Below are 144179 nucleotides of genomic sequence, written 5' to 3'. Positions count from 1 at the left end.
TCCCTTCCCTAGTTCCAGCACTCTTTTTTTTTTTTTTTTTGGCCAGTCCTGGGACTTGGACTCAGGGCCTGAGCACTGTCCCTGGCTTCTTCTTGCTCAAGGCTAGCACTCTGCCACTTGAGCCACAGTGCCACTTCTGGCCATTTTCTGTATATGTGGTGCTGGGGAATTGAACCCAGGGCCTCATGTATACAAGGCAAGCACTCTTGCCACTAGGCCATATCCCCAGCCCCAAATAAGATGTTTTTAAAAAAATTTTTATTTATTTATTTTTATTTTTGCCAGTGCTGGGTTTGGACTCGGGGCCTGAGCACCATGTCTGGCTTCTTTTTGCTCAAGGCTAGCACTCTGCCACTTGAGCCACAGCGCCACTTCTGGCAATTTTTTATATATGTGGTGCCGGGGAATCGAACCCAGGGCTTCATGTATACAAGGCGAGCACTCTTGCCACTAGGCCATATTCCCAGCCCCCCTAGTTCCAATATACATATATACAAAGTTTTTTTTGGCTCAAGTTGTATATTTCTTGATTAAGACAGGGAAGTAACCAGTTATCCCAAAAGTTATAGTTCCTTTTCTTATAATTTCTGTTCTACACCATAGGAGTGCTCATTGCTACTTAAACTATGATTGTTATGTCTTTTAAAATGTTTATTTTATGTTAGCTGATTATAATGATTATAGAGTTTATGTGCAATTTATGCATATTTATAGTGTATATGAAATTTTTTGATTAATATTTTGTTAACTTTTTTACAATTATCTTTAAGTATGTTAAGCCATGTTAATGGACATAACTATGACATTCATGCTTGAGTACATATTTTTCCATTACATTGTTGGTTAGTACTTAGGTTTCTAACCAAAACATTAGTATTACAGTCTTACATTGCTTATTTGATTTTTATCCTTTTTCTCTTGCCAAGTCTTGGTTATTGAAAACATTCACAGGATTATTGATTTTATTTCTTTCCTTATAATATGCAAGTTTCAGGAAAGCAGTACCAACATTATTACTAATAATCTGATTTTCAAGAACAGTTGAGTTTTTCAGCTTCTTTTTGTGGTACACACCACAGAGATATATCGTGACAGTACTCCAACTTGGGTTCAGTTTCTTCATTTCTTTTCCTTTGAAAAATAGATTAGTTATTTAGAAAAGTTTCTGCTATGATTATTTAAGATTCTGCTATTATTATTTTTAAGACTCTACTATGAGGAGTTCAGCATTATGTAACAACTGTCTTCTGTAGTGTAACTCCTATGGCTTTGTCAGCAGTATTAAGTCTACATGTCAATATGAATCCTCGATGCCTATCACAAAGCTTTAAGTCATTTACTCTTAGTAAGTTGATTTTCTAAGTCATCTGCATGACAACACCTCACTGCTTTAGTTATTTTTTTTTTATGGGGTCCTACAGTTATGTTCCAGCTACCTTGGATCACTATTCTCTTATTTATACTTCCTGGATAGGAGGAAGGAAATCCATTTTACTTGGTTGTGCTGTGCATCTTGTAAACATCTTTTTGTTCTTGCTGGCCTCCCATCAAGATCCTCCTGATCTCCACTTCCTGAGTATCCATGATTACAGCCATGACCCCTTGACTTTGTTTTTCCCATTTCTTGAAGTTCTAAAGATTTACTAAATCATTTCTTATTTTGGTCACTCTGGCTTGATTTCCCAGGATCCCTTGTATGATCTTTAAATTAGTTGATTCAGATCTTATTTATAGCGGTAACCTTTCCCCAAACTATAGTTTTGGTTTATACTTGCTCTCCTTGCTTAAGTTTCTTCTCTGGGAAATCCTATTATTTTTACATGTATACATACACACGTATACACATACATATACATGTATGTGAATATGTGCACATACATTACAATATTAAATATACTTATATTACATATACAGATATTACACATATACATATATGTGTATGTACATGTATATACATGCACATACATATGTGAATACATTAGTATTTGTGCTATGTTGTTGTAACAGAATACCTGAGAGACTGAGTAATTTATGGAGAATGGAAGTTCATTTGGCTCATAGTTAGGGAGGCTGGGAAACCCAAGGACATAGTACTGACATCCTTCAAGGGTCTTCTTTCTGTGTTGTACCTGAACAGAAGAGCAACCCAGAGGACACATGACACAAGAAGAAGATCAGGCTGTGTTTACTGTTTTATCAGGAGCTCATTTCATGGACAGTTTGCACAATAATGTCCTTAATCCATTAGGAGGGTAGTCTCTTCATGATGTAATCAGCTCTTAAAGGTCCTACTTCTTAAAATTCAACCCAATTTCAATTTTATATATATATATATTATGAATGATAGCACTAAGTGATTTTTTTTATACTTTTCAAAGTTTTGTTTCTTTAAAAATTTTTCCTCCTGATCTATTTTCTGTTCTTCCTGTGTTATGTTTAATTTGTCCTTCTGCTTGGTCTGTTCTATTTTTTATTTTTGAAATTATATTTTTCTGGTCCTTTTAATTCCTTTCTGAATTATATCCTCCCACCCTAAAAACTTTGTTCAATCATTGAATTTCCTAATTCTGAATTATGGCATTATTTCATGGCTTCATTTGGTCTCTGAAAAATCTCTAAGTTGGTTTGAAAATATAAGGCTAGCATTTTCTTGTCCTATGAGCATGTTTTTATGACATGATTTTGTTGTCTGTAAGAGTAATGTGCTAAGCTTATTATCCTTTTTATTTCTTAAGATAACAGGAGAATGGGGTCAACCAGTTGCTTCTATTGCAATGAGTCTCCTGTTGCCTGGCTTTCTTGAATTCTTGGAGCAGAAAGAAATATCTCATTTCAGCGTTCCTGAGGGCTCCACTTTCTCATTGCAATTTCAGTGTTTGTATCTATGGACTTAGTCTTTCTGGGGTGTTTTATTTTTCCCCCTTGCTTCTTCTTGTGTTGTGGCTTGACTCTCCTCTTCTACCTTTCATGTCTCTGTTCTGTTCTGTTCTGATTCGACTCCTGGCACTTTCTTCTTGGTCTGACCATTATCTCTGCTTTATCAAAGTGGCATTGAGTGTTTGGATGTTTGTCACTTCCTTATGAACGTTGGCTTACAGAATCACAAGGATTTTGTTATGGTTCTTATTAAGAGACATTTGGATTCAGCCCTCTGAGTGTTTTTTAGAGGACCCCTCTAGATCTTGTCTAGTCTGGAATGTTCTTACTAGATTGGTCTCATGGACACGGAGTCGGCTGTTCCTTTTGGCACATTCCACGATGGGAAGATTCTTCCTTTGGGAGCAGGCACCTCTGGGAAGACCCCTGCCTTTCTTCTTCTTCCTGTTTTCATATGTGTCTTACTGCTCTCAGTGATTGGACGCCCTTCTCTCATGAGAGTACTGTATCTCTTGTTGCACGTGGCATCTCCTTTTTTTTGTTGTTTTGCTATATCAATTTGTTCCATGTTTCTTTTTCATGGAAGGACGGGGGGTGGTATGGATTCAAAGATGCTACCAGCATGGCATCTTTCTTATTGTCTGTGGATAATTTTGGAACAACTGTGAAGATGTAGACATTTTTAAGCATGTAAAATCTGAGGTGAGATTTTTCATTTGTTTTTATGTACAATGGAATGGCCCTTACCCATCAACACATCAGATAATAAACATGATGCTGTTTGAAAATGCAATGGGAACTGTCTCACAGGATTTGCAAAATCTCAAGGATCTCAGGGAGGAAGGCTGTTTGGTCTGTTTGTAACATTATTGAATAAATCATTCAAATCCCCTTCAAAATAAATACCAAGAATTATGACCTTTTCTTCCCAGGATAAGCCTCCTAGAAATTCAAGCTTCCAGAATATATGAACAATAAGCCAAGAAACACAAACTAAAGGAATGAAGAGGAAAGGAACCTCTACACTTTCAAGACCTGTCTATTATTAGACTGTCATGTCTCCAACTGTCAGCATCTTCCATCATTTCTTTCTATTCAAAATGGTGAATGACAACTTATAATTTGTATAGCAACCAACTTATGGAATGCATTTCTGTTCTTTTTTTTTTAAACTTTGAAACATTTTTGGAAGTGCTTAAATACAATATGCACCATACAAAATCATTTCAATTGTCAACTTCTATTGTTTATAACACAGATTACTACCTTAATTCATATGCCCATCCACATCAACCACTTTACCAAGCCAGAAACTGAAGTGTTCCTATTTTGCTCTTTCTTTTACCTTACTTCTCCTATAATTGAACCCTCACATTCTGCCTTTATTACCTAGAAGTATTTCTATTTTTTTCCTTCTCTCTTATATCTCTGTCACCACCTTAGCTCAAGTCATCATCTTTCTTCTCTAGGATGTTGTAATGCATATAATTTAATCCATCCTGTAAATTTTCCCAATTTATTTCCTTCCTTCCATCCTTCCTTCCTTCCTCCTTCCCTCCCTTCTTTCCTCCTTCCCTTCCTTCCTTCTTTCCTTTTCTTCCTTCCTTCTTTCCTTCTTTTCTTTCACAGCACATCTCCATCATTTCTCTACTTATGATCTTCTCATTGCTCTATGGATAAAGTTTATAGACCATCATGTAAGTTTCACAGTACTCTAACCTCTGCCCTCCACCAGTCTGCAGCTTCAGCCTGACATTCTCTATTCCACATGCATGCTGAACTTCTTTGGATGCCTGTACAGGGACAAGCTCTCTTGCTTCTGGGCCTGTCTACAACACTCATTTCCTTCCTCCTTGTTCATCAGATGAGACAATGCCTATGTATCTCTTAGGACTGAATTGAAGTGTCCTTTTGACAGAGAGGCCTTGCTCAAATCTTGTCCAATCAAACTCCTCCTACTGTACTATGTAGGCATGTGTTTGTGAGCACATGTGTACTTTTGTAACACTCATCACCTTGTGCAATTCTTTCACTGGAGAGTAGGCTTTGTGAAGATAGAGGCAGACTGCCTTGCTGACTATCCATTCCCTGAAAGTGATGCCATTTCACACACTCAGTAGCTGCTTATATTTTTTTTTAATATTTCAGACTGCAATAAGATCCACATACATAGCCTACAATCCACTATATAGCCCAAGCCTTGGGTTAGAGAGATCCAGGTCTTATTTATCTCTGGTGCTAAATTCAGGAGGTGTTGGGATCTGATGAGTCCCTTTTCCCCTATCTCCCGGGGAAATGCCCAAACCCCCAAAACTATGAGAGAGCACTCGGCCTTATCTTCCGCCTGCAGAAGGTGAAGGTGTGCTCTCGTTGGGCTACGTTTAGCCAAGGAGAGTGAACTACTGAAATCTCCCGCCCCTGCGCAGAGAAACAGAAGACTCCAGGGAGGCAGTCTGGGGTTTTGAACTGAACTCCTCGCCCAGGGGCCGGAGGGAAGATTTTTATTATGGTGGGGAAGGCGGGCTTTGCTAATTGGCTGAGCCGGGCTGTCTCGGCCAGAGTGGCATCTTGGGACTCCCCCCACGGGCTGACGTCACGCCCCAAAAGGACCGCCCCTGGGCACCGGCGGCGCCATCTTGAAGGCATCCACGTGGACCCGAAATCGAGAAGGGAGGCGGGCCAAGCCAGAACTACTCTTTCCGGTTCCGGACCCGGAAGGCGTAGGAGTGGCTTCCGGCCATTGGGTCCCAGGATGGGAGGAGGGGAGGTCAATCGGGGACCGCCCCTCTACATAGACAGCCAGCACCCCCACAAGGAGGTACCACAAAAATTCAGTATCAAGATAAATAATATTTGTGATGGTTGATTTAGTGTGTTAAAATGACTGGAGTATCAGATACCCTCATAACTGATTAAACAATGTCTCTGATGGTAGTCCAGGGGACTGAATAGGCTCTATGGCCTTCCCCAGTGTGTACGAGCATCATATGCTGTTATGGCCCAGATAGAGCAGAAAAATGGAGGCAGGAGGAAGGCACTTTCTTTCTGCATGACTGCTGGGAGCTGAAACAGCAATGTTCTCCTGCCCCCGGCACTCCTGGTTCTCATTGCACATCAAGACTGAAAACTGAATAATAGATGTCATTGTTCCAGCTCCAGGGAATTTCTTGCTGGGCACATTTTCCTTCAGGATTCTACCTTCCCCTCCTTTCCAAGGCCATCTTCTTTCTTTCCATTCCTTTTCTCTCCATCTAGGGCACAGCTAAAATCAACATCACTGGTGTTCTGCCTCTCAAACTTATGAACCACATCACTGACTCTCAAGTCTCTGATTTTTAGATCACTGGATTTCTCAATTCCTGATTCTAGCCAAGGTTTAATATCTTTATCTATCTTCCTATGTATCTATGTATCTGTATCTATCATCTACCTATCTTTAGAAATACATATTTTTCTTCCTAGTTTTCTTTTTCTCCACCTCTTCTTTTTTATCTACCTCTGTCCCCTCCTTTCTCAATGTTAAACATAACATTGTTTTAGGGTCTGAAAATACAGCAGAGCATAACCAAGTTCCTGCCCTCATAGAGTTTATGTTAGAGTCATTGGCATAGGGAAATGGGAGGATTAGAGAAGGGAAAACAGAAAAATAAGTAGACTGATAAAATAAAGCTTTCTACGTCACTCCCAAAGTGACACCTGAGACAACCATCAACAGCACACTATGGTATGTACTGGACCTTAAAAGAAAGCATGCTCATGTCACTAACAACTGTGGGCCTGCATCCTCTAGTTTGACCCTTGCACTGTTTGAAGTGACAAATTGAGTTAAGTCAAAGCAACCAATCCAATATCCAGTATAGATCTGATTCAACAGATAGGTAAAGAGATAGGTGATAGATAGATAGATATACATATATACCTACACATAACACATATACATCCATCTACATATAACTGAACATATATAATAGTAAGTCAACTTCATGTCTACATTCTAACCCTTTAAGTGTGTGTTTTCTTATTCACTGATAAACCTATTTAAATCTCACCTCTGACTCATTCTTAAATTCTTTGTGTGTGTGTGTGTGTGTGTGTGTGTGTGTGTGTGTGTGTGGCGAAATCAAGGACTCAACACAGCTTGAGTTGAGATTGCTTTCTATTCTTTCTTGGGGATCTCCTTGGAACCTCATCTCAAGGTGACACCCAGGTCATGTGGGGAACAGATAATGAACAAGCAAACATATATACGTATATATATATATATATATGCACATATGTGTATACAAATACATGTGTGTTTGTATGAATGTGTGTGTATATATATATATATAGATAGATAGATAGAGAGAGAGTGTATGTGTGTGTCCTAGGCCTGGGGAAGGGGTATGTACAAACATATGTAGCACAGAAACCACCCATTCAATATATACAACTTAAAAATCTTTCGGTTGGCTTTTCTTTCACATATAACTATACTGATGTGTGAATGTGTCATTTACATTTTTCTCTCTGTAAGCTGTGTCACTACTGAATGTTTAGAATATTGTCTTCACTGCTGTGACACTCCTCACATTGCCGCAGTCTACAGTCTACAGATGTGACTATAGGAAGGGAGAGGCTTCCCCACAGGGTTGCTTTAATACCTGCCAGAGAAAGACAAGGACAATACTTTACTGAGTATTGAAAACACAGTTCAAATGGAAACTTTCATAGCAGTTGGATTAAGTTAGAGCAATGACCATGTCTAACAGGTTAGGGGATTGGTAAAAAAACAGCAAAGCAAGAAATTTGAGGCAAGAAGTTCATGTGTCTTAAGAAATGCTCAACCAAGCCATTGGTCATTTCCTGTGATGTGTTAATGGTCTTCTAGGAATTACCAGTAATGAACAATCATATCATTTGCCAGGAAAGAGTGTCCTGGAACAGTAAAGTTATGCTAAAAAAGTTATGCTAATTAACCTGTGAAGGTAATAGAATAATTAAATCATACTAAGCTAGATACTCTGATTATATAAGCAAATTTAATACATAGTATATTCATATGTGAGTCTCATAAATCATCATATAGGGTAAATTTGTACAGTTTTGAAAAGTTGGCATTGAAAACTATATGCAATATTTTAAGTGATTGTCAGTTTCAAATTTGTTTTTTTCCATTTTCTGTTGTGAAATTTCAGGGACATCTTGACATCTATTCTTTTTGTCATCCTCCATTGTCAAACTAGGACAAGAATTTTGCTTAAGTCTACATAGGTAAATTATATGAAAATGCATTGTTCTATCTTCCTGAGTTGACCATTGCTGAGATGGGAATGAATCTAGGTCAATATGTTTATTTCTTCTCAACCTTGTGATCCTCACTTGATCAGTCAGTCTTTTTTCTACTTCAAACTTGAGCCCTAGGTGAATGGAGAATGGAGGATGGGTGAATGCAGTCCTAATAATCTATCTCTATGTGTGTGTGTGTGTGTGTGTGTGTGTGTGTGTGTGTGTCTGTGTGTGTAAATAGAATCAGGTACTTGAGGGGATAGGTGAGGTTGGGAAATATGGGGGAGAATGATGAAGGGTTGACACTGATCAAGATGCATTATAGTCACAAACTGATATACTGATTTAAATCTCTTTGTACAATTAATTAAAGACTATATTAAAGATTAGATATATAAAACACTTGATCCCTGATTTTACCTACTGCCACATACAGATGTAGTCCATTAATGACAGTGGCAGTGGTTAGAAATGGGAGGAGAGATGGGATGGAAAAGGCTTGCTTGGCAAGTTCCCCAAAAGACTTTTGAAAAATGCTCTGGCCAATTTGGAGAAGTGGATCATAATTCATGGGAGCCGTCCGTCCTTATTGATGCATTTCAGCTGCCACACAGCTGTCAGGCCAAGGAAGCTATAAATCCTCCTGCATGTAACATTCACATTTAATTAATCCTAATAGGCAAAGCTGTCTCTAGAGGGAGAGGACGAGATAGGGAGGTTGAAGTCTGAGAAGCAGATAATCAAGAGTAGTGTGTGAAAGGATTATTCCTGGATTAATATCGTCTGATTATGAAGAATATTACCCTCTGTTGATATTTTCTGATAGTTTGTCACTTAGAATGGCTCCTTTGTGGCTAGGAATTGGGATTTACTTATTCTAATGTTTATTTTTAAAAGACTAGACATCTCTACCTTGGAACTCAGAGAGACTGATCCAATTTCTCATGCAAGATTTTCAAACTGTTACTCTCATTCCTGACTCCCATCAGTTTAATTGTGGTCCCAGACAATGTGTTTTAGACATTGAGCTATGACAATGCCCAAAGGCTTGATTTCTACATTGTTCTTAGGCTCAATCTAAGGCAAGCTGCCTGAGCAGCACTGAAACAAATGGGCATGAATAGTCCTTTGACTACTTGCCCCTGCGCTCTTGTGTGTTAAAATGCAGCCTACATTGATGGCTTTCTTCTCCAAGTCCCCAGGGCAGTCTCTGTATCAGTAATGAACAACCCACACAGATTTCAGCCAAACAGCCACAGCACACCCAGGGCAGCCTTATTCTACATGTGTTTCATGTGCAGTGAGCTTCTGAGAATCACTGACAGGTGATGGGAGAAAAAGCTTTGCTAAGCTTCTCTTCCTGTGTGCCTATCACTCACCTTCAGAATAAGTCAAGGTGATGTGTGACTTGGTGACCCTCCAGGGGAATCTCCAAATTTTCTCAGACAATCCTGTCAATGGGTTGAGTAACTTAGAGCCACCTGTGTCCGTAGTGTGAATATAATGGGCCAGCACTTGATAAGTAGGGTTATGACGATAAGGGGGAATGAGGGGAGGGGTAACATTGATGAATACACTTCACACGTTTAAACTGACATAGTGAATTCAAACCTCTTTGTACAACTACTTAACGATAAAAAAACGAACAAACAAACAAACAAACAAAAAAACAGGCCAGTAATGTTCCTTCTGAATGAATGTATCTCCTTTTCTAGCTCTAAGGAATTTACCTTCTCATCCTTTCAGGCCTAACATAGTCACTAACTCTGCAATATAATGATAGTCTTCCTTTATCTTCAAGAAAATATATTCGAAGGTCCCCAATGGTAAGATTTAATATATAAATTGAAGCCAAGTAAGCTAATATATAATTGTAATCCCAGCACCCAGAAAGCAGAAGACTCTTGAGCTCAAGGCCAGCCTGGGCTAATAGTGAAATCCAGTCTAAAAAAATAAAACAATAAACAAAAAACAGATTAATAATAACTAACAATAAAATAGAACAATTAGAAAAAAATGAAATTTGGCAGCTGTGTTCTCTGTTTCCTCTCAAAATATATATAACCTTCTTTTTTTTTTTTTTTTTTTTTTTTTGGCCAGTCCTGGGCCTTGGACTCAGGGCCTGAGCACTGTCCCTGGCTTCCTTTTTGCTCAAGGCTAGCACTCTGCCACTTGAGCCACAGCGCCACTTCTGGCCATTTTCTGTATATGTGGTGCTGGAGAATCGAACCCAGGGCCTCATGTATACGAGGCTAGCTCTCTCGCCACTAGGCCATATCCCCAGCCCCCTATAACCTTCTTATTATTATTCTTTTTGTCCGTTGTGGGGCTTGAACTCTGGGCCTGGGAGATGTCCTTGAGCTCTTCAGCTCAAGGCTAGTGTTCTAACACTTGAGCCACAGCACCATTTCCAGTCTTTTTTTTTTTTTTTTTGGCCAGTCCTGAGGCTTGAACTCAGGGCCTGAGTACTGTCCCTGGCTTCTTTGTGCTCAAGGCTAGCACTCTGCCACTTGAGCCACAGCACCACTTCTGGCCGTTTTCTGTATATGTGGTGCTGGGGAATTGAACCCAGGGCTTCATATATAGGAGGGGAGCACTCTTGCCACTAGGCCATATCCCCAGCCCCGCCACTTCCAGTCTTATGGTGGTTAATTGCAGATAAGTCTCATGGATTTTCCTGCCTAGGCTGGCTTTGCCTGAGATCCTCAGATCTGAGCCTCCTGAGTAGCTAGGATTATAGATGTGAGCCACCAGCGCCTGGCTTCTTCTTGTTTTCTTCTGGACAACTGAAACCGCAGAAAACACATTGTGAGTGAAAGGGTGCCAAAATCTCCATAAAGCCACTTAGAAAGATTCCTCTCTTCTACTGTGGCTTCCCTTTAGGATGGCGAGCTGGGATAGGCTGGTTGGTTTTCTGTGCCCAAATCAACTTTGGAAAAATGAGAAGTGAGAAAGAAGCCATGGAAACGAACACAAAATGGCAAGTGCTTTCCAGGGAGCAAGAATGGCTGTGTGCACCTCCTGTGTGAGTGAAGGGTGAGATGGGGAGTAGCCCCATGTGGGCTCCGCCCTGTGGTGCCAGAATTTTTAAGGTAATAGGGGGAGGGGCAAAAACCCTTACAAGAGAAGGAAAGTGATCAGTGCAGTCAGAATCTCGGTGCTGGTGGCTCCAGTTTGTAATCTTAGCTGCTCAAGAGGCTGAGGATTATGGCTGGAAGCTAGACCAGGCAGAAAGCCTGTGAGACTCTTATCTCCAACGAACTACTTTAAAAAAGATGGAAGCAGAGCTGTGGCTGGTGTGGTAGGTGCTAGCCTTGAGCAAAGGAAGCTCAGGGACAATGTCCGGGCTCTGCACTCAGCCCCAGGAACAGCACGCATACACACCTAGATGAAGAGTGAGTACACTTTGTCATTCCCTTCATTTCTGTCCCTCTAAACCCCTACAGCAAGTACACTGTGGCTAAGAAGAACTATGCACTCAACATGCATATGCTTTCAGGGTTTTAGAGATGAACCCCTGGCCAGAATAGATGCTCATAAAATGCTAAGCAAAATGCCTATTATATTAAAAAATATCTTCACAGCTAGATGCTGTGATAAAATATAATAGCACTAAAGACAAAGAATTATTTTCATTTCTAGAGATAAATAGTCTCATGAACAAACAAACGTGAATCAAATTTTTCAACACCTCCACTGGATGTAAGAACGTATTTTCAACATACTGAAGATAAATGTTGAGCTAAGACTTTTATATTAGTCATACGGGCTTAAATGCAACTTGTACTTTCCTTTTGAAAGTTGCACCCCAAGGATGGACATAATGCTTCTACTAATATCCCAGTGACATGAATGAAGCTACAAGGCTGTATCTAACAACAGAAGATGATAGAAAAGTCAGTCTTAATTCTGTGTCTTTTGTGTGTGTGTGTGTGTGTGTGTGTGTGCCAGTCCTGGGGCTTGAATTCAGGGCCTGGGCACTGTCCCTGACCTCCTTTTGCTCAAGGCTAGTACTCTACCACTTGAACCACAGCACCACTTCTGGCCTTTTCTATTTATGTGGTATTGAGGATTCGAACCCAGAGCTTCATGCATGCTAGGCAAGCACTCTGCCACTAAGCCACATTCCCAGCCTCCGGTCTTAATTCTGGATGAAAGTAAATTCCAGTTGAAACTCAAGAGGTTCTGGGGGAAAAAAAGGAGAAGTGAAGAAAACAGGATAAAGACAAGAGTATTTACTAGTTTTGCTACTGCTAAATATAATTCTAGCAAGTAGTATAAGAAAAAGAAATGATACAGTCAAAGGAAAGATGTGACTTCCGTTATCTTTTTAAAATATTAAAAAATTTTTATTATCAATGTGTTGTACTGAAAGGTTACAGTTATATAAGTTATGTAAAGAGCAAATTTATTTTTGGACAATGTCATCCCTGGAACTTCCATTATCTTAGGTGGTGTAATTTACCTTAAAAAATACCCCAACAAAATCAGTATACAAGCTGCTAAAACAATTAAGAGAATTTATCTGAATGATTGTGTATGTAATTAACATATAAAACTCAGTGAGTTTCTTAAATACACATATTAACTATCTAGATAATACAATGAAAATGATGTGATCGATAATTTCCATAATGGCTAAAGATATTTAGAAATTAGCATAGAACCCCTAAAAAGCACCCTGAGAAAATATTTAAATGAATAAAAAGCATAGAAATGAATTTGAATAAAAGTACTTTGAGGATCTTTGAGTAGATATTAATATGAAGAGACATCAGTCTTTCAAATCTTATTAAATTATAATGTATTCAAGAAAATCTCACATTCCTGCTATAATTTATGAGAAAATTCATGAGAATTGAGAAATGTTTATGGACAGCTAATTTTGTCTTTAGAAAATAGAGAAAGCAGCAGTAGAGCTATGGTCCAAGTGGTAGAGCACCAGCCTCGAGTGGAAAACAGACAAATGAGAAGGAATTTTATCCTATCAGATATTAAAAATATATGTAAAAATCTCGTAATGATAGAAACATATTGATATTGGAGTAAGGTGAAGCACAGAAATAATGGGAACAAGGGTGAACTAATTCAACAGTGATACTCACTAGACACTGTGTTGGAACTGAACTATACAACTCTGGCAGGGGGAGGGAAAGACCAAACTGGGAGAAAATGAAGGGGGAAGTGATACTGTTCAAAAGAAATGTACTCAGTCTCTGACTTATGTAACTGTAACCCCTCTGTACATCACCTTTACAATAAAAGTTAAAAAATAAAGAACAAACAGATCAGGAAGGAACAGACAATTTAGCAACTATTTATGAAACAAGACTACAAATTAATATTAAAGCACACATCTTAGTAGACTTTGTTCAGAGAACTAGCTCCCTATAGGAAGATAAAGGAAATAGATTTGTATCTAATACTAGAATCAAAGATGGCCTCCAGATAGATTAAAATATGAATATGAAAAGTTTATATTTGCATTTAATAAAAGATACAGCATGAAGTATCTCCTGGCATGAGGCTAAAAAAGGCCTCCTTATGCCTTTACAATTGTATACCTTAAAGCAAAACCTTTATCAATTACCAGTCAGGGCTGGTAATTGCTGATAGCTTGTTATCCTTGCAGTCAGATGAGACATGCTTGCACAAGTTAAAGCCTGGATAACTGCATGCTCCCAGATGCCCACTATCACGATATCACAGATTCTCAACTTGCTTCCTTTGGTCCTACTACCATGATGATACCTCGGATAACCTAGGCTGCTTTTACTCTCATTCCAGTGATCAAACCTCCCACACACCCATTTGAACCATAACAGACCCAACCTTGTCCCAATTACAAAAGAAAAGACAAGGTACCTCGATGCTTGGAAATTTCCTCCTCTTCCTACCAAAAAATCAGTAGACCAAAAAGAGTAGTAGGCATCTTACTAACTTTCCTAACCTAGCTCTAATAAAACTCCAAATGTGCACATGGTGAAGGCACCTTTCAGTTGTGAACTCTCCTTCTACATCCATTGACCATTGAAAAAAAAGTTCCTGTCTGCTTTCAGAATTGTCTGGTTATTATTGGCAAACAGTGCAAAGTAAGAGACGAATTTGCAAATTCTATAACAAAGTTTCCCTTGAATGAAAGATATCCTAGAAAAAGAAACAACAGATATTCAATAATCATGTGACAATGCTCTAGACTGACAAGGGACCAAAACAGAATACATAAAAAACTGGGAACTTCTCTAAAGCAACTAGAGCAAGATAGGGATTCCAGTATAAAAGAGAAAAGGAAAGGAAAAAAAAAACCCAGACAGAGACTACGAATAGGCAATTTACAGAAGGGGAAGTCTCAAGTTGACATTACAATGAACTATTTCACACACAATAGCCAGACAAAGACATGGGGCCATGGAGTTGCACAGTTACGCATGGCTGGTCTATGTTGGCATAGTCATGCTGGAGGGCATTCTGGTAGGAAATGATCAAATTAAATTCAGATTATATTCAAAGATTCAGGAAGTCTATTTCCCCCAAAGAATTTATGCCTAGACCCACAACAGAACATGCTTGTGGACATTCATTATAGTTGTTTGTAGAAGATGGAGGCAGTCTGGATTCACCACTGGGGTGCAATTTTCCTTATGTCCAATATAAAATTTAGAGCAGTGGCCAGAAGCAATGACATGTGTACATACAAGAAATGCCAATAAATCTTAAAGGCAGAATACTGAGTAATTAACATAATGTCGTCTGTAGTGTTGACATCCAAATGTATTTGTGTAAAAGTACTTGTGTACATATACAACAAGTAAACATTTTGAAGGCATAAACACAGGTGGGAGATTATTCATCTGTTTCATCAAATACATTAGAAAGGTTGGTGGGGTACAATGGAGGAATGGCAATAGGCAAAGAAAAAAAGAGGAAAAATGGATGGAAGACGAGAGAGCTCAGCACTGAGACCATCACTAAAATCATTTCCGTTCAGTTTCCTTCATGAAAATGTTAGAATGGATTGATTCATCAAGAGGCCTTGGCTCTTAATGAATACAAGTGAGGATGTATTGAGGACTTTGACTGGAAACTAAGGGATGGGTAAAGCTTCTTGAAAGATGATGTGCTACCCCTAAGAGTCCCAATAATAAGAGAGCTCAAAGCCAGGGGAGTTCCACTTTCTTACTGTCTGGCCTCAGCAAAGTGTACAATGTTCACATTAAAAAAATAATTCAAGGTCAAGTACAAACCCCATGAGGGCATTTTCCTTTATTAAAAGTCAAGATCTATCATTTCAGAAGCCGTAGGAATGGAAGACAGTGGGAAGTCTCAGTCTAACTTCACCAGGGAGTTTCCGGCTGCACAATTAATTGGCTGCACCTGGGCTAATTTCCCCAGGTGTAATTTGTCTCCATGAGAAATCAATCTTTAAAACATTGCAAGGTATTAGATAAAACAGAAAAAGTAAAGTTGAAAGGAAAAAAAGAAGTCACCAGAATTGAAAAAATTCATCTCTGAAGTAGTCTTAGATGACAGAACACTGACACAATCTTGTATTTGCATCATTCAATTCTTTAGACTCTAGTTTAAAAACACTGTAGTCTTCTCTCTTAAAAATCTTTCTAAATCCTAAAGTATTATGCTTTTTTAAAGCCTGTGATATATTTCTTCCTAAAGCTGTGATTTTGTTTTTTCTGTTATTGAAAACATTCTTATTTTTAGTCACAAATGAATGAAATAAAGTGACATGAAAAACTATTCCAGAGTGTATGGTTGGCCAAAGGTCAGTTGAAGAACAGAACAAAGGCAAGACTATCATCTAAAAAAAAAGACAAAAAATACTAAAATATATATAATTACGAATATAGGTAATAAGAGCAGATGCACTATCTTCAATTCAGAAAATGACCAATTGTTTAATATTTTGATATTTGAGGTAGATTTTGAAAGCAAGGAAGAGTTTAGATGGTTAAAAAATCATTTTATGCTGACATTGCCCTATTTGTAAGGAAATGGAAGAACTTGGGAAAAGTTATACTAAGTTAAGTGAGCCAGACCCAAAGAAACATGGAATCTATGTTCTCCCTTATAGGGAATAATTAGCACAGGTTTAGGCAAGTCACAGCAGAGGATCACAGGAGCCCAATAGCTATACCCTTATGAACACATAAGATAATGCTAAGTGAAATGAACTCCATGTTATGGAAACAATTGTTATATCACAGTTGTAACTACTTTCAACGTGCCCTATGTAACTGTAGCCTCTATTATTGATGATATTCCTGTACCACCTTCCTGTGGTTGTACCTACACTATCTCTGTATCTTATCTGAGTATATTGGAAACTGGGTATACTGGTATTAGAACCAGGAAATTGGAAGGGAATACCAAAATCGAGAGACACAGGGTAAAAAAAGACAAACAACTACAAAAACAATACTTGCAAAACTGTTTGGTGAAAATGAACTGAACAACTGAACAACTCATGGGGGGGAGGGAAAGGGAGAGGGGGGAGGGTGGAATGAGGGACAAGGTAACAAACAGTACAAGAAAGGTATCCAATGACTAATATATGAAACTGTAACCTCTCTGTAATTCTGTTTGATAATAAAAATATATATATATATATCATTTAATGCAGTTAAGGGGGACTCATTTGGAAGGAAGTTTAGAAATAATCAGAGTAAAGTTATATGTGGGAAGCAGTAACTAGGTCTATTTGTTATAAAAAACTAACCATAACAGGAAAGATCACTATAATACATACATTACTACTTGATTTTTTTAAATTTTTTTTTGGCTGGCCCTGGAGCTTGAACTTGGGGCTTGGGCTCTGTCCATGAGCCTCTCTGTGCTCAAGGCTAGCACACTACCTACCACTTGAGCTACAGTGCCACTTCTCACTTTTTCTGCGTAGTTCATTGGAGATAAGAGACTCATGGACTTTCCTTCCTGAGCTGGCTTTGAATTGTGATCCTCAGATCTCAGCCCCAGTAGCTAGAATTACATGTGTGAGCCACAGAGGCTCTCAGCAATGTTTGAAGTGCCTAATATATACATACTAACTCATGCCAATCCTTATTCCACAATAAGGGAAAGCTTTCCTAGAGAAGAAATAGAAGCATAAGGGGTTAATGTCTTGAGTTTACACAGGCAGCAAGTGACAACCTTGGGCCAGTGATCCTGCAAGTTGCGGTAGAAACCAAGTGAAGTCCAAATGTTGGGTATGAAATTTTGCCTCAATTGAAAGACACTGCTGAATCAATTTTGAGACAGTTGCCCAGCATGACTTTGGCGTGACAACTCTAAGAAATAGAGTTTGGTGGTGGCATGAAGCACCAATCAGAAGAGGAAATCAGTAACAGCAAAGAATGTCTTGATGTCACAACCAGAAGATGGTGGTGAAGTGAGAATGCAAAGAGAAAGTGGAAGGAAGGTGGAAAACCAAGATCCAAGATGTACCTAGGAAACCTACCCCAAGTGGTTAGACAGCAATTCCAGGTATCTTCCTACAAAATAGGGATGCGACTAGAAGATCTAGTCAAGGGAGAAGGAGATGGGAACCAGAAAGATAAGAGAGAGTAAAAGAACAGGAGCAGGTAATGTAAAGAATTTAAGGATGATCCTGGTGGAGAATTCTGGAGGTGATACTCAGGAAGGAGGCTCCCATGTAGGTGTTATCTTCTCACTACAAAGGACAAAGCTGGAGTCATTTAGTCAAAGAAGAGATCCAACCCAGGCCTGTGAAACCTATGTTCTTTAAAAATCACAGTAGAAGGGAAACACTGGGGACTGGCCCTCTGAAAGAAAAATGTCAATGTTTTCCACTGGGCTGCTTTGACCTTTCTTCTCCTCTAAAACCCTGAGGCATTCAGCCTACTTGTCTCACCCCAACAGACCCTTCCTTTGATTACTATGTGACTCATGTCAGTTTGCAGCAGACTTGGAATTACAGGGGTGAATGATACTGGGTGTTAATGACAGAGTCATTCAGCTATCTCCTATCTTCTACCCCTGGTTCCGATGATGTGTGTGGGTGTGGTGTGGGTGGACTAAGATCCAATAGCTGTAGCTTTTCATCCATAAGCTCTATTTTCTGCTTTCTGCTGTTCCTATTTCTGAAGGAATCCCTCAACCTTTGGTGTCACCACTTCTAACATAGAACTTGTCTCTCAGCTAGTAAGAAGAGCATTTTAGCCTAGCTAACCAGTGATCTTGGAAGAAAATTTTATACTCTGTACATTCTCACTTTGGTGAATCCCAAAGATTGTCAGTTTTCAGATTCAAAAAGGTACTCAATGCCTTTCCCCTTCCCAAGTTCCAAGGTAATATGGAATTCTTTATGTGAAATGATAACAATGCATTTTTTGAGACAGGTTTTCATTATGTAACCTAGGCTGGCATCAGACTTGACATTCTTGTGCTTCAAGCCTCCTAAATTCTGGGATTACAGGTGTGTGTCACTACCTTCAACAATACTTTGTATTTTACAAGTCAACTTCTAGTCTGTGCTTTACCTATATCATCCCAAGTCATTCATTTATTAATTCATTCTGCAAATGTTTAGTATCACACACTGAAGTGCTAACGATAATGTGAACAAGAAAGTCAACATTCTCGGCCCCAGTGATCTTTATCTTCCAAACAGAAGGATTGAGAGTTTCAATGTATTTACTTAAGTGGAATGGGAATTGAAAAAGGAAATAAGGAGAAATAGGGAGTATAGTTCAGTGTAGGGTTTTGCCTACTGGACTCGGTTAGATTCCTAGCAAAACACACATGCACGTGTGTACACACACAGAGAGGAAAATAGAAAATTCAAAATTTTAAAATATCTTGAATAAAAATACCCCATTAAGTAAGGTAATTGGTTATTCATAGAAAACTATGGGAAAATTTTCCACTTTCATGGTGGTCCCAAATGTCTGTGTTGAAACATTACCTATTCACATCCACTAAACATACATATACATACATATACATACATACATACATACATACATATACACTATACATTCTGAAAGTGTATTTCATTTAAAAAATGAGCTGATGGGGGTTGGAGGTGTGGATCAAGTGGTAAAGTACCAGGCAGCGCGTGAAAGCATCAGATACCGAGTTGAAGTCCCTGAGTTGGAAAAACAAAATAAGCCAATGGGATAAAACATGAGGAACTGTCCTCTCCTCACAGTATGTTCAGAACTGTTCCTTTCTCTGTGGAGGAATCTTCCTTACCAGGGTTGGGTGCCATCCATCCATTCAATTTTGCTTAGATCTGATGTCTGGCTCTCAAAAGACGAGTTCTTAAAATGGCAACTCCTTCCAGTGTATAATTTTAGGTTTTTGCAATCTTTGCTATTAAATTTTAATTCCCCAGCTGTCTTTGCTTTTAATTAAATCTCTAAACATTTTTTGGAGGCCCTGGCCTTGTCTGATCTCTCTATCTCTGTAGTACTGACAAATTCCTTTAAAGTACTTAAAGGGAAAAAAGTCTGCAAGTAAAGGTCTGTTCAGTTTTAGATATTTTCTCTCAAAGGGTGAGCCTCTGTAATATTCCTATGATTTCTATATGTATTTAAACTACTGGGGTGAAAGGCTCCAAATAATAACATTAGTAATTATAAAATGGAGTGAGATTGGTTAAAAACAAGAAAATATAGTTGTTCTTTGAGGAATGAAATCTCCTTTTACAAGTCAGGAGACATCCACGGTAATATGGAATGGATACCTCTGGAGAAAGTAGAGATTTCTGAGTCTACAACTGCTAATAACTTGCATTGAGACCAGGAAAAAAAGCACTTCACTCCCCACTGATTGGACTTTCATATCTGGAATAGAAAGGGTAATTAGGCTATTTGGAAAAAGCAGGAAAGAAAATTCTAGCTCTGTTCACTATGCTCTAAAATTCCAACCACCACATATGACAGAGGATTGAACAATCTGAGTAACTCCTTCATTTAGTGTATATACATACATCTGGGAACCTGAAGCAGACCCCCATGGAACTCAGAGACGTGAAAGCAAAATGTACAGGAGTGTCTGCGGGAGCAGAGAAGACAATTGGCTGAGACAAGGCCTTAGTTTAAGTTTCTCAGCAAAAGTAGAGGAAAAAAATATGAAATTGTCTTGCTAGGTATATAAATTTGATTACATTTCCATTTTCACTCTGTAAAGATGTAAGATGCTATGAAATATCTTGACCGAATTAATGAGGTGACAAAATAGAGTACAGAATTCCATTTAGGTCAAGCATACAAGGTTCATTATCAAAGTAGAAAAATAAATGTAATGGTATCCTTTCTCTAACCTACAAAGCCAATCCATTAAAATCAGGTGCCTTTGAACACAGGTGGAAGCGAGAGCCATTCAAATATGCAAAGCATCATTAAAGGAACATTTTCCAAGGAAAAATTAATTAAACCGAGTAAAACATATGGGTTATCTCATAAGTTAGATGTTGAAATGACCACTTTGCACATAGTGTTGACTCCAAGAGAATAAGAATTTTAGTTTCATAATCTAAGTGTGTTGGTGCATCACAGAGCATCATGCATTTAATATGGAACAACCCTAAGAAAGTCAATGAAAGAAAGCATAAGAAAATATTTTCTGCCAGTGTGATTAATTAAATGTGAAATATTAAATGGGGGGGTCTCCTGAACAATAATACTTTGGAAGTAATACCATTGACATGTCCATAAAAATAGAATGGAAGACAAAGACTAGAAACAGAGGTGAAAAATGTCATATTTTATTCATGAAGGATCTTCTAAGTTATCAGAATGATTTTGACATAAATAAAACTTGCAGCTCAAAATATATGCAATCTTATTTCTCATCTCCTATCTCATGATACTTTCTAATCCTAATAATGCTGTTTATTAATTCCCAAAGGATTTACATGGATGTTTCTAATTGGAATCCAGTTTTGAAACATTTTAAGTCTCCCTGTGGGCATCTTACCTCCTTGCTTTGTGCTTTTCTAAGATCTTGAGATTGCTTTTTTGGAAAACTTTGCTACTGATACACGTCTATTTTACCTGTTGAAAGAATTGGAGAAATGTACTGTCCTTCTGAATAATTTACAGACTCTTCTTCAGAAAAAAAACAGTAAATATTTCATATATTTTATGGAAGATGAAATATGTATTTAGAAAAAAACCAACATAAATAATTAATAGATGTATGGGCCATTAATTTGGACAACCTTTGCACCAGATATAGTAGATACTTTCAACTGCCTTATATATTTAATGCATTTACTTCTACTGACCTAGAACAGTTTGTAAGTCATAGTCAATTCTGTATTATACTACTTATTCTAAGCTAATGTAGCTTTTCTCCTCAAAAGAATCTTGTTGTCTACCACATTTTCAGTTCTTTTATTTTTTGGAAATGGAAATAAAAGAAGATGTAGTGACATACTATTGATTTAGAGCCTGGCTTGATGAACTTACTGTAGTGGCAAAGTGTGGTGAGTGATGGACAACCCTTCAGTAGATTATGGTTCATGAGTTGGAAAACGTGCTGCAGGCAGCTGCTTCTGTGTGTGTAGAAAAGAGAGCTTTTGGTAGAAATACTCTAAGCTCATTCCAATGTTCAGAACTGTGAGGTCAGTTTGGACCACCCTCACCTATAGCTCAGTGATCAGGAATGCAAGGGATCCAAGTCACTGGTTTAATGTCTTAATTTTTCTTTGGGGACTGAGTAAAAATGAAGCAGGCTGTTCTAGACTGTGATATAAAAAAGCATAGCAAATAGGATATTGAGGTAGAAATAATGCAGAGCAAATAAAAAATAAAGCAGAATTATAGTTGAGGTATAAACATAGCGAGGTATAGACAGTGCATAGCAGTCTCAACAGAGATAGAGATGGCTACATTGTCTTCCCACTTAATAAATCCATGCAGGATTTATATTGCATATTTGCACGTGAATGTTAAAACATGCATATGGGTTTTTGCAATAGACAGCCTCAGATTGCTAGCTGTCCTCTGCTTTTTCCAGGTAGGTGATTTTGTACTCACTTCCAAAGGGAAAAAAGGACCATTATTTATTGGAAATCTGCTACAAGATGGGTTTTCTTTGTGAGATGAATATTCTTAGACAATTGATTAATTTATTACCATGGTATTAAACTAGTCCCTAGTATTTAATTTGAAAAGGACAAAGTAGTATACAATAGAATTATAATTTCATGCCTTGGCTTAACTACAGTTACCACTTACTATATATTCAGTGATATTTGATTAGTTACAGGACATTTTCCTAACAGGGACAAAGGTGACCCTACTATTGCAGTTTTGTTTCTTGCTTTTAGCCCTTAATATTAAATACAGCCTTTTGTCTTTATTTTATAAATGAGAATATTGAGGTTCAGAGAGGCTAAATTTACTTAAGAGTTGACAGAACTGAGAACTCAAGACTCAGACTTCAAGTCTTAAGCTCATTTGACTTCCCCTTACTGACTCTTAAAAGCACTAGAGTGATTCATCTTTCACACATGGCAGTGACTGCCACCAAACCTAGGGAAAATTGCACAACACTGGAAGTCTATCTTCTCTTTTGCTATCGTTACCATTTTCTCAAATCCTCCCTTCCAGCCCTAATCTGCCGGTAACGTCAAACAATTCAAAATACCCGACATTACTCTGTTCTTATTATAAGGCTTTGTCCTCATTGTTTTCTCCAGAAGTGTGTAAGGCACTGTCTATAATTCTCTTTAAAAATGTCTCTCCTCTTCACAGTCCTCACTCACAACCAAGACTTCTTCTTTTAAAAATAAAACAGTTCACAAAAATAAACCAACAACAATGAAAAGCCAGTTCGATATTGATCATTCTATCTTAAGAGACAGAAAACAGGCCACACTGGTGGACATGAGACCACGACAAGGTTCTCACGATCCGTCTTCTTATTGGCAAGATCAATTCATGGCCTAAATTGGATCTTGCCTAAGCAATTTTCTAACTGAAGCTACTGATTTGAAAGTGGTCTTTCCTTAAGCTCTAGAAGATACAGGTATGGAGCTGTGTTGTGATACCTCTATCCCCTGCTAGGAATGAAGAGACTTTTTTCAATAGATGAAAAAGAAGACCACAGGCAAAGCATTTAATGAAGGCTTTCTGAGACATTTAAGCTGACCTCTGAAGGACAGGTGGGAATTAGCCTGGTGAGGGATAGAGGGTGGAATGAGTATATCACACAGTGGGGAGTTTAGGCAGAGCCCTACAAAAAGTTCAGAAGCAAGAGAGAAGGTGTTCTGTTGGCTCAGCTGGAGGAGTTCAATATGGATGGTGAGATGAGAGCTTCAAATCCCAAAGCAATGCTAAGGGATGGTGTTTTCAGGTCACTAGGAGCGAGAGGTGGGCTAGTAGGAATTGGAGGAGCTGGTCTTTGATGATGTGCCTGCCAGCACTATTGGTCAGCATCATGAATAATTGACACAGGTCATTATTATCAATGGAATTTAAAGGCAGAATATGTATTGGCTGGTTCTGGACCTAGCAGGATGATGGTAGTGACCCAAAGAGGGCAATATAAGAAATGGCAAGGTTCTGTAATCGATGTTGTCTAGACACACGCCAGCACCAGGGCAAAGACTGCCCATTGACATTGTGCTGAATAACTTCCCAAGTGTCTGCAAGTAGGATCACTTCTTCAATATGTAGGGCTTTGTTGTCATTGTTTGTTTTGTGTTCACAGTAATGGAGTTTAAATTCAGGCCCTGAGCTTTTTAGACAGGCTCCAGTCCTTTGGCTTTTTAGTTTGTTTCTCAATAGGTTCGTGCATGAGGTTTTACCTGGGGTTAGACTTGGACCTTGATCTTCCTGCCTCTGCCTTGCACATAGCAGGGATTGCAGGTGTGCACCATAAGGCCTAGTTTAATATTCAGTTTTACTGAAGATGTCTCATTGATCAAGCCCCTAATTCGGCTGCCAGAGGGCCAGGAGATAAAATATGTGCCTCCCAAAGTGTTTAGTGATGCACACCTGTATTCCTAGCCATTCAGTATCTGGAGGTAAGATGATTGGAGTCAAAGATTGTCCTGGGAAAAAGTACAAGACCCTATGTAAAAAAAATAAGAGGAATAGTGGCATGGTTCAAATGGTGGAGCGCTTGTCTAGCAAGAAGGCTCTGAGTTCAACCTTAAGTACTGCACTGACTAATCAACAAAAAATCAATCAAACTGAGTGCTGGTGGTTCATGCCACTAATCCTCGTTAATAAGGAGGCTGAGATCTGAGGATCACAGTTCAAAGCCAGCCCAGGTAGGGAAATCTGTGTGAATCTTATCTCCAATAAATTACTGAGAAAAATCCAGAAGTGGTACAGTGGCTCACGTGGTAGAGTGCTAACCTCAAGCAAAAGAATCTCACTGACAGTGCTCAGGCCCTGAGTTCTAGTCCAAGTAATGGCAGGCACACACACACACACACACACACACACACACACACACACACAATCCAATCATGGCTGGCTGTTTTTGCTGAATGCATGCTTTAAGTGACAGACATAAATCAGCTAAATAACAACTGAAGTCAAGCTTTGAACATTGAAAGACCTTTGGGTTCAGAATTTAATCTCATGAGATACAGAACTAAAAAGGTTAAATATATACCTTTGAGAAGGTTACTGTGGAAATATCAAAAGACAAAGGTAGGAATTAGAGGGCTCTATGGGGACACTTGGGAAGATTAACAGGGCATCTTGAAACCCAGATTCCCTAAATTTCTTGGCTGGCAGGAACACATCCCTCCTTCTACTCATAAGAGACAGCAGCTTCCTCTTACCTGGATATACTGTAAGGACCTCTCTGAAGACAAATAGCTCTCCTCTGTTCAAGATCTTCCCCTATCTCCTTCATTGCCTTCATGTCAATAATAAGAATGAGATGTGACTTGCATAAGGAAACGTGGTCGGTATTCTAAGAGGAAAGAATCTCCAAACAAATGAGTGTAGATAGAGCCTACTGGCACAAAGCAAAGCGAGCACATATAAGTTTAGATCTGAAAAATGCTGGGGCAGACAAGGCGGACTCTAAGACAGAAGGGAGAATTCATTAATTTAGGACCATGTTTTTGGGAATGAGAGTCTGCTGTGGGGAACACGGTACACTGCAGGTGACCTGTCACTCATTCCTGTACAACTTGAAAATGCAATATGCAACAGGCGCTGAGGGAGAAATGCTAGCCTTCCCACAGGCGGATGATCCTGAGGCATATTGTGTGAGACACATCAGAGAATCCCTGACCTGGGTCATCCCCAGCAGGGCCCACTTTGATGATGCACTCTGCTTTATTTTCTCCATGGTGTTGGCTCTTCTTCCCAGGGATTTATTTTCTTTTATTAAAAAACAAAACTACCTGGGCCAAAGTTCTTCTCTACTTTGGATTTCAAGGATGTAGAAGAACCTAGGCTAAGATACCACACTGTTTGGATAATAGTCGATCTCCTAATTTCTTACCATTTTAAGCCAATTTAGGGGACCATTTTTCACACAATTTGGGTTTATTCTCCTGTATTTTCCTAGTGTATATTGGATATTTAATTCACTGATTTTTTTTTTTTTTTGGTGCTGGTCCTGGGGCTTGAACTCAGGGCCTGGGCACTGTCCTTAAGCCTCTTTGTGCTCAAGGCTAGTGCCTTACCACTTGAGTCACAGTGTGATTTATGGCTTTTTGAGTAGTTTATTGGAGATAAGAGTCTTACTGACTTTCCTGCCCCAGCTTGCTTTGAACCAGGATCCTCAGATCTCAGCCTCGAGAGTAGCTAGGATTATAGGTGTGAGTCACTGGTGCCCATTTAAATGTTTCATATTTTAATAGATACATTCAAATTATATACGTTCTGCTTTCCACACACCCTGCAATTTGGTTTGATATACCCTACATTCCCTTCCCTTCCCTTCCCTTCCCTTGCCTTCCCTTGCCTTCCCTTACCTTCCCTTGCCTTCCCTTCCCTCCCCTCCCCTCCCCTCCCCTCCCCTCCCCTCCCCATCACTTCCCTTCCCTTCCCTTCTCTCCCACCTTCCCCCAGATTGCTATGAAGAGGTCCCATGTAGATCTAGTTGATGTAGTGGACAGTACTAGCCAGGTCTGTTTGTTTTTTTAAAGGCTGTCCATACCAAAGGTAAGCCATGAGTGAGACTGTACCAAACTCTGCAGACTGCATGTGAAATGAGGAGTGCAGCCTGAACCCCAACCCATGAACTCTGACTCTAGTAAAATGGCTTTTACTTTACTTTTTAATTTTATTTTATTGTCAAGGTGACGTACAGAGGGGTTAAAGTTACATACATAAGGTAGTGAGTACATTTCTTGTCACACTTGTAACCCCTTGCTTCAAAAATGACTATTATTTTTAAAACAGTGGGTGCTGGAATTGTCTGTTGTGGAGCAATAGCTCACAAGAATATAGAGCTTCTTCATTATTCACCATAGCCAAGATATGGAATCCACCCAGATGCCCCTCCGTGGATGAATGGATCAAAAAATGTGGTATGTGGGGCTGGGAAAATGGCTTAGTGGCAAGAGTGCTTGTCTCCTATACATGATGCCCTGGGTTCGATTCCCCAGCACCACATATAGAGAAAACGGCCAGCAGTGGCGCTGTGGCTCAAGTGGCCTAGCCTTGAGCAAAAAGAAGCCAGGGACAGTGCTGAGGCCCTGAGTCCAAGGCCCAGGACTGGCAGAAAAAAAAAAAAAGTGGTATGTGGACACAAGGAATTTTACTCATCCACTAGAAAGAATAATATTATACCATTTGTAAGGATATGGAAAGACTTGGAAAAATATATTAAATGAAGAAGGCCAGACCCAGGGAAACAAAGGTTGCACGTTTTCCCTCATTGTGCCTATAAATCTACAAGTAAACATGTTGAGTGGCGTGCAAGTGATTCCAAGTGAATTAACTGAAGTGTAATTGACTCTATGAAGAGCTCAAATAATAACATTCTTTTTAGAAAGACTAGGCCAAAGTCCAACAAAATCTTCACCGTGAAATGGATACATGCAAGAAAGTGTTGGGGCCAAGGGGGAGGCATAGACAAACGATGGGGGAAAGGAGGAGAATGCAGTCAAGAATTTATTGGATATACCACAAAATTAAGTAAGGGAAGGGGTAGGCCAAAGTGGGATGAGAATATTGAAGGGGGGTGACTCTAATCAAGACACATTGTATTCATAAGCTGCTAATTGTTAAATAGCACCTCCTGTACAACTACTTAAAGATAATTAAAACATTTAAAAATAGAACCATTTGCCTATCTGTATAGCTCTTGCAGCCTTTCTTTCATAATCCCATTGCTTTTCAATGGGTGAGGTTTTTTTCTCAGTGTGATCTCTCATAAGCCTTATATAGTCTTGTCAGTTGATTCATCCATTGGCTATGTTTATATTGATTACTATTTATTTTATTTTTTATATTTCTATTGGCTTGTTAGAAATACATGCCCTTTTATCATAGCACTTTTCTCGTTTATATAGACTCATTCTTTTCGTGTTCTTAATCATTTCAAAGTTGAGAAGTTTTTATTATCTTTATGATCATTGCACAATACCTAGTTTGGAGGGGTTCCATTGATTTTACCTACCAAGATGTAACGAAGGTGATTTCACTGAGTGTTTCTGGTAACTCTTTGGTTGCAAGATCAGTTTTAAAAATCACATTCCTTTCCTCTGGGATTCTATGGAACTAGAATACTTAGCATTTTAGCCATGCGTCTCAGAGCAGCATTAGCCAGAGATGGATGGACTTTTATGTTAATTATTGGAACATTTGAGTGATATCAAATTGAATCACAAAATTTAAGCTAGGCAAAGGTTTCAGAGTAAAATTCTTTTACCCAGAGCTCCAGCAGAGAGAAATAATTGTCATTGTGCAAGAGTGTCAATATTTTGTAGGTTTTTCTGATATATACACACACATATATACATATATTCTAGTATATATGTATATATGTGTGTGTGTGTATATATATATGTATATGTATATATATATTAACCGTAACTAAGCCTTGTGCAGGAATTTCAGTTCTAACTCAGTCCTCCTGGGAACTCAGCCCTCTTCTCCCTTTTCCTGCATGCCTGTTAAAACCAAACCTTAGATGGCCTGTACGTTTGTGTATCCCAGATGAGCTCCTCTGAAAACATACATGCTTACTGCTGCTCTGGATTTCAATTCATGGCACAATCCAGGTCCTTACGTCTTATTTTTTAAAATAAGAGTTCAGCTAGGAGCCATGTATCTGTTTATGCCTAATCATAGCTACTTGGGAAGGAGACAGGACTGAAAGTTAGAATCCAGCCAAAGCAAAAGGTAATGACTTGTCTCAGAAATAAACTAAGATAAAGGCACTGGTGGCTCACATCTGTAATCCTAGCTACTCAGGAGGCTGAGATCTGAGGAGTTCAGTTAAAAGCCAGCTGGGGCAGAAAAGTCCACAGAATCTTACCTCCAATAGACTATTCAGAAAAAGCCAGAAGTGATGGTGTGGCTTTAAGTGGTAGAGTGCTAGCCATGAACACAAAGAGACTCAAGGACAGTACCCAGGCCCTGAATTCAAGACCCAGGACCAGCAAAAAGAAAAAGAAAAAGAAGGAGAGGAAGAAAGGAAGGAAGGAAAGGAGGGAGGGAGGGAGGGAGGAGGAAGGAAGGAAGGAAGGAAGGAAGGAAGGAAGGAAGGAAGGAAGGAGGAAAAGAAAGAAAGAAAGAAAGAGAGGGAGAGGGAAAGAAAGGGAGGAAGGAAAGAAGGAAAAGGAAGGAAGGAAGGAAGGAAGGAAGGAAGGAAGGAAGGAAGGAAGGAAGGAAGGAAGGAAAATAAGTAATAATAATATGAAGGGCTGAGGTGTAGATCAGGAAGTAAAGTGTTTGATTAGTATGCATGAGATCTGGGGTTAATCTCCAGTCCCTATGAAATAAAAAAAATTCAGGTGTGCATTTATTTATTGATTGATTGATTTATAAGACAGGGTCATGCTATATAGCCCAGGCTGTCATCAACCTTGAGATCCTCTTGGCCCTACTTGGATTACAGAGATTAAAGGGAGGTACTACCACAATTAGAACATATTGATTTTCATTGCTATAGTTTATGAAATGTTCCTAAGTACAACAGAGCTATATATTGCTTGAATTGGTATTCCTTGCTAGGAAATCTGTATTTATCTTTTTCTTCCTTTTTTGGGAGTGAGCACAAATGTTTATTTACTAGGGATTAAACCCAGGATCTGGAGCATGTTAGGCAATCCCTAAACCACATTTTTTTGTTTGTTTTTGAGATGAAATCTCACTAACTTTGCCTGAACTTGCTTCTAACTAGTAATCTTCCTGTCTATTTCCCAAGTGACTAAGATTCCAGGCATGTACCACCAGGCTGAACTAATTTTTATGATTTTGCTTAACACATGTTTTTATGATTTATTCCGATATTTCTATCCATCTTGAATGATGAGAAGAATGTTTTCACTACATCTTTCATTTTTCTCCTTACTTCCATTTTATTATTTACCATGAACTAGAATTGGCCTTCCAAGAGTTATTGTGTCCTTTTATATTTATGCAGTTATTTTTAAAGAAAGCATGATATGTATTTACATGGAATTATATTATTTCTATTTAATTCTATCTGAAGATGCTCTCATCTGAGTTCTTTATGATCAAGATTTTTGTCATTGTTAATTAGAGTCATATATTGTTTAATACTGCGGTTGTGTTCTGGGCTCTGTATTGTCAGGCAATTTCACTGTTGTGCAAACATAAAGGCAGATGATTTATTGTACAACACACCTAGGTTTTATGGTATAGCCTATCACTCCTATGATACAAACCTGCACATTATGTTGCTGTACTGAATACATTATGAAATTGAAGCAGAGTGTTATATGTTTGCGTATCTAAACATAGTCAAGCTAACTGCTCTGTTTGGCTTTGAAAAGTTCTAGGTGACAGTAATTTCTTAACTGCACAATAATCTTATGGGATTATTGCTGTATGCGTGGTTCTTTATTATTGAAACATGGGATTTTGCTGATGTTTATTTGTTCTTGAGACCTGGTGTTATTGTGTACCCAAGGGCTAGCCTCAAACTCACAATTCTCTGGACTCAGTCTCCTAGTGTTAAGATTATCGATGTCAGTCACTGTGCTTGAATGAAGTATTCTAATACAGGGCATGAACAGACTTATTTCCATTTGCATTTTATGGTTGGGTTAAGACTCAAGTTGCATTATTTTGGCCATGTATATTATTCATCCTGTGTTTTTGAATATTTGGTAATTCAATATGCAAAAGAAATTGCCTTTGTTTATGAAAAGTATACTGGGCATGGATTTGTGGAGTCAAAGCATTTCTGCCTATAAACCATAAATACAGTATTGTCCTTTTTGAGTTGAATAGTGCTAGAAACCAGATTAATTTTTACCAAATCAGTTTCTTCTGTCTGGATATGTTTAAGATTCCTTTTCTATCCTCAAATAACATTTGCAATAGAATAAGCCATGAAGTTAATTGTCTCTTATTAAATTTTTCTATATCATGAGTTTACATAATAAGTTTAAATATAAGAACATAAAATATCATAGAATTCTGTATTTTTGTGTATCAGTAAAATTGTCTTCTATTCTATCAACAAATATTCTTAAAATGTCACTTTTATTCTTTTAAAGGAACACTACTAATATGAGATACATTTACTATCTGCTTTGGTACACAATTTTCTAATCAATGTATTTTTCTTGGCTCTCCCTTTCTGTTTTATATATGAGTTTTGATTTTTTTGGTAACTAACATTAGTCTAATTGCCATGGTATTGGTTCTGGTTTTTGCAAGGTTTTTCAGATTTTTCAAAGTTTTTCTATGGTCTGCAATGGTGTTTTAATTTATTTTCCTTTTGTTAGCTCATTTATTGTTTTTATTGCCTTGCCATTTTCCTTCTCAGTTCTTATTTCTTCTTTGGATTCTCCTATCACAGTGCTTATATATTATATTTACTTTCCTGGGGAAAATGAAGTAGTTATGGTTTAAAATTTCTGCTGTTTCCTGGAGCAAGTTGCATTCCAACGTATTATTAATTTGCCTTTTTACTGATAACATCCTTTCCTTTTTTCAGATATTTTGCAGGATTTTTCCATAATGTTTTTTCCCCACTTATTCATCCTTGAAAGAAGTCCTGATACCTGCCAGGAGTAATATGGATGGCAAATCTTTGGCAGCCCTTCCTTTTTATTTGTGAGCTTACTGAAACTTAGTTTTGCATTATGCACTTGTTGTTGGATTTTCCCCCAATTTTTAATCTGCTTTTAGTTTAGGTTGTATGGAATTAAAAGGTGCACAACTGGACTTGGGGAGAGAAATCTGGCAGAGTGGGTACATTCTCTTAGCCCATTCAAGTTCCAGTCCTCAGTGTGTTGAAACCCTGGGCTTCTGTTTGGTTTTGCAAACTCTGGGATTAGGTTGGATCCACTGGGAGATGTCAGTTCTTTGTAAAATCCCACAATGGTTTGAGGGTCTTTTGTTGATGTAGGTGGATAGCATAGGTATGTACTTTCCTATGGAAAACTGACTTTAATCAATAACTAAAACATTCTTTCGTAGCATCTGTCCCAAAGATTTGCATTATCTTTAGGTCACCATTACATTAAAAGGAATAACCAAACAGGATAAAAGCCTTGTGAATGTAAATCCATTTTTTAAAAAGAACTCTTAAAACAGGCTCAGATTGTGTGGTGAGCAGCAACCAGAGTAAAGAGCACTAACAAAGAATATTGTTCATAAAGTTTACTTGCACATATGAAAATACAATTGTACTCGTTGAAATGGCTTTGAGAGAGTACGGAGGAGAATAAGAGAGGAAGATGTTTATCAGGATAAATTGTTTGAATGTGTGTAAATGTCACAACTAATGTACTACTAACATTAGTAACAATAGTCTCTTCAGTTAAAAAAAAAGTAGCCTCCTGGGACAAATATCTGCACAACTGTGGGGCCAGGACCCGTGTTTCATTTACACAGACTTAGATACAAATTGTTTTAGATGTCAAGAATTTCTGAACCATCTTCACTGCTACTTTTGTGACTTGACTGAATCATTTAACATCTTTAAACTTTAGGCTCTATTCTGATAACTGAAAGCACACATGCACACATACATATGGCAACTACATAATAAAAACCTAATTATGTTATTAATATGGAGAAGATAACATGACATCCTACATAATTTCATAGAAAAGTCCATTCTGTGCATATTAGGTAACATAATGAATTCTACTGAATAATCAACAAAAATATTGTCTCTAAAGTACTGAAAAAATAGTCAATATGTTTAATGAAATGAACAGCAAGATAAACTTAGAAATCAGACTACTCAGTAAATTTTAATTTGTCATTGAAATCAGTTATTTTAGAATATGTCTCTTTCAAAAGTGTTACATTTGATTTTAGATAATCAATCTCTTGTTTAATGTGTACTTAAAATAAAGGTAATCTTAATGGCAACAAAAAAAGAAATGATAAAATAATGGCATTCACAGGGATATGGTCAGATCTTGAACGAATAATGTTGAGCGAGACAAGCCTAGAGCACAGAGGACAAAGGCGCACGGTCTCCCTGATATGTGGTTGTTGGAGGGGGAGGGGAGAACAATAGAGATCATGTCTGTAAAATAACAAACTTCTTTTCAAATGGTATTTCTACATGTTTTGGTCAGCGACTTTACATCATGTCTCTAAAACCAAATAATTACTAAATAAACATAAAAAGGTCTAGGATAGACCTGCCAGGAGCACAATAGCTCAACAGCTACATACATATGATTATATAAGATGAGGCTAAGCAAAATGAACTCCAAGAGGTGGAAACAGGAGGATTTTACTGTTGTCAATGTTTAATGTACTAGGTGAATTTCCTTTGACGTACCCCCTGTGGTCACTGTATATGATTCTGGTACACTGGATATTGTATATATGCTTATCTGAACTGGGAAGGGAAAGAAAAATGAAGGAGGGTATAACAAATATGACAAGAAATGTACTCACTACCTTATTATGTAACTATACCCTCTCTGTACATCACCTTATGAATAAAATTTAATTTAAAAACAAAAAGGAATACCAGCTCTTATCTTTCTTTTGGCCTCTTGGCACTGGTCATTAACATAGACTATCACTTATTCTTTGTTGTGACTTTTCCGTGCCTGGCTGTTGCTCTTGAAAACTGACTGTGAATGAGGTTGTGGAAATTTTCCCACTTTTTTCCTCCCTACAAATCTAAACCCTAACAGGACATATGCCTTGCCATCGGCATTCTTGTCCAACCTGGCTGACCTTGGCAGACATTCTTAGGAGTTTGTGGGGTTGTGACCATTTTATAGTTCCAGAATAAGTTCAATTCTCTTTTTGATACCTTAGGATCTTTGAAATGGATGCCTGACTGCTTTATACACTTAAGATCTATCTTGTAAACAACACTACCTTTTCCCCTGTAATCTTAATTAGGCTATTATTAAAAGTTAAAACTGCTTTATACATAAATTACTTCCATTTTAAATTCAATTAGCAATGAGAATAAGTCTATAATAAAACGTATTTGAAGGAATGTCCTCATTCAAGGTCGATTTCTTCAAGTGACTTCTGCTTTTGTTTATGTCCTGTGCTTTATCAAAAATATGCAGCCTTGGTTATACTTTTCTATGAAATTCTTCTCCAAGGAGTAGTTTTGTTGTCTGAAAGCATTATTGTCCTGAAGTCCACACAAATCTTTAATATTACAAAACCCAATCAAGAAGCCTTGAAGCATCAGATATGACCCATTATAGTCAGGGAGGTAAAAATGTCATGCCAATGAAGGAAAACATTCTTCATGCATTCATTTTCTGTATTTTTCACAGCATTACTTCTTTTTTTATATTGAAGATTTTCACTCATATATACTAGAGAGATATCTGTATACAGATAGATGTAGAAATATGTGTGTTCATTATGTACCTATCTAAACACTGCATGTGTACACAACACAGACTCATCTTTTGGTATTCATCTTCACAAACCCCCAGATATCCACACCTATGGAAATCACATATTTTCTAGCTTTTCCTTGAATCCTTTTGATGTTCTTACTGAAAGATTCAAGCTGAAAATTAGCAATAGCTTCAGCTTTCAGGAAGATGTTTTCTTATTTGGACTTTTTTTATAAATCAAAATTTCCCAATAGCTTTACATTTAAAAAATCGATCTAATCTTTAAATAGTTATAGAAGGGGGTTTCAGTTCAATTTGCCAGTTTGTGAGTAAACGGTGTCTTGATCAATGTCAATAGTCTTCCATCATTCTCTCCCTTCCTTCTCCCCCAACCACACCCATCCCCTTAAGTACTCCATTTCACATATGTACATTGAGTACTATAGCCCCACCACCACCATTTTCTCTCTATTTGCCCACCCCAATAGCTCATATTTTTGGTTCTAGTCCTGGAGCTTGAATTTAGGACCTGGGCACTATCCCTGAGCTTTGTTTTTGGCTCAAGGCTAGTGCTCTATCACTACAACCACAGCACCACTTCTGGTGGTTAATTGGAGATAAGGGTCTCACGAACTTCCCTGCCCAGGCTGGATTTGAATTGTGATCCTAGGATCTTAGCCTCTAGAGCAGCTAGGATGGATCACAGGTGTGAGCTACTGGTGTCCTGACCAGTAGCTTCTCAGAAAGTAATTTTATAAGCTGTTCATGTCTCCATCTCTGACCTCTGCAATATCTCAAATTCCACATGGCATAGTTGTTTTGGGGGCTGCTTATCAGATTTGCTAATATGAAATCACCAAATGGCCAGTAACTTGGTTCTGGCTCTATGATTAAGAATATTTAAGACCTTATATTTTAACTAGGTTGTTTCTCTCTCAAGGATAAGCAAGATTATTTATATCTTACTAACCTTAATCTTAAATTAAGAGCCTATGATAAAGTTCCCTACTGTCAAATTTTAATACCCAGCTCTGAATTCCTGTTGCAAATTTATCCTTGATTTTCCAATTAAAACGGGCTTTTGTGAGTGTTCCCACTACATAGCCACTGGCTTGATAAAAGGTAACTTCATTTTCATCCAGGGTTTTTAGGGAACTCATTGCAAGACTGACTCTCCTGCTGTTGCCTAGAGCCAAGCTGTGCTGAAGTATTAAACTTTAGTAAATTAGGCAAAATTACAGCTTCCTGGCTGATACAATAATGCCCTTTCCGTTAGCAAGTGTTGTCTGTACAATTCTTCTGCAATGAGAGAAATAAAATTCAGAATATCTTCTAAATCCACACTTCTCCATTTACAAAATAATTATGTCATACATATTTACTTAGCAGAGGGTTTGAACCCAAATATGTAGATTTGTCTTATATTATTTTAGTTCGTTGAGAATATGACATTACCTTGTTATGTCATATGCAAATAAGCAATGGGATCCTAAGAACATCAGTCCTACATAAAGGTTGCAGCCTCTTTTTAGTACTTATTTTAACAACAGTAATGAGCAATACAAGGAAATCATATTTTTGTCACAGTTTTTCCATCTTCTTGTTCAGTTTTCTCTAAGAGCAGCATTACTTCTGGAGTGTTTTTATTCATTGACCCAACATTTATTGACCAACTGCTGTGTGCAAAGTTCTGATTCGTTTGTGATCAAATATTTTTAGCAGGGAGGAGCTAGGAAGCCTGTATTTCTCTTCTTTACATATGTTGCTCTTTTTCTTCTGACAAATCACTAGTGACAGCTTTGATTAGATGTGTAAGCCAACAGGTTTTCCATTGGTTTCTGGCAATTTAAGACCTTATGCCTTTCGGAAGCTGACTTGGGAGCATCAAACTAGTTTAAATATAAATGTTTTGTTGCTTTGGAAAGTAACTCGGTAAAACTTTTTCTTTTTTTCCTTTTTGGTAGTGGTACTAGGTTTGGAACGCAGGTCCTCACATTTGCTAGGCTGGTGCTCTACCAGTTGATCCATGCCTTCCGCTCTGCTTTTTGCTGGTTAGTTGGAGATGGATGCCTGATTCTCCATCTTTGATATCTCAGCCTCTTGAGTGATTAGGTTTATTGGTATGAACCACTGATACCTGGCTCGTTCAAGCTTTTTGAATGATTAAACTTCTTCAAAATATTTTTTATGAAGGTACTTTCAAGGTGGTGAAGTGTTGCTTTGGAAAAAAAAATCTCAAAAACATAGAACAATTAGTCTAGTGAGACCTCAAATAACCACTGGGCGATTTGTGTTTTAGGAGTGTTCCTCAAGAGCCCAGTTAGTGATATAACGTAGGAAGCTGGCTGGGCAGGGGGCTTGGGTCCACAGGCCATATGTGTGGACAGAGGAGCTTGGTACTAAAAGAGTTGAGTTTTTTTTTTTTCCTAAATAAAAGAATTGGACAATTACCTTGTCATTGGCGTATTCCCCTGGAAGAAATGAGGTAGTAACCCAATACATGAGATCTTGTCAACATGATTAAACCAGGAATCTGGAGCCTTAGTCAGTTCTCTTCCTGCGGCAGCCAAAACACTATAGCGTGTAATTTACACAATAGAAACATCAATAGCCCCTGACAGACACAAGAGAAACTTTCCAAGTCCCGGGGGCGATTCAGGTTCTGGTGAGGGCCCGCTTTCTGCCTGGCTGGCAGCTGCCCGTGGGCTGTGCCCTCACACTGCCGAGAGTAGAAGGGCCCTGGAACTCTATCATGAGTCACCCACCCTCACGATCTGATTAGCTCTCCATATACTAATGCTTTGGGGATTAGGGTTTGGCTTCAACAAAAGATTTTTGAGGAGACACACACAGTTAACTCCATAGCAAAGATAAAGGGAAAAGTTGAGACAAGGTAAACTGAGCAGTCTACTTGCACAAAGGGAGATTCATGAATCTGGCAGCCCTCCGAACTATAAAACACTGGAAGAACTCTTCCTTCCTAGGAGTGTGAGCACCAAGTATTTATAAGCAGAGACTCAGCATGCATTCAAGAGAAAGATCTCCTGATTGGCTACAGCAAAATGGCTGTCTTGTTTGGGCAGATGTAATGATTTGACTGTTTCTGATTGGCTAAAACCTGATTGCCTGTCATGAAGCTTAGGTGTGGGTTGTATGCCTGATGTTGGTGCTGGGTTGGTGAGGTGGGAATTCAAAGTACAGACTTATGGAGTCTTATTTTTTAGGTCTGAAACCGGGATTTGAACCTGATGCTTTCACTTTGTGGCTGGCGCTGTACCAACTGAGCCATGGCCCTGACCCCCCTCTCCCCGCAGTAGTCAAAGTTTTTTTTTTTTTAAGTTATTAGTAAAATAGTAATGGATGATATATAAAACAAGTATTTTAAGTTTGGAGAGCTGTAGGATCTCTGTCACTACTAAATTCCGTCCTTGTAGCCTCAAATCAACCTAGATCTTACAACCATATCCAATCACAGCACCATGGAAATACAAAGTAGAGAACACGGGGACGGTCCCATGAAACTATTAATGAAAAACCTAAAATAGAATAAAAGAGACAGGCGGTGGGTGGATTGGGCTGACTGGGGTTGGTTGTCCACCTGGAAAATTTCCTGGTTCCTGATCCGAATGAGCGGCCACGCAAATCCTGCCTTTGCGCAAGGGGAGGCCGCGGAGTCAACTCTCGCAGGCTGTGCCACGACCTAAGCAAAAGCCATCAAGGCCCCCGGCAGCCTTTCCGCGTGGGACAGTGCCGCGTGGGACGGTGCAGCGGGGCGACTCCACAGTTTGCAAAGTTTTGGAAAAGTGGACACCCCCCCCTCCCCCCGCCCCGGCTTTCTTCCTCTTTGCTTCCACCCGCCATCAGGCAGGCAGGAGTTGGAGAGGGGTTGACCAGTTGGTGTGCGCTGGACTTGTAAAAAGCAGAAGAACAGGAAAAACGAAAAAAAAACAATAAAACAGGCGCCACCGCGGGCGCTGGGGAGAAGGAAGAGGCCACGGAAAAGTTGGAGCCCAATCAGCGCGGAGTTGAGCTCGCACGCCCCAACCTTCAGGTGACCCCGCGCGGCGGCGGCGGCGGCGGCGGCGGCGGCGGCGGCAGCCAGCGGCGACCAGCGGCGGCAGCGCGGTGGAAGCAGCCGCGCGTCGGCATCGCCCGGAGCCCCGCAGCAGCTCCGAGCGCCTCCGGGAGGGCCGGGCGGCGAGCCGGGGCGCGGCGTCGCGGGCCACGCCGAGCGGCCAAAGCTTCTTCGGGAGCTCAGGCAGGGGGAGCGGAGACTGAGCGCAGTGTGCGCTGGGCTGGGACCCGGCACGGCGGAGCGCGCGGGCCCGCGCCTCTGCCGCCTCTGAACGCTGGGGGTGTGCGTGGCGGCGGCCGCGCTGGCGGCGGCGGCGGCGGCGGCGGCCGGAGCGGCGAGCCGGGGCCGCTCGGGCTGCGCTTCGCCCGGGCAGCTGTGGCGCCGAGGGCGGCGGCGGCGGTGGCTCCCGTGGCTCCCGTGGCTGAGGATGCGGCCGGGGGTCGCGCTGCTCGGCGCGCTGGCCAGCTTGCTGTTGCTCCTGCTGCTGCGTCGGATGTGGTGGTGCCCGGCCGACGCGCCCGCCCGCTCCAGGTGAGCCCCGGCGGGCACACCCGCGCGCCCTGCCCCGCGCCCCGCCGTGCGCCCCCGGAGCTCCGCGGTGCACACCGCCCGGCTTGGGCGCGCACTTCGGGCAAGGACTGGAACAGGCTGAGGAGCAGCGGCTGCACGCCGAGTGCTTGACGCGGGGGGCTGAGGGGTGGCACGCGGGGGACGCTTGACCCGGGGGGCACCGCATGCCGTGGAGAGGGACCGGGCTCCAGCGTGCGCCCCTGCGGGCCAGCCGGGCGCCGTCGGGTGCGCCACCGGGCTCCCGCGCTCTCCACCGGGTCCTCTCTTCCCTTCCTTCCCGCTCGCAGGCGTTTGCCAACTCCGTCCCGGGAGTCCGGGCGCGAGGACGCCGGGTTAGCGGCGAGGTGTCACAACTTAGTTTTCTCCCTGGCCTTCCAGGTTTGTGGTGGAGCAAAGCAGGGAGGACGCCCGTGGCACCCCCGCCGCGCTGAGCACGCTCCGGAGCCCCGCGACCCGGGCGACCCAGGCGCCCCGCGCCACGAACAGGTACAGAGGGGAGGGCGGGGCGGCACCTGCGCCGCTAGCCTGAGTGTGTGTGTGTGTGTGTGTGTGTGTGTGTGTGTGAGAGAGAGAGAGAGAGAGAGAGAGAGAGAGAGAGAGAGAGAGAGGAGGATAAGAGAGCAGAGAGAATGAGAAAGAGCACAGAGAGGAGAGAATACGAGGCAAGAGAAGAGGGAGGGAGGGAGAGAGGAGAGAAATGGGGAGAGAAGCAGATGGAGAGAGAGGGAGGGAGACAGAGGAGAGGAAGATGGAGAGAAAGAGGGAGAGAGAAAAAAGAGAATGAGAAAATAAAACAGAGCTGAGAGATAGGAGAGAAAATGAGAGAGCAGAGAGAGCAGAGGATAGAGAGGAGAAGAGAGAGGGAAAAGGGAGGGAGAGAAAAGAGAGGGAGATAAGGAGACAGAGGAGAGAGAAAAGAGACAGGAGAAAGGGAGGGGAGAGAGGAGGGAGGAAGGGAGGGAGGTTTGAAGAAAGAGAGGGAGGGGTGGAGGGGTAGAGGGACAGAGAGAAGGGAGAAAGATGGAGGTGGACAGGGAAGAGGAAGAGAGAGAGAGGAACATCAGAGAGAGAGAGAGAGAGAGAGAGAGAGAGAGAGAGAGAGAGAGAGAGAGAGAGAGAGAGAGAGAGAGAGAGAGAGAGAGAGAGAAACATCTTCCACCTTTTAGAGCCTGTCGCTCCAGGCACACATTCTTCCAATTAAGGGAGACACTAAAACAGCCACACTTAAAAACTAGGTGTCTAGCTCTGTATCATGGCGTGTGGAAAAGCCCTAAGAGAAACTGCTCAGGCTGTTTTTATGGAGGGATTTGGTTGGTTTGCTTTGGTTCTGTGAGCTTTAATAAAGTGCACCAGCGTTAAGATTTTAGGTTGTGAGGAATGGAATTCCCTGTGCAGTGAATGTTTGTCTTTACATTAGTAAATGAAGACTTAACATTTTTCTTAATGAATATTCAGCCATTATGACAATTATTTCATTCTTATGTGTTTCTTTTTCTGATCATAAAAAATGTGACTTAGGGTAGAAAGTTAGACACTAGAAGAAAAATGGAAAGAATATTGGCGGAGCCTCAAAATCCATATCCTCACATTCAAGTGGCTGGCTTTGGATCTATTTTTCTCCAATCATTGTTCCTTTCCCCCCTGTATTTTGTTTTAAATATTTGAGACTGTACTTTGTAGTTTGGGTTCTACCATTTTCCCTTAAAGAATCAGAATTAAAAATCATGATTTTCAGCTGGGCACCACAGTGGCTCACATCTGTAATCCTGGCTACTCAGGCGGCTGAGATCTATGGATCACAGCTCAAAACCAGCCCAAGCCAGTCTGTGAGACTCTTATCTCCAATTAATCACCAAAAAACCAGAAGAGGATCTGTGGCTCAAGTGATAGAATGGGTACTAGCCTTGAAGCAAAAAAAAAAAATTCAGGGATGGTGCTTAGGCCCTGATTTCAAACCCCAGGACTGGCACTGAAAAACAAACAAACAAACAAACATAATTTTCTCTAAAGCATTGCTTTGATTGTCAGCCATTATCAGAGTATTCTATAATCTATTTGTGTTCTTAGATATTTAGTTTGATTCCTATTTTTGTTTTGTTTGTTATAAAATTCTATCCTTTCAATCTTTATCTTCATTTCAAGTGAATTCCCCAGGCTGGACAGGTAGAAGTTGGATTTTATTATGAAATCCACAAGGATGTGCACTTGAGGTGCAAAATCACGTTTGCAATTGGTTCCTAGAAGAGATGAATCAATTTATGTTTCCCAACAGAAGGCTTCATGTCTCAGTGTTGCTATTACTAAGGCAGTCTTACATAGTGTTGCTCTTTCTTTTTATCTCTTATGAGTCTTTCTTCTGGGTGTCCCATGTGAGCTTGCCTTTTTGGAGCCACTTTAATCTCCCTAAGAAAGTTCTAGAGGCATCCTTAGAAAGCCCTGGAGTGTGGAATAACACTGTCTCCTCCAATCCCCTTGTTGGAATTTTGTAGTTTATTAGTGGCCCTAAGAACATCCTGGAACAACCAAAGCTTTTGAGAAGAAATCTTGCTGTATAGTTTTATGTAGATGTATGCCAGCAGATCTAGCTTTTTCCATGAATGAGGAGTGGGGGAGGAGAAGGGCATTCTATCTTTTTCTTTGCTCTTTGATCTGTCCTATACCCCCTTTATCACTGATGATTTTGATTATTGCATAGCAGGGGAACAGATTTTAAGTCATTAAACCATTTGGCTGTGGTATAGATGAGAAATTGTAGACTCTATTTTTCTGTAGCTGGTCTGAACTTCCTTATTAACGATGCTAATGGCAGTGAGGTAGCCAGAACTTAACCTCTTGTGAGGAGGTGGACACTAATATAAGCAGTTTATATTTATTAACTCAGTTAATCCTGAAAGGATGCTAAGTGAAATTATTATCCTCATTTTATAGATGAGAAAGCTAAAGTATAGAGAGATTGAGTTAGTTGCCTAAAGTCATAGTTAACAAACTGTGCGGCTGGAATTCTGTTTGTGTGTGTGTGTGTGTGTGTGTGTGTGTGTGTGTGTGTGTGTGTGCTGATACTGGGCCTTGAACTCAGGGTCTGGGCACTGTCTCTCAGCATTCTTGCTAAAGGCTAGCACTCTAGCAGATGAGCCGCAGCTCTATTTCCAGCTTTTTGTGTGGTTAACTGGAGATAAAAGTCTCATAGGCTCTTCTGCCCAGGCTGGCTTCAAACCAGGATCCTCAGATCTCAGCCTCCCGAGTAAGCTACTCAGACTACAGGGGTACGAGTGCCCAACTTCAGATTCCATACTGTTAACTTTCTACTATATATCCTTTCACAGGTATAGAACACATTCGTGTGTGGTAAAATCAGCAGCTCGTTCTGTCAGTGTTTCTTCTCTCTGGAAACACAAGCTCAGTCTCTAATATCATTCTGCCATGTCTTCTCACCGTAAGATGATGTCTAGCTATGGGGCCAAGGGGCTACCTTGATGTAATGGTAGAGATAACAGTAACCATACAGGATTATGCTTATGTTGACTCCTCTGATCTTCAAAGTGTTGGCCCTTTTCCATTCATTGGCTCAGTACCCTGTCAATAGCCAGTTGTGAGACCTGCAGCTTGTGATTCTTTATTCTTTTCCACGGGATTGTGCTTGCTAGTCCCACTGAAGTGATGTGTCAGGGATCTGGTGAAGATTTTGTTTGGATCTAGCTTGTCTCTGCAATGTTTCCTATGGTGCTGTCTCACTAGGCACTAGCCAGCTAGTTCCACAGCCAGTCTCTCAGTTATTTGGGGCCCCATCAAAACATACAACAAACTACAGATGGTTCAGAAAATTAAGTATCAAGGCCATTCTAAGTTTAATTTCAAAATAAGGAATTGCCTAAGGTGGCCTATTTCTAGAATCATAATTAAAATTCTTATTAACCCCACACTTTTCTCCCCATGCCGAAGCTTTTCTCTGCCTTTGCCTGCCTGCCTTTCTCCCGCTTTTACTTTATGCTGGATGTATGCAGGCTTTTCTCTCTTTCATATTTGCTTTACTGTGACTCACACCTCCAGGCCTGACTCGAAGCTAGGCTTTAGTTGTCAGTTGTAGGGATCAGAGGGAAGAGAGTGGGAAAACTCAAAGAGCTGCATCTTCCAGATAAGGGGTTGATGTGTTACAGGAGTGTGGGAATAAGATGAGTTTGGAAAGTCTTCTCCTGGAACTGTGCATTTGTTTTTGTGTATGTGCATCATAGAATTTGACCTTATCTTCTCTCTTTGTATGCCTTTAGTGAAAAGTCGTACTTAATTTGGTGCTGGGTAGCACACTCATAATCCTAGCTCCTCAGGAGGCTGAGATCTGGAGGATCTAGGTTCAAAGCTGGTACCAGAAAATAGGTCCAGATGACTCAATCTAAAAGGAAAAAGTAAAACTAACCAACTAAACCAAAAAAGAATAGCTGGACTGTGGGTGTAGCTCAAATGATAGAGTGCCAGCTAAGCAAGAAAGCCAGGCCAGCTTACTCTAAGTTCAAACACCAGTGATGTCCAAAAATAGAAAAAGTCTTACTTTTTTCACCATCTCTTAAAGGGTAGTTCAGATTTTCCAAGGGAAGATTATGAAAGAGATCTACTGATATTTTTCAAAAGAGGATCCTATGACATGATTTCTCTTTCTCTTTCAATTAGGTTTTCTCAAAGTGGAATTGGCTTTATTATCAAACTAGATTTCTCATTTCTGATGCAGTTCTGTATCCTGTTTTTGTTGTGTTGCCTTTTTGAGTTTAAAATATCATTCTCTTTTTCCAATGCAACGTCTTGAAGTACATGCTTGAAGATAAACACAAGTAATACTTAATTTCTCCTTGTAACTAATATCGAGTATTATAAATTATTCTTTGAAGGCAGCTTTGGACTTACTTTTTATTTTTTATTTTGCAATACTAGGGATTAAACTTAGGGCCTCGTGAATTTGAGGCAGGTTTTCCAGTACTGAGCTACATTTTCAGGCCCGGACTCATTTCTTATGTTTGAACAGGTAGTGTTCACATATTTTAAAATAATTTCTAAATTGTTTATAATTAATTTTGTATTATTTCCTGGTTATTGTGTTTATTTTAAAATTTCAAGTAGTTGGGTTTTTCTCAAGTATTAGTTTAATGTTTTTCTTACTATTAATTTTACCTTTAAATGAAAGTTATTAGAAATGGGAGTTTAGCTGTTGTGAGGCTCAGGAAATAGTTGTCATGACCCTGTTCTTTTGCTGTGAAGTTTTCTGAGCTCTCTTATCTTTTTTTTTTTTTTTTTTGCCAGTCTTGGGCCTTGGACTCAGGGCCTGAGCACTATCCCTGGCTTCTTTTTGCTCAAGGCTAGCACTCTGCCACTTGAGCCACAGCGCCACTTCTGGCCGTTTTCTGTATATATGGTGCTGGGGAATTGAACCCAAGGCCTCATGTATACGAGACAAGCACTCTTTGGCCATATCCCCAGCCCCTAGCTCTCTTATCTTGTTCTCATCCCAGTCATGTGATGTTATCCCGAATGACTTCAAACTTCTACTGCTACCAGCAATAATGTATGAGAAATGCCACTTAAAATCACGAGATAACCAACTTGGCAGGCTTTCTCATACCTTCAATTACTAGGGTATAACCACATTGTTTCTTTTTTCCATCTCCTTTCATTTCCTTCTTGTTAGGATACTATATATAATAAATAACTTTATACTATAACAGTATAATTAATATGCTACAGTATGGTATGAGGCATAACCTGAAGCGATTGTAAAAAGAGAATGAGCACACCCTTGATCAAGCAGCACCCACAGTGTCCTTCCGGCCGCAGGAAGCAAGTCTTTTCCTGTGTGGGAGAAAGCACCTGACTTTCTGGTCTGGTCAGGTACACAAAGGCAGACTGACTAAGGGAAGAGAATCACAGACTCTCTCACCTTCCCTTCCTGGACTTGCTCTGTTTCCACAGTGAAAAAAAAAATTCCATCTGCTGCTGGTAATTCCTCCATGGTCCCACTGTCGAATCTCAGGAAGAGTATCTCTGCCCCGAAGTAGAAAAATTTCCGAGACAGCTGATCTATTGCCAACCAAATGTATGCTTGTCATTTCACGTAGACTTGTGTGCACCGATAAGAATGTAAATAGTCTGGCAGAGGGGAAAAATCAGGCACTGTCTGCTCTCTCCTGTCATATCCCAAAAGTTGTAATAATGTTTTATTTGACATTTCTCATAGTATATGTTCAAACTGGGATCATAACTATGGGCTGCAGAAAATTTAAGAAGAGCACAAACTAGAACTTGGCAAATATAACTAAACATCACTGCCAAGCACTTCCTTCTTACCCCTTCCCCCATCCCACCTCTCAGACAGATGAAGGCTGTTGGGTTTTACTTCTGACAGTAAAAGCTGCCTCACTTGTGTGTCTTTATGTCTTTGCTTTTAGCAGTAATGATACTAATATGCTCTGATTTTTAACATTTGGAATGCTTTAAAGTTAACTTCACTCTGGTCTCTGAAATACTTGAGAATGAGCCTTGAAACCTTGCATTGGGCCTCTTTTTCTTCTTCTTAATTCCCTTGTCTTCATCTCAGACCTTCTCTTTTAAGCTTAAAGACTCCTCTCTGGGGTATCTCTCCTGGTCACTTGGCTTTCCCCCTTGCCTCTCTTGTGTTTGAATGGGAATGTTGCCATGACTCCCCCCAGGTTGGCAGTTTTTTCATGCCTTCATTCTCTGACTCAGGCATCACCGCTCTGGCTGCCCTGCTCTGGGAAAACCATGGGGTATGTGTGCTCAGGGAAGTTGACCCACACAGAGTCTCCAGAGCCTGGACTGCAGTCATTCTTGGGCTTTCAGGGGCTCATTGACCTGTGATATAGAAGAGCCAGGGACTCAAAGGATACAAGAAGTTCCCGCTGATTCAACTTTGTAAAATATGTGGATGAGAGGGTTCCGGGAGTTCATGAAAGGATGGTCTCTGAATGGCCTGCTCTTCCTTCTGGAGGCTGATGGACATAAACTCCATTACACTCATTCCTTGTATGTATCCTTGAAGGATGGTTCCCTAAACTGCATGAATACCAGAATCCAAACAAGGCCCAAGTTCTTTACTGAGAAAGATGCTGTGAGATTTGAGGATCACAGTTCTAAGCCAGCCCAGGGAAAAAAGTTAGTGAGACTATTATCTCCAATTAACCACCAGAAAACCAGGAGTAGAACTGTGGCTTGAAGTGGTAAAGTGCTAGCCTTGAGCAAAATGAGCTCAGGGACAGTGCCCACGCCTTGAGTTCAAGCCCCATGGACCAACAACAACATAGAGAGAGAGAGAGAGAGAGAGAGAGAGAGAGAGAGAGAGAGAGAGAGAGAGAGAGAGAGTTGTATTTCCATATAACCTATGCCCATCCTCCTAAATACTTTAATTCATCTACTACTTATAAGTCCTATTACTATATATATATATAGTATATATATATATGAATTAAGTAGTTGTTATACTACATTGTGTAGAGGATGATGGAAAGGAAAAGAAGTCTATCTGGTTTAATACAGATGCATCATTCCCTTCAAACATTCTGTGGTTCATTGATTTTTTTTTTTTTTTTTGGCCAGTCCTGGGGCTTGGACTCAGGGCCTGAGCACTGTCCCTGGCTTCTTCTTGCTCAAGGCTAGCACTCTACCACTTGAGCCACAACGCCACTTCTGGCCATTTTCTGTATATGTGGTGCTGGGAAATCAAACCCAGGGCCTCATGTATATGAGGCAAGCACTCTTGCCACTAGGCCGGCCATATCCCCACCCCCTCTGTGGTTCATTAAGTCCACAGATTTGGAACCCAGGGACACTAAGAGCCAGTTATCTTTCCTTGACTGTGTTTCTCAGAACACAGTGGTTGGATGTTTCTGTTTGGGAGGCAGAACTGAACATACAGTACTGTTCACACACATGCATGGGAGAGCTAGCCTAGTTGTTGATTCAGGTGACCCTAGTGTGACCTGGCTGCGTCTACCAGGTGGCTCTCCCTTTCATAGACACTTTCTTGAGCCAACAGACATTAGGATGGATTTGAAAGAAGAAAAATAAAACTGGATGCTTATGGAAGGAATGAAGATCTTCTTGGTGGAGGGGGGTCAGAGAGAAGCATAAAATGTTGGGAGATTAGGTACAAACAGCAGAAATCATGAGAAAAAAAAGGCTTGGATATAGAGGATTAAAAAAAAAAGAAGAAAGGAGATTTATGTCCTCTTTTGCCATGCATAGGGATTTATTTAGTCACTCAGTTTTAGTTACTGTGATTTAGGGATACAAGAGCTGTACACCCTCATTTGGGGGCAGAAACAGATGATCTCTAAAAAAGTTCCCAAAACTTCGAGGATCAGCTAAAGTGTTCTTATTTGACAATTCCTCGTTTTATGTTTGGTGTAATTTTTTTGTTTTCATCAAGATATCTAATATGCTAGTCAACCTACTGCCTCTGTGACAAAATACCTGATTTAAAAAGATGGAGAAATGAGCTCAGCTCACAGTTTGTGTGTGTGTGTGTGTGTGTGTGTGTGTGTGTGTGTGTGTGTGTCTCCTAGGGCTTGAACTCAGGGCCTGGGCACTGTCTCTGAACTTTTTTTGCTCAAGGCTAGTACTGTACCATTCAAGCCACACCTCTACTTCCAACTTTTGTTTTTGGTGCTTAATTGGAGCTGAAGAGTCTCACAGATATTCCGGCCCCAGGCTGTCTTTGAACAGTGATCCTCAGGTGTCCACCTCCTGAAGTAGCAAGGATTACAGGTATGAACCACCCATGTCCAGCACAGTTCAGTCCTTCTATGGCTGCTCCGTGGCTTGGGGCCAGAGGTGAGACTGAATATCATTGTGGAAGGAAATGATGGAGTCTCATCTCATGGCAGCCAGGAAATAGAGAGAAAAAGGGACAAAGGACTAAACATACCTTTTAAGTCATGCTCCCATAGCCTCCTATAGTCCATTCAGCTATGAGTTCAGTGGTTTAATCATTGATGAAATTAGAGCTCTTATGATTCAAACATCTCCCAAGAGCTCATCAGGAGTCAACCAAGCTTTAAACACAATAGACTTTGGGGAACATGTTTGGACTCAAACCACAATGGAGGGCTATAGGTAGTTAGCTTGTCTAGGGAAGTTAAGTTCATCTTATCTACTCTTTCAGAGTTTCAAAATTGTTATTTTGTACTAAGAATGTACTTGTACAGGCTCTAGCTAATCAGTCAGCAATTCTTGGGAACATTCATGCTTAAGACTATAATTATTTTTAAAGATAATTTTATAGGGTGCAACCTCTTCTGTGGTGATTGTGATTTCTCTTTTTTTGTTGGGTAGTTTTAAAGTACTGAAATTCTTTAACATGTATTAAGCTGTGCTATTCCAACAGGTTCATTGTTGTTTTTTCTATAATGAAAGTGGAAATCTTTCACCAATGCCAGAATTTTAGGATGCAAGTGAGATGCTCCTATAGTACCTTTAGAAGATGCAACCATATTTTATATACTCCCTTTTGAGATTATATCCTACAATTTCATTATTTTATAGAATACAGTACATGATGCTCCAACTTGATATTTAAACTTTATCTTTTAAAACTGTTGTGTATATTTTAAAAATATCTTTGGTATTATGTTAACTTTAAGAGAACATCCATATGTATTTATTTATATTTGCTAACACAGCTTTGCTCTTTGCACATTAAGTTTGTGGATACAGTTTTGACATGAGACTCTACTCACCATCCCTGTTTACCTTGGAGATACCAAAGTGTTGATACTGTTTTTAGCTAGGGAATATTATTCATGCCACAGACAGTAGTTCTGTGAGGTCATTGCCTTGTCTGTCTCTTTCATCTGTGTGTCTCCATTTTATAACTCCTAATATTATAAACTACAACATATAACATGCACAATATGTATCATACATAATATATAATATACAGAATATATTATATTATATAACACTTATTTAATATTCCCAAAATATTGGGAATTTAAGTCTTGTTGCCTTGCCTTGAGTTTTGGAGTTTCAGAAGTGCCTATCCTTCCTCATTTTTCAATGTAAGATAGAGACCTAGTAAATTTTTTTTGCCAAAATATTTGTGACAACGAAACCTGAGTTTAGAAATAGTGCTCATATGTATAAAATAAAAATTTTAACTAGAAGTAGATGAATTAAGAATGAGAGCAGAAAGCTCACATCTATAATGACTTCTTAAAGGGAGAATATATCTACTGTAAGAAAGAATGTTAATTAGTATGTAGAAAGTCTTATGGTATTTATACTTAGAGGAATTCTTATTTTTAAGTATCTTTTAGTAGTTTCACAAAGGAGTTTCAATTCAACATATCAACTCATGAGTACAGTACATGTTTGTCAATGTCATCCCTTCTATCAGTAGAACTCTTTTTTGCAAATGAAAGATTTAGAGATGAATGATCATATATATATACACACACATATATATTTATATATCTTTAGTCACTGTTAACATTTCTTGCTTCTGTGGGATTTTTAAGGTCTTTGAAAAGCCACAGATCAGTGAAAACTTTGCATAGCAATGAAAATTAAGATTAAGCGCTGACAGTGATAAAAAAAAATGCATAGCAGCCTGGCTTTTGGTTGATTAATTGGAGATGGACTATCATGACTTTTCTGCCTGGACTAGATTCAAACCTCAGTCTTCCTAGTCTCATTCTCCTAAGTAGCTAGGATTATAGGCATGAACCACTCGCATCTGACTCAGGGTGTTTCTTGATAAAAAATAAGATAGTATATCACTTCAAAAGAGGAGAACAATAAAAATCAGAATTGAGCTGCTGCTTGGAGATCGTTCCAAATGTAGAAATTTCAGATAAAAATTTTTTTAAAAATATAAATGTGATTTTATTGACTGTGATAGAGTCTTTCAGATAAGATTAATTAATGGTCTTTTTGGGGTTTTTTTGCCCATCCTCCCCAGGATGGTCTTTTTTAATCACATAATTTTGGCACAAAAAAAAACAAGGTAAGGATCTTCACATCTGTTTCCTGCTTCTGTGACAGAATGCCATAGATTTAGAAAAGAACGGATACTTGATTCTGATTCTTGAAGGTGGGAAGTGTATGGAGATATGGCAGGAGTCATTCTGCTGTGCTATCCCATGATGGGATATGTCGAAGGCCTAGAGAACACACATGAAGGAAAAGAGCATGTAGGGTGGACATGCTTGAATAACAAACCCCTTTTCATAATAGCTATCTTCTCCCCTTGATGATAATCCATTTCATGAGAATTTTACTTTCATGATCTAATAACCCATTGTTAGGCCCTTCCTTCTTCATGGTTGCATCGAGGATTAAATATCCAACACATGAATTTGAGGGACTCCTTTAAACTATAGCAATAAGTGTATACTATCACTTCATACCATGTCAAGCAAGCCATATTTATTGAGATAAAAAATGATCTCAGTTGCATTGGTTGGATGGTATCTCCTTGTACAACTATATAAAGATATAAAAATAGAATCTAAATTTAAAAAACGATCTCAATACTTACGAATGAAGAGGGAAAAACTAAAACAGTTCTGGAAGAAAACATAGGAGGAAAATTTTATAACCTTGGATCAGCTATAGTTCTCAGATACAACTCTAAAAGTATAAAAAAATGATTGTTTTCATTTAACCAGAATTAAACACTTCTCTGCTTCAACGTTCACCAATAAATATAAAAAGGCAATCCATGCACTGGGAGAAGATATTTGCACATCATATATAAAATTGATAAAACAATGCATCAAGAGTATAAAAAGGACTCTTAAAACCCAGAAACCAGGAGGACAATCAGCCTAATTTAAGAGATGGGTAGAAGAGCAAGGCATGGTGATATATACCAAGGGAGTAAGATCATGAGTTTGAGATCGACCTGAACTATATAGGGAAACTTTGCCTTGAAGCATCAAAGATGGTCATGTATTTAGGTGGTAGAACAGTATCTCAGGCATGTGTAAAGATATTCTTTGATCCTCAGCAACACACAGGAAGAAAAGAAGAAAGGAAGGGAGGGAGGGTGAGAGGAAGCAAGGAAGGAAGGAGGGAACAAGGAAGGAAGGAAGGAAGGAAGGTTGGTTTGAAGAGACATTTCAGCAAAGAAGATACATACACATGTATGTATATATGCATATATATGGTTAATAAGCTCATATGAGACAATGATTGTTTAACATCATTAGTCATCAGGGAAACAGAGATCAAATCCACAATGAAATACTACTTCACACCTTTTATAATGAATTTCTGAGCAATGCACTGTGGCATGGAAAAGCTCTCTCCCAATGTTAGGGTCTAATCTAAAGTTTATAGCATTATTCCTTGAGTAAGATCACAGAAAGATTTATTACTCATCCAGTCTGGGAAGTTCTAGGGGTCCAGGTAGGGGAAGAATACAGAAATCCAGGAGACATTCTGTACAGAGAATAGCAAGTGTCCAGTAATTTTATATCCTCCTTATGAATCCATTGGTAGCCTAAAGACCTTTGGCAAAGTTTTATATTTGAGAAATTATTACAGAGTGATTACAAGGAAGTCTCCTTTTGCCCATAGGATTTGTGGAGAAATTTCTCATTTCATATTATTATGAAAGCATTATGGGCATTGCCACGTGAGTCCTATAGTAATTCTCCATTCAAATAACTTGTAATGGAGTGGCATCAGAGCTAGAATCTAATTTAAGAATGTCGGCAGTTGGAAGCAAGCAAAACCCTTTCTTTCCTTTTTAGAAGACTCACACTGCTGTCCAGAGGTGTGAGTTGGGGTTCTACCGTCAAAGATGTTTCCATCTGTGTTCTCAGGAGAGCTGCCAAGATTCTGGGGTGCCCAGTGAGTCCTAATGAGCCATTTCCCCTGGGGCATGAGTTTCACCATGACACACAGTCATCGCTGCTTCATGTGCAGTTCCCCCTGCACTCCCTGTACTGACACACCAATGGATGACGATGGAAGAAGCCTTGGTCACATTAGGCAAGGGTTGACAAAGACCCATGAGACATGAAACTTAGAGAGCTTGGTAGCATGAAAATCAGACATCAGAGGAAGTCTAAGTGGACTCATTTTGGGAAAGTTGGGCAGTTTCTGAAAACTCACATGTGAGGAAGCAGGATCTGATGGCTCAAGCCTGTCATAGAGGCCCACCTGGCATCAAAGTTCAAGAACCCCTAGCTTAACGAATAAATGGGTATGGCGATACCCACCTGTCATCCTCAGCAACACAGAGAAGCGTAAGTAGGAAGGCTGGAACCCAGGTTAGCCTGGGCATGAAGCAAGAGTTCACCTTGAAAATACTCAATGCAAAAGGAGCTGAGGCATGGTTCAAGTGGTAGAGTGCCTATCTAGCAAGCACACAGCCCTGAGCTCAAACCTACTAGTACCACCAGATTTCAAAAAGAAGAATGAAAGAACCAAGGAAAAATGGGCAATTATTGTGCCTTGAGTATGTGCCAGGTCTTAGCAGATACGTAGGTGTACACACACAGAAGTATGTATGAATCTCTATCTAATTATCACAGTAATGGGATCAGGTAGGATTATTATATTCCCATTTTATAGGAGGAGAAACCCTGCTCCTTATTTCCCTAGGTCCCTGGTAGAGATTCAGCAGTCAACTGCTGTGTGTCTCATGGGAAATTCAGAGTGATTTCCCAGCATTAGGGACTTGGGAGAGGATGACTAAGGCCTCAGGGAACAGAGGGCCTGGGGACAGGTGGGGCTGATGGAACTTGGCCTGGGAGCCATACATATATCATCCTAGAAGCAGCAGACTGACCAGTGCAAGGATCTTGGAATCCCTTCCAACTGTGATGTCAGACTTAATGAATGAGTTGTGCAGCAGCCATAAGGAGCCCAGCACAAACCTATGGGAGAGGGATCTTTCAGCACATCTCAATGGTCCATCTTGAAAAGAACCATCTGGAGAGCTGTCTTGGGAGGTTAGAGCTGCCCTAGGCAGTTCTAGATTTTCCCCTGCCCACCAATGAAAAAATGACCCTTTCTCATGTTGCCAGTGAAAGCTATTGGTTATTGTTGGAATTACCAACCCAGCTCCCCTCGTTCCAGCTTTATCTAATTCCTTCCCTCCCTGCCTTTCTCTCTCTCTTCCTCCCTCTCTTCCTTCCTTTCCCCTCCTATTCCTCCTGGGTCTGTCCATTCCCTCTTCTGCAGTTTCAGGCACAGGCTCGCCCTTGACTCTTATCCTGTCCACTTTGTCTGTGGGGTTGAAGCTGTCTTTTCAAGGAGGTCTCAGGAGCAAGCACATCCGTACCTCTCACAGTGACTTGCATGAAAAGCCAGCCCCTTAAGAAAATAATTTGGAGCCAAATGATTCTAACTTGATTCAGTATTTTTTAGAAAAGGTGATTTCCTATTCTTTTGAAAATATTCTTCCCAGTCCAGCACTGACTGTGGTACAGAGCCAAAGGTTATTAATGACTTCATCCATCTAGTCATCAGCAATTTATGCTGAAGGAGGCCCGTGCCCTTATTGTGGAGCCTGGGTGTCTTGGGGGTGGCTGTGCACATGGGAATGAATTTGATTTGGGGAGAAAACACCCTTTTCTCCTTCAGGAGAAACTCAGGAGCATCTGTGATAAAAGCCACATTTGTGACATCTCCACGTTTTCTGAGCCTCTGGCTTGGTTAGCCAGCATGGTAGGTAGGATCTGTGACATAATCCCTTTAGGATTATGATCTCTGATCTCAAAGAGTTCCTCATCCAGAGAGCAAGAGACAGCCATGGAATGACTACCCAGTACAACTCCTGTTTTGCGACACATGTCTAGGCACGGGGAAGGAGATGATCTAGGAGAGGGAAAACATGACCTCATGGTGCTAGTGATAACTCTCAAAGTTTGAAGTAGGACTTCCATGGCTAGAGAAAGATGGAAAGCTTTGAGATGTAAGGACAAGATGCATCTATGATGCTGAAACTTTTTCTAGATGGTTGGATGTCAGTTAGGGGGACAGTGGGCCAAAGCCTGAAAAGTAGCCATGGGTTGACAAAGGAGAGCTCCTTTCTAAATAATTCAGGCACTCCTTCATACATCCTGAGAGCCCTGTGCAGGAGCAATGACGTCATGGGGTCTACACGTTAGAGATGATTTGAGTTCATATGAAATGGGGCTGCTGCCCACATAGAATGACCATGCCAATTATCACAGAGACTCAGTGCTCTACATGCCCATCACCCTGCTCCCAGTTACCCCAAAGGTGGGTAGGTGCCTGACTGAGCAGTTGCCTACATTGTAGACCCCTGGCTATTAATGTGGCCCAACCTCTGTTTTAGATCTTTAGGGGTTTCTCAGGTACATCCCACTTGTGCAGAGGTTGACCCGGAAGAAGGAGCAGAAGGCCAAGGAATAGTCGTGCAGGAGGTCATTAAGATCTTAAATATTTAAGAGTGGCCCTCAACACCAAGAATGGGAGTGGAGGGCAGTTTAAGGAGATGTGTGAAGGGTTTGAGTCATCAGGACTTGAACACTGAGTGGATTTGGAATGTTGAAATTAGCCTGATCAAGGTGGTCAATGTAATTTCAGACTATAAGTTTGCATGGGCAGCTGTAATACTGGGGTAGATCAAGCAGCAGGAATTTACCATCCCAGTTCTGGAGTCTGGATCCTTCTAAGGGATGGGAGGGAAGGATCTTTTCTAGACCCTTTTTTTGGGCTTGTGGATAGTCACCTTCTCCAGTGTCTTCACACCATTTTTCCTCTGTGTTCGTTTCCCTCTTCTTTGCAAGGACAACCTTAATGACCTTGTTTTAATTTAATTACCTTCATAAAGGCTCTATCTCCACAAACCATCACACTTTGAGGTTCCTGAGGTTCAGGCATCAATAGTCGCATTTTAAGGGGAACAGGATTCAGCAAAAGATGGGATGGGGGAGAACAATATTGTGAGCTCTATAAAGTTGTTCCTTCTGAGAAACTATATAATGGTGCTTAACTGTACTTCTAATGACCAGAGTTGAGGTGTTCTTCACACAATTCAAGGGAAACGTTCATGCAAAGATTTTTGTAGAAAGAATCTCTCCTGGGAGTGGGAATCTGGCTTAGTGGTAGAGTGCTTGCCTGGCATGCATGAAGCCCTGAGTTTGATTCCTCAGCACCACATTAAGAGAAAAGGCAAGAAGTGATGCTGTGGCTCAAGTGGTAGAGTGCTAGCCTTGATCCCAGAGAGGCTCAGGAATGGAAACCAGGCCCTGAGTTCAAGCCCCAAGACTAAAAAGAAAGAAAAGAGAAGAGAAGAAACAAAGAAAGAAAGAAGGAGGGGGAGAGGGGAGGGGAGAATGAGGGAGGAGGTAACAAAGAGTACAAGAAATGTACCCAAGGCCTAACGTATGAAACAGTAACCTCTCTGTATATCACTTTGACAATAAATAAGAAAAGAAAGAAAGAAAGAAAGAAAGAAAGAGGGCTGGGGATATAGCCTAGTGGCAAGAGTGCCTGCCTCGGATACACGAGGCCCTAGGTTCGATTCCCCAGCACCACATATACAGAAAACGGCCAGAAGCGGCGCTGTGGCTCAAGTGGCAGAGTGCTAGCAGCCTTGAGCGGGAAGAAGCCAGGGACAGTGCTCAGGCCCTGAGTCCAAGGCCCAGGACTGGCCAAAAAAAAAAAAAAAAAAAAAAAAGAAAGAAAGAAAGAAAGAAAGAAAGAATCTCTCAACCTAGGTCAAGGCAGCAGAGCTTAATATGGTTTTGGAAACTGAGGTGTTTCTGGAGGTGAATGCATTCCTCAGGCTCCCTCTGTGTATGTTTGAGGGAGCTGAGCTGTATGCTTGTGGATTGAAGTGTATTTCTGAAGAGGTTACAGTCTAGTGACTAGAGCTGTGTGTGTGTGTGTGTGTGTGTGTGTGTGTGTGTATGCATGCGCCTGCGCACACGCACGTTGTGTGCATGCATGCATGTGTGTGTGTGTACTTGAGTGAATGTGTATTAAGTATGAAGTATGACTATGTGTAAATGAATGTGTGGGTTGCATGACGTGTGTGTGTGTGTGTATGTTTGTGTGTATGATGGACTATTTAGAAGAAATGGAAGTGTTCATTTCAAAAAAGGATTAAAAAAAAGCAAGAGAAAGAAGAGATAGAGACAGTTCAACACAAGCACAGGTTTTTAGGGGGAGGAATCCTGCAAGGGCTTGTGGGAAGGGAGCTTCAGCCAATGCTAGAGACTCACTCCTTGCTTACAACCTGAAGTATTTATAGGAGATATGGAAGAAAACAAGAATTGTCTCACAGAGGTGGAGGTGGTTCTAAAGTAACTAATGGTGGTACAAATAATGGGAAACAAAGTCACAGCTGGTGGTAGGGAGGAAACCAGCCTAGGGCTACTCATGGTGCATACTAGGGGTAAATTTTGATCTGGGAAAGAAGTTAAGTCAAGGGTGTTGTGGGGCCTGAAGATTAGGGCATCTGGCCATTTGGAACCTAAAGAAAGTACTTAAGAAGGTAAGGTGGAGTCAGATGAGCCTCGTGCTCATGTTTCCCCAGCTTTCTGACTCAGTCTCCTGTTGTCAGAGAAAATGTCCCAAATGATTCTTGTTGTCCTGTGAACACTGACTTGTTCTTCTCATACATGCCATTGAAAACAAAGGCTGGTGACTACCAATGACAAACTGGGGACCTTGTAATATACATTAAAATCAAACCCAGAGACAGGAAACAGTTCTTTTTCTAGGGGTTCACCCCTCAGATGTCAGCCAGGGATTGTCCTAAGTCCCAGAACCAGGTAGCATGGAGTCTGGGTAACGCTGATGGAGCTGCAGACTCCCCATCTCCTCGTCGTGGCTGTGCCTTTAGGACTGGAGCACAGCATGTTGCGCTGAGCAAATATCTCCCATCATTCTGATTTGATGATCCTCAAAGGATTCCTTGAGAACCTACAGTTCTCAGTGGACCCCCAAACCATGCTAGTTAGTCTTTTGCTTCCAAGATCTGCTTATGAATTCCCTGAGTCACATCATGAAGTCAGGAAAGTCGGAATGTGAGCTGTCGACTCTCCGTGATCTGTCTCCCTGGGTCCCTAGCAAGCTCTAAGGATGATGCCAAAGTACACGGTCAGCACTGTCTGTGATTTCATAATACGCAGTGCAGTTGTTGGCTGTAGCTGTTCCTGTGGGCATGTTTTTTAGCATAAAGGTCATAGGCGATGATAATGCATCTTAAATGCACTCAGTGTATTGTGACTTCCAGTCCTACGCATGAGAAACCAGCGAATTGGTAGAGCAGAAAAAGCCATACCCACCCACCTGCTGGGATTGTTGACATCGCCTAAGTACTGGGGTGTCTGTTATCAAAACGATGCCCTCCGTCGGCCTTTGACTATAAACTCCATCCTGTCACTGTTTTTTCTAGTGAGTCCCTGATCGGTCAGAGGAAAAGCCAAAGTCCATGAGCTGTTATAAAATCAGGCTCCCATCCCCTGATGTGACCTATTCTGTCTTTTCCTTGCTCACTGTGTTCCAACTTTTAGCTATAGTTAGAACCTTCTATAGTCAGATGCCTCGTCTCTGACAGTGTTCTATGCCTGGACCATTGATACCCAGTGTTCCCCTTCCCCAATACTGGTATAACCTGCTGCCTCAGTTTACTAATGCCTTTCTTTGTGTTGTCAGCTGGAGGAGGGGCACTTTCTGTTCAACCTTCTGGGTCCTTTCCATGTCCATTCTTTTCCTGATTTCCTTTCCTCTGTCTCACTTTTTTTTTTTTTTTACCATACTCTTCATTTTTTGTATCTTTTCTGCTAGGCACAAGCTCAGGATGGGCACACATTTACATCCATTCCCTGTGCTTACAATAATACATGACACATAGAAGAAACAGAGCAAGTATTGGTTTGAGTTCATTCCTGATTACAAAGGAAGCAGAGGGGGCAAAGAGAAGTCGCATAGATCATCTGACCTCACAGGCGGCAGGGAAGGGACTTGGGACTCATCCCACAGTACCTTGCAGGGTTGTATTTAGGACAATAAAGATTCTCCACTCTACTTTTCTGTTTTTACTTTTCCTCTATTACAGTGTTGTTGTTTTTTTTGTTATTGTTTGTGTAGAAGACAATTTATTTGGGGTTCTTTATTGTAATTATAGCCCATGCTTTCTTTGGTGTTGATTGGGGAGCCTATATTATTCTAAAGTCCAAATAAGTCTATATTACAATCACCTCATCCCTTTCCTTTTAAAATAAAACTTTTACTGTTCATTAAAATGACTGCTTTCCAATCAGTATATCATTATTCTGGTCACACTCTGAAGTGATATGCTTAAAATATCTTTCAAGCAGCAGTGGGAAGAAATTTCGTATCTCTAAAGGTAACGAATGTGCTTTAAAATACCTGCCCTGACTTACCCATCTCAGGGTGGAATTTACCTGACAGGGCTTTCCCCTGATTTCTTAAAGTAGCACTGTCTTAACTTGAATGGAAACGAGGCCACGGGCCCTGCCATGCCAGGAACTTCAAGTTTCTTAAAGGAAAGGTATAGTTGAGGGAGATAGATGACATTTTGGGTTTCCTAATCTGTCATTCTCACTACCTTGATACAAATTGAGAATTTTGTTTGTTTGTTGCCAGTCCTGGGGCTTGAACTCAGGGCCTGAGCACTGTCCCTGGCTTCTTTTTTTCTCAAGGATAGCACTCTACCCCTTGAGCCACAGTACCACTTCTGGCTTTTTTTCTCTATATATGGTGCTGAGGAATAGAACCCAGGGCTTAATGTATGTGAGGCAAGCTCTTTACCACTAAACCATATTCCCAGCCCCAAGAAATTTTTTTTAATTAAGTCTTTTTTAAAAAAGAGGGTTCCAGGATGAGGTATAGTTCAGTGATAGAATGCCTGTTTGGCATGTTTGAAGCCTGGGGTTTGACTCCCAGCAAGAAATGTGTGTGTGTGTGTGTGTGTGTGTGTGTGTGTGTGTGTGTGTGTGTGTGTGTGTTCCTGTACAAAATCTTTGAGAGCCATTTCTTAGTAGTTCTACAGCTAAGGTTCCTTGCAAAGAAGTTACTTGTTCTACACTTCCTTCCACTGCTCAGCCCAGGGTTACATCCTTAGTTTATGGTATTTTTAGCCTTTTATAGAGTTTCAAAAGTGGCTACAGTATGTATAATTATCACCTGGAGTACTGATGAAAAATAAAAATTCCTGAACCCCTAATTTTAGATAAGACATCACAAGCCAGCAATCCACCTTTCTCTCTCTCTCTCTTTCTCTTGCTCTCTTTCATTCTCTCTCTCTCTTTCTCTCTCTAGCTCACAGGGGTACACCAGCACACTCAGCCCAGAAATCTGTACTTTTAGACAAGCCATGCCCTGAGACTCTGTCCTGATAAACACTCTGGCTAGTTCTCGTGGTCCCTTTAGTTCTCAGCAGTCTCAGGACACTGTTCTTCATTGTCCACTGCCCTTTTTCTCCTTCCCGATTTCTCCTCTCCATCAGGAATTTTATAAACTCGAGGACACTCATCTCTTCTCATTGCTGTCACTCATGCAACTTTACACTTTCCTGCCAAGGCAGTTTTTTTGCAATCTTCATTGCTTTCTTTCCAAGAGCCAAGAGGACTCAGAAATCCGAAAAATGAGACTGTGTTGGGTGGTAGGAGGTCAAGGCAGCCTTGCAACAGGCAGCTTCTGTGCATGAACTTGTAGCAGCCTACAATTGGGTCTCAGGAGGGTAGTGTGCTGTCCAAGGATGCCTCACGTTCAAGGAAGCATGCAGAACAAGGAGCACTGCAGTGCTTCCCAGAATGTGCCGCCCAGGATTGTCTTCCACAGTGAGTGGCAGCAGCAGGAGCAGCTTGAACTTTTTCTTCTCACTTACCAAGAAGTCCCGAGCTAGTGGGTCCAAAGAATCCAACAGCTCTCCTGGGTTTTCAGTGTCCAGGGTGCCCCTGTCTGCTGTGTGCTCAGTAGGTGTTAAAAGGGTGGGTGATCTGCAGTAAGTCTAGGAGGAGAAAGGAAGGGTGAGATCAAAATGCTTTCTCCTAACGAGGCTTTGCCTTGATAGTTGGAAAGAGAATTTCAACCTAAAGATTTCTGCTTCAAGTATTTTGGGCCTTAATTATTGCCTATCTAGTCTGGATGCAAAGGAGTCTAGAAGGAGAAGTGTTTCATCTTTCATAGTCTGTATTTGAAAGGACAGGGATTTGTGAGCACTCAGGATACTGTGGATACATAGTGTGCCGCCAGGGGGCACCCCTGATCATGGTGAGCAAGTGCTCTCTTTAACCCTACTATAAAGCATGTAAGTACTAGCCAGGCGTGGGTGGCTCACACCTGTTATCTGCTCAAGAGGCTGTGATCTGAGGATCAGGGTTTGAAGCCATCCTGAACAATAAAGTCTAGGATACTCTTATCTCCCATAAACTAGCAAGAAGCCAGAAGTGGAGGTATGGTTCAATTGGTAGAGTACCAAAAGCCAAGGGAAAACACAAAGGCCTGAGTTTAAGCTCCACCACTAAATAATACTGATGATGATGATGATGAGTGTACTGGGAAGAAGTGAGGTACTACAAAGAGAACAACAAGATGTGAAATGAAGTCTCCAGTCATAAAATGTGATGGAGATGAAAGTTTAAAAGGTAAACATATATTTACAAATAGTAAAGCTACATCATCAGTAGTGCACATCTGCTCTTTCTCTATGCCTGACTGGTATAATTGTGAACTCTTCACTATAATGAGAAGTGAGGGGACAATGGTGCATCTCCAACTACCCAAAGCACATGGTGCAGTGATTCATTCTTCAGGCGGCCACAGGTTGACTTCTGCCCTGAGCTGCTGTTCTGCAAGGTTTTTTGCTGAGATGATCAGTTATATCATCAAGGGACACTTGGCAGTCCCTTCCCTGGGATTGAACCATCCTTCCTTTGAAAATGAGATTTGTGCTTGGACATCTGATGATGTCAGAGAAGGACATCTGCTCTCTGACCTCTGAGCTCTTTTTGCTGTTCCTTTTGCTTGACCTTTACTTCCCTTGCTTGACCTGTACTTTCTCTAGATCTGGAGACCTAGATCAATTGCCCCTTCTTCTGGGAAGTTTCCCAACTACCTTCACTCCCTCTCCTTCTCCCCCTATGTTTCTCTACATAGCTTAGTCCATGAAATTGATTCTCCATTTGCCCATCTCTTGCAGAGACTGAGAGCTGCCTGTGATTTTTTATCTCTGTAGCATTTACTGAGTATCACATAACAATAGCCAATAACAAATCAATAAGTTTAGAAAAATCAATGTTTTCTTGATCTGTGAACAAATGCCAACAAAATTTTTAAAAACCATCCAGAACACAGAGGAGAGACTAGTGTGTAGGAAAGGGAGGCAGGGCCAGGGTGGAGGCTGCAGGAGATCAGGCATAGCTGGCAATGGAAGTGTATGACCTAATCACCATGGTAACCTAGGGGATACACGTCGAATTAGTTATGTGATAGTATTTAAAGAAATGGACAACCAGGGATTCAGTCACTCAGCTAGTAAGTGAGGGAAACTGGTAGAAATGATACTAAAAGTTAATAGGGCTTAAAATGAAGTCAAAACAATGTCCGATACGCCCTGGTGATAAACAAAATGATCTCATTCCTTTTCTGCACACAAGGATGAGGACTCTTTCTCACATCTCCCACACTTGAATTTAGAAGACACAGAGTGATCCAGGGCTGCCCTCTTTCCACGAGTGAGTGGATTTCCTTGAAACCAAGTTACCAAAGCCATTTCCAACAGATTCCATTTCTGTCTTTTCAGGAGTTCAGGGCAGAAGTGCCAAGTGCCCCCTAGCCACAGGTTCACGTATACCTGGTGCCCTCACGTATACCTGGTGCCCGCGCAAGACTCACCCTGACTCCAGTTCTCAATATAGTCTCTGCAAGAGTCATTTTGGTACTCTCTCCATAGAGGAGAATGGCCACATCCATCCGATCCTGCGGAACTCATGTTCCCTGCCACCCTTAAACGTAATCACTTTACAAGGACAAGGATACCTTCTGCAAAATGAGCTGTTACTGTGTGAACATCCTAGAGTGTACTGACACAAGTCTACATGGTAGAGATCAATCATGACCTAGTTTCTTTATGTAACCATTTGAGGAAGTAAGCACATTATGGTTTGGCATGGTGGCTCACATCTTAATCCTAGCTACTTGAGAGACAGTGGTCAGGGGGCTTATGGTTCAAATCTAGCTCCAGAAAAAGTTAGTGAGAACTTCTCTAAAGAGAAAAACCAGGGGTAGTGGCACACATTTTTAACTCCAGCTATACAACAAACAGAGATAGAAGGATCGCAGTTGTAAGGCCAGCCCTGAGCAAAAAAATTAAGAATCCCGAGCTGAAAAATAAAACCATAGGTCAAGTGTTAGAGAACTTTCATAGTAAGCTCAAGGCCCTGCGTTCAAACTCAAGTATCTTCCCTACTTCTCAAAAGCATAAAATGTATAAGTATGCTTCCTAAGTAAGGCAGCATAAACTTTCATTTTATAAATGGAAGGAGCATGCTCTAAAATAATGATTTTAAAAATACAGTGTAGCTGGGTGCTTGTGGCTGATGCCTGTAATCTTAGCTACTCAGGGGGCTGAGATCTGAGGATCACGGTTCAAAACCAGCCCAAGCAGGAAAGCTCATGAGATTTTTACTTCCAATTAACCACCCAAATCCATAGTTCAAGTGGTACAGTGCTCATTTTAAGCGTACTAGTTCAGGGAGAGTACCAAGGTGCTGAGTTCAAGCCACAGGACACACACACACACACACACACACACACACACACACACACACACAGTTTAGTAAATGAATAAAGTAACAGTATTTTTTATTATTGTTACTAACTTATATAGTAAACAGCTATAATAGTAATTTTGGCTCCTGCAGGAGGTTGGGTCATGGCTGAGTAATAATCTCCTGAGCTGGCAGGGATGGAAGCCCAGTACTTGGTGGGTGGGGGGTTGTCTGTGGAACTGTGTCTTGTCCTTGGGATAAGGTAGGGGCCTTATCTGTAGTGGCTGAGTCCAAAGCTGACTTGTAGCTAGGCCATCTAGGCTCCCATTTTCCCTCAGATGTGGGATATACATAATATTGAGCTGTAATTTTAACTCTACTACTCTTTTCTCCCCTCCAAATTTCCTTGAGATCATCTCCCCATTCTCGGACTCCCATTCTAGGCCTTGGCCATGGTCTCTTTCCGAGAGAACACAAACAAACACAATACTGTGTCCATATTCATTGGAGATGTGTGTGTGTGTGTGTGTGTGTGTGTGTGTGTGTGTGTATTACCAATTATATGTAAGTTCAATATATACACACAAATATTGAATTTGTTACTTCTGGAAGTTATGAAAGATTTTTTCTTTTCTATTATTTTTTTCAACATTGGGGTTCAAACTCAATTTTCAAGACCATCCTTGGCAGAAAAGTCAAGGAGACTCTCAACCTAAAACTGGACACAGTAGCATCATGGGATGCTGAGACTGGGCAGCCAGCCCAGGTAGAAATGTCTGTAGGAGTCCATCTTCTCCAGATAGAAGCTGTGTGTATGGTGGTGCCTGCCTGTCATCCCAGCTATGATGGGAGGGCTGAAGTAGATGGAAGCTCAGATATGTGAGAAGGGACACAAGACCCTATCCTAAAAAAAGAACCAGCAAAAAGCAAGGCTAAGAGTGTGGGGCAGCAGTATAATGCCAACCTAAGAAGTATGGCAGTCTGAGTTTGAATGTTCAGGACTGTTAATGAAGCAAGCAACAACAATTATATTGAGAGTGCCTGTAATGTAGTTCACGTTACTGGAGGCATGTGGGTGGGAAATCATCTATGTCAGGTCTCTGGCCTCCTGGAAGATGACAATCAAGATGGAAGAAAGAAACTTCATTTGTTGAATCCTAGGAATGTTTTGGGCAGGAAAAAGCAACAGGAGGCTAAGGAATTCGTATGCCTAGGGAATGCTGGAATGGGGATGGGGGTGAGGCTCCTCTGGGGAGATTATTAGGACTGAGAAAACAGGAACTGAGCAGTTTTACCCAGACAGAATTCTACAAGCTTCCATTTATTTGCTTTATGTGGTTGGAATTTGTAGGATGGCTGTTTCTTGTGGTGCAGTTTCAATATTTCCATCTAATGACTTACTAATTTGGCGGCCTAATGTATCAGACACATATTTTTTGTCACCCAGCACTTTCTTGGCTCTGGTGTTTATTGAATGAATGGCACCAATATTCTATTAAAAATAGCTCCATGCACATTTCTTTTCTGCTGTGATGAGAGGGATTTTTTATCATTTTCTAGTTGGCAAAATTCAAAGTGAAATTACCACTGTCCATCATCCTATTTTGTACATATTGTTAAACAATTTCTGCATTTCTATCCTTCTCTCTCCCAATCTCCTAGCATGTTAAATACCCTTCAGTATTTTCTGTTTAATTTTTGAAAAATGTAGCAAAATTCAGTTGACTATAAATGGTATGGAATCAATGAATCCCAGGCATTTAAGACAAATTTTTAAATGCCATTGACTGGAAAGACAAAGACACAGGATCATCATTAAACTACAGGAAGATAAATCATCCTCCCCATTCCTCCCCGCATAGGCAGTAAAATAGTTTCTATAGTCCATTGCACTGAGTGTTTGAGATATGCACCACCTGATTAGTCAGCGTGTCAGGAAGCATGACAACGTCCATGTGGTTTTTTCCCTTCTGTACAGGGACAGCAGAAAGACAGGAGTTCGATGATGTAAGGCTCTGTTTGTGGTGGAAGTCATACCTTAGGAGGTTCTAAAATATTTGTTGGCCACCTATAATCCTAGCTACTCAGGAGGCTGAGATCTGGGGATTGAGGTTCAAAGTCAGCCTGTGCAGGAAAGTCTCGAGACCCTTATCTCTAATTAAACAGAAGTGGAGTTGTGGCTCAAGTGGTAGAAAGCTTGCCTTAGTGCAAACCAAAGGGTCAGCACCCAGGCCCTAAGTTCAAGCTGCAGTACTGGCACCACAATTCCCCTTCCAAAGTTGGCTACCATTGGGTAAAGAGAAGACCAGTATCGTGGAGGGAGACAGCAGATGCTTTCTGTGTCTTCATAGAGATTGGATTTGATGGGAAAGGACCATTAGCCCATTCATTCATGCCAGGCCGATGCTGGGGCTGGAACTCAATGCCAGAATGCTCCCCCGTAGCATTTTCTTTCAAGAATGGCACTCCACCACTTGAACCACAGCTCCACTTTATTTTTTTCTGATTAATTGGAGATTAAAGTCTCATAGATTTTCCTGCCTGGGCTGGCTTTGATCTGTGATCCTCAAATCTCATCCCCCTGAGTAGCTAGGATTATAGGCATGGACCACTAGCATCTGGCTAACCCATAGTTAATTACTTATGGGCAGATACTCTAGGTAAAATACTGATCTATAATGTAAATTCATTAATTAGGAGAATAGAAGATTTCATAAAAGTTTTATAGTTATTAATTCCTTTAAGTATGAGCTTTTCCTTAAAGATGTTACTATTTGTTTTCTTTTTTCTTTTTTGTGTCTCTGAAATATTTTTATTAATAATAACTTATTTATTGTCAAAGTGATGTACAGAGGGGTTACAGTTTCATACATAAGGCCATGGGTACATTTCTTGTACTATTTGTTACCTCCTCCTTCATTCTCCCCTCCTCCTCCCCCTTTCTCTCTCCCCCCATGAGTTGTTCAGTTGGTTTACACTAAATGGTTTTGCAAGTATTGCTTTTGGAGTCATTTTTATTTTTATCCGTTGTCTCTGTTTTGTTTTGTTTTTATTTTTTGTCATAGCAGAGTTTTTCTTATGAAGCAGGAATCAACACTTCTGGCTGGCTTAAAGGTTGTTGTTCTCTTGGTGAAAAGTAAAATAAGGGAGCTAATATTGTTTAGATGCTCTACTTTATGTGAGTAGATTTGAAACTTATACCATCTGTTTCATGGGATTATAAATTCTGGACTATTTAAGAAGTAGTAAAGTCCACAATAAATTTGAAAGTGACTATCTAAAGCAAACACTTGTAGAGTTCTTGTATATCTCCACTTTCTTCCTTAATACTTTGAGAGCTGTGTACCTGTATCAAATGTCCCTAAGTGGCAGTAAAATGAAGTTTAAGACTTGTTCTAGCTTTGTAGGCATCCTTTTAATTTCTGCAATATTCCTCACTCAGGGCTAGTTCCTACTTGAGCAATTTATAGACACCTTGTTCTGTATGCCCATTAGAAGCCCAGTGATTTAAGGCAGATAAAACACAACCTGTATGGTAGTAGTAGGTGTTGGGAATTGGGCTCTGTGGGATGGAAATTGGCTTATTAAGAAGTGTTCTCAGGAATAGCTCTGCTAAAAGAATAAGATTGGACAGTCGCAGAAGATGGATTGTGCACCATTGTAACAGAAGATACAGCCAATTCTATCTGCTCGCCACTCACAAGACATATATTTACCCAATCATCGTGACCATGCCTGTAGTCCTAGCTACTCAGGAGATAGGAATCAGGAAGATTAGGGCTTGGGGGCAAACCAGGGCAAAAAGTTACTGAGAGAGCATCTCAGCAAATGAGTGTATGTGGTGATGCACACCTGTAATCCCAACTATACTGGAGGAGGTAGGAGGAGGTATAGTTGGAGGCCCGCTGAGAGCAAAAATGTGACAATCTATATTAAAAAAAACTATATATGAAGTGAAAAAATGCTGGAGGCATGGCTTCAGTGGTAGAGCTAGCAAGCATAAGGCTCAGCAAAATATCAATGCTCAGGAGACCAAAGTTGATGGAAGGGAATCAAGTTTATTCAAAGCCATCTTTTGGAACTAAATTATACAAAAAGGCTTTTAGAGGGAAAGGAAGTATGTGCAGGAGGCTGTGGACATGGGTAATCATCATCTAAAACAATCTGCCAGTCCGTCTCTGTCTCTATCTTTCTCTATGTATCTGTTTCTTTCCTGTCTCTCTTTCTCTGTCTCTGTGTGTGTGTATGTGAGGAGGGGTCAGGGAGGTAGATGGTGTGGTGTGGCTGGAACATCTTGATTAACATAGAATTCCAGGCACTAGTTCCTGACATTCTGTCAACAAGCATTGCTTTTCTGCACACCAAATAAACCTCACAGCAGTGTCCAGGCTTTAGGTAGTTGGTGCAGGGGGCTGGAATAAGATGGGGCATTCATTCTTTCTACATTCTGATGTTATCCAGAGTCAAGAGAAGCCTGTGCTTCTGTATATCTAAAGAAACTTTATTTAGCAGTCATCACCTCCATCGTTTTGGTGTGATTACTCTTTAGAGGTTAGAATGCCAAACAAAGGAAGGGGATGCGAAGGACATCTGAAAAAGGACAAGGGGTGGCCTGGTTACAGCTGTAATAGCTGTTCTAGAATGAGGCATGCTGGATGAGGTAAGGGACTCCAGAGGGGTGGCTTGGAAGGCGGTAGATTTTCTCTTGAGGACAACTCTTGGGGAAGGGCCCAGTGTGGGCAGTTGTTATACACACACTAAGGAGCTGGAAGGGTTGGCTTCCCTCTACATGGGGAGTCTGGGTGGCATTTCACAGCATCCTCTAACTGTATCATCCCTGGCTTCTAAACTGATGCCAGGAGATATTCATAATTATTTAATCCCTGGATTTCCCTCAGAGAGAGGTTTGAAGGATAATCACAACTAATTACACTTATTTTATAAAGCATGTCACATTCACATTTGAGATTATGGTATTTTTATGATGATTTTGATTTTTATTATGATTATGACTTTTAAAACATTGTCTACCAGGGTTATTGTCTTACTGCCTCTTTTATCTCAGGCTGGAGAACCTGTGTAGTTAAGGCTTGCCAGGTGTAAGAACTCCTTAATAATGCAATTCTGAGGACACAACTATCCTTTAACAGGGCAATATCCTTTAAATTACTATGGCTGCAGGATCTCACAAAGGGTAGGCAGATAAAATAACACGGTGTAAGAAGAATGTGCACAAAAGAGTGACTAGGTCCTGGTGCTGGTGGCTCACGCCTCTAATCCCAGCTACTTAGGACGCTGAGATCTGAGAATTGCAATACAAAACCAACCTGGACAGGAAAATCTGTGAGACTTTCATTTCCAATTTACTACCGAAAGGCTGAAGTAGAAATATAGCTCAAGCAATAATGTGCTAACCTTGAGCAAAAGAAGCTCAAAGACAGCATCCAGAACCTGAGTTCAAGCCCCAGGACTAATACACACACACACACACACACACACACACACACACACACACACACAGAGAGAGAGAGAGAGAGAGAGAGAGAGAGAGAGAGAGAGAGAGAGAGAGAGAGGCCAGATGTCAGATTATGCAAAATGTCTAAGGAATACAATGAACCTCTGTTTTTTTAAATTTATTGTTGTTTTAGAGAGGATATACAGTGGTGTTTCCTTACCTACATCATCTCTTCCCTCATTGCCTCCCATTCCCTCCCTCCCATCTCCACCAATGTCCAGGGCAGCCAGTGTGCTCCACTGCTGCACTTTTTCACCCTTTTCCCTCTGTTTCTGTGCTCTCCCTGATCCCCCCACAGATATGCACATGAATACACCATATATAAGGTAAAGAATACAGTGCCATCACCTCTGATTTGTTTTGAGAGCCAAGCAAAAACAAGGAAGAGAATCAAAACCCAAGACAGTGAAGAGCTAAAAGGACTGCCCATACATGAAGACATTTCAGTTCTTGAGACAGAGACAAAGATGTACATGCACTGACTATTCTTTCTGTGTCACATTGAATGTTTCTAGCTGGCGATCTGTAAGGAATCACAGAGGAGAGAGAAATAGAAAATTAGGGAAGGGACAACTGAAATGTTATTTTCATGGTTAAAGTTCAGATGCCCATCAGTTTTAGAAACTGGGAATTGGTAACCTTAAGTAAGGGTGAGCAGATAGAAAGGGACATGGTAATTACAAGAGACCACATGACCACCTGAACTATCTGTTCTTTTCTTTCCTTTTTCGTCTAAGCGGAGTCCAATATGAGCAAGGCCCTGTAAGGAGAAGTCCTGGGTTTGAATCTTATTTTATCACATTTACTGAAGGACTGTGGCCATGTCACATGACCCCTCAGAGCTTTGTTTTTTTCCATATGTATGTGGCCATGTACTTCAGCAGCCTCAGGAAGCAACTCCAGGTGGAGAAAATAACATTGCTTTGCTTTCATTTGAGATGCATGAGAAGCCATCCAATTCAGAATCAGCATTGTGGTCCACTTTGTTTTCGTTACTGTTGATTCTCCCGCATCCTTCAGGGACTCAGATTCGACTGATGCTGAAAGAATTCTCTCCCTCCACCTCAACCGTATAGATTCCTTTCCATTTCTAGTGATCCTTTCCCCTACCAATCTCTTATACCCATGTTTTTTTATTACTTTTGACTGACAACCGATGTCTGCCACTCTGTCCCCTTCTAAGCCTTTCAAGTTCTTTATTCCTCGATTAATTTTCTGTCAACTCTCTTGCTGTGATGTACAAAGAGCCCAGGACCAGTGCAGCTAAGCCAGCTCTCCTTAGGAGATAAACGGGGTGGGAACAAATGAAGAATAGGCAAGGCAATTATGGACTCCTTTTGGCAGCTTAGAAGAGGGGGGAGTATCAGAGATCAATTCCATTCTCTCTGTGAGTGCCCTTGTGTATCAGGTATGTACTTGGTGCTGGAGACCCAGCAGGGGGAATGGCAGACAAAGCTTGCCCTCTTGAGTCATAGTGATTAGTGTGAAAGAAGCAGAGAGAAAATTCCTAGGATGGAGGATCAGTGTGTAGGGAGAACAGAAGAAGGCATATGGATGGAAGGGCTGCCATTTGAGTTGAGACCTGAAGGATAGAAAGGAATGTCAGAGGTGAAGATGACAGGGAGTGCCTAGACCCTCAAATTCGCCATGTTTGAAAGAATGGAACACCAAGGGCAAAGAGGAGTCAGCAAACAATCAAGATAGGGAGACGATGTGATAGGATGGGAGACTTGATGAGGACCTCAAGTTTTTCCTTGTTGTTGTATTGGTGTTTGCACTCGGGGCCTTGAAATTGCCAGGTAGACATTCTACCTACCACATGAGCCACATCACCAGGCCTTTGGCTCCGTTTGTTTTTAGATCTGGTCTTGTGTGTTTGTTCAGATAGGCCTTGCACCACAGTCTTCCTGTTGAACCAGAGTTTTAGGCTCCATGCTCCAGCTTCTGGAATTCCACAGATCAGCCATGGGCTCTTGTCTGCCAAATAAAGAGATTGTGACAGGGAAAGGCAGAGAGTGTAGATTTATTACATGGAGCAGGCAGCCATTTGAAAATAGCATTCAGCCCATTTTCAGCTATCTTCAGGACTACAGACATGAGCTTTGGTTTCAATAGACCAAGAATCAGGGCATGCGTGAATGGTATGCATAACTATGAAATATTCCCAGTCACTGATGTGTCCTGGTAGCCAGAGGTGGTGGCGGTTCCTTGTCCCACGATGGGTCATGTGGGCCTGGTTGCTCACTGTGTCACTGCTTGTGACAACTTCTCCAAGGTTGTTGCTGTCTGGCTTCCCTGAAGCCATTCCTCCAGCCCCAGGGTGCAGCGTCATCATTAGAGATAATTGTCTTCATCAGAAGTTGAGCTGTCCTGCAAGGTCCTTATTTAGATCCTTTGTCATAAAGAGTCTGTTAGTCTGTTCTTTCTTGAACCCACGATGGTCGCAAAAAGAAAGGAAGAGAGAGAGAAAGAAAGGAAAGAAAGAAGGAAGGAGACAGATGCAAAATGGAGGCAGCAATGACAAGCCTTTTGACTGCTTTTAGTTAATTCATGAGCCTAAATTAGGAGTTGGTGCTTCTCAACACCAGCAGCTTTAAAGCACCATCAAACTGCCTCCACCTCCTGAGTAGCTGGGATTTGTTTGTCACCACACCTGGCTTAAAAGTTTTTTAGTTTCAAGCCTGATATTAAAGTAGGGTTTCTGAGACATTTGGAGCCAAGGATGGAAAAAGTATGACTTGAGTGTTTTCAAATATTTCTGTGATTGTTACATAGAGAGTAGACAGCTCTCTATGTAAGAATGTAATGTAAGACAAGAATGGAAACAATAGGTTAGTTATGTGGCTCTTGCTACTGTCCAAGATAAGACCTGATGTGCCTTGGACTGGAATGACAGGAGACAAGATAAGAAGTGGATGGATTTGCAGCAGAATACCAAAAGCCTAGATGGGTGGGAGAAGTGAAATCAAGGATGATAAATTCTTGGCTGAGCCAGGAAAGATTGGAAAAGGGGGGGCTGGGAATATGGCCTAGTGGTAAAGTGCTCACCTCGTATACATGAAGCCCTGGGTTCAATTCCTCAGCACCACGTATATAGAAAAAAGCCAGAAGAGGTGCTGTGGCTCACGAGGTAGAGTGCTAGCCTTGAGCAAAAAGAAGCCAGGGACAGTGCTTAGGCCCAGAGTCCACGCCCCAGGACTGGCAAAAACAAAACAAAACAAATAAACAAGGCTGGAAAAGGCTAGAAGGTCAAGGGTTGTGTTTGGATTTGCTACATTTGACAAGACTACTTGACACCCAAGTGGAAATGCAGGAGAAGACTGTGGATGGTATAAATATACTAAGGAGCTCAAGAGAGAGGTCAGAATTGTACAGATAAATTTGGGTGCCATGATCAGGAAGAGTGTTCAAAGCTAGTGAATGGATGAGCTCACAGAGCACTAGAAATAACTGGTAGAGGAACAGTATACAGTTTCTCTGGATTTCTATACTTGATGGTTTGGAAGGAGAAGCAGGAACTGGTAAAGGAGAGGGAGAAGCAGCAACCATTGATGTTGCAGATTCAATCAGAGGAGAGCATGATGTTACAGACCCAGTCAGGAGAGCATGAAGCATGATGTACAGTTCCAATCAGAGGAAACTATACAGGGAGGAGATGGTCCATTAGGCCTACTCTTATTAAAAGATTGACATCAGGGAAGATACAAGAGAGAGATACGTCCTTGAACTTAGAATGAGGGGTTGCTGATAAGTGTGAAGCAAGCAGATGAGTTGCATAAATTATTGAGGAAGGGAAAGGTGATTTTCCATAATTCTTTAGAGAACTAGTGTTTCAGAGAGAAAAAGAAAGACAAGTAAGGCTATGGGAAACAATTGTAAAGTCAAAGGAGGAGCTTGTGTGTATGCTGTGAGAAGTATGTGGGGGTAGAAGGAAGAGAACAGTTAATGTGATGGCCGGGGGGCCAGGATGGAGAGCACACTGGGAAACATTGTTTTTTGTTTGTTTTTTCTTTTTGGTTAGTCATGGGCTTTGAAGTCAGGGCGTGGGCACGGTCTCTGGGCTTTTTCATTCAAGGCTAACACTACCTACCACTTTAAGCCACAGACAGCTCCATTTCTGGTTTTCTAGTGGTCAATTGGAGATAAGCGTGTCACAGACCTTCCTGCTCAGGCTGTTTTGAACCTCAGTCCTCAGATCTCAGCTTCCTGAGTCACTAGGATTACATGCATAAGCCACCAGTACCCAGTGGACCCACTGATTTTTGAAGGGAACCACAGACGTTCCATTCTGTTGTAACATAGAGTGAACTGAAGAATATGGACATGAATCCGAGTTGTGCCCTCCTCATTTAGTACTAAAACTCTAATTCCCATTGTGAATATATATTTGGAGAATTGAGTCTTCAGGAAATTAATTAAATTTAAATGAGGTTATAAGGGTGGGCCCTTGATCCAACAGGGCCACTATCCTTGTTAAGAAGAAGAAGGGACATCAGAACTCCCTCCTTTGTGTACACACACACACACACACACACACACACACACACACACACACAAAGGCCACGTGAAGACAGAGGAAAAGCGGCCACTTACAAACCAGAAAGCCAACCTTGAGAGTACCTTGGTCTTCACCTTGTAGACTCCAGAACTCTGAGAGCAAACCATTTCAATTATTTAAGCCGCCCATCCTAGAGCCAGGTAGTGGTTTTAGGTGTGATAGAAGGGCCATGGGAGTGTTGTGCTCTGTGGCCTTTGGTTCTCTGGACCTTGTCAGAGGTAGCACCATCGTGAGCAGTGAGTGTGGAGTGGAGGGTGTGGAAGACTGAAGCTTGAGAGGAAAAGAAACAGCAATTTGAAGTGAGGAGTAAGATTTATTTAGGAAACATAATAGGACTGTCTGGTAGAATTAAATGCCCTCTTAAAATTTACAGTGCTGAGTTTATAGTGAAATCATTCAGAATTATGTAACTTTTTTTTTTCTCTCCAGCAGTAATTTGGCTGCTCATGGATGGGTCCAGATAGCAGAACTAGGTCCATCTAGGGCTCCAATTTTTCCAGTCAAGGGCAACAGAAAAGAAGCAAGTTAATTAAATGCTTTTAGGAGCACAAGTTGGGGGAGGAATCTTAAGCATAGGGTTACAGAAACTCTGAAGCAATTAGGTAGGTAGTCCGTACATTTTTATGTCCGGAATTGCTCAGGCAGAATCAGAATGTGATAATACTTAAAAATTCTAAATTGCATTCAATTGTTATCTAATAAGGAGATTTAAGAAGTTGAGAAAATATATATTATCACTGGAAAAGAAATAGAGTTAAGAACAAAAAGATAATAAGTAGTTGAAGTAGATGGAAGCACTCAGTGCCTAAGGGGGGAAAAACAGAACTGTATAAAATCATCATCTAGAATATTCTGTGAATTAAAAAAAATGCACTCAGCCCTTGAAAGAGTTGGAAAAATAGATGTCTTAGACAACAAAATGTCTGCATTTATCTCAAATTCTCCTTAGTTTACAGTGTACAATTTATATTAATCTGAATTTATATTAATTCACATTTATGTTAATTAATTGGTCTATTTCTGGAAAATCCTTTAAAAGGCCCAAGAATCAGGAAATGACAGTCTCAGACCAAATGACCATACCTTGATGAAGCCATTTGGATATAGTAAAATTATTTCCCTAGGCTCAGTAATATTTACTTTCAAAGGACAGCAAATGGGTTCTCACCCAAGTCAATCCCAGTGCCTTGTCTCGTTACCTTATACGGTCTTTCCAGACCTATTGTCAGGTACAGAAATGGTCTAGATTGAAGATCTTATCTCTATCCAAAATGGTGGACCTATGTCAGCCTCTCTCCTTCAAACCCTTTGTATTAACATGTTCTTTGAACCTGTGAAAAGGTGAGTAGGTTGAGACTGGTGGATGGGATGGGATGAGGGCTCTAGGAGGTCATTCTTGGAGGAAGGCAGTAGGTATTTTCTTCCAGACCAACAAGACCCAAAACATCAGGAGATTTGAGAAGGTGGTCACAACAACTGCCAGATCTTCAGCTGGATGTTTCTAGGTATGGTGTACCTGTAATCGTAGCATTGGGGATGCTGAGACAGAGGCAACATAAAACAGAAATTCAATGTAGGGAGGTCCATGGTGGGGAGAGGAGACAGAGCGAGACAGAGAGAGGGGGAAGAGAAGATGGTTGAAGGAAGTGAGGGAATTTTCAAAGGTAAAAGCAGAATCAATGCAAATCTATTCTGCATTCTGCAGTGGGGCAGAGAGGGGCTGGCGGGGTTGGCTAGAGATTCAACAGCAAAGGCTCAATTGGTTGCATTGCTCTAAATAGATTAGCCATTGCTCTTTTCTGGTTCTGCTTAAAGGCCAGAAGGTTGGGAATGAAGTCAGGAGGAAAGAAACATTCCTTAAAAGCATGTTTGAAATGCAAATATGTTCATTGTGAAGTCTGGTGCATTAAAAGCTCATTAGAACTCATTACCATGCATGATCCTACTCAAAAAGATGAGTTTTGCAGATGAATAAGACACAGGTCTAGGAATCAGTTCAAGAGGAAGAACACATCCTCCAGGTGGAAAGGGATTTACAGGGCAGCTTGAGGGCTCTTGAAAACAGATCTTGTAGGTGAATGTAGCCAGCTAGTGGATTCTGCCAAGTTCCATGGGGGACAGCAAAGACATACACAAAAGAAAAAGATAAAGGAAAAAACTCAGCCCTTCCCCCAACTATAAGGAGACAGAATAGCTCCAACTTAATAACTAAATTGAGATTATTCCACAGCATTATCAAAATAATAGCAGGGCATTTTATCAGCTGGGAAATTATGGATAAGCAGATAAGAGATTAATAATAACACTTTAATGTAATCAAGAGTTCAATTTTGTTGAGTAGGTTTATTGCTCTTGAGTTGCCAGAAGTGACACTTGATTGACTGTACTTTTCAGAACCTAACCCCATATTCTAGTAATTTTATCCCATCTTTTCAAAGATTATTATTTTGTGCTGCTTCCTTGTTGAATTTCATCCATAATTACATTACTGAATTTTGTGATTGATAGATCTCCTGGGACAAACTCGTAACCTTTTCTAATTGCTGTTTACCTAGGCACAGTAACTTTAGTTAGGTAATTCTCTTTCACTTTCATTTAATATTAATGAGAGCAATTGAATGGCATCATTTTAAATACAGTAAAATCTCAATTAAGTAGAAAGAGCAGCTTGGGTTCTTATAGGTAACTAAATCTTGTGATTAGCTGGGGGCTTCATTAGAAGGTCCATTGGCTTCTAATTCTTCCTATTGATGTTTTTCTAGAATGGTTTATCTTATTGTTGAAGCTAACCACACAGATGGGACTACAGTTATGTGGCTTATTTATTGAGAGAAGAATATTTTGTTTAGACTAGCCTCAAATTATGATCATCCCAATCTTCTCCTCCAAGTAGCTGGAATTACAGGCATGAGCCACCATGTCCAGCCTGAAAAATAATTCAGATTGACTGATAGAATCACTCCAGTGTGCTTCCTAAATAAAGGAATGAAATATTTTTCCTCTTTGAATTCCAGAATTTTAGTAACCATCATTACTCTTTGTAGGGTCCTCTATCCCATGTCATATTTATAAAATTGCCACAGTAAGATGAGATGTTCCACTTATTTTATTATTAATAAAGATTGATTGACAACATCCTCTTTTCGTTTTATTTTGGGACTAAAGGTGTCTCCAAATGTTCCAATATGATTCCTCAAGTGTTTGTTTTTACAATGACCTTGTCTTGAGGACACTAATATGAACTCCACCAATAAACCCCTAGTCAGTATTTAGAAAATGTACAAACATCTACAAGTTTTAGATACTAAAGCTAGCATTTGGGATTTTGTTCACTGCTTGCTTGTATCCTTGAGCTAGCTCTTATAGTATTGAGGCTTGCATACCAGATAATTTCTAACAGTATCCATCTTGACTGGTCAGCATCACCAGATTAGCTGTCCAGCTCATACCGATTTTCATTGGTCCATTTTTTTCCCTTGCTTTATTGAGTAGAAATGGACCATAATGCCCCAGTAAATTGTTCTCTTTTTTTATTCTGAAAGAAGGCCTCATAAAACTCTGTATAGGAAGTCTCAAGTTTTTAAACTTAATATTTTACTGAAAAATAAATATAAAATATGAATATAAAAAATCTGGGAATGTGGCTTAGTGGTAGAGTGCTTGTCTAGCATGCATGAAGCCCTGAGTTCAATTCTTCAGTACCACATAAACAGAGAAAGGCCATAGTGGCTCTGTGACTCGAGTAGTAGAGTGCTAGCCTTGAGCAAAAGAAGCTCAAGGACTATATAGTGCCCAGGCCCTGGATTCAAGCCCCAGAACTGGCAAAAAAAAAAAAAAAAAAAAAGAAAGAAAGGAAGTTTTCTAGCCTTTAGCACAAAGAGGCTTAAGAACAGTGCCACTCAGGCCCTGAGTTCAAGGCCTATGACCAAGAAAATAAATAGAGAGAGAGAAAGATTAAAAAAAATTTTTAAACTGTGCTATTACTGGGTGTGGGTAATTCCCACTTGTAATCCTAGCCACTCAGAAAACTGAGATATGAGGTTTGTGGTCCAAAGCCATACCCAGCAGGAAAGTTTGTAGTGAGACTCTTTTTTTTTTTTTTTTTTGGCCAGTCCTGGGCCTTGGACTCAGGGCCTGAGCACTGTCCCTGGCTTCTTCCCGCTCAAGGCTAGCACTCTGCCACTTGAGCCACAGCGCCGCTTCTGGCCGTTTTCTGTATATGTGGTGCTGGGGAATCGAACCTAGGGCCTCGTGTATCCGAAGCAGGCACTCTTGCCACTAGGCTATATCCCCAGCCCTGTAGTGAGACTCTTATCTCCAGTTAACTACCAAAAGAGTGGAAGTGGAAATGTGGCTCAAAGGGTAGAGTGCTGGCCTTGAACAAAAGACTCAAGGACAGCACCCAAACCCTGAGCTTAAGCCCCAGGACTGGCATAAAAACGAGCAAACAAAACCCTGATCTATAGATTTACTGGTTTTAGGAGTTTTCACTCTTAGATTACTAAATCCTTTAAAAGATACAGTTATGACCTAAATAACTTGCCATTTGTAAATTCTCAAGTATTACAATGAGTGCCTGACTCTCTCAACAGTAACATAGAGTACAGATGAAAGATGACCTCTCTTAGGTGTGGTGGCACATGCCTGTTTTCTTCCCAGGATTCAGTGAATATTGGTTTGGCAAAGACATTTATTTGGCTGTGAAGAACTTGATAATTGTGCTTGTCAGTATGGACACTGAAGACATGCATGGATGTGACATTTAAAGACATTTCCAGACCTGCCGTCCCTTGCATGTTTTCTCAGAGGAGAGCAGCATCTTTCAGCTGTTGTGGAGCTTACACAAAACCCAGGCAAGGACTGCATTTGCTGCACCTGTGGGGATTTGCCCTTGGGGAACACCAGTCTTGGATTCTTGTGGCAGAGCTCCTGGAAATCTGAGCTGTTCAGGAAAGCAATTATGTTCAACCTTCCCAGTAGGCCTCTCCTTCTTATGTCATTCCCATTTAATGACGTGATTAGCTTTTCCTTTTGGCACTGGTACTGGGGCTTGAACTTAGGGTCTGAGCATTATTACTTATCTCTCTCTCTCTCTCTCTCTCTCTCTCTCTCTCTCTCTCTCTCTCTCTCTCTCTCTCTCTCTCTCTCGGCTAGAGCTCTACCACTCATAGCTCCATTTCTGGCTTTTCTGGTGCTTAATGGGAAGTAAGAGTCTCCTGGACTTTCCTGCTTGAGCTGGCTTTGACTCATGACCCTTAGATCTCTGCTTCCTGAGTAGTTGGCATTTCCAGGAGTAAGCGACTGATGCCTACAGGGGCTTGATTAGCGCATTTGACTCTTGTTTTCAAACGCTTTCTTTGCCTTTCTCACTAATACTTCACTTCTTCTCACTGCAAGGAATCCTTTCATTTCTGGTTGTGTAGTATTACTATATAGACTATTAAACAAAGGCTATCAGGGCAGAAGGACATGCTGTGTGAGACTTTGTGTGTGTGTATATTTTATTTTAAATTTTATTTTATTTTAAAGGTGATGTATACAAGGGTTACAGTTATATAAGTAAGATAATAAGTACATTTCTTTTTTTATCAATGTTACCCCCTCTCTCGTTTTCTCCCACTTTCCTCCCCCCCATTCCCCAGTATCTTTCAAAGAGGTGTGTGTGTGTGTGTGTGTGTGTGTGTGTGTGTGTGTGTGTGTGTGTGTGTTGGTTCTGGGCACTATCTCTGAACTTTTGCACCCAAGGCTAGCATTGTACTTGAGCTACACCTTTACTTCTGACTTTTTGGTAGTTAATTGGCGATAAGAGTCTCCTGGAATTTCCTGCCTAGTCTGGCTTTGAACTTCAATCCTCAGTTTTCATCCTCCTAAGTAGCTAGGATTACAGGTGTGAGCCACTGGCTCCCAGCTAAATGGTATTTTTATAGAAAATAAAAGTATGTCTTTCAAATATGAACACTGGAAAAGATTTTATATAAGTCTTTAATGAAGGCACTGGGATGGTGTGATCACTAATGCAAGGTGAAGCTATACAGCAGACAATTCTAGATCAGGACTGTGGATCTGAATGTGCAATTGGAAAAAAATTATTATTATTATTTTGTTTGATGTGGTCTAAGGGGGTGAGTCATCTCTCCATTGGAAAAAATTCTTTTTTTGCCTATAGACAGGAATTATTTTTTCATTGCTATTATTACCTATCTATAATATACAGAATTGAGGAAAAAACTACTCACGATATTTGTTAAAATGGTAAGGTAGACTTTAGGACTGTCATGATAGGTATTATAGTTATGGAGTTTGCAGTATATAGGAGTGGACTCAAAAAATGGGAGAGTGGGAATGTATAGCACAGGAGCAGACTGGCGAGAGGTAGGGTGTCAATGGATGGAAAATTACCAATAGGAAACATCAGAGGTAAGGAAAAAGAATCTGTCTAAACAGATGTGACTCACGCTGAAGGATAGCCGTTACCAGGGGATGGCTGGCAATGAGGAATTTGGTCAGGATATGAATGATAATTGGTTTTAACCACATTGAATTAGCAGAATTATTGCTAAAAGTGTGTTCTTGAAGACAGAGCTAATGATGGAGACTAGTTAGAAGGAGCCCAGGACAGCCTGAACAGTGTTTAGTGAGGAGAGAATCTTAGTTAGCATTGTAGATTCAGAATCAGGTAATCTAGAGGACGAAGAGATGGCACAGACAATGAAATAGTTTCTAATAAGGAGAAAAATCTTCTCTGTAGGAGAAGATAAAACATAATAGTGGGTAAAATACAACACACACAGTAGATGGGTTTAAAACTCCACTTGTAACTGAGAAGAGTAACTTGGAGGTGTCTTTTGGTCTTATACTGCCTCAGTTTCCTCCTCTATAAAATGGATGTAGCGGGGCTGGGGATATAGCCTAGTGGCAAGAGTGCCTGCCTCGGATACACGAGGCCCTAGGTTCGATTCCCCAGCACCACATATACAGAAAACGGCCAGAAGCGGCGCTGTGGCTCAGGTGGCAGAGTGCTAGCCTTGAGCGGGAAGAAGCCAGGGACAGTGCTCAGGCCTTGAGTCCAAGGCCCAGGACTGGAAAAAAAAAAAAAAAAAAGGATGTAGCACCTAACTTGTATGTTTATTGTGAGGAATAAAAGAGATGAGACATTTATGAGGTATTGACAACAATTGGAAACTAATGAACACCAAACACACACAGTGCTTTTATGACCTTCATTCTTAAGCAGGAGAGTGTGTATGAATTTTTGTGTAAAGAAATATGGATATTAAGATTAAGGATTATATCAAGGACTTCCTAAAGAAAAAGCAAACAGTCCTGGTTGTATAGGGTAAAAAAATATTGTTGGTGGAAGACCATTAAAAAAACTTAACTATTTTAGCGAAGGGCCAATGGCTCATGCTTGGAATCTCAGGTACTCAGGAGAGGCTCATGATTTGAAGCCAGCCCAGGTAGGAAAGTGAGACTCTTATCTCCAATGAACCATCAAAAAAGCTGAAAGTGAAACTGTGGCTCAAGTGGCCTACTACTTGAATAACAGGCCATTCTTCAATGCCACTTCTTTAGCTCTCCATTTTTGCCCACCTGGATAAGTCTATGTCAGACTTAACCTTTTGAACCCTCACTACACCATAGTTAGTCAGTGTTTCCTGATTGTCTCAAAGGACTCACACCTAAGCTAGGTCTGTCTGTTCTTCTGTAGATAGAAGGAGACTGAAATAGGAAGAAACAAGTCTGTGAGGCTTGGTACCCTAAATCCTTTCTTTACAATCACAGTGATGCACAGGGGTGCTGTTAAGACATAAGCAAAACTTGCACTTCACCAAATAAGTTTGCTTTGTTTAGATTGTATATCATAGCGTTATTGGATTTCCTTCCTACTGGAGCTATTTGGCAACTCTAACATTGTGAGAAAAATGCAAGTTAATTATTGTCTGTCTGTCTCTGTATATTATACCCCTCTTCATCCAGTTTTACCTCCACTTGCACATTCATCTCACTATTCCTGATTTATAAATGTGTTGTAACTTTGGATTCTTCTTTGAATTGGTTCACTTATTTTGAGCCAAATAAAATCTTTAATGCATACCGGTTCATATCTGTGTGGCAGTTGTGATTTTACCATTTTTAAAACAGTTTTCCAGCAATAGTAGTGTGCAAGAATACTAACTGATTTAATACCAGAGAAGTAGCCAATTAATCTTCATTAAGACAACTGAAAACAGATAGAAGCCAAGTAAGCAGAGATTATCTGAAGCATATTTTACAATTTAACTTGCCAGCAAAAACTGTGTGTAAAAGATTAAAGCTTCTTTTCGTCATCTTCAAAGCAGCTCCCATATTTTTTAAATTAAATAGCAACCCATCAAAACATGAGTTCATGGTTTCTTGAAATTAATATGATTATGGAAAATAGCTGGCCTCCATTCTTCACACTCAGATGGCAAGTGTTGGTATCCTTGTTTGTCCCCTCCAGCAGTCTGCTGGAGGGAAAATGTTTTATCTCCACTAACAACCCTTCTCTCTGCTATATAGCACGGGCTCTATGGATATCTGGTGAATGAGTGAGCAAGCATACAACCTGGAATCTACCCCTCATCTTTGTAGGCACCAACTTCCTGATAGGATGGTATCTCAAAGACAGGCTTTTGTTAACAAAACTCTTAAGAGGATGATTTATAAACAAGGATATTAAAGAGAGTAAATAAAAGAGATAACTATTAAAAGGAATAACTGAATGCTACAGTGGGCTGGCATGCCTGCCTTTCTCCCCTTGGCAAAACTATATGCAGAGGAGGGACTCCATCACAATGTGAAGCTTGCTTGATAAGCTTAGGGTCACCACACAGATCATCACAGTGCCTTTGTCCCAGAGGTGGGTCGGCCCATGACATCCTCAGCGAGCATTGTCTGCTAGTGCGCATCTCATCCTTCTTTGGAATAAAGAAGGAGTTTGAGGAGTACATGGAAATAATCTTAATCTTTGGGCTTTTCTATTTGGGGGAAATATTCCATTGTTAATGTATTCAGTCCTCAGAGAGTCAGATTGATTAGACTTTAAGCTTTACATCTATATTCACAATTCAGTTTTGTCTCCATTATGGTCACCAGAAATAGAATTTTGATGTACTTGAAATTCTTTAGTAACTGTACATGCAGATTGTTCCAAAGTTGTTTTTTCTTGGCCAGAGGACTGATTGCATGATTGCAGGTCACCCTCAGAAGGTGACATTAATTCTGTGTTTTTGAGATCTTGCTGGATGCTGCTGTAGAGGTTGAATTCCTTTTTCCTTTCAGAAATATTCTTTGGTTATTAGATTCTTAATTTTATTATTTTGCAAGAGTCAGTGTAGTCTTGAGGCTTGTTGTTTTCTTGTGAAATCATGCCAGCTGGTTTTGTAAAGTCGTCACTTGCAACTCAAGGATAACTTATAAAGATAGAATTTTTTTAAAAGAACAACCTCCACATGGAGACTTACAAAGATAACAGAAATGCTTGTTTTTGTGTATCTTTTCTCCCAATCTTATTACATTTTTTCCCTTCTGACATATTGAAGTGAGGAAAATGTGCCTGAAGGCTCTTTGCCAGTACCAAACAAATAAATTCTGTAATTAAATGATAAAACAGTCAGAATCCATAATATATGACTTGGAAGGAATGAAATAAAAGAGAAAACTGGTATCATTTAATGGTTAGCAAACTGTGGGTAAATTTATAGTCAAAGGCCAGATGGTGGATAGTTTATTCCCCACTAAGAAGTGGGGAATATGTCCCCAAAATGATGGGGGGCTGTGGAAGGCTCTGGAACAGAGAAAATGCATGGTCAAATATAGCCATGCAACAACCCACCTTGGCATAATAAGGACAGACATGGAAGAAAAAGAGGTTACTGAAGAGGTTGAGGGAAAACAGATAGGCTGGGAAGGCAAGAGACCCAAGTGCCCTAGGGAATGTCGGTAACTGAATGCACATCAAACACTTTTAAAGTCACACCAGAGAAAGAAGGTCTCTGGTAAACACGAGCACATATGAAATGGCCCAGGAAAGAACATCCACAGGACCCTGGATGGGAGTAAGAGGCTCAAGAATAAGAGGCTGTATATAGGGAGTGAGTCCTCCGCAGAGAGTGCTGAGATTGCCTCTGAGGGAGGACGGTAGATTGCAATTTTAGTGAGAGGTAAGGAGGGCCGGGGGAGGAGGGAGAAAAGCAGAGTTGATTGTCTTGTTTTTTATTTGAGGGCATGGTAGAATTAAGCATGACAGGAGATCACTGGTGGAGAGAAGATGAAGTTCCAAGTAAGAGAAACATGAAGGGAGGGGTTGACCTCAGAGAAGATGGGGATGCAAGTGACAAGTCCGTTTTTCCTATATGAGAGGGGAGGTTTTTCTTCCTCTGAGCTGGAAGGTCAGGGCGACTGACAGCTAAAGAGGAATGCAGGCCCAGCCATGTGTGTTCTCTGAAACATATGATTAAACGAGAAGTTAGAAGGGCAATGAAGTCAGACTGTAGAACTGTGGATGTGCAGAGTCGCTGTCAAGGGAACTGGGACTTGTAATAGAATTGCTAAGGTATACATAAGACAAAGCAAATTGGACCCAGTAGATTTATCAAGGCACCAGCCCACCTTCCTTTGTGATTTCCTAGAAGCTCCCATGGATCAGGTATGAGAAGACTTGATGCCAGGAGTTCTGTTGCCTAATTATTGCATGTTTGCAGGGTGGATGTGAGGATGTGAAAGGAGCAAAGATTTGAGAATGCTGCAAAGATGGGACAGAAACCATAAATAGGCAGACAAGCACGCTTGCCTTGTGGTCTGTGGGCAGAAATTGTGATCTTATAGTGGAGCAAATAAAGGGTTATTGGGGGCGGTGGGCATCCCAGCTCACTGGCCTGACTTCTGGTGCTGACTTCCCTACAAGTTCAAGCAGAACTCTAGGGAAAGGGCCATGGTCTCTTCTATGGTGACTCCAGGTAGGTATGAGCAGTTTCCAGTCCCTGTGGTGGTAACAATGGGATTGCTGAAGGGTTACATGCCAAGTTAGGAGAAAGAGAGCACAACATTGGTTCATGGACAATCTGTATCAGGTATTATTATTTTTTTTTACATTTTTACTATTATTAGGAAGTTGATATACAAAGGGATTACAGTTACTTATGCTAGGTAATGTGTACATTTCCTTTTATACAGTGTCATTCCTTTCCTCACTCTCTCTGTGTTAGATATTTATATGTGCATCATTACTACTTTTATTTATCTACTTTCCTAAGAAAATAAACCTTGAGACTGACTGAAGGTTAAAATGGAGCCTAGATTCAAGAGAAGACCCTATTTTCTCCCCTAACTTCATTCTGTCTCTTTTTTTCCATGCATTGTCCCTAATTTGTGTGTATGTTTGTGCGTGTCTGTTCTGGGGCTTGAACTCAGGACCCAGGCACTGTCCCTGAGCTTCTTTTTGCTCAAAGCTAGTGTTCTACCACTTGAGCCACAGATTCACTTCCAGCTTTTTTTTTTTGTAGTTTAGTGGAGATAAGAGTATCACAGACTTTTCTGCCTTGCTGGCCTTCAAACTGTGATCTTCATCTCACCCTCCTGAGTAGCTAGGATTACAGGCGTGAGCCACCAGCACCTGGACATCTATGATTTTTAGTTGGGCAAATCTATTTTGAGGTTGTATTAATAAAGAAACTCTACAATTCAAGGAAAGATATGTGAGACACAATTGTATTAGTGCCTGGTTATCGTGTCACAATTCAATATCACACAGCCATCATAATTCAAAGCACTGCTAGCTTGGTAATTCACTTCATTAACAGTGCTGCCTGAATAATTTGTTTATTAGGAATAAACAAATCCTTGGAAAGTATGGTAATATATTCAGAAAGCACAGTAGATATAGACAACAAGAAAGAGAAAGAGGAAGGAAGTCGTAGAGCAGAGAAATTGTATCAGAATTAAGAAGGAAGGATTTGGTAAACCCATTGGGGTCTGCATCCAATGTACTTAGAAAGTATTTCTTTTCTTTCTTTCTTTCTTTCTTTTTTTGCCAGTCCGGGAGCTTGAACTCAGGGACTGAGCACTGTCCGTGGCTTCTTTTTGCTCAAGGCTAGCACTTTGCCACTTGAGCCACAACGTCACCTCTGGCCTTTTCTATATATGTGGTGCTGAGGAATCAAACCCAGGGCTTCATGTATAGGAGGAGAGCACTTTACCCCTAGGCCATATTCCCAGCCCCGAACCTCGAAAATTGGAGGTGAAACAAAACCAAAACAAGAAGCTGTTTAAGAGATAGACATAAGTGATTGTAATCCTAGCAAGCACTTTTGCCACTAGGCCATATTCCCAACCCTAGAAAGTATTTCTGAGAAATAGTATAGAGTTAATTATGAGGCCATCTTCTTTATATCTTTATATTTTCACCTCCCTCTCCTCCTGCATCCAATGTATTGCAAAGTCTTGTCCATCTCAAAGCTTTGTTACTTGCCGATGAACACAGGCATGGTGCCATTTCCAAAACATGTATGTATCGAGGTCTTTGTGCACACACACACACACACATGCATTTTGCACACACGTGCATGTGTGTGTCTGTGTGTGTGTGCATGTGCCAGTTCTGGGGCTTGAACTCAGGGGGGCAGGAGGGCATGGGTGCTGTCCCTGAGCCTTTCTTTTTTCTTCTCAAGGCTAATGCTCTACCACTTTGAGCCACAGCTCTACTTCCAGCTTTTTGGTGGCTAATTGGAGATGAGTCTCATGGACATTTTTGCTTGGGCTGGCTTTGAACCATGATCCTCATGGCTCAGCATCCTGTGTGGCTAGGGTTATAAGCACAAGCCACCAGTATCCAGCTCAGATTCCTTTTATTAGTGTTCCTACTTTGTGATAGTCTTGGGCATGAAAACATCTTCTGGCCAGTGACACATCTCATGTCCAAGGCTGAAATATCCAGATTCATGACCAGACCTGCCGGCACTTTGTTTTCCTGACAGCAGTTACTGGAAGCTAGTTATCTTAACGAACATATGACTAAACTAAATTAATTTGGGTCCCTGTATTTGTCAGGATTTTACAGAGAAATAGAACCCCTAGGGCATAGAAATATGGATACAGAGAAATATTTTGGAGGCAGAGAATTTCCATCAACTGCTAAGATTACAGGTGTGAGTTTGTAGCCTGTATGTGTGTGTGTGTGTGTGTGTGTGTGTGTGCTATTTACTCCGTTTCCCTATGTTTGTATGGCTATTTTTTTTTGCTAAATATCTTCTTCTTTATCTTAAATTGCCTGCTCCACTAGAGACAAAGACCATGACTGTTGTCTCTACCTCTTGACCTAAATATCTTGTGCCCAGATTAGATTCCAAACAAATTTAGCCCCTATTCCATTCCCTACAAATTCGGCTCCTATAAAATGCTGAACAAATTCCTTCTGGATTACTAAATAAATGTATTCACAGTAAGAGCAGTGCCTATTGGTAAAGCCAACAGAAAGTGAGAGTGGTGTTACTGAGCACTTACTACATCAAGACATGGTACTCGGTGCCTTATTTGTCCAGTATGTATGTATCATGACAGTCACACTGTGAGACAAGGAATGTTGCCTCACCTTTAGAGATGTGGAAACATATAAAGAATATGCCTATGTCCAGTATGTTATTATGCTCATGACTCCATAACTTGCATCCTTAAGGTGCCTTTTGGTTGTTTTGTTGTTGTTCTTAATTATTGTTGGTATTAAGTAGTTGTACAATGGGGTTACAATTCTATAATGCCTTTTTGTTCTGGTACTAAGGTTTGAAATCAGTGATTTGCCTTCACTCAACTTGATTTTTATTTTTTGTCCAAGACTGGGGCTCAAACTTGATCCTTGGTGCTTTTGCTAATTGGCTGGTGCTCTACTAACTGAGCAATGCCCCTAACCACTCAACTTGCCCTACACCTCCACTCAAACATTTTTGCTGGTTTTATTGGAGATGGGGGTCCCACAGACTTTCCTTCTGGGCTCCCTGTGAACTATGATTCTCTGATGTCAGCCTCCCAAGTTCCTAGGATTGCAATCACTGATGTCTGTCTCTTAAACAGCTTCTTGTTTTGGTTTTGTTTCACCTCCAATTTTCGAGGTTCAGGGCTGGGAATATGGCCTAGTGGTAAAGTGCTCTCCTCCTATACGTGAAGCCCTGGGTTCGATTCCTCAGCACCACATATATAGAAAAGGCCAGAAGTGGCGCTGTGGCTCAAGTGGCAGAGTGCTAGCCTTGAGCAAAAAGAAGCTAAGGACAGTGTTCAGGCCCTGAGTTTAAGCCCCAGGACTGGCAAAAAAAAAAAAAAGTAGTCAATTTTCTAAGTTCATAAAGCAATAACACCAGGCCTTTATATCAGAAATGGTATATTCATCAAAGGCCAGCACTGTGTTCTTTATAGAGAAAATATTACTCCCCTGTGTCTTCATGCTCCCTCGTTGAGACAACATCTCTAAAAAATAAAGGTTACTTACATGCACTCTGATGAAAACTATCCAGCAATCTTTTCATTTTAAATACAAACTTCAGAATAGGAAAACCTGAGAATATAATGTCTTCAACATAGATTTCTTTTCAGTTTGACTTTATAGTGTAAGGTGCTATTTTTTAAAAAACTTATACCTGTCAGAGGTGAAAATACCAATTTCCTTTTTCTAGGGAGAAATCCAATAAATGGATGAAAACCAGACTTTATTTGGATATACTTTATCAATTAAATCTGATGTTGGCTAATGATATCTTATGAGCTTTCATTGTAAGTCAATCTCTCTCTCTCTCTCTCTCTCTCTCTCTCTCCTTGTAAAAAAATCTTTTTCATGAACCAGCACATATCTAAATGAGAAGTCACTCCAACTGACAGAGAAGTGCAAAAGTCTGCAGTATGGCTTCGAGTCTTTATCTAACAAAACAAAGAGGTAAGTTCCACTCTTCGTATTTAATTTCATTTGGAAAGAAATGTTTGGTACTCTGTATTGTCTAGATCATTTTGAAAGAAGACTTTCTTGACATTGAGCTTGGAGAAGCTTCTATTGGAGAGCTGAGACAACAAAGAGCTGGGCCACCCTGGTGATGGGGGCGGGTGGCGAGGGCTCAGGTTATCTATTCCTGAATCCACTTTTATTTAAAATGCTGTGCAGTTTTATAGGCTAAGTTTTGTTTTGTTTTTTTTTTTTGCAAGTCCTGGGGCTTGAACTCAGGACCTGAGCACTGTCCCTGGCTTCTTTTGCTCAAGGCTAGCACTCTACCGCTTGAGCCACAGCACCACTTGTGGCTTTTTCTGTTTATGTGATGCTGAGGAATTGAACCCAGGGTTGCATGTATGCAAGGCAAGCACTCTCCCGCTAAGCCATATTCCCAGCCCTGGGCTAGCTTTGAAAAGCAGAAGCCTTCCAATCCTCTTGAGAATCTGATAAGTGTTCGGGATTCTCTTTTAGAAAATTTTCTCACAAAATTTTCAGTTATAATTTATCTCTGGCTCCAGTTGTGGCTGTCCACCACACCCTTCCCTCTGTTTCCCATAGTGTACTTGAATGAGTCCACTACATCTTCTTTAATGAAGGAGAAAGAAACTCCAGAGCTCTGTGCATCCCACATGGAGGAGGCCCTGGTGACCTGAGATTCTGATATGAGGAATCTTGTTTGGGTTGAAGCTGATGGGAGGAGAGACAAGCAGTGCTAGGCGAAGGACGTGCATAGGATGGTGGAGTCATGGCTCTGTAAGAAAGACCCAGGAGTCTTTCTCCATATTCTCTCTCTTTCTTTTTCTCTGAGTCTCTCATATACATACATGCACACACATTTTCCTCTTTTGATTGTGCAAATGTTACTTGTGGGGGGAAGGACTTAAAGCAGCTGTCTATAACTCTGTGAGGGGTATGGGAAATTGAGCTGGAAGACAAGAAAGCAAACTAAGTAACTTGATATAACCTGTTTTTCAACTGAACCTCTCCAGGTAAACAGACTGAAGACTTTTTCTTCTCTACTTTTTTTTTTTTTTTGGCCAGTCCTGGGCCTTGGACTCAGGGCCTGTGCACTGTCCCTGGTTTTATTTTGCTCAAGGCTAGTACTCTTCCCCTTGAGCCACAGCACCACTTCTGGCCTTTTCTACATATGTGGTGCAGAGGAATCGAACCTAGGGCTTCATGTATACGAGGCAAGCACTCTTGCCACTAGGCCATATTCCCAGACCCTTTTCTTTTCTATTGATGGTCCCATGCAGACAGACCTGAATCCTGGCTAAGGCAATATTGACATTATCTGGGATCCAGATCTCTCTGAAGAGATATCCATACCCCGAGCAGCTTGTTGAATATTAAAACAAAATGCTTTGTGATGGGCTGGGGATATAGCCTAGTGGCAAGAGTGCCTGCCTCAGATACACGAGGCCCTAGGTTCGATTCCCCAGCACCACATATACAGAAAACGGCCAGAAGTGGCGCTGTGGCTCAAGTGGCAGAGTGCTAGCCTTGAGCGGGAAGAAGCCAGGGACAGTGCTCAGGCCCTGAGTCCAAGGCCCAGGACTGGCCAAAAAAAAAAAAAAATGCTTTGTGATTAAAACTATACCTGCTATCCAAGGAATCTCACAAGACTCCACTTTGGTTCTATGTAAAGTCTAACTAACAGAGGAATCCACTATGTAACCTACGCTGGCTTCAAACATGTGCTAGTCCCGCCTCAGCTTCCCACATGTGCAGATGACAGGTGCATGCCACTTATCACGCAGTTTGAGGCTATGTGTCATGGGTCCTGTCTGTCATCACAGCTACATGGGAGGATGAGGTAGGATGGTCTTGACCCAAGGCCAACCCCGGGCAAAATTTAGCAAGATCTTACGTGAAAAAGTAAACTAAGTCAAAAAGGGCTGAGGTTATGACTCAACTGGTAGGCTCTTAATTCAAACCCCAGTAACACACACACACACACACACACACACACCAATTTGAGCCCTCTTTTGTAGATGACACTTCACATCTGATTGATTAGCATCGATTTTTCTCCTTTTGGTATGGATGTGTGACAAAGCTCTTTCAAACTTAACCTGAGGGCCTCTCATTACCAACTTTTTGCATGACGTCTTGTACACCAAAGAGATAGAATGTGGATGAGGCATGAGAAAGGATAACGGGAAAATTTCTCCTTGTTCTAGGATGCCTTCATACACCTGCAAACCCTTACAACACACACCCCAGCGTGTTACCGTTGTTTTCCCAGCTCTCTCACCGACATGAACTGTTTCTTTGCTTCACCCCAAGTGGCAATCATCCTTAGCACAGGGTGATCAATAGCCACTGTTCAAGACAAAACACTGAACCAGCATTGAGGGAAATTCTCTAACCAAAGAAAAGAATTTGACTACTCCTTTTTGTATGCCCCAACCACACTGGTTACTGCAGTATGCTAATGAGAACACCATGCTCTCTTGCTTGCTCTCTTGCTTTTCCCCTGTTGTTCAGTAGTTGATAGCAAGACCTTCTCTCTGCTGTTCTTTACGGGGCTGCCTTTGCATTACGCACACAATTTTCAGCTAGCTCATATAATTAGCCTGCACTCGTATTCACTGCAGTGGTGGTCTAGGGAGAGCAGGCAGGAATTTCTCATTGTTATCAAAGTGTTATTTTGTACACGGGAGACTAATTTTTTCAGTTGTATTGTCTATTGTCAGGAATTGTGTGTTCTGCAACTAATGCTATTAGAGACTTACAAGGGACAATTGGGAAAGCCATTCAGCGTCTACTGATAAAGGTAATTTCATTTTCTTAGAAATAATTATTTCGCACTATTTTTGTTATGGTCTGTTAAAGTCTGAGAATTTTCTCTTTCTTCAGACAATTTGTCCCCTTGAAGTTGCTAAAATAGAATTTAGGCGGATAGAGTTATAGTGGGAGGGAATCAGCACTTTTTTCCTCTGCTATATTTTTGAAGACAAGAAAAACTAAAGCCTGGCATGTTTTACATGCCTATAACGCAACTATGCAGGAGGCATAGATCAATCCAGGCAAACGCACAAGATCCTGTTAAAAAAATAAAGTTAAAAGGGGCTGATGTGTGTGACTCCATTTGTAGAGCACCCGCCTAGCAATGCAAGGCCCTGAGTTCAAATTCCAAAAGGAAGGGAGAGAGGGAAGGAGGGAGAGAGGAAGAAAGGGATCAATTAAGCAGTTGCCATTAGGATAATATAGATATTCTGTATCTTGACTCTTTGTGCTCTGTTACACTGAACTCTAGGACATTATTTTTTTTATCTTGTTCACAGTTTTGTTTGTGGTGTGAATGAACGAATGGATGGATGGATGGATGGATGGATAGAAGGATGCATTTCTCAGGCCCTCAAAACACTTTATATTCCATGTCTAATTTCTAGGTATTAAAAGTCTATAAATCTATAAATTTCAATTCCTTTTTGGTGTCAATGTTACCTTCTCTGACTTTTTGTCTTACTTTAGATTTTTGGTTTCCTATTTTTCACGAACACATGACTATGTTTCTGGGTTTCTTCAGTATAATCCTTCTCAGTAGATTATCTTCCACATGAAAATATTATAATGTATTAAAAGTGCTATCTAGCCACCTTATCATTGCTGGTTCGCTCATTCCTCAGTGTGACAGACATTACGTGAAGTCTTTTCTGTTGATGTTTTTAGAAAAATGGCTCCATTAGGTCCTCAAACTCTTCATCTTAGCCCCTAGTACTTCCAGAAAATGAAGTGATTTTTCTAAGAACAGGTATTTCAGAGATGCTGGAAATGGACTCACTGCCTCTTGCTAAGATATTACTGCTTCTGTTGCTATGTCAGTCAGCTTTCCATTACTATAATAACTACCTGAGGAAAATCTGCTTATAAAAGAGAGAGATTAATGTGGGAATCCATGGTCAGCATGTACTTTTCTTCCAGGCCTCTGATGGTGGATTCGTGGTGGTGGAGGCACAGTATACCACAGTTGGATCATGTGGCAGAACAAACCGCTCACGTCTCATGGCTGTAATATAGAGAGCTGGAATCCAAAGTCTTCTTCAGAAAGACATGCTCTCCCTCCCCACAATGACCTAAAACCTCTCCACTGGGCAGTACCTCTTCAAGGTCCCAGTAAAGCCTTTAACACACAAGGCCTTGGAACATTTATAATCAAACCATCACATTTGCAGTGTGCTTTTCCATTATTTCAAGAACTCAACATCGAAAGAAAACATAGTTAAATTTGTTTAGCTTCCACTATTTAGTTACAGATGAACTAGTCTAACAAATCGGCTTAAAATTCAGTGTCTTAATGCAAAATTTAACTGTCTCTCTCCTACAGTGCTCAGTATTTTTACTTGAGCAGAGAGTTTTTAGGTGGCCCTTCCCCACAGATAGATTCTGGCTCCTTCCTTTCCACTTGACAGCCATCTTTGACAAATGACACCCCGATGTTGTTGAGGGATTCCACACCTCACTGCATTCTTGTAACATTGGCTAAATCTGGTCTGTGTAGATGCTGGGGTCATGTGACTGGTTTTGACCAATAGAACATAAGCTGAATTGCTGGGAAGTGTATCCTCTGGCTAGGTAGCTGATTGTAGCAACTTTCAATCAGTGGTGGGCATTCAGACATCCCTGCCATTATATACATTAGATAGCTATACTGTTCTGGCCATTCATTATAGATTCCTGTGTATCTCTTAAAGTGGAAAGAAGTAATTTATTTTTAAGCAACAGCAGTCTTGTACATTGTTTGAACACTTGAGAGGAGTTTAAATAGTTCCTCTAGTGGAAGGAGTTTTTCTCCAGAACAGAGTGTGAGCCAGTGTTACATAGATTTCTGCAAAATTACTAAGGTAAGGAAAGCTAACTTGCAATCTGGTGGCTTTTTATTTTGTTACTTTATACATATTCAGAATTAAAATTCAAGATGAAGAATGACTTGAACCATATTTATATGATGCGTGTATACATTTGATCACCTGTTTTGTGAAGTGCCATTTTATTTTATTTTATTTTTTTTCTCAAATTTTTATTATCAAACTGACGTACAGAGAGGTTACAGTATCATATGTTGGGCATTGGATACATTTCTTGTACTGTTTGTTGCCTTGTCCTGAAGTGCCATTTTAAATGATTGGGAATTATAGAATTTTCTATACCTTCTTCATCAGGCGGCATCAAGGCATTAGTCAGAAGGTATTGTTTTGTTTTTTTCAGGGTGAAATTAAGTGAGTGGAAGACTGATCCTAAATGTTCTTTAGTCTTTATTTTTCTAGAGAGAACAACATGACCTGAATTGCTACATAAAAAGAGGAGGCGTAAATTATGGCAGATCAAACTTCAAAAAGTCTAACTGTGAGCAGATCACTTGGCAGCCTGCTAACAAAGACAGTATTCCTGAATTTCAAGTTGTCTGCCAAGAAAAAAAAAGATTTCTAGTCATATACAAGATCTATTTTGGCCTGAAATGATAGATGACTTGTGGGTTTTTTTTCTTTTTCCAGTTTTAAGTCCATGGTACTATAATTGCCTTTTAAAGTGATTTATACACTTTTGCCTGTCTTCTCAGTTCTAACATATCAACTTGTCTTTTTTTTTTTTTTTTTTTTTGGTCAGCTTTTAAGGGCTTTGAGATTTTGCATACCTTATTCTCATTGGTGGAGAGAAATAGGTCAGAAAGAAAGATGTTATCATGGGACTGCCTAATCACAACCCTGGTACATTTTTTATGTCTTAAGTTCCTCTTGGCAACTGAAGAACTGGCTAGGTTTTTTTTGTGTTTTGTGTTTAGGTCTTTTGTGTTTTGTTTTTGGGTGGTTCTGGGATTTGAAATCAAGGTCTTGCACTTGTTAGACAGGAGCCTCAACTCTATCACACTGAGCTCTTTGGCACTAGGTTTTTAGGTAGTATCTCACAGTTTTTGCACACAGCCAGCCTCAGAATGTGATCCTCCTACATATGCATGCTTTTGTCTGTGTGCTCATGCCCCTAGCATAGCCGAGTTCACAGTCATGCGATACTGTGGCCCAGCTTAATTTAGAGGTGTATGTTGGGGTGCACACAAGCCATCACAGAGTGTTGATCTCTCTGCATATGCACCAAAAGCCATATCAAATCTATTAAAAGATTTAGTAATCATCTCTATCCCCAAAAGTACACAATAAAATAAGTAAAAATGAAATTGAAAAGTACAAACTAATCATCTTAAAACCTTGAAAAATAGTTTAAGTTCTTCTAATCTGTAAGCAGTTTTTGTTTTTAATATGTTCTAAGGAATTTATTTTTAAAGAAATTTTGTTTTAAATGAATATGTTTTCAAAGAATTTTTTCCCTCAGTTTAAAAATAAAAATATAGGAATATGAAATGTCCCCAACCAGGAAACCTGTTAGTCAAAGGGTGAGAAATAAAAATTTAAGACTTGTCTCTCTGTCTCTTTTTCTCTTTCTTGTTTTCTCTGTCTGTCTGTCTGTCTGTCTGTCTCTTTCTCTCTGTGGTATTGATATAGAAAGATTACCAGAATAAATCTAATACAAACTCCCTATACAATACTTGGTTTTCACAATGCTGAAGATTGGAATAGTGTATTATTTTAGTGTAAATGTTGTCTATGAAAAGAAAACTGAATTTTGTTTTGGAGGAAAATTGAAATGCCAGCTTTCTATTTAGATTCTAGTGGTGACTGGGTAGTTAACATCAGAGGCTTCTCCTCCAAATAACAAGTCACTTAAAAGAAGTCACCAACGCAAAGACAGTGATAATAAAAGTCACCACACACTGGACATTGGTGGCTCACTCGTGTAATCCTAGCTACCCAGGGGGCTGAGATTTGAGGATCAAAGTTCAAAGCCCACCTGGGCAGGAAAGTCTGTGAGACTCTTATCTCTACTTAACTACCAGAAAACTGAAAGCTGTGGCTCAAAGTGATATAGCACTAACCTTGAGCAAAAGAGCTCAGGAACAGTGCCGAGGCCACAAGTTCAAGTCTCACAATTAACCAAAAAACAAAAAAAAGTAACCACACAACCACACTGACTTAAAGTCATCAACAAATAAAGCAAATTACTACTGTTTCCAAAAATCTTCTACAATAACTTCCAAGTTAGATCTTAAGGGATCATTTATTTTTTATTTGTGGTAGCCAGATCTTCAAAGATAGTCCCCAAAGTCATGTTCTTGGTATTTGCCCAGTTCTGAGGTCCCTGCCTCACTGGAGGGGGCTATCCTGTGTCACCATTAAGATATGGTGGAAATGGGATTGGTGATTAGGTCCTAAATGGCTCTGAGTTCTGTCCTGCCATCCTTTAGTTGGTTTGGTCTACTAGGAGACAACTACCATGTCATGAAGACTCAGAGTGGGCCCCATGGTAGATCTGAATTCTTTTTCCAAGGTCTGGTACCATCTTGTCAGTGATGTTCAGGAACTTCTTGGCAGTAGATCCTTTAATCCCCCCAAAATATCTTGACTTTGCAGCATAATGAGAGATGATGGGCCATTGTCACTCAGTTAAACCACTATAGTCATGAGTTCCTGACTGGTATGATAATAAATGTTTGTTGTTGTTTTTTATCTTGTAATTTGGGGGCAATTTGTTAATAATTATAAGTAGTGAATTGATTACTCAATTTGTAATCAATTACCTTATTACATTTCATCATAATGGTCATAATTATTGTTACTATAATTATCAATAGTGATATTAACAACTACCATTGTGAGCCAACATTTCTTCCAGGTAATTTAAATGTTTCACCTTCACATTAATGCTTCAGAGTAGATTTATTGTTTTAATAAAAATTATTTTAATAAAATTTGTGAGACAAATGGACTGTGAGGGCTTCCATGGCTTGCAAAACATCAGGGAGTTAGAAAGGACACAGACAGGATCTAGATGAGATTCTGCTGGATCTTTTCTTTTGCTTTTTGACTCTATGATACCATTTGTAATGAGAGCACAATTCAAAGTCACAGTTGCAAAAGGAAATGCATTTGCTTTAAATGTAAAGTTACTCAAAAGTGAACCATCTCCAAAATGCTATCTACACATTCCTTCATTTGACAAGGCTTACATAGCATGTTTTTGCATTGCAATTACCTTAATGGCTACATGGTTGATCATTGTTTCCCTTGGTTTGATCATGACTGGGGGCTAAGTATTATCTGAGTTCTAAAATTAGTATCTGAAGCCTTTTATATTGTGGTCATGTCTTAAATTTTATCATCAGAAACACACTATGACCAGCACAGGGAAAGTCATTCTGAGATCACCATAACCCACTGAACCTCATGATCACTGGGGAGCTTTGTCAAAGATGCATGCTTCTAGACAGACGAGAACTCTTCCCTGACTGACTTCACAAGAAAGAGGTTGTGTCTCTTTTTATCTTTTCACAGTATATTAAGAGAGCCAAATATTTAAACATGTTTACAATTCACTGGCTTCTTCCTTATCTCCCTTTACTTTTGACACTGGGATGGTAAGAGCTCAGTTCTCAGCCTCAGTTCTCTTCATTCTCAGCCTTTAGGCTCTTTGGGTTCCTGTATATATGCACCAGCAACATACTGATGGTTTCCAAATTTATGTCTACCACCTGGACCTCTTCCCAAAATTATATGTATCTCGGGCTGGGGATGTGGCCTAGTGGCAAGAATGCTTGCCTCCCATACATGAAGCCATGGGTTCAATTCCCCAGCACCACATATACAGAAAATGGCCAGAAGTGGTCCTGTGGCTCAAGTGGCAGAGTGCTAACTTTGAGCAAAAAGAAGCCAGGGACAGTGCTCAGGCCCTGAGTCCAAAAGCCCCAGAACTGGCACAAAAAAAGCGCCAAAATTATATTTATCTCCACCCAATTAGTGCTTCATTGGAGGAAAGGATAAAGGCTTTGAAATTTACCATGTCTCATGCTGATCTTCTGAACTTTCTTCTAAATTTTATACTCCATCTTATTTGGGGCCTCCAACTTCCAATACTCTAGCCTCCATCTCTTCCCTATTTCAGTTAATAGTGTCTGTCCTTCCATTTGCTCAGGCATACAACTTTGGCATTATTTTCTACTCCTTTCTCACCCATTACACACTTAATATGTCAGGAAGCTCTGCTGGCTAACACCGAATCCAACCCAGAGGTAGATGATTTCCTCCTGACACCATTCCGCCTATTCTGATAGAAACCACCATCCCCTCTCTTCTAGATTATGCAAGTATCTTTTCATTTTTCTCCTATACACTATTCTTAACAGAGTCGACAGAGAAATCCTATTGTTGTAAATCAGATCAGATAACTTCTCTGCTCTGGTATCTTTCCATTTTACTCAAAACAAAAGACAAATATTTTTACAGTGGCCTACAAAGGCCCTTACTAGTCTTTCACAAGTAATGTATGTGCCAATGACAGAAAAATTTTATTGTACTAAGGAAATGACTAGTGGTGGTGAAATTGTAATTATGACATTGTGTAGTTTAACATTTGACATTAATAGATATAAAATGTATAACAATAATATATGAAAAGAGAAAAGGGAAGAGAGCTATATAATAGTAATGTTTCTATGTATTAGTATAATTAAGCCAATGTAAGTATGAAGCTGATTCCAGTATTAATATATAATACACACTTAGAGCAACCACCTAAAATTATTAAAGACAGTATAATGCTACATGACATTAGAAAGGTTCCTTTAAGGCAAAAAAAATCTGTAAAGGAGGAATATGGGAATTAAAATGACATGAAATATAGCAAGCAAAGAGAAAATGGCAGAAATAAAGCTAACTATATAAATAACATTAAATCTGAATGGCCGATATTATCAGACTGAATAAGAAGGCATAATCCAACTCGATATTGTCTACCAAAGGCATATATCAGACTCAAAGGTAAAATCCATTGAAAGTAAAAGGATAGAAAAAAGATAGTGTAGTTCATGCAAACAGCAACCACATGAAAGCTTAAGTGGCTATACTAGCATTAGATAAAATAGGAAATAGTGGTTGGTTTTTTATAACACTGTAATGGCCTTGAATTCATGGTCTTCTTGCCTCAGCCTCCTGATGCTGGGTTTATAGGTCCAGGCCATTATTACTAGTTCAAATAGACTTCAAAAAATGAAAATTTTGGGCTGGGGATATGGCCTAGTGGCAAGAGTGCTTGCCTCGTGTACATGAGGCCCTGGGTTCAATTCCCCAGCACCACATATACAGAAAACGGCCAGAAGGGGCGCTGTGGCTCAAGTGGCAGAGTGCTAGCCTTGAGCAAAAAGAAGCCAGGGACAGTGCACAGGCCCTGAGTCCAAGGCCCAGGACTGGCCAAAACAAAACAAAACAAAAATGAAAATTTTATGACAGAAGGCTCAATCTATAAGAATTATATAAAAATTACAACAATATGTACCCACAAGAGAGTATCAGAATACACAAAGGAAAGGCTGGGTGTTCAATGGTAGCTCAATGACAGAATACTTGCCTACTATGCACAAGGCTCCCCAGCACTGTAAAAAGTACAGAAAGCAAAAACTGATGTAAATAAATAGAGAGATGATTTAAACAATAATAACTGGAGACATTAATGCTCCACTTTCAGTAGTGGATGGATCACCTCGACAAACGAAGAAGGACCTGAAGAACACAATCAACTGGCCATAACAGATGATTCTGTCAATGATTCATCATCAACAGGAAAATACCCATTATTCCAAAATGAACGCAAGCACATTCTCTGGGCTAGTTCATCTGTTAGGCCATTAACAACGTTCAGTAAGTTTGAAAGGGTAGAAATAATACAAAATATACAAAATAATACAAATAGTATTAAAATCTGTCCACAATGAGATGAAAGTAGGAATCAATAACAGAAAAGTGACTTTAGAAATTCACAAATTTGTAAGTGTAAAACAACATACTTCTAAGTACCCAATGTATATGAGGAGAAGTCAAAACAGAAATAAAAAACATACTTTGAGCTGAATGTAAATGAAAACAGAGCATATTAAACTCCAATGATGGAAGACGTGCCAGGTGATATGGTATATGGTATATGATTTCCTTTGGAGGGGATGAAGCTCTTTCGCAATTGTAATGATGATTGAGCGTATCTGTGAATATGGTTTAAAATATGAAACAGTTACTTAAAATGGAAGTTATATGTTTGCATTATTATGACTCAGCTGTTTAAGGATTCAGTGTGCCTACAATTCACCTGGAATTTTTATTTCATATAGGGTCTCATTTTCCATTACAGCTGTGATGCCGTACCAGTGCTGCTAGTGTTAGTGTACATGTTGAGTAAAAAGGTTTGTGGCTTTGCATTGCTCCTTACCTTTCTGACTTCATCATTGGCTGTCTTCATGAGAGACTGAAGACTGACTCCTTGGGTGAATTACAGCCACCTTGATTAATTTTGTTGTTCCCTCATCCTACTATAGCCAACTCATCATCCAGTCTTTTATCACTGTCATTGCCTTTGCCTATTAATGCTCTGCTCTTCCCCTCACACCCCATATGTATATATCTTGAGCATCTCCTTCAAATTTTTGTCCATTTATCATGTCTTAGAAAGGGCTTTCCTGCCACCTTAGATAAATTAAAACATCTCCATCTGTTTCTTTCTCTATTGCCATGCTTATTTTCCTTCTTATTACTTGAAACACAGAATTACCCATCACCTTAACATGCTATTTATCTGTTACTCTGATTTACTGTCTATTTTCTCCTACTGCAATATAAACTTCATGATACCATGGATTCTTATGTTTGACCATATTATTAGTGAGCAGTACTGCATTCATCGCAGATGTTCAATAAATAATTTTCAGTAAAATAAAGGAATAAGTATTACAGTATATACAGAAGATGTAAAGGAACAAGAGGAAGGAGGTATCAATTAGATCTAGGCACGTCAGAAGAATTTGAAAGGCCATGGTTTAAAAGTACCTCATAGATGCTGGTTTTTGTTTTTGCTTGCTTGTTTGTTTATTGCCAGTCCTGGGATTGGGCCTAGGCACTGTCCCTAAGTTTTTGTGCTCAAGCCTAGTACTCTGCCATAGCTCCAATTTTAGCTTTTTGGTGGTTAATAGGAGATAAGAGTCTTACGGATTTACCTGTCTGGGTTGTGTGCAAACCATGATCCTCAGAACTCAGACTCCTAAGTAAATAGGTATATAGGTGTGAGCCACCATCCACGATAAAAATCCTACCTGGTGTTCTATTCATTATACCACACTCTATTGGTATAATAGTATTCAAATGCCTGTGATCCTAGCTTACTTGGGAGGTGGAGATAGGAGGATCATGGTCTGAGACCAGCCTGGGTGAAAGTAAGAGAAACTACCTGAAAAATAAATTAAAGCATAAGGGGCTGTGGATGTAGCTTGTTGGTAGACCTCTTGCCTAGCAAGGGTTCATCAAAAATGAAGATAAAAATATTGTAAACGTTTTTAAAATTAATATGAATACTCCAAAATTTGGTTTCCTAGGACAGAAAAGGCATTTTTTTCTTCTGACAATTTTTAAAAACAATTGAAGATTTTACTAGGGCTGTGAAGAAGCACATTGATGTCTTTAGGAGTTAATCTTATATGCTGCTTTTTAAAATTACTTTTTATTTTAATACTGCTTTTCAGTTTTTGTTTTTGTTTGTGTTTTTCACTTTTCTGAGTGGCACTAAATGTTACCAAGAAAATCAGAGCTTGAGATCTCTTTATCTTGTGTCCACTGACAATATGTAACATTCTAATCACAAGCTACCAATTAAAAAATAATTAGAAGTTACCATTGTGCAAGCAGAAAACTAAGGTAAAGTGAAGTCATTTATCATCAGTGGATGGGATGTTGGTATTTCTGCATGGTTCCACCTAGTCTAAAGGCCACACACTTCTCTTCACTTATCTTTCATACTCCCATCAGCCATTCTTTACAAAGTATAGTTGTGTGGAAATGATTTTCTGAATTGACTAAAAGCCGTGAAGCATTGTGTTCATTTGCAGAATTTATTCTTATGCAGAGATGAGCTCCTCAAAGCATTTAGTAGCAGCTACACAAGACTTCCTGATCTGCACAGAAACCTCCTGATGGAATATCGCTGCAATGTTCCTATACCTTTCAATGGACAGGAAAGATTGGTTTGCACCATGAAGAAATGTCACAACAACTCTCCCGTGGTGGTCCATTCTGTCACATTCTATCTATTCAGGAGGCTGAGATCTGAGGATGGTGGTTTGAAGCCAGTCCTGGCAGGAAAATCCATGAGAATCTTCTCAAATTAACCCACAAAAAGCCAGAAGTAGAGCTGTGGCTTAGGTGGTAGAGTTCTCTAGCCTCCAGTGAAAAAGCTAATAGATAGCACCCAGGCCCTGAGTTCAAGTCTCCGTACCCAGTCACACCCTCTCGCACACATAAGAAATGTTATAAAAATAAGTGTCGTAGCAGACTGAATTGGGCTAACAAATTAACACCCCAAGATAACTTTGAGGCACTTAAGAAGTACTCAATAAATAGTCAAGGCTGAAATTAATTACCCAGAAATTAAAGCATGAAAAACCCAATTTTATCTTAATTGAGACAAAACTTGTCACAGCATGTGGATCTTGATCTTCAAAGAGACAGCTCTGAGAATAATATTTAAACATTTAATATAATTATTTAATATATTTAAACATTTAATATATTTATTTAGTACCACTCTGGATGTTATTTATAATTTTTGTCTCATTTTGAATATTGCTTATAATGATTTAAGCAGACGTTATTTATTCTTTTGTAAATAACTGCATTATTTAGTGTGATTTACTGTATGTCTTGGGACCAATAAATGTTTCTGATGGGATTAATTTTCAGTTTCATTATGAAAATAGATGAGATGCAGCATGATATATTGAAAGAGAGCCGGAATGTGAATCAAAAGACATGAGTTTAATTCTTAGCTCATCATCTTACTATGCAGTTCTGAGCAAAGCTGTTTACCTTCCCAGAACTTTTAATTTTGTCATTGCTAAGAGCAGAAGTAATACCATAAATAAAGCTGCCTCCCAAGATCTTTATGGTGGGCTCCCCACTTTGTAAACTGAAAACCCTTGGAAATGTAAATGTGCAGAAGTTTTTATGTGATTTAGAGCATAGGCAGCTTTTGAAGAGATACACTTGTCCCACAAATTGACCCGACTTTGTAGTACCCATGGATTTTCCTGCAGTATGCTTCTCCATTATCATCGAGCAGTACTGTGACAATCTTAATTTTCCCAAGCAATTAATACTTGATGATACATTTTTTTAAGTAGAGAAGGGTAAGTACTTAGGTGGGGAGGAAACCTGTCTCTGATATTCCACCCATATTAGTCTTCCCCTTTTAAAGAGCAGAGGATAATGCCTCATTTTTAGACTAGACATACAAAACAGTCTTTGAATACAGTATTCTCAGGGAGTACGTAGTTTCAGTATGGTCTTCCAATTGTGAAAATTGCCAGGAGTATCTTTTTCTTATAACAGATGAGTTTAATATAATGGCTTTAAGTATCAGTGACTATAATTATACTCAAAATCCATCTATCCATCTTTCTTATGCAACTACTAGCCTTGAGCAAAAAGAAACCAGTGGGGGCTGGGGATATAGCCTAGTGGCAAGAGTGCCTGCCTCGGATACACGAGGACCTAGGTTCGATTCCCCAGCACCACATATACAGAAAACGGCCAGAAGCGGCGCTGTGGCTCAAGTGGCAGAGTGCTAGCCTTGAGCGGGAAGAAGCCAGGGACAGTGCTCAGGCCCTGAGTCCAAGGCCCAGGACTGGCCAAAAAAAAAAGAAACCAGTGACAGTGCTCAGGCCCTGAGTCCAAGCTCTAGGACTGGCAAAAAGTGAGACAAAGTAAAAAACTATAATAGACTCATGAGCACTTAGTTAAGTCTAAAGCTTTCCTTTGCTATAGGTCTATGGGTTATGAATCCTCTCAGCTTTCATATGGCTGATAAACTGCTATTGTACCTTCACTTTGTTGTTGTTGTTGTTGTTTCTGCTCATAGAGTTCTGGAATGACAGTTTTTGATAAATCCCATTCTGTGTGTTCATGCTATTCCACTGCCTTTCAGCTTCAGTTGTTTCTGATGAGAAGTATGCTGTTGAACTTACCGTTGTCTCTTTGTCCACAATGTACAAATAATTGTTCATTTTATATACATATATATCCATATATACACACACATATATAATGTTTCTGCTCTAATTACTTCTAATATTTTCCTCTGGTGACTGGTTTAATGACTTTGGCTCTCACATCTCTTGTGGTTTTTGTTTATATCTCTTGTCCTTGGGGTTTACAGGGCTTTTCACATCTCTGGATTTATAGTTTTCATTAAATTTGGAAGAAAAATTTCCATCATATTTCTTCTTATTTCTTTGACTCCTTTCTCTTAAACAAATATTAAGCCATTTGAAGTATCTGTCTCACTACTGTCTGATTTTATGTTCATTTTCCATTCCGTGTTTGTCCCTTTGCTTTAAATTTTCAGTGGATTTAGCAAGTTCACTATACATCATACATACATGAGGAATTTAATTTCTTTTTTAGCTAATATGTATCATCTAAATAAACCATTTTTAACTGGAACATTTAATTTCGTGGTAGGATGGCAACTTTCTATGTACCTTATTTTTCCTGTTGCATTTTATCTCAAAATATATTTGCAATTCTCATTGATTTAACTAGAAAATCAATTTGTATTTGTCCCCACTCTCATATCATTAGCCAAGGGTAGTGGCTCATGCTTGTAATATCAACTGCTTGTGAGGAGAGATTGAGAGGATCAAATTTTGTGACACAAACAGGAATAAAGCTAGGGAGACAACATCTCAATGAGCAAGTAGGGTGTAATAGAGTACTAGCTAGATAGGAGGCATAAATAATAGAATCTCAATACCAAGCCCTCTGGGTAAAAATGGAAAACTCTGAATAATAATTAAGGCAACAAAAATAAGCAAATAAGGGGCTGGGGACATGGCCTAGTAGTAAAGTGCTCGCCTTGTATACATGAAGCCCTGGGTTTGATTCCTCAGCACCACATATATAGAAAAGGCCAGAAGTGATGCTGTGGCTCAGAGTGCTAGCCTTGAGCAAAAAGAAGCCAGGGACAGTGCTCAGGCCCTGAGCTCACGTTCCAGGACTGGCAAAAACAAAACAAAAATAAGTAAATAAATAATAAGGAATGGAAACATGGCTTAAGTGCTCTTGTATTACAGGAACAAATCCTTGTTCAAGCCCTATTGCTTGCAAGACAGCAACAGAGGGCTGGGAATATGGCCTATTGGCAAGAGTGCTTGCCTTGTATACATGAAGCCCTGGGTTTGATTCCCCAGCACCACATATATAGAAAACGCCCAGATGTGGCGCTGTGGCTCAAGTGGCAGAGTGCTAGCCTTGAGCAAAAAGAAGTCGCTCAGGCCCTGAGTCCAAGGCCCAGGACTGGCAAAAAAAAAAAAAGCAACAGAGAAAGAGAGAGGGGGACGGAAGGAGGGAAAACAATTATTTTGTTACTTTAGTTTTAGACCTTTACACATATAATGCTTTGATTTGTGTTTTGCCACTATTATGGGCAGATTTAAAATCATACTTTGGGCATAGATAAGGTTTCTATAGACAAGAGAGAATTCACGGTATTCTGTCTCTCTTAGAGAGAACATGTTGAGAAAGCTTTGGGTAGATTTTTATATGTGAGTTTCACAGTGACTTCCAAAGGGTCTTTGGGTCTCTTCCACCATGCAGAGACAGATAACGCTCACTTCAACTAGGAAATACCATGTGTGGATGAGATTGAGAGGTCAGACCCCAGTGCTGCAAGACACTGAGTGTACTAGGACAAGTACTGGGTGCCATGCAGCGATCTAAATTGGTTAGGACTGGAAAGCCTTTATGCTGTAGAACTATTTTTAATCTCTCCCATGCTAACTCTTGGCTTTGCTTCTCTTTGACTGTTTAACAGTCCTTTGAGAGTTTCAGATGTTCTCAGCTGAGCCAGTAGGAATCAAAGGAAAACATTTTTGGGTTTGTGTTGGTTGTTATTGAAGGAAGAGAGGCCCAAAAGGAAGAAAAACTTCTGGGACAAACTGGTTCACTTGGTTGACTTCATAACCCCACCTATATGAAACCTTTTGTTTTTAAGATGAACTTTTCAGAACTTCCATTTTATTGATGTGGATGGTGGAGTAATTTTCCCAGACAAAGCCATTTACTCCCCCTTCCCTGCCCATCCTCTCCAGCACCACACACTCTATTTCAGTGTTGGCCAGTCTTGATCTCTGATGGTTGGCAGCCAATGACCAGGAGGAAATGGATTGAAAGGTAATTTAAGAGTGCTCTTATTCAAAGGGATATTTGCATTTCAAATGAGCACCCTTAAAGATGAAACAGCATTCTAGGCTTTAGGAATTCATAACTTGATGGTAGAATTTCAGCTAGAGGGAAATCTGTGGAGACCACCATGCTGTTCCATGCTTCTATAGATTTTTATGCTGATATGCAGCTCCCTCATCATATCCCAATCTAGGTTTAAAATGGACTGTTCAAAGTTAAGATTTAAGGTAGTTATTTGGGGGGAAACTTTTATCTATAAATACCAAGGTAAGTAGTATGTATTCAATTAACTACATGTTTATGATGCTTTATTTATTTATCAATGAGTTAAGGATAACATACAATGATAAGGTATATACGCAAGGTGGTGCACTGTCACCACTCGTAACACTGGATTTGGTTCATGAGATGGGTGAATCACGTATTCTAAAACCAGCATCATGCAAGTTGTGTGTTCCTAGGTGTTGTGAAATATGTATTTAATTATTTCTACTTGATCTCAAAAATGACGTAGAGGGCTAAATTATGGAAGCGTCCTCTAATAAAACACCGTGTAAGATGTTCATGTTCTAGTTTTTATTGAACTGTTCACAAATTTTCATTTCTCTTTTTAGGTATTCGGAGAGGGATTACCTTCAGATGATCACTAATATACAGAGCTGTCCATGGAGACGACAAGCAGAAGAATATGAGAACTTCAGGTAGGAGGATTTCTCACAAGGGATATGAGTGAAAAATATTTTGTTCACTTGCTTTTTTCCTTAGGAAAATAATAAGAATGTTTTTCTTTTAAGTAGGATGGTCCAGTTTTCCTCTAGCTTTGTAATGGAGTGATAGTGAACAATGTAATGTAAAGAAGAGAGATCAGGGGGCTGGGGATATAGCCTAGTGGCAAGCGTGCCTGCCTCGGATACATGAGGCCCTAGGTTCGATTCTCCAGCACCACATATACAGAAAACGGCCAGAAGCGGCGCTGTGGCTCAAGTGGCAGAGTGCTAGCCTTGAGCGGGAAGAAGCCAGGGACAGTGCTCAGGCCCTGAGTCCAAGGCCCAGGACTGGCAAAAAAAAAAAAAAAAAAAGAAAAAAAAGAAGAGACATCAGGGGGCTGGGGATATAGCCTAGTGGCAAGCGTGCCTGCCTCGGATACACGAGGCCCTAGGTTCGATTTCCCAGCACCACATATACAGAAAACGGCCAGAAGCGGCGCTGTGGCTCAAGTGGCAGAGTGCTAGCCTTGAGCGGGAAGAAGCCAGGGACAGTGCTCAGGCCCTGAGTCCAAGCACCAGGACTGGCCAAAAAAAAAAAAAAAGAGACATCAGATCATTGCTTAACCATTAAAGAGCCATTGACTATGCTTGGAGAATTTGGAGCCCAGTCGCAGATAGAAACCCTTTAATTAAAGCATTAGGCAGCTCAGGTGCATATGTACCCTGGTACTTCCACCTCTCACAAGGCTGGGTCATTTTGTATGCATGCCTGGTCTCCATGGTTCTAGATTGTTTTGTCATCTGCATTCTGATTTTCCCTTGTGCATTCCACTAGGCTTCGACTTGAGCTAAGTTACTTTATTACATGACAACCAGAGATTTGTCTTTGCTTGTTCATAACTTCAAAGCTTACTTTAGGTATTATCTTTAAAACATTATTAATGAGACTGCTTCCTCCTGTTTTTCTGGTTCTTGTTCTGAGGGAAGACTATTGTTCTTTGCATGGTTCCATGGCTCTGCCTGGCCTTCCTTCAGTCAGTCAGTGATGCTGGTGTTAGAGAAACAGTCTCTAATTGTCTGAGAGAGGGTCTGGTCAGCTCTATAGAGTGCAAGAGTGACTTTGTGACTGGATCAAAGCTGGAATTGGATGGCTAGAAAAATACAGGTGTCCTGACTTCTTGTGGGCTGTGACTAAGCATCTTCCTCAGCTGTCATTCCAGGACCAGAGGTTGTGAGAGGGATTTCTGTTGAATGGTTTCATCTCTAGGATACTGTAGGCTACCCAGTCTTGTTCAAGACTACATCTCAGAGATCTTCACAGCAGAGAGATCTGATAGAAAATAATACAGACCGTTGCAATCCAACAAGTAGAAAGAGAGGCTGATTCTGAGAGCTTTTTACATGTGCAGGATATGTAAAACTAAAAAAAAAAAAAGGAAGAAGATGCCACTGGGGTACTGACCTAGGGAGGGTCACTTCAAGATAATGAACTAGAGAGATGAGAAGTGACAGCAACCATCAGGGCAGGGGTGCTGAGTGTCTGCTGTTGGCTGTTAAGTTGATTGAGATCAAGTCTCTTGAAGGAACTATCAACAAAACAAAATAGACTCTCCAGTGATTTGAAGGCATTGGAACTCTGCCAGGGCAGGGAGACTTACAGGACTAAGCTCTAGAGAGAAAGGGAAGTCAGGTGAGGTGAGCCCAGCCTTTGGGGCTGCTTTTTTTTTTTTCTCACCAGACATTCGCTGAATATAAAACATCTGAGAGGCAGGGAAACCAAGCTGAGTTTCCAGCAATCCCTAGAAGAGACCACTCCTCAAAAGGACAGAGCCTGCATTTGAATTATTTCCATCCTCAGTTGGATTTAGGATATCTGCCTTTAGCCAAGATAAGTAACAGACACCAAAGTAAATCCTATCTAGAAGAAGATAATGTTATTCCAGGCCTTCAATTATCTCCACAGGTTTTCTCATACAAAATCAGACTCAAAAAATATTTTTGCTTTCAAGTTTCTTTTTTGTTCTTTTGTTTCCTCCTTTAAAAAATGCAAAATCATTCATCTTTTTTAATCAAAGGCTGTATGAACATCCTGCTACAGATCATGATAGATAGAAGCTACATAGATGGATAATATGTTTTATCTTAGAACCATCTCAGTATAAAAAGTACATCAATAACCATGACAACTTCCTAGTGGCCTATCTAGCCCCTCAGGGACAATTTAAATAAACATCTAGGGCTTTACTATTTATTATTTATTGCCTTTTGAGGGAATAGTCATTGTGTCATTTATTTCTTTACTTGAATATATATATATATATTATAATGTTTACCTTGTGGAAATACATATAAGGTAAAGCATATAAGTCCCACACAGAAATCTGTTCAATTAAATTATAGTAAATTATTTTCTTTCCTAATTTTGTATTAGTATAGCTGGCCAAATTTGAGGACCTTTGCCTATTTATAGAGCTGGTCATATGGAAAAATTTCCCATTATTATAGATGTCAAATAGCTGAATACTTTTGCGTTTTATTTATTTATAGGACTTTATGTCAAATAGGAGAGTAAAATGTCAGCTTTTTAAAGGCAATAATATTGTTCCAGAAGACATTACACAACTCGTGTTCTGAAAAACATAACCAAGTGACTACAGAGTAAATTCACCTGCAGCTCAGTTGAAACTTCCTACAGCAGAAGCCTTGGGATTATCTGAAAATTATGGGGAACCTGTGGTCCAAAGACCTAAAATCTAGGGCTGGGAACATGTTGGTTTCGTGGTAGAGTGCTTGCCTAGCATGAATGAAGTCCTGGATTTGATTCTTCAGTAACACATATATAGAAAAAGGCAGAAGTGACACTGTGGCTCAAGTGGTACAGTGCTAGCCTTGAGCCAAAGAAGCTCAGGAACAGTTTCCAGGCCCTGAGTTCAAGCTCTAGGACTGGCAAAAAAATAAAAATAAAAACTAGATTTGTTGGGAACCAATGGCCATGGCTGTGACCCTAGCTGCTCAGAAGGTCAAGAGCCAGAGGTTCATGATGCAACGACAGCTTAGACAGAAAAGTTTGTGAGACTGTCTCCAAAATAACCAGCAAAAAGACAGGGCAGAGATGTGGCTAGAGTAGTAGAGTACCAGACAAACAAGCAGAGTGAGCTTGAAGCACTGAATTCAAATCCCAATATTGCTGAAGGAAGAACGGAGAGAGGGAGGGAGGGAGAGAGGAGGGAGGGGGAGAGAGAGGGAGGGAGAGAGGGAGGGAGGGAGAGAGGGAGGGAGGGAGGGAGAGAGGAGGGAGGGAGGGAGAGAGAGGGAGGGAGAGGAGAGAGGGAGAGAGAAGGAGGAGGAAGGAAGGAAGGAAGGAAGGAAGGAAGGAAGGAAGGAAGGAAGGAAGGAAGGAAAAGGAAGGGATAGCAAAGAAGATAAAGTTTATTCGGCCATAAATATACTGTTTTAGCATTTGCTATGCAAAATACTGTAGTCTCCCTTAGTTCTTAGAGTAATAGTGATGATGATGATGATGTTGATGATGATGATACACAAAAACTTAAAAAAAAAAAACAACAACCGTTGAGTCAGTGGATGCATGAAAATAAACAAGGGAAATTCAACTTTGCCAACCTCAAGGAATTTCCAGTCTGTAAATATTTTTGAGACACAAGAAATAAAAACATGAATATTTATGACATGATAGATCAATGTCAGATAACAGGGGAGAGAGTTTGTTGAAACATTTAGGTAGAAAGAAGCAAAACTTATGCTGTAGCTTTGAGGATGGATGGAAAGGAAGGAATGAAACTAACTGGGAAAGGTAGGACCAAGAATACTAACCAGCTGAGTGGAATCACAAACTTTCCCTACAGGGTACTTGTGATGAATGTGATAATTGTGACAAATGGGGCAGGGTGTAAAGATGCATAGGGCTCTGATTATTAGAGTGAAATCCACAGGCCTTCTACAGTTACCAGAAATCCCATGGAGATAGTCCTAGCAAGAACCTTACATAATAAGTGGATTGTCTTGGAAAAATGTTCACTCGGAATAATGCCATAGGAACTGGAGTGTTAGGAGGGAGGGAATAGTCTAAAGGAAATAGTTGCAGAAAAATTGTTCCTGTACACATGATCACTCACATCTGTAAATCCAGCTATTTGTGAGGTGTAACTAGGAGAATCATAGTTGAAGGCCAGCTTGGGCAAAAGCATGAGACCCTTTCTAAAAGATAAAGTACAAGGGGTGAGGTTTTGTGATAGAGCAATTTCCCAGAAAGAAAGCATGAGTTACTGAGTTCAATCTCCAGTACCACAAAAAAAGAAAAGGGAAAGGAAGGAAGGGAAGGGAAGGAAGGAAGGAAGGAAGGAAGGAAGGAAGGAAGGAAGGAAGGAAAGATAGGATGGATTCTATCCCCATTTTTTTTTTGCAACTAAAAACTGCCAGTCAACAAAGCTAAAGTGTGTATTTCTGTGCTATTAAAACTTTTCCTTGACTGGCACAGTGGCTCGTTCCTGTAATTCTATCTACTAAGGAGGCTGGTTTCTGAAGATAGCAGTGTGAAGCCAGCTCAGGCAGAAAAATCCAAGAGATAAGATTTTGTCTTCAGTTATGCAGCATAAAGCCAGATGTGGAGGAGTGTTTCAAGTAGTAGAATATCAACTTTGAGAAAAAATAATCTCAAGCAAGCATGCAAGGTCATGAGTTCAAGCCCCAGTTCTTGCACAGAAAATAAATAAAAGAATAATAAAAATAAAATTAATTATTGGTTATCCTATTATAAATGATGTCTCCCAACCACAAGCCAAAACCCAGAATGCTTTGTGGAGAATGTTTCTGCATTTCAGTCTAAGAGGTGGCTGTTTTTCACATCCATCCCTATTGTGTTTTGAACCCAATGCCTAACCATTTGCTTGAGCAGAACACTCAAGTATTTGAAAATCACATTGTAATGCTGAAGTCACACCTAAACATGATCAGGAATGTTTCTCACTCCTTTTCCCTACTTCCTCTACTTTATCTTTTAAAGCTCATTTGTAAAGCTCTAGAAACTTCTGGTAAGCAGGCTTTATCCCATTCCAAGATGTCTGAGCTTCAACAATTAGTCTAACATTCCCTAGGTAACTTACATGGTAATTACTGCATTAGCTTTCTTGAATCGTTTCTTAACTTAGTAGAGCTGTGTTCCTTTGTATAATCAATTACAGAAATAAATGCATACCAAGAAATAGCATTAATTTTTATGTTATTTCCTCTTCTTTTTTCCTCAGAAATATATACATTGTTATTTTGTTTTAAGCTTCTTTGCGATCCTCTAAGACCATCTGATTTCTTCAGACATTCTCATATTGGTGTTAGAATCAAAGAGCCTGAATACTATCAACCACATGTTTACTGAAAACTTAGTTGGAGAACACAGGGCTGTTATTTAAATGCACATGTTAAACTCTTAAGAAAATGAGGTACCTTTCAAATGACTCAGAAAATAGGTATTTTGTGCCTGATTTCTGTACTAACAATTTTATTAGATCTCAAAAGTATCCCCTTAGGTTTGATTTAATTAAAATTTCTTGAAATTAAATCCATTTTCTTCCTTGTATTAAATATTCAAGAAAAGACAACAGTGCTATATTAGTAGATTCATTGATACCTTTACCATAACAGCTAGTACAATGCTTTCATTTTTATTTTATCTGTTTAGAAAAAAAACAGTATTAAAAGGAAACATACACTATATTACACATGTGAATTAAAAATTACATGATTCTTGCATTCAAACAGGGTGTCCTTTAATGTTCTAACTTGGTACCATTACTGTCTTGCAAGAAGTCAGAGCTACAACATTTTTAGTTCTCTATTGAAACATTTCTCCAAAGGCAATATTAGTATTTGTTGCTGTTACAACTTTGCAAAATTACAGTTTTTCATTCAGCCAACACTTAAAGAAGGATATTATGTTCCAGGCATTTTTGTTGTGTTGCTCAGATTTCTCAGAGAGAAGCAAAATCATCTCTATTATATGCATGTCTTTTGATTATAAGAGACCACTTCCATTTTCCTGAGCCTGTATTTTCTTCCTTCCCATTCCCTTGAAATATTTGTTTATGATCATCCAGAGTGACTATGATGACAGCTGAAAGCAATACATATTTTACTTTTTTTCAAATTTGAGAGGATATGCTTACTTTTTGATAGGTGTTTTGGGTCAGTTGTCGGATTGCAGAAGCCTCTTTTCTTCACTTCCGCTGTGGAAAGGCCACTTTTCACTGCTAATGTCCTGTCATATCATTTTCTATTTGTCATGCTATACAGCAGGCTTGTGCATTTAGAAAAGCAACAAAAACCCACACCATGTCATTATTTCTGCCATATTTATTAATAGAAAACTAGCTCTTGCACACTAGGGGCCTGTTCTCCTTAGTCTCAGAATATGAACTTCACTGTAAAAATGTATCAAACTCAAGTGGGATTCACTGGCTTTCTAAATTCTTTTTTTTTTTTTTCTTGGTCATGGGCCTTGAACTCTGGGCCTGCATGCTGTCCCTGAGCTCTTCAGTCCAAGGCTAGTTCTCTACCACTTGATCCACAGTGCCACTTCTGGTTTTCTGGTGGTGAATTAGAGATAAAAGTCTCAGACTTTCCTGCTGAGCTGGCTTTGAACCACCATCCTCAGATCTCAGCCTCCTGAGTACCTGGGGTTACAGGCATAAACCACTGTCACCTGGCTGACTTTCTAAATTCTATTGCAAAACTTACCTCCCAAATTATACTACCTCACATGAACTACATTGTTCTCTGTGCTTGGGGGTGATAAACATCCTTCAAGGCTGTCACGTCTTTCAGATCTTTTCTGTACAACACTGCTTGCTTTGTCTTCACTGCTACACATTGTACACTAGGATGGTATCTCAGGGGACAGATCTGCTGCCGTATGTCAATGGGTCTTCCATGTAGCTCAGGCTGGCCTCAAACTCAATATCCTTCCTGTCTTGGGTCCCAAGTTCAGGGATCACAGACAGCCACAATCTGCCTCAGCTTCTCTTTCTGTGATCAAGTATATTCTTCTGGTTTTTTTTACATCTTTACTTCGGTTTAGTTCTATTCAGAATATGAGCTCCTCTTTCATAAACTTAACATTGCTAGTGCATAAACTAGCCATTCAGGGAGAAACAAAAACCCTGTTCTCTGAGCTTCTCATTGGTTTGGTCCTCATTCAGTCTCTCTTCTTAGACTTGCCTGGAGCCCATGTTGAATTTTGGCACACATAACTGCCAGGTCATAAAGAACTTTGAGCTAAGCCTCAGCAAAATCTCAAAGTATGGGAAATGTTGATGCCTGTGTTTTATGTTTCACATGTATTTGTAAATGCATTGAATATCTGCTGTGTACTAGATTCTTGGGGCTCTTTCATCCTTATTTTCTAGAAATCTTCCTAAGATTGTGCCAGATCTTACCTCCTTCCTTTTCTTACTTCAGTGCGACACCTAGGCATCCCAGGGTTATCATGTCTTATTGGGTTTCCAGATGTTTCCTTCTTCACAATTCCAGCTGTTCTGCAGTGGACTCACTGGCCTCAGTTAGCTGTGAGTTTATTGATGCACCAGCTCTGAAAATAAATGAGGCAAAGGGGGCTGGGAATATGGCCTAGTTGTAAAGTGCTCACGTGTATACATTCCTCAGCATCACATATATGGAAGTGGCGCTGTGGCTCAAGTGATAGAGTGCTAGCCTTGAGCAAAAAGAAGGCAGGGACAGTGCTCAGGCTCTGAGTTCAAGCCCCAGAACTGGCACAAAACAAAACGAAACAGAAATGAGGCAAAAAGAAGTATAAATGTGCTCACTATGTGCCAATCAACATACTTACAACACTGTAAAATTTTTCTTTACATTTAATTTTATCGTCAAGGTGATATACAGAGGGGTTACTCATACATTCCTAAGGTAATGAGTTTATTTCTTCTCGAACATTGTTACCCCTCCCTTGTTTTTCTCCCACTTTTTTTCCATCCCAGCCCCTCCCCACAAGTGATAAAGTTCCAACATATTTTCTTTGTGAGTATCGCTGTTTAGTTGGTTCACCCTTTGTTCTTTGTCTCACCATTTTTGTTGTTCCCCTTCCCTTCAGATAAACATATATACAATACACAGGGTACCAAAATCGAATACAGTGACAAGGGATATACCATAGGAAACAAACAAAAAAAAGAAAGAAAAAATAAATAACTTCACATAGTACATTAAAAAACAACAATAGCAAAGAAAAACCTCTTGTTTCCATATCTTTGAGTATCTTTCACGTAGCATCATCTTATATGGTCATGGTCCATAGCTGTTGAACTATTGTGATCCTCTACTAGGACTAAAAATTAGTTTCTAGTATGTTCAGAATTGTTATGCAACTATTACTATTAATTCCATAATATTTTCATTAGCCCCAAAATAAATTCATTCCATTAGCAACAATTTCTCCTTCCCCTAGTCCTGAGAACTTCCTTTCTGAATATAGATTTGGCTGTGCTGGAAATTTCAAATGTATTTGGTAAAACATGGCTTTTATCCATTGACTTCTGCCACTTGTCCTGGTATTTTTCAATATCCATCCATTAGTATCTATATCAGTACTGCATTCCTTCATCTTGCCAAATAATGTCCCCTTGTGTTGATATAACTTGTTCTGTTTACCACTCATTAACTGGTAAATGTTTGGCTTGCTTGGACTTTTGGTCATTATGGATAATGCTTTCATATGAACATCTGTATTTGTTTGTGAACACATGCTTTCATTTGTCTTGGCATATACCTAAGGGTAGAATTATGATAACTTGAGACCTATCACATTGAGGAACTGCCAAACTACTTTCCAAAGTGGCTACCCTATTTTACAATCCTGACCATGTGTATAAACGTTCTAATGTCTCTATCTACTCAGTAACATTTGTTATTGTCCCTTTAAAAATGTTTGTACTCGGGGTTGGGAATATGGTCTAGTGGTAGAGTGCTTGCCTTTTGCATGAAGCCCTGGGTTCGATTCCTCAGCACCACATATATAGAAAAGGCCAGAAGTGGCGCTGTGGCTCAAGTGGCAGAGTGCTAGCCTTGAGCAAAAAAAAAGGAGCCAGCGACAGTGCTCAGGTCCTGAGTTCAAGCTTCAGAACTGGCAAAACAAAACAAAACAAAACAAAACAAAAATGTTTGTACTCCTAATAGGAATGAAATAATATCCTATTATGGGTTTGATTTGTATGGTTTAGTCATTAATGGTGCTGAGTAGCTTCTCATTAGTTTAACAGCCATTTTATATCTTTGTTGTAGAATGTCTATTCCAATCCTTCACTCATTTTAAAATTGGACTGGCATATTATTGTTGAGTTGTAAATGTTCTTTGTGTATTTTAGACACAAGTTCCTTACCTGATACATAATTTGCAAATATTTTCTCCTATTCTTTCTAAATTTATTTTTATTAGTGTGCATAAATTTTACCATCATGTTTTCTTTCTATCATTCTCTAACTTACTTTTTTACTTTCGTATTAGATTTAATAGTAGTACTGAGGTTTGAACTCAGGGCCAAACACTTGCTAGGCTAGTGCTTTATCACTTGATTTACACCTCCAGTTCCAATTTTTTACTTTCTTGTCCATGTCTTTCTAAGCACAAAACTTTAAAATTTTTATGAGTCCAATTTGTCTCTCTTTTGTCACTTGTGTGGTTAATTCTATATCTAAGAAACATACCCTAACCCAAATCATGATATATATACCTGAATTTTTACAATTTTAGCTTTCTTGTTTGGGTCTAAGATCCATTTTTTAAGTTATTGTGTATGCTATAAGAGAGTTCCATTCTGTATCCAGTTGTGCCAGTGCCATTTATCCAAATGACAGTCATTTCTATTGGATTGTCTTGGGAGCTTAGAAAAAATTGATTTACAAAAAAAAAATTGATTTACCATAAATGTGAGCTTTTAATTTGGAACTCTCATTTTCATTGCTCTAACTTTGTACCTTCTACAAAGTTAGAATATTATTAGAGGTGTGTGTGTGTGTGTGTGTGTGTGTGTGTGTGTGTGTGTGTATGCTATTTAGCTATTCACACTTTTTATTTTCTACCCATTTTGAAGGAGCGTTTTCCAAAAGTGTTGATTCTTCCATTCATTTCTCCTCTTCTGGTAGATTGCTTGGCTTTTGCCAATTCCTCCTTTCTGTTCTCCATCTCCTTTGTCTCAGTTCATTTCAGTCCCTCCATACTGATACAGACTGGCAGTCAGCCTGTCATGTAGCACTTCCTCTGTACCTACCCTGCTTCTAGCACTTTGATTCCTTCATCTAGGTCTCTAACAACCTATGCAAATCTAGCCAACAAATATTGGTCATGTTTAGATACGTAATTTATTATGAATCAGTACTTACATGCTCCAGTATTATCCGCTGGGACTGGTTTTGTTATTATGCAAATATTAATTGAAAAATCTCAGAGGAAAAGACTGAAGAAAAACTGGTTAGAAAACAGGAAGAAGAAAATGCCTGAAAATATCTTCAGTCTCCTAAGCATTCGTATCAAGGAGTACTGCAGCAAAGCTCTGGTCATTTGGAGTCCTGTCTTCGCTTTCTCAGTGCCTGGATAATGACTCTAAGGAAGAAGTCTCTGTTGCTCTCTGTCCTTTTCTGGAGAGCATTTCTAAGGTCATCCTCCCATCATGAGTCCCTTAGGTTATGGCAGCAGAAGAGAGGTCAGTTCCTCCTCATGGATATCAAGAGTAATCAATCTAGCACTGGTCATAAGGATACATTTTCATTATGTGTGTGATCATTTCATTCACAAACCTTGTTGCTTCATGATCTATGTGTTTTATAGAGTACAGAATAATGACTGGAAAATTACTTCATACAGAGGAACTAAGGTTCTTTCTAGATTTTTTTCCATTTCATTTTTTTCTTTATCCCTGTATAGGACTTGGGTTTTTTTTTTCCTTAAAGCTAACACTCTACCACTGGAGACACATCTCTAGTTCTGGCTTGTTTTGGTCATTAATTGGAGGTTATGAGTCTTGAGGATTTTTCTGCTTAATTTGGCTTTGAACTATGGTCCTTGTATTTCAGCCTCCTGAATAGCTAGGAATACAGGCATAAGCCACCAATACAAGGCTGGAAATAACTTTACTATTAAATTTGGTGTCCTCTGTGAGTGAATGAATTCTCACAAGAACATCCTTATAAAGAATTTATTGTTATTTTTTCTTCGTTTCTTTACTGTTAAAGTGATGTAAAGAGCAGTTACAGTTTCATACGTAAGGCAGTGTGTACATTTCTTATCCAACTTGTTACCTCCTCCCTCATTTCCCCCCCACACCTTTCCCCCTTTCTCTTATTTTAAGTAGTTGTGCGAAGGGGTTACAATTCCATGAGTCATGTTAAGAGTACAATGCTTCTTGGTCAGTCATCCCTTCCTTTATTCTGCCCCATTTTCCCTTCCCATCCATACTCTCAAGAACATCTTAAAGGCACTGTATTAACTTGTTGTCTATCTGTGGCACTATTATTATTTACTAAGTCTACTTCTGGCTATTCACTGACAAAATGAAGATATTTACTTTTGTATTATTATTATTATTATTATTTTGCCAGTCATGGGGCTTGGACTCAGGGCCTGATCACTGTCTCTGGCTTCTTTTTGTTCAAGGCTAGCATTCTGCCTCTTGAGCCATAGAACCACTTGGCCTTTTCTGTTTATGTGGTACTGAGGAATCGAACTCAGGGCTTCATGAACACTAGGCAATCACTCTACCACTAAGCCACATTCTCAGCCCTTTGCACATTTTTATAAATATTCACCATCCAATAGTCTCAGCACAGAGTCTGTTGTATGTTAGTGTCTCATTATATGATGACTACTATTTCCAGTTTAATATCATATGCCAACTTTCAATTCATAGTTAACTAAAACTCTTAGCATTTATAATCAACTTTTTAAGTCCCTAATGTAGCAATGAATTGAAAACTGTTATAGTTCCAACCTTCTGCTTGGGGAGAAGTATAAATGTATATATGCCCTAGTTTTCCCTTTGTGATTATTTCATATGGATTATACTATGCAATTGGTAGGAACACACTTCCTATTCAATCTGTTCTGTTTGAACTTTCTTTGATCTTTTCATGATAGAAAATAGGTCACACAGAGCAGCAAATATGAAGCTTCAACTTCCTAAGATATAGTCCCCCAGCATGTTAGTTTCAGTAGAAAAGAACTTACCTTTATATGAACAGTCTATGGCTGGTCCTGTGTATCCTGAGGTCTCAACAAAAATGATGATGCTGGGGCTGGGAATGTGGCCTAGTGGTAAAGTGCCTGGGTTTGATTCCTCAGCACCACATATATAGAAAAAACCGGAAGTGGCGCTGTGGCTTAAGTGGTAGAATGCTAGCCTTAAGCAAAAAAAAAAAAAGAAGAAGAAGAAGAAGAAGAAGCCAGTGACATTGCTCAGGCCCTGAATTCAAGCCCCAGGACTGGCAAAAAACAAAACAAGCAAAAAACAAAACAAGCAAAAACATTGATGATCCTGGCTTCTCCAAAAATTAACCATCCCAAGAATAAGCAGAACTTAGAGTGTCACATCCCAGATATTTTTAGCCTACAATTGAGACTATATAAGGGCTGACAAATTCAAGGAGTAAATGGAGGCTTCATATTTGGGTTTCTCTTGGGCACAGCCTGAAGACAGAGATGAAAAGTCACAATCTGGAAGAAAGCCAGAAGCAAAAAACCAAGAAAATAGATAGGTACCCAGTTCCCAAAGGCCAGGCACCAAAAAGAGAAGATGAGTTTTTGTGTGAAACCACAGAAAGCAGAAGATGCTAAATTAGGAAGCCTTAAGACATAGAAGCATTCCCATGAGATGAGAACTGGCATTCTAGCAGGAATTGAACCATTTGTGTGTGAACCAGGCTCCCTGAATTACCATGAATTACCATTGCCTCTATCTCCCTCAGCGCCAGATGTCAGCACCCAGCCATAGCTATGGGTGGGAATGTCCCAGCCTCATATGACATGAGAAATCATTTGGTCTGTGACAGGAAAGGCATGAATATGTCTTATATGCTTCTACTCAGCTTCCTGTGGCCATCTACCTATGGTCACAATTTTGTATGGCCTGAGAATGAGTTTGTAAATATCCAAATGGCTCCTGGCAGAAAGAATAATGGTTCCTTGTTTCTGGGTGAGGCCCTTTGAGATATGTGTGCATTGCTTTCCACTGAGTATGCAACCATGCTTGGTCTAGTAAGCTCTAGTTCATCAAACAACAAGACCTTTAAGGAAAAAAAAGGGGTCTCAGCACAAAACACACTGGGAACATTTTCCTTAAAGCAATCTTCACAGACAGGGTTAGGAATGTGACCCAAGTGGCAGAGAACCTGCCTAGAAAATGTGGGGCACATGGGCTGGGAAGGTAGCTTAGCAGTAGAGCACTTTCCTAGTATGCCTGAAGCCCTGGGTTCAATTCCTTAGCACCACATAAACAGTAAAAGGCAGAAGTGGCGCTGTGGCTCAAGTGGCAGAGTGCTAGCCTTAAGCAAAAGAAGCTCAGGGACAGTGCTCAGGCCTCGAGTTCAAGCCCCAGGACTGGCAATAAAGAAAAAGAACATGTGATGCCCTGACTTTAAACCCCCACTACCTCTAAAAAGAAAAAAAATGGCATATTGCTATAATTGCACAGAAGATTCTGCATTGAATTACCCAATCTTTCACAGACTTAGTCTTAATTCAGGATCTCCATATGATGCTAGATAGAATCAGCAAGGAAAAAGAGGAAAGTTTCTTAGTGTTCTTTTATTTACCTTCCCTAAACTATCTCACTAAATAAAAGTATAAACCATCAACAGGCATTTGGTAGAAATGACTCCTTTTTATTCTCTTCACACATTGGACAATAATGGCAGTGACCTGGATTTGTTTTGTCTGAAACACTAAAATACATTTAGAAATTTTCACATTTGTGTTAGCAGTTGATTTTATATTTTTAGAATTTGCTTTTTCACACTTATATAATTTGCAATTGGCTCTCACAGTTTTGAAAAGGCCGAGAGGACAGTCAGGAACTGAAGCCCTGGGAGGAGACGGGACTTGGCTCACTAGTGGCCCTATGTGTATCCCAGATGTATCTGAAGCATCCAGAGCTTGCGTCTCTCTCCTGGCTTCAAAGACTTCCCAGCTTGTTTCTTTCACTCTGGTTCTACTGCCTCTGTGCAATCTTTTTCCATCTCAAGGTCTTAGAATGAATGAAAACTACACATTATGCTTTATTATCAACAGGCATTGCCCGCCCCTCCCCTTGCTTAAGCACCTCCATGGGAGAATCACTGTTTCCCCAGGGACCCTAACCAGAAACCCAGGCTAGCCCCTCATGGGCCCGCATATTCCTCCCTAGAGCCCATTTCCAGCCAATCACCAACTGTTTCACAGTTTTATCCCTTAAATATGTTGCTAATCTACCTGTCATCTATCTGTCTATCTATCTATCTATCATATCTCTATCTAGCTATATATCTATCCATCCATCTACCTATAATCTATCACTCATTATCCATCATCTACTAATCTATTTTATCTATCCATCCATTAATCATCTATTATCTATCTATCTATCTGTCTGTCTATCTACTATCCATCATTTAGTCATCTATTTTATCTATCCATCCATCAGTCTATCACCTGTCTATACTGTCAGTCCATCCATCAACCTTCCTACCTATTCATCCTCTGCCTTCCATCTCCCCCCTCCCTCCAAGTCTGATTTTTGTCTTAGTTTATCCATCCCCAAACCATTTGTTGTCTGAGTGGAAATTCTTGACTCCATGAACCCCAGTTCCTACTCTTTAGCTCCTTACCTATATCCAGCTGGGCCTTCCCTGGCCTCTGTGGGGGAGGGATTTGCACACACATTCCTTCCTTTTTTTTATTTTTTATTATAAAACTGATGTACAGAGAGGTTACAGTTTCATACTCCTTCCTTTATTATAATCACAATTTCAGACTATCTCAAGATGTGTTTCCTAAATTAATCCACATATCTCGTGAGAGTGGCTGAGTGGATTGTGATTTTCCCTCTCTGTATGTTTCTGTTTTGGTTTATTTGTGCATATCTAAGGCCACACTTAGAAGAAAGATAGAGGATTAAGATTATTTTTGAACTAAACAATATGAATTCAAATCCCAGTCATGTTATTTATTAGCTCTGAAATCTTAGGCAGGTCACTTCGCTCGGTGACTCAGCCTCTACATCTGCGAATGGCAGTAACAATGATGATAATAGAAGGTAGAAGGATTAAACAAGTTAATATGGAAAGTACCTGGTCGAAGGCCCTGTATATATTTACTATTGTTATTTATGTATCTGTACACACGAGGCTTAAACTTAGCATATGAGGCTCTTCTGTTTCCTTTTTCTTAGAAGTGGGGTTGTTAATGGGGTGTTATCCAGGGCCCCCAGCTTACTCGGCAATGTCCTATCACTTGGGTCATAGCCTCCATCCCTTCAGTTGGCTTTTCAGATAGTGTCTCCTGCTAACTTTGCTTATGCCAGGCTCCAATTGCTGTCTTCCTAGCCATCTCCCCGGGAACCGGGATGAAAGGCATATGCCACCAGGCTGGATCACATGTTTCTCCTTTTTATATTCTTGACTGGACTTCCAGAATGTGCCTCTTTTTTCTGTCTTTGCTAGGTCTTTGCCATGCAGTAATATACACAATATACATGTATACATGTTGCATTTCTCTCTAATTGCTGCATGCACCTCTCTATGCCTGGTGTCTGTGCCTGACTAAATTATACCTTCTCTCTTCCTCTCTTCTGCTTTCTTCCTGGGTTTCTTCCCTCCTCCTCCCCCCTCTCTTTTCTTTGGCTTCTCTGTATCAAGCTTTTTTCCTGCCTCCTTTTGCCATCCGTCTTGGGTTTACGATTGTCTTAGTGTGTCCTCTCTCCTTAAGTTTTCTACCTATCTCTTCAACTAGCACAACTGAAAATTTAAAAACCAATATTGAAAAAAAAACTCTGCATGAACTAAATATCTTTCTATTACCTTTTCAAAAATGGGTAACCTTATGAGTATAATATGTTCTATGGCTCTCTGGAGGAAGAGATTAAATTGTTCTTTGCTTGTGCAGGCAACTATTGATTTTCTTCCTACAGCTCAGTCACCCTTTCTAGAAGAAAAGAAGAAGACTTCACATTTGGCTGACCTTTTCCTCCAGGCCACAGCTAACAAACCCTCGGTGGCCTTTATTGCTTTGCTCTGAAGCTCTTTTCACTCTCGACTTCTCATCTTCTGTTATTGTGGTTTGCTGTTTTCCCCAAGAGAGCCTCCTGGTTTGTCTCCTGGGGGTGACCTCAGAATTTTATCCTCCTCTCTAGATCTCTTCTGTGCTTCTTGGATGACAGGCAGGAGCCATCAGGCCAAGGCTTTTGGTTAAGATAGGGTCTTCACAATTTCTTATTTGGGCTGGTTTCCAGTCATGATGTTCCCTATGTTTACCTCTTCCGAGTTACAAGTGTGCAACACCACACCTGGTCCTCTACTTCTCACCTTAATTCTATATTCAAGAGAAGACAGGGTTGAGATTGGTTTATTCCAGGCCTCCTCAGTATGGTGCCTGAAAGATGCGGGAGTATTTGTGAAATGAATGGATTCTAATGGGGTCCATTGGAGTCTTGAGGAAAACCATGATATGAACCTATCTCCCAGCCAGGGTCTTCCAAGCAGCCCTTGTTCATCCTTATTTTCATTCTTCACACTTAGCAAATATATTTCACACCTCTCTCTTTCCCCTTTGCACCCTAAAACCACATGCTCATGTCACCCAGTCTTCAGAAGATTCTCTCACAGTAGCTGGCAGTCACTTCCTAGCCAACCTTCCTCTCTCTGGTCTCCCACTGGGTCCTCTATTAGCTGAAGGATGATTTCCAAACTTAGGTTGATTCTTTCAGTAAACAAATATTTATCAAGAGTCCTCAGTGTACTGGTCGGACACTATGCTAACAACACCTTCACAGTCTTCCAAGAGAGCTTCCCAATTGCTCCTAACAAAGCTTTTCTTGCCTCAATTTATGGGATAGTAAAGTGATATCAAGATGCCAGCTACCTTTTGTGTCTATCTCTCTGGATGTAAAGTAAACTCCTAGAGAACTGGCCCATTCACATTTTATACAAATTTATATTTAGTAATTTGTAAGTTGGAATCCCTTGACCATGACCTTGGTTCACAAATATCGCCTGCTGGCTGTCTGGGAGCTGTGTGCTAAATTGCTATATGCATTGATACCTATCTTACTCGAATTAGACAGCTGCCTATACCTACCTGTATCTTAGATTATGTCCCTTAAGCAACACTTAATCTTTACAATCTGAAGGTTGAAAACTCAAAATCAGGGTATGCCAACAGTCCTGGTACATTCCACTGAGGTCCCTTCTCTATATAGTAGCCTGTCAACTTCTCACTATAACTTCACATCCTTCTGGGCCCCACTCTGGTGACCTCATCTAATTTCATTCACCTCTCAAACACCCTCACTCAATACTATCACACTGGAAGATAGGATTTCCACCTCTGAAAGCCGAGGGTCACAAACATTCACTCCATATAGTCCTAGTTCTGTATCCTGAAGCTACACAAGTTAACTAATCCCTTCTTTATGGCACATCCCTTAACATACTGGAAGACAGCTATTGAATCCCTCCACTTGTTCTTCTCCAGTGTGGATGTCATCAGCTCTTCAGCCATCATGGGTTTCCCAATCTTCTCCCTCTGTCAAAGGACCGCTGTTTATTAACTGGAAGGAAAGCTCCCATAGTACACCAGAACACACCAACTGTGGTCTGAGCATCAGAGTAAATCCTCTCTCCATTTCTCGCCCTAACCAGCCACTCATCTTTTAATTCTGCAATTTCAAACACATTCAGATTATGAGAAGTCAGTGCATGCTGATGAATTATAGCAATACACACACACACACACACACACACACACACACACACACACACACCCTCAGCATTCCTGAAACAGTCCCTTACTGTGACATGGTCTCACCCTCCTTTACTAAATGATTCCTTCTCTCCCACCTTCCACATGGCTCATCCCACACAGCTGCAAACACAGGCCCACACTCAGATACACAGACACATGAGGTCTGCATAGTCACTAGGGTAGGAGAGCTACATGTGGAGGCTGAGACTGGCCGTCTCTACCTAATGTGGCATGGACTGTAGTAGAACATTCCTTTGAGACCTACAGCTTTCCTACTTTATTATCTAAGAAATACTTCCAATAATGCACCGCGGAATCTAGAAAAAGAAATCTGCTAGGCAATAGGATATGATGGTTCAATCCAGGACATTTTGCCTATGTTATTCTCTCCCGGGTCCTTTTGGTGGGAGCTTGGCACACATGGTTCTATGTAGTGAGTGCACTACAAATGGGTTTTAGAGTAAGGGCTGGAGTCTTGGATTTCAATCGTGGCTTCACCATTTACTACCTTACTAATTATCCCAGTCAAAAACACTATGAAGGTAGAGTCAGTACTTACCTTATTCACCAGTATATATAGCACCTCTCACAGTATTACATAATTAATACATGCTAAAGAAATCTGAATGATGCCAGGCTCGAGTGGCTCACACCTGTAGACCCCATTACCTGAGGCAGAGACTTAAGGGTGGCAGTTCAAAACCAGCCCAGGTAGGGAAGACCATGAAACTCTTCTCTCCAATTAATCACCAAAAACCCCAGAAATAGAATGGAGTTGTGATTCAAGTGGTAGAGTGCTGGCCTTGAGAAAAAATGCTCAAGTACAGTGCCTGAGTCCAAGCCTCAGGACTGGCACACACACACGCACACACACACACACACACACACACACACACACACACACAAATATGAATGACTGAATGAATGAATATGCACTTAGTGACTTATTATCTTCGATAGTATCTGTTTATGAGTTTTGCTTGTCCTTATCTGCTAAAAATGTTGACTATACCTGGTTTGCAGGGTTATTGTATAAGCCGTATATAAATGTGATCATTTACACAAAAGATTTTGCAAGCAGCGAGATTAACTAAATGGTTATTATTGGTTTGTTGGTCACTCAGTGAGTTGTACCTGTAGGGGTAGGCCAGAGAAAACACACAAATAAAGGGGAATCAAACAACTTTCTGCTCATTAAAAATGTAAATGAAGAGGAAGGACAAGGAAGGGCATGAACAGGAGGGAGGCAGTTGGTGTATTGCTTGGCCTACGTATGTTGTGGATTTGGGTGAAGGACCAAAATGGGACTGCTTTGTTAGCAAAGGTTTGACTAATAAATAAGTCCTTTACATTCTGCAGGTGCTTGCATTCTAAAATTCCTTTCCCTAAGACCCTTGTTAGAATCATAACCCATGCAAGAATCCTGGAAAATGAGCTTTTTGTTCAGACTTACAAGGAGCCTGCAGCCTTTCTGTCACCTTACGTGGCCCACATCTCATTAAGGAATCTCCAAGAATATTGAATAGAAGAGAAGCTTGTGAGCCCTGTGCTCAGGCCTACAGGTTGTTAGCATTCAGGCTGACTAGTAGCTAGCAGCAAGCTGCCCACTGTTCTTCTTTAAGGAGTCATTAACATTTCATGGAAATCATTTTCAATGGAAGAAATATTTTGACCTGAGATTCTAAACAAATGAAAACATAAATACAACAAAAATAAATAAAAATAAAGGAAATAGTACCTGCATTGAAAATGAAAAAATGGATTTTCATAAACCAAATAAACATTCTTTTGGGCAATTAAGCAATCTGTGGTTCTGAGATGACTTTGCCCAAGTTTTTTTCAGATCCAAGGCTAAAAGTATTAAGGCTGGATTCTCCCAAGACCAGCCTACTCTTTGATTTTTAAGAACTTGTGGGAAGCCCATGAACTCATCTGAACTGTGGAACTCCGGGCTCTCCAACACCCTGGTTTTATGTGTATGACAGAGGAAACTCTGTTTTGAGCCTGGGTAGTGTGGAGGAAGTGGCTATGGCAAGAGTTTGGGGTCCCTTGACCATTGGATCACGTGACAGCCCTATGTACAGTAAAACAAGAGCTCAAAGTTAAGGAGAAGAATTTATTAAAGCAGACTGTTTTTTGTCAGTCCTGTGGTTTGAACTTTGAGCCTGCGTACTGTCCTTGAGCTCTTCAGCTCAAGGCTAGTGCTCTACCTCTTGAGCCACAGTGCCACTTCCGGTTTTCTGGTGGTTAATTGGAGATAAGAGTCTCATAAAGTTTCCTGCCTGGGTTGGCTTTTGCAACCTTCAGATCTCGGCCTCCTGACACCGATGCCACCGACGCCAGGCTAAAGCAGACTTAAAATTGAAAACACATACAGATTCTTGCATGACGGAGTGTCACAATAATTATTGTCAAATTAAATTTGTAATTAAAAACTAATTAGCACCATGTATTTGACTGCATACCATCTCATCTCCATTATTTTGATTTGTCAATCTCCACATACCATCTTTTAGACATGGTAGGTTCTAAAGGATAAAAATGAGAAATAAGCAACTGGCAGAATTCAATTAAGAAGAATATACCATCTTGTGAAATGAGTTAGCTGATAAGAAGCATTGTGGAAGTCTCAATTTTGAGACACAAATAATGCCATCTTAACTATTTATTTCATTCTTTGAGAACGATTGGATTGGGCTGGGGATATAGCCTAGTGGCAAGAGTGCCTGCCTCGGATACACGAGGCCCTAGGTTCGATTCCCCAGCACCACATATACAGAAAATGGCCAGAAGCGGCGCTGTGGCTCAAGTGGCAGTGTGCTAGCCTTGAGCGGGAAGAAGCCAGGGACAGTGCTCAGGCCCTGAGTCCAAGGCCCAGGACTGGCCAAAAAAAAAAAAAAAAAAAAAAAAACGATTGGATTAGGAATGTTGAATTTAAACTGAACATAACACATTAGAGCATTGTATTTTTTTTCAAAAAGGACCAAATTCATTAGGAATATGTATAAAAATATGTCCTTCAGAACCAAGAAATAATAATGAAACTGGGGGCTGGGGATATGGCCTAGTGGCAAAAGTGCTTGCCTCGTATACATGAGGCCCTGGGTTCAATTCCCCAGCACCACATATACAGAAAACGGCCAGAAGTGGCGCTGTGGCTCAAGTGGCAGAGTACTAGCCTTGAGCAAAAGGAAGCCAGGGACAGTGCTCAGGCCCTGAGTTCAAGGCCCAGGACTGGCCAAAAAATAATAATAATAATAATAATAATAATAAACTGGGTCCAGGAAGGACAAGTGGCAAAGATTGTAATCACAGTCAGCTTTCACTGTATTCACCAGCTCTTATTGGATGGTTGGCTCCAGCTCACATATGTATTTTGTAAGTAATGTGGAAAAAAAAGAAGACAGGATTTCAAAAGATACAGCGTCCTGTGCATATATACACATACATAGTAACTAAAGTATGGTATGTGCAATGCAACTCCTTTGAACAACTAACTCACAGTTTAACAAAATGAATACCAGGAAACTAGAATTTGTGGTGAGTTGAGAGGACAAGAGTAGACAAATGGAGGGAAGAAGTGGTTCAATGCCATCTTATTACTGAATGGATATATGTGAAAATGGAACTAGGAAAATTTGGGGGATGGGTAGGGATGGGAGAGTTGGGGGCAAAAGATGAAAGGGGGGGGCTGGGAATATGGCCTAGTGGCAAGAGTGCTTGCCTTACATACATGAAGCCCTGGGTTCGATTCCCCAGCACCACATATATAGAAAATGGCCAGAAGTGGCACTGTGGCTCAAGTGGCAGAGTGCTAGCCTTGAGCAAAAAGAAGCCAGGTACAGTGCTCAGGCCCTGAGTCCAAGCCCCAGGACTGGCCAAAATTAAAAAAAAAAAGATGAAAGGGGGCTGGGAATGTGGCCTAGTGGTAGAGTGCTTGCCTCATATACATGAAGCCCTGGGTTCGATTCCTCAGTATCACATATACAGAAAAGGCCAGAAGGGGCGCTGTGGCTCAAGTAGCAAAGTGCTGCCTTGAGCAAAAAGCAAAAAGAAGTCAGGGACAGTGCTCAGGCCCTTAGTTTAAGCCCCAGGACTGGCCAAAAAAGATGAAAGGGATAACAGTGGTCAAGACGCATTGTCCTCATAAACTGACATACTGAACTGAAACCCCTTTGTACAACTACTTAAAGATTTTTTTTTCAAGAGGAACAAGATGATGAAATTAATGAACTACTTGTACTATTAGGGAAATCTTAAGAAGAAGAGTTTCTATAAACTCTTCCAAGATTGAACAGTTAATTAAATACTTGATTACTATTTTCAGTTATGTACAGTTTTCCTATTAGGCAAGCCAAAGAAAATGAAGAGTTTATTTGTGCAGATGGGAGAATCTCCTGACTCTAAGGCTGATTGAACCTGGAGTGATTGGGGTGATTATCAAGAGACATTTTGACATCCTTATTTATGGAACATTACATAAACAAAATGTAAATTCTGTGTATTTTGACATTCACTTGCTAGAGGTTAAGGGTTATTGAAAGCACCTTCCAGGATTCATATCCTAATAATAATCGTACTTTCACTCTACAACAATTTTGAAATGTAGCATGACACTGATTCTTCCTTTCCTTCATGTTTTGTAAGGAAGGACAATTTCAAATGCACTAATCTCCAGTTGAGCATCCCAAAAAAAGTTGGAAGTGGAACTGTGGCTCAAAGTAGTATAGTGCGAGCCTTGAGCAAAAAAGTTCAAGGACAGCACCCAGGTTCAATTCCCAGGTCTGGCACACCACCCCCAACCCCCACATACCATGACATATAATGGTTTTTCTTTTCATTGGACTTGTCCTCTAAAAATTCATTACAAACTGCTCTCGTGATTCAATATTCTTCTTTTTTTTTTTTTTTTTTGGCCAGTCCTGGGCCTTGAACTCAGGGCCTGAGCACTGTCCCTGGCTTCTTCCCGCTCAAGGCCACTTGAGCCACAGCGCCGCTTCTGGCCGTTTTCTGTATATGTGGTGCTGGGGAATCGAACCTAGGGCCTTGTGTATCCGAGGCAGGCACTCTTGCCACTAGGCTATATCCCCAGCCCAATATTATTCTTTTTTTAAACTTTTAACAATGATTTAATTCAGCACAAGAGAGTTAATATAAAGAGAAGTTGAAAAAATCGAGATAAACATACTATGCTTTTCAGGTAGGAAATGGGAGTTTAAGACTCAAAATGGCAGGTGTTATGTGCTGCCTTTATTCTTTCTGTGCTGGAGGAATGCATAAACTTGTTATGTCAGTCTGGTAACCCCAGCCATGAGACTGGTTGTGGGTGTATATGACAGTTGATGCCCACCAAAAACAGAAATAACATTTGGGACTTTGGGGGGGGCGGGCAGATATGCCTTCCATTTTTTCTGTCTTTACCTACCTATACAAAGTATTCAGATTTTCTCCATTTCAAAGGAGAATTTGATTCTCCCCATGCAATATTGTACCTCATCACTCTGGGTGACACTGATCAAGGTGCACTGTATTTATAGACTGCTTTGTTATGTGACACCTCATTTATACAACTCCTTAAAGATAATAAAAAAAAAAAAAGAAAATTGAGGCTGGGACTGTGGCCTAGTGGTAGAGTGCTTGCCTCGCATACATGAAGCCCTGGGTTTGATTCCTCAGCACCACATATATAGAAAAAGCCAGAACTGGCGCTGTGATTCAAATGGTAGAGTGCTAGCCTTGAGCAAAAAGAAGCCAGGGACAGTGCTCAGGCCCTGAGTTCAAGCCCCAGTACTGGCAAAAAAAACCCAAAAAATTAAAAATAAAACAAAACAAAGGAGAAGACAGCCCCTCTTATATCTCTTGACGTTGATCAGGATACATTTAGATTGATAGGCTGAATTGAAACCCCTTTGTACATTTACTTTAAGATAATTTTTAAAAACACATTTTTTCAAGGCAAGTAATTATGAGAGGAGAGCTTACTGCTTTTTCAATTTACTGACTTCTCAGTCTGACCCTTTGGATATTTGTTAAAAATAATATAATTTCCCTGTCTCCTCATCTATCTATCTTGCCGAGTTTCCCCCCTAAATGACTTTGGACCCTTTTCATCTTAAAAATAGGGTGACAGTCTATCTTTGATAGTGGCTTCCTGAGCGTGAACTGTCAGTCTTGCCTACAAAAAGGGAGTCAGAAAGTTGTGTCCCTATGTAATTTAGGAGACAACATAAGAAATTCAGTTGGCAGAAAATTCAGTTGACAGGCTACCATGATCAAGAGCAGAAGATTACCAGGATCTGAAGACATTGAGTTTGTCTTTTCATCCTTGGCTTGGTGACACATTGTCTTTCCATCTCTACGATGTGTTGTAGATGTGTTCCTCATTATCATTGAGGAAGAAGATAATAACTTGCTCACAAAGACTGAGGAAATAAGTAGACTTGGTCCACACCAATAGTTTTAACTCCTTGTGAATCTGAGAAGGATAGTTGTTTGAGTCCAGAAGTTCCAGTCTGATCAACACAGGTCTGAGAGTGGGGGGCAGAGGAGAGGAGAGAGAGAGAGAGAGAGAGAGAGAGAGAGAGAGAGAGAGAGAGAGAGAGAGAGAGAGAGAGAGAGATCTACAGTGCTGTTATTAACCTAGGTTCTGTATTGTTACTATAAGTAGTCTTCCCCATCCTAAAGAGATAATGCTGAAAATCCTCAGAGAATGCCTGAACACAGATTACCAAATATATATATATATATATATATACACTATTTTTTCCTATATATACATAGTTATGGTAGAGTTCACAGTAAGAGATTAATGATAATAACTAACAATGAAGTCAATGAATTTTATCAACGCACTGTATTTAAGAGTTACATGAGTATGGTTTCTTTCTCTGGAGTCAAGCTAAACACATTCTTGCATGTTGATTGACTTGAGCCAACCAAAACTATGGCAAATGTTACCAAGGCTAAGAGGGAAATTCTGTAGTGCGCTTTCAATGTTTCTATGAGTATTTTAATCCTAGCCTTACAAGGAGATGTTGAAATTTACAAGTGTTGGCTTCAGTAGTTTTTAGAATTGGTGGGAGAGTCACTGAGTAGATTTACCATGCTTTGCCATTGTAACCTTCCACCTCACTCTCCTTCCAGGGTTAGTGAGACTTAACAACATGAAAATGTCATCTTATGCCAGGCACCCGTGGCTCAAAGCCTCTCATCCTTTACCCTGAGATCATGGTTCAAAGCCAGCCCTGGCAGAAAAAGCTGTGAGAATCTTACCTCCAATTAATTACCAAAAAAACTCTAAGTGGAACTGTGGCTCAACTGGTAGAGTGCTAACCTTGAGCACAAATTCTCAAGGATAGCACTTAAACCCTAAGTTCAAGCCCCAGGATTGGTGTGCTCCGCACACGCACACACACATCATTTTGTGAATGATTTATTTTGCATGTTAACATGCAAAATCATCTTTTGTCTTACCTGTTATAGTCTTTGATTTTGGCTTGTTAGGTCATATTCTTGTCTCACTTATGTTCTTAATCACTGCAGAGCAAAGCTCACTTCCTGTTGTGATGCTGTCCAAAACTTCGTGGTTTCTCAGAACAACACTCCCGTGGGCACTAACATGACTTACGAGGTGGAAAGCAAAAAGCAAATCCCAATTAGAGAGAACATTTTCCATATGTTTCCAGTGGTGAGTAATGATTGCTGGTGGGTGAATTTTCTCTCACTTTAAGTTATAAATGGTAAGAATGAATGAATAATTTAAATACTACTCCATTGTGTGATGTAAAATACACACAGTGAGTCATTTAAAAAAGGCAATTCCTTCTTTATGCCATGCTGGGGATTGAACCTAGGACCTTGAGCATGCTAGGCTAGCATTCTACAACTGAACTACATCCACAGCCCCTAGAAAGGCAATTTTGAATGCAATATATCTACAAAGAAGTCCCTTATGTCTTGACTCTCCTGCTTTGTGTTTGAATGATGTGAAGCACCTGGGCTTTGTGCATTAAAACTACTGGGGCTTGTGAAGATAACCATTGCTTTTTGGTTTTGGTTTTGATTGTTGATAGTATTAGGGTTTGAGCTCAGGGCTTGTGTTTGATAGGCAGGTACTTTACCACTTGATCCACACCCTCAGACCTCCTCCCCTTTATTTATTTATTTATTTATTTATTTATTTATTTATTTATTTATTTATTGTTTTTGCTGTCATCGAGTATCTTACTTCTTTCCCCTAGCCATGCTTCTATTGATGCTTCCCACACAGGCCACCACACCAAGCCATTGGTCAAGAGGAGTCTCCTTGCCCTTTTTTTCCTTGGCTAGCTTTGAACTGTAACCGTCTTATAATCAGGCTCCTGAGTAGCTGGAATAAGAGGCGTGAGCCATTGCATGGGCAAAGTGCAGGGTGGAGCTGACCTTGTGTCAACCTTGCTTTCCACTGATCCTACTCTGCCATTCTTCACACACAACCCCCTTTACAATAGCTTTTCACAATAACTTTTGATTAGACAATGGGAAGTAACTCCTCTCCACAAACTTTGCCAAGCTCCGTGGAAAGGAAAGCCACAAAGTTGGTTTTTCAGCCACAGCAAGCAATGAGCAGCCAATGGAGCCGTGCAAATTTGCATTTTCTTCATAAGGTAATTTTAGGGAACACTGAAGTTTGTAATTTATCTCCATTCCTACTGAACATAAGACTCTAACACGCAGGGATGTTTCCTCCCCATTGACCAAGAAACCAGACCAAAAAAAATAATTATTTTCATTGCTTAATTTGAGATGAATTTCCTCTCAGTAATCTTTCCCATTGTACCATAAAGAGCATATTTGCATTTTTGCTTTCTTCCCTATCTATAAAATTCAGAATTTATTGTGGTACCTTTGGGTAGACACTGTCTGAAGGTATCCTGAGCTAGAATGTCAGTGATAAGTTGAAGCCTGTGGTATCTGGGAACCATCCACCCTGGTAGAGGAGGAGAGAAGGAGACACACAACCAAGTGAGTGTTTCAGTCCACTGAGGAGAAGGAAACTGTGTGTTGTGCAGTGGTGAAGCACAGACTTTCTAGAGCCCACTGGCTGGGTTTATATCCCAGCCCTGCCTCTTTGGAGCTGCTGCTTCCATTTGTACTTCCATTTCACCATCTGTAATTCTCCTAAAGTGATTGTATGGATTAAATGTGATACTAAATCCCCTCACCAATAACAGTACTGTTCATGCAGTAAGTATAATATAAATAATAGAGTCATATAAACGTGAGAGACAACCCTACAGAGAGAGAAGTGCTGGAGCCAGGTACTCTGCTTGTTGGGTATCTCCTAGAAATGGCAGGGCTGGCCCTTGAGGCTTCTCAGAATCACATCTTCCTTCCCTGAGCTCTTGGCTGTGGTACTGATCAGCTACCAATGGGAAGGAGGGTGCCTTGATTTTGTAGCCTTCACAATTTTTTAAATGGTTATTATAAAGGTGATGTACAGAGGGGGCACAGTTACCAAAGTCAGGCAATGAGGACATTTCCTTTTGGACAGTGTCACCCCTTCCTTTGCTCTCTCCCAGTTTTCTCCTCCTGTCTTCACCCACAAGTTTGTATGGCCCATTTTCAATACAGTGTCCAATGAGCACCACTGCTGCTTTGCCTTTGAAGTTGTAGTGGTTTAAACACCAACAGCACGAGCAGTCCATGATGCCAATGAGTTACCCACCAGCCCACAGATTCCTGAAGATCGCCCACTTGGCTTGGTAATCCCTTGAGGAAGTACCAGGGATCCACTGAGTCAAAAAGTAATTGTCCAACACTCAACTGAGTGAATTGTGTTCTGCTAGATATGGAGTGAGAGATGAACTAAAAGAATCCAAGAGTCATCCTCTCTGTCCTTGGGGTCTTACACTCTACTTGTAGAGACCAAAACAAGTGTCTCAGCACCTAGTCACCCTGTGCCAGGAGCTCACACCCTTTCTGCAGGTTCAAGGACACATTGCTATAGGGAAACAGATTGGGAAAGGAATTATGCACCGTGGAATAGAAATGTTCTATTTCAGAATGTGGAGGACTTGGGGGAAGTAGGCAGCCTATTGAGTGAGAAAGGTGGGCCTCGGGAGGAAATAAAAAATATTCAGACCTCAGAAATTAATTTGAAATATATTATCCCAGAGTGGGTAGCCTTCTCTGAAGCACCCTGGCTGGGCATTTGCAGAGGTGGCAAGTGTAAATCTCATACCACTACTGAGCCTGAAGGTCTATTTCAAAAGCATGATATACTTACTGAATTGCAAATTAATTTTATGCCTTAGAATAAAAGACTTAATGCTAATTCCTCTGTCCTCTCTTTCTCTCTCCTCCCCCCTCCCCTCCCCCCTCCTTCTTTCCATCCTTTCCTATCTCTGTCTCTCTGTCACTCTCTCCCTGCTTTACTACCTCCTTTCCTTTCCCTCATTCTCTTCCCACTTTCTCTCTCCCATCTCTTACCACTGCTAAAAGAAATGTCCTATTTGATGAAACTGCACAAAATGAGATTTTGCCGTTCTCATTTTATTACCTAGTTATGTAACATAAGATACATCACATTTTGTACACAAATATGGTTTGCAATTTTGTTGTGTATTATATGATGTCTATTTCTCCAAGAGAAACAAAATTGATTTACATAGTATTTTATTATAAGTCATATTAAGTTGATCAGCATGCTCTGTGTGTGTGTGTGTGTGTGCGTGCGTGCGTGTGCATGCGTTATTTTTTCAAAGTACTTCTGCTTGTCTATTCTTTGTCATCTCCTTAGCACTGCTGGAAATTAAAGTTTCTGGCATTGAGCTGCTGGTGCTTGTGGTTCTTAAGCCAGCCGTATTTCATGTCTGTTTCTGTTTTTCCCTGCCAGTCACAGCCCTTTGTGGGGTACCCCTATAATCACTGTGCCGTGGTTGGAAATGGGGGGATTCTGAACAAGTCTCTTTGTGGAGCTGAGATAGACAAATCTGACTTCGTTTTTAGGTAAGATTTGTCCAAGTGTTGTTTTCATTTCCAAACCAAAGATGCACTGGGTATTTAAAGGGGGTAATGTAAACATATGCTGTGCCAGTCATGAGTGTTTTATGTAGTTAAAGTCTACAACTGATTGGCATGCACTTCTCGGAAAAGGCTCATTAGCTCTTTGGAATGTTCATACCCAAAGATCAAAATAATCTGCATTTAATCTACTTGTGGGGAGCTGGGTAAAATCATAATGGAAGAAGGTTTGGGACAAGAACTTTCCAGATCATCCCATGTGTGAATGGAGACCATAGCTCCCTTAGAAGGGACTCCAGGAAGGAAAATATGCTTGACCTTGGCTGCGTTTGACCATGAACACTTTTTTTACTTGCAGCATTTTAAGGAAGTTTTGTCCTCCAATAATAATAGGGGAAATGCTATATGCGACATCTTACTAAGTGCTGGTGGCTCCTGCCTGGAATCCTAGCTATTCATGAGGCTAAGAAACAAAGCGTCATAGTTCGAGGCCAGTCTGAAAAGCAAAGTTTGCCAGGCTTCACCTCCAATTGACCAACAAAAAGCTGAGCTGAAGCCATGGTTCAAGTGGTAGAGTGCCATCTGTGTAAACAAGTTGAGTAAGCACATGAGTGTACCAGCAAAGAAAAGAAAGGAAAAAAATAAATGCAACCTTACTGTTTTGTTTTCCAATTTGGTAGTTTGGGTTTTTTTTTAAACAGCAAAGCTTCTAAATTCTGGTCTTTTAAAATATTTTTATATCAACATTAGCTACTTGGTTTCTGTGTATGCTCATAATAGTAAGCCAGACTATAAAGCTTCTCCACCTTGAGAATATGACAGAGGTGATTCATCTCGCTGAGGCTGGATTTCAGTTGTAATGCACCTCCTTAAAGGGTATGTCGAAATTTGCCTCTTTCTACTTAAAGAGCATTAATTTCATATACCAGAGACCTTTAGATCCCTATTGATTTATTGCTAGTCTTTCTACAAATTAACACAACAGTCACAATAACTGAGTGTTCAATAATTAGCTTCCCCCACACTTCCATCTCATATTTAAATCTCATAGTTATTTAAATCAGTCTGACAGCCCAATTACTGAATGTGCTCCTCAACTCTGGCATTACAGTAGTCAGGATCTGAATATATGAATGGGCTGACCATTTTGTGCAAGCTTTCAGTGTGAAAAAAGTCATAATGAAGATAAATAATTCTTCATGCAATAGACTTTTGTGTGTGGGTATGCCAATTTCTGGGGCTTGAACTCAGAGCCTATGTGCTGTCCCTGCGCATTTGCACTCAAAGCTAGCACTATCACTTGGGCCACAGCTCCACTTCTGGCTCTTTGGGTATCTAATTGGAGATAAGGTCTTACAGACTTTCCTGCCTGGATTGGCTTTGAACTGCTCTCCTCAGATCTCAGACTCCTGAATAGCTAGGGTTAGAGGCATGAGCCACCAGCTTCTGGCTTGCAGTGACATTTTAGACTTAAAATTCCACAAACAACATGCTAAACGTGAAGCCTAAACATTCATTTTACTGTACTTTATACCTAGTATTAGGAATATATGTTTAGACTTCAAGCCCAAAACAAAGTCTCAGCAACCGTTTGATTTATACCTCCAAAATAAATGCCTGTGCTCCCAGATACTACTTTTGCTGAAGTAAAAAACTGTTCTGAATATAGAGTTCTCTATGCTTTTGGTTGATCAGACAAAGAGGCAAAACAAGGATGGATGTGGTGGTATCATGCAAAGTTATTTAATTTTTCAATATATTTTTATTATCTTTAAGTAGTTGTACAAAGGAGTTGCCATTCAACAAAGCAGTTTGTGAATACAATGCATCTTGATCAATGTCAACATTCTCTCTTATCCAAAGTTGTTTAATTTTTTTAAGCTGGTACTTATATTGTCTGATAATTTATAAAAATGCTGATAATTTATAAGCATGCTGATAATTTATAAACAGTTTGGAATTACTTGTGTTCATTTTAAAAGATGAGTAACTATGAATTAGCGAAAAGCATCATTAGCTATACTGGTACTGTGCCTATACTACTGTGTGTACACATCTTGCATAATATATTACAGTCATATTCTACATATATATGCATGTATGTAAACACACATATTAATATCATACTTATGCATATGTTATGAATATACACAAGAAACACACTTGTATGCAATGTGCATACATAAACACACATACCTATCTTTCCCCCAAGAGGTATTCTGTGATGCTATGTTGGAAACATCTTGATTTTCTTAAAAGAAGACAAGAGAATGATTTGTCACAAGTGGCCCTCTGAGAAGGTCATTCTGAGGCCCCCTATCTGTAGTTAATATTTATTTTTGTGATATATCTTTTATACCAACAAAGGAAGTACATGTTTCATTTATTCATATCTAATGGAACATGGAATGGAATATTTCAGTCCAGTTGTATTAAAGGTGATGTCACCTCTAAACAACTTCCCTTACAGAAAGCTCCATGTTCTGAGTTGAAAATATATTTAGGGAGTCATAACCATCACTCCCTTTTTTGTGTAATTGGAATATCCCCAAATTAGACTGCTTAGTTTGTTTTCCTATATAAAAACAAATTAGTTCTCAAAGGAGAAAAAGATCAACATGATGAAAACATCACTATAAAAATATTAGGGTTTTATTTATTAATATTATAACTTGAGGCAAAGGTCTCCTTGAAGGAATCGGGAGGTTTCAACACAACTCTGCAGCTTTTGCATCTGGCAGATGGCTATTCAATTACTTGCAATGCCTTATTTTTTTCATATTAAAATGGCTGATTATCCCACTGTTTGAACAGAATCAATAAAAACTAATAGAACCAATATAAATAACAATCTGAATTAAAGGACTGGAAAACCTTCCAAAACTAGGGAAGGTATAATAGTCATTTCTGGTTTTAATACTTAGAAAAGTCACTTATAATTGTCATTTCTGGTTTTGATATTTGAAAGCGCTTACCACGTTTGTACACTTTAGATCATGTTGAAATGTCAGCTAGGGGGTTCAGAACTTGTCAAGTCATTTTAAGTGAAATCACTTGGATTCTAAGGATTTCATGATGCACTGCCACCTGATGTGTGTGTGTGTCTGTGTGTATCTGTGTGCATATACGTATATGGCCACTTGTTCTTTACAAGTTGTATTTCAATACTTTACCTTCCATATTTCAGGTGTAACTTGCCTCCAACCACAGGAGATGTTAGTAAAGATGTGGGCAGCAAAACCAATCTTGTGACTGTAAATCCAAGTATTATCACATTGAAGTAAGTCCTCTGAGTTCCCTAAGTAGAAAAACTCCTTTCCCTTGTTTAATATTTTTCCGTCTCTAAGTGCTCGTTCCGTTTCTGAGGCTCTCTTATAAAAACAGCTAGAATCGCTTTATGGGAAAATATGAAAGAATACATTTGAAAATTCTGCTGTGGCATCAGGATTGTGGTTTGTCCGAGGTATGACTCAGTTGTACTTGCAGTGTCATGAGTGCCAGGTTTCTAAATGAGAATGTATTTGTCTCTTCATCTTTTTCTTGCTTTTTTTTTTTTTGCCAGCCCTGGGGACTTGAACTCAGTACCTGGGCACTGTCCCTGAGCTTCTTTTACTGAAAGCCAGCACTCTACCACTTGAGCCACAGCGCTACTTCCAGCTTTTTCTACTTACGTGGTACTGAAGAATTAAACCCAGGGCTCCATGCGTGCTAGTCAGGGACTCTACTACTAAGCCACATTCCCAGCCCTCTCTCCATGGTTAATAATAGTGAAATTAGTTTGATTTTCTTTCAGCGTTTTGACATTTCTCTTTTATCTTGGTAGTGCTTTCTTGGGGATAGGGGGCACCTCTAGACAGCTCAATATTAGCTCTAACACAATCTGGAGAAATTCACTTCTTAAGTTGGATAATTTCCATGTCTATCTCTACAATGTAATTACTATAAAATGTTACTTGGTTCATAAAATAATGTACTGTTTTCATTAAAAAAAAAATAAGGCCAGACATAGTAGCCCATGCTTGTAATCCTAGGTACTTGGGAGGCAGAGACTGGGAGAATTCACACTTGGGGGCCAGCTCAGGCAAATAAATTCATGAGATTGTCTGAATAAATAAAGTTGAGGGCTGGGAATATAGCCTAGTGGCAAGAGTGCTTGTGCCTCCTATTCATGAAGCCCTGAGTTCAATTCCCCAGCACCACGCATATAGAAAACGGCCAGAAGTGGCGCTGTGGCTCAAATGGTAGAGTGCTAGCCTTGAGCAAAAAGAAGCCAGGAACAGTGCTCAGGCCCTGAGTCCAAGGCCCAGGAAAGGCAAAATAAATAAAGTTGAGGGAATGGTGCTCACCTTTCATCCCAGCTGTACCAGAAGAAGAAATAGGAAGATGAAAGGTGAGACCCTATATAAAATATAGTGAAAACTAAAAGAGCTGAAGGTGTGGCTCAAGTGGTACAGCATCTATCTAATCAGCAAACACAAGGCCCTGAGTTTAAGTAATAATTTCACTAATAAAATGTGACTGATATGTGGCATTGTGGCATAAAGTAGTAGAGCACTAGCCTTGAGTGAAGAGCTCAAGGACAGTGCCCAGGGTTCAAGCCCCTCCCCCCCCAAAAGGAACTGATAATTGTCATTAATAGAATATGACCCTCCAAACAAATAGTACAAGAAATAAACCCATGGCCTAACGTATGAAACTGTAGCCCCTCTGTACATCACTTTGACAATAAATAAGTGATTATTTTAAAAAATAGAATATGACCCTCCAAACAGTTCTAGATTCTCTTGAGAGACAAAACATATTATACCTTCCTTCTTTAGGAATGTTTGCTTTCCAAATACTCACGACTGTGCTGGCAAAATTGTATTATCATGCAAATTATATAGTTATAGCACAATTGCATGAAGGAAAATTTTAACATCCGTTATCTATATTTGCACATTATATATTTTAGATTTTCTAAAAGAAACCTGATTGAGTTTTCTCTGAGTCCATGGGCTTTCTTATTTATTTATAATTTTTTTAAATTTTTTAATATGTTAAAGTACTTGTACACAAGGGTTTAATTAAACAAGTCAATTTGTGAGTAAAATAGATCCTTTTTGTGTGTCTGTATGCCAGTGCTGGTGCTTGAACTCAGGGCCTGAATACAGCCCCTGAGCATTTTTCTCCAGGCTAGTTCTCTACCACTTGAGCCACGGTTCTACTTCCAGCTTTTTTGGTGGTTGATTGAAGAGAAGAGTTTCATGGACTTTGCTGCCTGGGCTAGCTTCAAACCAGGATCTTCAGATCTCAGCCTTCTGCATAGCTAGGATGACAGGCGTGAGCCACCCGCACGCAGTGGAGCACACCGTATCTTAATCAATGCCATTTCTTCCATGTTTTCTCCCACCCCTCCAGCCCTCCACTAACCCCCTCAGGTTGCCTGGCACTCTCTTTTCTAAATGAGATCTAAAATGGTTCCATTTTATTCCATGGCATGTGGTCAGAGCTGTTGACTTTGTTATGACATGATTGTTTTGATTCTTTTTTTCCTTTTAATTTGCCAGATATGGGAACTTGAAGGAGAAGAAAGCAGTATTTTTGGAGGACATCACCACCTATGGAGATGCGTTCCTCCTTCTGCCAGCATTTTCCTTCCGGGCCAACACTGGTGCCTCCTTTAAAGTGTACTACACGCTCAGGGAATCTAAAGCAAGGCAAAAGGTTCTCTTTTTCCATCCCAGGTACCTGAAACACCTTGCTCTTTTCTGGAGAACTAAAGGGGTGACCGCTTATCGCTTGTCGACCGGCTTGATGATCGCAAGCGTGGCAGTGGAACTGTGTGCCAATGTGAAGCTCTACGGCTTCTGGCCCTTCTCGAAAACTCTAGAAGACACACCTGTCAGCCACCACTACTATGACAACACATTACCCAAACGCGGTTTCCATCAGATGCCCAAAGAATACAACCAGATTCTCCAGCTTCATGTGAAAGGAATCCTCAAATTACAATTTAGTAAATGTGAGATAGCTTAAAAATTCATCACATGAGAATAAGTTCTTAATATCATGCAGGAAGTTACAGCAATGCTAAGCGGTAGTTGCAGGATGTTTTAGGATAGCACAGCTCCAGAACTTGGGTTGGCCAAAGTTCTTCTACTAAACTTTCCCACCTCCCAAAGTCATTCCCAAGCTTCCATTTCTTTTCCCTGCAAAATGGGAACCATAGTATCTAACTCTGGCTAGTGAGGGGTTATTTGTGAGAACTCTTGGCTTAGTGTTTGGTGTGAGGTGTGAGGTAGGGACCTGATGAACACTTCCTGTTTATAACAGTCCTCATGAGACTGACAAGTAAGGGTAGAATATCCTGGACAACTTTTGTGGAACCAACAGCCAAATCACCCAGTGTTTTCTGGGTTTCTTTCTCTCACAGCCTTCTCTTTATAAATCAAATCCTCCCTATTTTACTTTCTGTCTTTAAAAGAAGTACATAGCAGAACTTGATGTAGTTAAGGAAGAAATCCTTGATTATACAGGGATGAAATTCTCTTCCTATGTCAGATGCTTGCTTCTGATTAGCCACCGTGTATTAGTTTGGTTTCAGCCTCTTCATTCCATCTTTCTAGCTATAATTTTAATTTATTTTAGTTACTTTTTTGCCAGTCCTGGGGCTTGAACTCAGAGCCTGGGCTCTGTCCCTGAGCCTCCCTGTGCTCAAAGCTAGTGCTCTACCATAGTGTCACTTGAGCCACAGCATCATTTCCAGCTTTTCCTGTGTATGTGGTACTGAGGAATTGAACCCAGGGCTTCATGCATGCTAGGCAAGCACTCTACCACTAGGCCACATTCCCAGCCCTCTAGCTATAATTTTAATCTCTCTTTATCATTTATATTAACTCTGTTCAGGTTTGTGACATTTCTTGTTATCTCATAGACAGAATCTACTTTAAGACCTTGAAGATTTACAATAGTTAGCATTTCTTACCTGATGTTTGGCCTGTGGGTCACTCATTCAATTTAAAGCTTAAAAACATGAGGGTGGGTTGCTGTACTGGGATTTGAACTCAGGACCTTGTTCTTGCTAGGCCAGCACTCTACTGCTGATTCATGTTTCCAGCCCCTTTTTGACACTGCTTATTTTTGAGATAAGGACTTGCTTTCCCCCACCTTTTTGTTTGTTTGTTTCCAGGAGTGCCCCTGGACCATTATCCACCTATTTTCTGTTTCCCATCACAGCTCGGATGATAGGTGTATACTACCACACTGGGTTATTGTTGAGATGGGATCTCATGTGTATATTCATGTTGGCTTTGAATTTGAGCCTTTCAAACTCAGCCTCGCATGTAGCTAGGTTTACCAACATGAGTTACCAGCTCCTGGCTTGTAAAACAATATTATTGAACAGTTATTTTATACTAGGTCTTGCACCAGGTTCTGTGAGAGGATTATAAAGGTGACTGGCTTTGGCAAGAGGAAACAGATGTGTATCTCGTACAATAAAATTCCTAAGTGATGAGGGTAAAAAGCAAATGTTGGAAGGATCACCAACAATAGAACGAGGAACTCTTAAAATTTCCAATAGAAGTGGATATGAAGTCTTAGCAATTTTCTATCACTTCCTTGTTTATGATGACTCTTGCTGACTTGAGTCTTTCCTGCATCTACACAATGACCTACAGAAAAACAATCTTGTGGATAAATTTCCTGCCCATCCTGTATCTTCACAAAGAAAAGCAGACAAGTTCAACATGCCAAAATAACAACAAATAGAAGTTTTCAATTCTTAACTGAGCCAGATTACTTTACCAAATGTTCACGAGTATAAACACTGTGCTGTACAAATACTCATTCTGATAAAGTGCATTTTCACTTTGATTGTAGTTGACATTTGTGATGTTATTTTTGAGTTTCTACTTTCATTTGTTTTTGTGTAATAAATAAAGACTATTAGCTTTATAAATTGATGGAGAGTTCATAGATAAATATTTTTCCAAAAGGAAAGTACTTTTTGTTCACAAAGTCTTATTTTATCATCTTTGTTTTTGTGATGAATGAGATAGCTTATTCTTAGTGCTCCTAATGGGTGTAATTAGTTTGTAATTAATTTGTTGGCAGTATTGGTAATGTTTCAATCATGCTACTTGCAACAGATTATTAAAAATAGAACAGAACATTCTAGTATTTTATAGCTAACAAAATGTTTCTCTTATGGTATTTTATGGCAAGTAGAAACAATTTCTTTTTGATGACATTGGAAATAGATGATTGATGAGTAAAACTAATGGAATATACAAAATAAATCATTAAATCATGACGTGCAAACTTTATGTTCTTTCAATAAAAATTGGGTATGGTTAGGACATTTAGAACATAAGTTTTTACCATATAACATGATATTTTAACTTATAAAATGTTTTTCTCTACAATATCAAAACAGAATCTCTAGTGTGGCTTGTATAGATTTAGTAGATGTTCAAAATAATATGAGATTAAGGTGCATCTGAATATGCAGGGTCCAGGAAGTTCAATGGAAAATGTTTGTGGAATTAGTTATGTGGAAAAAACATGTAGCCTTGCCAGTAGTGGCACTTCATACCTGCAAGCCTAACTACTCAGGAGGCTGAGATCTGAGGATTTGGGTTCAAAGCCAGCCTGGACAGGAACTCTTGTAAGACTCTTACCTCCAGTTACCTACCAAAAAGTGAAGCTGGGGCTCAAGGGTAGAATGCCAGCCTTGAGCACAAAAGCTCAGGGACAGTGCCCAGGTCCTGAGTTTAAGACCTACCACTGGCACATGCGTGTGCACGCACGCACACACACTTGTAATTTTTCCCCATGCACAGTCTGAAGTTTATTCACTACTCTACATTTGTATTATCATCTAAAGGTATGTTTGAAATTTTACTATAATTGCCTAGATTCATATTATCCAAAAGTCATTGGTCAAAAGAAAAAAACAACACCACTCCGCTGGGCAGAGGATTGCAGTTCAAAGCATCAAAGCTCAAGGACAGCACCCAAGACCTGAGTTCATGTCCCAGGAATGGCACACACAAAAAAGTAAATTAAAAGACAGACATGTCTAGAGTGTCCATAACCCATGTTAGTGATGGCCGATTTGAACATCAATGAGATGGAGTTTACCGGTTTATTTTTTCTTTTGCTTTGATCTTGGTGAAAAGTTTATCATAACTCACCACTATGGAACAAAAGGAACTGTTTGCATTTTATAATTCTCATTGCTGATAGGCAATGTTAGTAAAAAAAAAAAAATCATTGAATTTTGTATGTCATGTGTCTCAGTGACACTTGTGTGTATCACAATGTGAGGATCCTTTGTATGTCCAAAATTTCTCAGCTCCAGCTATAGGCCACACTCTCCGGAGGAGTTTGTATGCTATAGAGAACTAGCATGGAGGCAATGTATCTCATTCACCTCCTAATCTCCTTCCTGGTACAGATAGACTCTTGGCTTCCACTTGTTGCATTGGGATACATCTGTATTATCCTTTAATCCAAACCAGAACATTCCTTAAGAGTTTCTAAAATATGGTTATGAATTTTAACAATACCACATATCTACTAGGTAAATTGTGAAGCAAAAGTCACAGTGCTTTTTTGTTCAATAA

The 144179-nt window shown here is 40.1% G+C and overlaps 1 protein-coding gene across 1 annotated transcript; it reads left to right on the top strand.

The window, feature by feature from the left end:
* Positions 1-38541: 38541 nt before the first annotated feature.
* On the top strand, positions 38542-141033 carry St8sia6 (ST8 alpha-N-acetyl-neuraminide alpha-2,8-sialyltransferase 6). The gene is made up of 8 exons (XM_048367585.1): positions 38542-38699; positions 39117-39224; positions 87386-87475; positions 105465-105551; positions 131107-131251; positions 134441-134553; positions 137756-137848; positions 140118-141033. Exons 1-8 carry the CDS (start codon positions 38596-38598, stop codon positions 140584-140586), a joined length of 1209 nt encoding a protein of 402 aa, XP_048223542.1. The 5' UTR covers positions 38542-38595; the 3' UTR covers positions 140587-141033.
* Positions 141034-144179: the final 3146 nt, after the last annotated feature.

Source organism: Perognathus longimembris, chromosome 18, assembly GCF_023159225.1.
Source record: "Perognathus longimembris pacificus isolate PPM17 chromosome 18, ASM2315922v1, whole genome shotgun sequence".
Taxonomy (NCBI): domain Eukaryota; kingdom Metazoa; phylum Chordata; class Mammalia; order Rodentia; family Heteromyidae; genus Perognathus; species Perognathus longimembris.
Note: the sequence above shows the minus strand (reverse complement) of the source record. Positions and strands in the feature narration are given on the sequence as shown.

Coding starts and splice junctions, on each gene's coding strand:
- St8sia6 (XM_048367585.1), top strand. CDS start 38,596: ATGCGGCCGGGGGTCGCGCTGCTCGGCGCGCTGGCCAGCTTGCTGTTG. Junction 131,252..134,440: donor TTTTCCATATGTTTCCAGTG/GTGAGTAATGAT, acceptor TTTCCCTGCCAG/TCACAGCCCTTTGTGGGGTA. Junction 137,849..140,117: donor CCAAGTATTATCACATTGAA/GTAAGTCCTCTG, acceptor TTAATTTGCCAG/ATATGGGAACTTGAAGGAGA.